The sequence below is a fragment of the Gymnoscopelus microlampas genome, assembly GCF_963454915.1.
Source record: "Gymnoscopelus microlampas genome assembly, chromosome: 2".
Taxonomy (NCBI): domain Eukaryota; kingdom Metazoa; phylum Chordata; class Actinopteri; order Myctophiformes; family Myctophidae; genus Gymnoscopelus; species Gymnoscopelus microlampas.
The window spans coordinates 10,989,293-11,133,471 of NC_139939.1; the positions used below are offsets into that span (position 1 = coordinate 10,989,293).

At 42.2% G+C, this 144,179-nt stretch overlaps 3 protein-coding genes across 4 annotated transcripts; 1 reads left to right on the forward strand and 2 right to left on the reverse strand.

Annotated features, from left to right (window-relative positions):
* Positions 1 to 20,932: 20,932 nt before the first annotated feature.
* fam193a (family with sequence similarity 193 member A) lies at positions 20,933 to 76,085 on the forward strand. Of its 2 annotated transcripts, none has more exons than XM_084084931.1 (24): positions 20,933 to 21,366; positions 28,412 to 28,486; positions 29,614 to 29,859; positions 36,763 to 36,950; positions 37,661 to 37,828; positions 39,417 to 39,669; positions 40,210 to 40,334; positions 42,220 to 42,367; positions 43,062 to 43,136; positions 45,050 to 45,124; positions 45,950 to 46,062; positions 47,922 to 48,164; positions 48,321 to 48,477; positions 49,771 to 49,920; positions 52,382 to 52,768; positions 56,213 to 56,456; positions 57,147 to 57,443; positions 58,996 to 59,287; positions 60,204 to 60,390; positions 63,834 to 64,136; positions 64,754 to 65,375; positions 67,381 to 67,911; positions 71,825 to 71,906; positions 74,443 to 76,085. In XM_084084931.1, exons 1-24 carry the CDS (start codon positions 21,109 to 21,111, stop codon positions 74,534 to 74,536), a joined length of 5,313 nt encoding a protein of 1,770 aa, XP_083941057.1. In that variant the 5' UTR covers positions 20,933 to 21,108; the 3' UTR covers positions 74,537 to 76,085. The 2 variants fall into 2 exon arrangements, with proteins under 2 accessions (XP_083941057.1, XP_083941058.1); XM_084084932.1 differs by having other exon boundaries at positions 56,213 to 56,438.
* Positions 76,086 to 91,833: 15,748 nt separating this feature from the next.
* Positions 91,834 to 100,223, reverse strand: tnip2 (TNFAIP3 interacting protein 2). The gene is made up of 6 exons (XM_084077128.1): positions 99,513 to 100,223; positions 97,371 to 97,700; positions 96,150 to 96,236; positions 95,394 to 95,687; positions 94,173 to 94,289; positions 91,834 to 93,596 (listed from the first exon to the last, which is right to left on the reverse strand). The coding sequence occupies exons 1-6, from the start codon at positions 99,918 to 99,920 to the stop codon at positions 93,282 to 93,284; spliced, it is 1,551 nt and encodes a 516-aa protein (XP_083933254.1). The 5' UTR covers positions 99,921 to 100,223; the 3' UTR covers positions 91,834 to 93,281.
* A 5,217-nt stretch (positions 100,224 to 105,440) lies between these two features.
* On the reverse strand, positions 105,441 to 114,216 carry sfrp2 (secreted frizzled-related protein 2). Its single transcript, XM_084075038.1, has 4 exons — positions 113,881 to 114,216; positions 112,004 to 112,295; positions 109,323 to 109,403; positions 105,441 to 108,282 (listed from the first exon to the last, which is right to left on the reverse strand). Exons 1-4 carry the CDS (start codon positions 114,100 to 114,102, stop codon positions 107,978 to 107,980), a joined length of 900 nt encoding a protein of 299 aa, XP_083931164.1. The 5' UTR covers positions 114,103 to 114,216; the 3' UTR covers positions 105,441 to 107,977.
* Positions 114,217 to 144,179: the final 29,963 nt, after the last annotated feature.

The window sequence follows — 144,179 nt, forward strand, 5'->3', positions numbered from 1 at the left end:
GTGGTTCTGTTTCATGACATCATGCATTTATCATTGTGAGCTGTGATACATACAGAGACTACCATTTTACCCTTTTACCTTTTCATCTTATTGTATTGTTTGTCTTTTTATTATTCCTAGGAATGTTCAGGAAAATCACTGCCTATAATGCTGCTGCCAGCTGTATTGTATGTGTGTGTACGTGACAATAAATAATATGTATTCTACATTTCCATACACACATGTGTTTCTGTGTCTTTCTCATCAAGCCTCGTGTAAACGCCTGTTGTTCTGGTGCCAAAAAAAGATGGTGCATTACGTTTTTGTATTGACTTTAGGTACCTTAACTCTGTATCTGCCTTTGATCCCTATCCAATGCCGCGGATTGATGACATGTTGGAGCGGGTCGGCAGAGCGAGGTACATCACCACTTTGGACCTGAGCAAAGGTTACTGGCAGCTGGCCTTGGCACCAGACAGTAAAGAACTGACAGCATTCAAGACACCATTTGGTATGTACCAGTTTCGTGTTATGCCATTTGGGCTCCATGGAGCACCTGCCACATTTCAAAGACTAATGGACCATGTACTGAGGGATGTGTCTGAGCTCTCTGCAGCATACCTGGATGATGTAGTGATCTTCAGCCAGTCCTGGGAGGAGCATGTGGGCCACGTGCAACAGGTCCTGCAACACATCCGGACAGCTGGGCTAACCATCAACCCCTCGAAAGTGTGCTGTTGCCCAGAGAGAAGTGCAGTACCTGGGGTTTGTCATTGGGTATGGCAAGATCAGGCCACAGGTTGGCAAAGTTGAAGCCATCCGTTCCTTCCCTGTTCCAACCACCAAGAAGACGGTGAGAGGTTTTGTTGGCCTCGTAGGGTGGTACAGAAAATTCATTCCCCATCATGCAGAGAGATCAGCAGTGCTTACAGACCTCACGAGAGACTCATTCCCCACTAAAGTGCGCTGGAATGATGAGTGTGAAAGAGCATTCAAAGACCTCAAGGAAGCAATCTGCACCCATCCAGTCCTTCACAGTCCAGACTTCGAAAAGCCATTCACCTTGCAGACAGATGCTTCTGGAGTGGGCCTGGGAGCGGTGCTGCTGCAGGAGGTGGATGGGGAGATGAAGCCAGTGGCATTCCTGAGTCGTAAGCTGGAGGATACCCAGGCGTTTCGGGCCATATTTTGATGGAATCGTGCACTTTACGATAAAAGCATGAAATTTGGCACACAGTTAGAGCATGCCATAAGGAACATTTTTGGCTATAGGGCCATCGCAGATTTTTCCTGTGGTAACCATGGCAGCCATTTTCCAAAATGGCCACCACCTGCTGTTATTTTACCAATAACTCAGGTTCTAGACCACCTAGGATCTTGATTCTGGTGACTAATCCTACATTTTCAAGGATGGGGAATACAGTGGTACTATTTAGATTTGTCCTGTGGTAACCATGGCAGCGATTTTCCAAAATGGCCGCCACCTGCTGTCATTTTACCAATAACTCACGTGCTAGACCACCTAGGATCTTCATTATGGTGACTAATCCTACATTTTCAAGGATGAGGAATACAGTGGTACTATTTACAACATGCTACTACCTAACTACATATATCTGGCATTCAGTTAATTAAATAATAGTAAACCCATCAAAATATGTAATGGTGTAGTACAGTACATGTTTTCAAACTGACACATGAGAGTCAAGAATGTTTCTTTTATTAGTAGTAGTATTGCATAATTATTTTCAATGGACTATAAGACACAACAAAGACAGAGTACTCATGAGTCATAGCCTAATGGCATATAGACCAATTATTTGTTTACCAACATTGAGACTGGACGCACAGGTGATTGTTTCACGCAATCAATTCTCAACCTGTTATTTTGGGGTGCGCTGGTTTCAGCACACCCCAACCCCCTCTGGTGTGTTGGCTAGTGAGGCGCGTCCTAGCGAGACCTGATAGAATGGGTTTCATTGCGCGCATACTGGTTCCGCGCAGACTGGTTCTTATCAGTGTGACGTCATCTGTTAAGGGGTCTATTCAATAAAGCCAGATAATCTACACAATGTTAGTTGCACAGTCCACCACAGTAGCAAAGGGCAGTACACTGAAGTGCTGCCTTAACACATCTGCATTGTCCACTGCATCCCTTTTTGCAACCACAGCGGAGGAGTTCCCGACAGGCCAGGCTCGCTTCTGTGTGGTCCAGTGCACTTCCCATCCTCCTGTCAAAATTAGAATCAGCTTTATTGTCAGATCACGGGTTTACAAGTGTAAAGAAGTGGATTAAATTATTTGTATTCACCTGTCTCCTTCCTCTTCCACCCCCATTCACCTGGGGATGGGAGTTCAGGGGCTGCAACCATCACCTGTCCCCAGCAGTGGCCAGCTTGGTAGGCTGCCCTCTTTGTATGTTGAATCAGTGCAGCTCATGTTGGGGGGAGTCCATCAATTGTTCTACCCTTCTGGGTGAATAGCTGCTTCCGTGCCTGATTCACTGATGCCTGGCCGCTTGTGCGGTCATAGAGCAATACCACAAATCGCTCCAGAGGCTCCATCCAGTCATCTATTTTGTCTGGGGTAGCAGCTAAGGAACTTTTCCCAGTTCCAAAAGCAACCCACAGCTCAGTCAAGTGGAGGTGTTGGGCTGACGTTACTGCCAGGACCAGCACATCCGTGTCTACTGTGCGTATTGTCACCTTGCTATACCCTTCCTTCATAGCATCTTCTAGGTGTAATATGACACGAGTATCAGCCTTCTCATGTACTGTAGTTAGTTAGGTAGTTACTAGCATGTTGTGAATAGTACCACTGTATTCCTCATCCTTGAAAATGTAGGATTAGTCACCAGAATCAAGATCCTAGGTGGTCTAGCACCTGAGTTATTGGTAAAATGACAGCAGGTGGTGGCCATGTTGAAAAATGGCTGTCATAGTTACCACAGGACAATTCTAAATAGTACCAGTGTATTCCTCATACTTGAAAATGTAGGATCAGTCACCAGAATCAAGATCCTAGGTGGTCTAGCACCTGAGTTATTGGTAAAATAACAGCAGATGGAGGCCATTTTGGAAAATGGCTGCCATGGTTACCACAGGACAAATCTGCGATGGCCCTATAGCCAAAAATGTTCCTTATGGCATGCTCTAACTGTGTGCCAAATTTCATGCTTTTATCGTAAAGTGCACGATTCCATCAAAATATGGCCCGAAACGCCTGGACTAATAGAGAGACCAGGTATTCGACAGTGGAGAAGGAGTGTTTGGCGATGAAGTGGGCCATTGACACCCTCAGATACTATCTACTGGGATGACACTTCTTCCTAGAGACTGACCATCGTGCGCTGCAGTGGCTGAATCGCATGAAGGATGCAAACATGCGCATCGCGGGTTGGTACCTCTCCCTACAGCCATATGACTTTACTGTCCGCTACCGGTCAGGGAAGTCCAATGTCGTGGCTGACTGTCTCTCCCGCATCCATGAAGATTGAGGAGCTTGGAGAGGCGGAGGGAAATGTAACGAAGAGGTCCTCCGTTACTGATAATTGACACTAATTTGCACTTTACTATTTTTGCACAGTATATTTGCACATGGATATTGGATCATAAGAAGAATGTGCAATATGTTTTAGTGCAATATAATGTGGCAATATATATGGGATGTTGGATTGTGATTTTAATACTGCTTATGTCTGTCTGTTCCAGGGTGTTCGGGCAAAAGAGTCCCCAGGGTGCCCGAGCACCATATATGGGTGTACTGGACCACAGTAGAAGAGAGAGGGGGGTTTTGTGTTGTATATTGGAAGCTGCTAATAATGTGATAATGTTTGTTTTGCCATAGGGTACTTAAGTTATATGTTTTGCCAGGGTTATTGATTCAGATGTTTTAATGGAAGGTGTGGTTTAGATTTGTTGCATGTTTGGAGTAACCTGCAACATGGTTGAACCCACACTGATTGACTCACACTGATTGGCTCAGCTGAGTATAAAAGGCTGCCAGAAACAAACATACTTAGTTTTTAGTGGTAGGACAAGGACATGGTGGAGCTGCTGACCACCATGCCATCTTCTGCTGCTGATGCCCTTAACCTGTACACTTTGGATGAATAAAAGCACTTTGGTTGCAATTTACACCTGACTCTGTGCTGTTTCCAGCCGCTTATTGGGCCAGTCCTTTACACCTCGTATTAACAGTTTCAGGTGTCATGTGGTTTCTGTATCAGCTGGTGGTTATAAGTGTCTGAACAACTTTGTTTTTCTGATGCTGTAGTCACGTACAGCATGAGAAACAGGAACCCTTGTGGTAGCAGGTCACTCAGTTTCAATGACAGAAAAGTGAACGTTCCCAGGCCAGTCTCATCAAAACCAGATGAAAAGATGAAACATATCTTCATTTTATTTTCTATCATGATTATGAAAAATGCAATTTACAATAACATAATATAATTCATAATATGAATAGAAATTGACATGTTCAAAATATTATTTAACTGCATGTTTGTGATTCTGCCCTTATAGACACATGTATAAGGTCACTGTCAGGTGGAAACCTTATGTGCAAAACTGTTGCTTTTTTATTATAATTTTAATACCATTTTAAAATTGTAAAAACAGCAGATCTACAAGCTCACAACGTGTCGCAACTAGTTGTGAGCTTGTAGATCTGCTGTTTTCACTCTTGTATGGCGAGGGTATTAATTAACATACATACAAATGTATGTAAATTACATAGATGTAAATTTAAACATGGAGATACAAGGTTTCTGCCCGACAGCAACGATATGCAGCACATCTCCAAAATCGCTTTTACTTCTGATCATAGGGGGCTCCAAAAATGCAAAAGGTTGAACCTATGTTGTAGAAATACTATTTCAACCCGCTCGATCTGAAATTGCACATCATTAGTCATTGACCATTGGCATAATGCAGGGACTGACAAAGCAGATTTTTCACTTTCCTCAAATTCCCATTACTGGGTATGGACTAGTTAATTGATGGTTAATACGGTTGTCAATCAATGTGAGTAGACAATAACATGCACACCTCAGGCATAAAAGATGCACTGGTGTACAATCGTCAACACACTTTATTGTGTGTGTCTGCATGTTCATGCATGCATGCAACTGTAGGCTGTAGTTATAGCGTGGGATTTCTGTGGCCAAGATCATGATTTCCCCCTATGTCTGTGTAAGTATGTTGAGCATGGAAATGTGGTTGGTGGTCTGGCTACTTTGAGGTATAAGAAGCCCCTGACACTGACTGATCTCATCACTGATCACTGATCAGTGACACTTCAACAACATCTCTCATTACAACCTGGTGAGTTGATCTGCTTAACAATTCGCATAATATCGTTGCTGTCGGGCAGAAACCTCTTATCTCCATAATAACTTTTGTGTGTCTTTTCGTAAATTAATTTGATCATACTACTACTACTTGATCATACTACAGCGTCACACAAAAGTATGAAAAATAGCAGATCCACAAGCTCGAAACGCGGTGCAAAGCGACGCGTTTTGAGCTTGTAGATCTGCTATTTCTGCAAAAAAAAAAAAAAAAAAGAATCCTGAAAAGAAACAGTTTTGGACATATGAGGTTTCCACCCGAAAGAGACAATATCATACATTTATTGTTTTCATTTAATTTTGCATCAATTTGATGTGTTTTTGTGTAATAAAAGCATGTAATGCGTGTGTTCCTTGCTGCATGTGGAGATGAAGAAGATGATGCTGACCATTGTGTTGCTGAGTTTCTTCTCTTTCTGGATGCTGCCTGCAGACTCTAAGATGGTGAGTAGCACATTGTGTTGTTAATGTCAACCTCACCTCATGGTGAAATGTGGAAACTGCAAAAAAAAAAATCATCTAAGTTTCACAACTCCCCTATCAGTGGCGTTGTGAGAAATCCTTGAATAATCTGTAGAACAAAACATAAATTCTAGAGTTGCTCGGCATAGGGGTAAAGACTTAACGTTCGTTCGTACATACGCACTTTACTACAGTGTCTGTTCACCACCGCAGAGTCAAGGGAGTGCCAGTGGTTCTCAAGCTTTTCAGGCCGTGAACCCCCCCCCCCAAAACAAAATTATATTTGAAATGGGGACCCCCCAACCTGATAAGTACTTGGAATTATAGGGGTTGAGTTATTACATTTAGTTTGACTCACAGAGAAATAATGTGAAAAAAGCCGATCTACAAGCTCACAACACCTTGCAACACGAGGCGTTGTGAGCTTGTAGATCGTCTATTTTCACAATTTCTGCCTCTTCTCATATTATTTGACAATTTGGCCAATGTTTGACCAGTTTTTATAGTATCGTTCGATTGCTTTTAATAACTTAACTTATAATAACTTATAATCGTAGTATAATGCATTGTAATAATTATGACAGTGATATAAACAGTGATAATAAACCATTATCAATTGATTATGATGGATTATAACTATGATAATTAATTTGGGATGCATAGCAAGTTTGGCAGCAATTATGAAGTATTATAACACTTGATACTTATATGTCATTATAAAATGCCTTATAATGGTTATGGTTATAAAGCATTATGAGTATTTATGAGCTCTTATAAATCTGATTTATACAGGCTTATGAGCAGATTATAATGCCTTATAAGTATGTTTATGATGCGTTATACACATAGGATGCATAGCAAGTGCTACCGTGTCGGTTAAAATGGAGTTTGAAGTTGGTCTAACATTATTGTCACTATTGTTTCCTGTGAGAAACTCTTTCCTGATCCTGATTGAGTGAAGACATGGAGCCATATGTCAATAAATTGAAATATGAAAAGAATAGAAAGATGTGCACATACCCACACCCTGATTAGGGTCCCAGAGATAAAAATCATATCAAACTGGGGGTCCATGAAATTAAAAAGGTTGAAAATGACTGTACTAGGCCACATGACGAACCTAATGATAATCATCAATCTAAAAAATATATAATTATAATATTGTAATAATGACGTTATACATGAGAGTGGCAAGCTGACATCGGACAATTTCATCAGATCTGGTTTTCTTAATACAGTAAATGTTCATGTCTTTTCTTCCACTCCATCCAGATCCCCCCGAGGTCCAGGCCCGGCGGGAAAGTCCTTGATCTATCTATGATGCACAACTCTGTGGATGACATGTACGAGGGCTGTGCCACAGCAATGCATAAGCGTGTCTACAGCACATACATGGATGAAGAGAAGACTGAAAATAACCAACCAACAGACTTCGGAGAAGCCTGGAGTAATAAGGAAACAGACAAGTGTGTGAAAGGCTTGGCAGATAGAAAGCGGTATGATTCAAAGACAGCCCTCACAAAGGATCACATTCGAGCAATCTGTACTTACACAAGCAAGTTGTATAAGCAGTTTAATGCAGCAGTCCGTACTGATGGAGACAAATATCCCACCAAAGATTTCAAGTTTCACACCTTGCACTTCCTGTTGACCAGGGCAGTACAGATCCTTAACAAACGATCTTGTCTTGACACCATTCGAAGAAGCGATGATGACTATCACGGTAGAATAAACGATAGAATCAGATTTGGTCAGTTTGCTTCCAGCTCTAAAAAAAGGAATATCTACACATTTGGCACGAAGACCTGCTTTAAAATTAAAACGTGTTACGGCGCTAAACTGGGAAAATATTCCATATTTAAGGGTGAGCAAGAGGTGCTCATTCCTCCATATGAGGTGTTCAAGATCGTGTCAATCCAAAACGAGAGTAAAAATGGCAAGAGTAAATCTGGCTTGAACAAATGTGATAAGATCATCACATTGAAAAGTGAAAAAAGGAAACTGAGCGAACTGAACTGCAAAGTCAAGCAGGTTATAACCTGAGACTTAAATGGAGTACACTTGTCTCACAATGAGAGAAGAATCGTCCCGTTGACAATTAGAACCTGTATAAAACATGCCTCAACATTCATAGTGCCCATTTAGTATGTCCTTGGAGCCCCCCCCCTCCCTCTTCTTATATCTGACTTAAGCTGAGAACCACGCATGCACACACTTGTGTTTTTCAGACAAGTTAACCACTTGAGTCTATAGTGACCGTACAGCAAATATCAGCTCACGTTGTGAGCTTATAGATCTACTATTTTTGAAAACGTTTGGGAAAAATGGTTTTCTGTTTGACAAGTTGGACTGATATCACATTGAGAACATACAGGCAGAGACAGTGGAATGGATGGATGAATGCAGGTTATGATTTTGCGCAACAGAGTGACAAGGCCTCACACCCCTATTGTCTTTGGCGGCCCCCGTGGGGGGCCCACATCCCAGGTTGGAAACCACTGGTATAGACCATAGTTAATGTAGTGTTTAGGATGTATGATGGTTAAATATAAAATGTGCTCTCAAGCTAGTTACCGCATATAATCTGCTTCTGTTGTTTTGTTTCTGTTCATCTTGTCTGAGCTGTTATAGCATTGATGATCAATTAGCCTATACAGAATTTAATAGCACCCTATGCTTTTGGCAAAATTCTTAGTGTCATAGTCCTTTTGCACATGAATATAGTTTTGGTGAAGCTGTGCAACTAACATTTGTGTTTAAATGTGTATTTTAATTCAATAAACTGATCATATGGCATAGTAGTTCATGTTGGTGTGACATCATTCTCCACAGACTGTGCTTACAATATATAATATTAAACAAACAAGCTAAAATAACAGAGTATAATATGAGTTACGTAAAAGTAAACAGGTAAAAAAAGATACAAAATATTACGATAATGATAGGATGAGATAATGTACAATATGATGGAAGAACAACGGAATATACAGTATCCAATATATACATAGTGCAAGGTACCAATACGTTTATGGGGTTTGCCCCCCCCCCCCCTCTCTTATGTGTTATAGTCCTTGTGTACATGAAGTGAAGCTGTGCAACTACAATTTGTGTTTAAATATGTCTACTGTATATGTATTTGATCAATAAACTGATCAGATGGCCGATTGTGAAGTCAGTGGGTCCCATACTGTATATGCGCATGACTTTAATGGGCATAGCGGTCGGATTGGTGGTTCTGGACAATTTTTTAAAATACATTAGAGAATATACAGAAAATGATGGCATAATAACGTAGCAACCAGGATGTAGAGCAAATATAGTATACAGCTGTGTAGAATTTTTATTATTACAGGTTGAAGAATGTATACAGAATATGATGGCGAGGACAATTTAGCAACTGGGGCTATATGGGATGTATAAAGTATATAATATCTACATAGTACAAGTTACAATATGTACAAAGTAGTTTAGATGTGATACAAACTTCTGACTCAAAGGGGGGGCAAGCAATGCTGTCCTCTAGTGGCAAAGATTATGCACAGCCAGGAATATCATATGCAACTGAGTACAGCAAGCTCCACTTCCTCCTTGTGTCCAACTGATTCATGTCAGCGGAATACATGACGGATAACTTGGAATCTATTGGATACTGCAGTTCCTCGGGCTCTGGGAGAAACTCATACTCTCCGGGAGATGAGATCCAAAAGTTCTATTCATTCTTACACCCATTGTGTTAAACGGGTGACAAGTTGGGAAAGATTGAGATTTGCCCATGTGGCATCCGACCCGTTTGAGTATGGAAGGCCAAAGTGATAAAAACGTCTTTAGACGCAGACATTTTTTATCACTTTGGCTTTCCATAAACAAGACTAGTGTAGAATCTCATCATCACTTCAGAATAAAACAAGATAAACAGGTAACATGGTGGTCTGTGTACAGTATCACAGTTCACACTGCTACGTGCATAATGTCACCAAGCAGAACAGCAGGAACAGTCTTGCTCAAGGACACAAACACAAATACAGGGGGAGCCAGAGATCAAACCGGGAACCTTCCTATTCCCTAGCAGCTGCTCTACCTACTGAGCCACTGCAGCCCCTTGAAAACATGCAAAATCTGGCATTATTATCAAGAGGATTGCATGTTGCAAACGTGTGTGCAAATATAATCAAAGGTGTGTAAAACACACATGTGCGCGCACACACACACACACACACACACACACACACACACACACACACACACACACACACAGAGACAAGACAAACAGAGAGTATAACGTGGTCAACTTCTGTCATGCTGTCTTGTCTGACAGCATGATTATTTCCTGTATAATTGTGCAAATGTGTTGCACATGGAAATGTGGTTGGTGGTCTGGCTACTTTGAGTCCCTAACACGTTCTCATGTCATCACGGATCAGTAACACCTCTAGGACCCTAAGCATTTACGGTAATTCCGTGGACGGGGGAGCGTTCATTTTGCGTATGTGAAACGTAAGTAAGTCCACCATGGCTTGCCAACTTGGCCAGCATGCCTGTTGCCACACAAAGCCATCAGCTGCTCGACATGGGCAGAACGCCTCGCGAGATTCAAAGCCTCACTGTTGGCATGCCTGCCTCGTTTACCTTTTTAACAGTTTATTTAAATTTAAAAACACAAAACAAACTCAAGGGCCAGGGCTTTTCTTGAGTTTTCACATTTAAAAGTATTAACCTGAGGTTATATATGAGAAAAATATAAGATTCAGTGAAATTGTGAATTCCAATCAATTCCATGCAAGCCTCAAACACAGCATGAATCTAAATGTATAGACCCCTTAACAGACGACGTCATACTGGCTGCGTGCAGCCAGTATGCGCGCAACAAAACCCATTATATCAGGTCTCGTTAGGACGCGTCTCACTAGCCAACACACACAAGAGGGGGTTGGGGTGTGCTGAAACCAGTGCACCCCGAAACAGGTTGGGAATTGATTGCGTGAAACAATCACCTGCGCGTCCAGGCTCAATGTTAGTAAACAAATAATTGGTCTATTCTACATCATCATCTGTTGCACAGCTGTTGCCAGACAATCAACTACCAACTCCAGTGCAGTCCCTCCATGCTATGGGACATAAACAACAGTGTCATTGCACATATTTTCAACCTCTCCCTCTCCATGAACATACCGTGACACATAATCAGTGATTCTGAATGATTTTGATTCTGATTTGAAGCTGTCTGGATACACCTACTGTAAGAGGAGCTGGATAATGAACACAGTGTTGTGAAATATTGATCTTTGTTTAAGGCCTGACGTGGTTCTGTTTCATGACATCATGCATTTATCATTGTGAGCTGTGATACATACAGAGACTACCATTTTACCCTTTTACCTTTTCATCTTATTTTATTGTTTGTCTTTTTTATTATTACTAGGAATGTTGAGGAATATCACTGCCTGTAATTCTGCTGTCAGCTGTATGTGTGTATGTGACAATAAACAATAAATAATATGTATTTCACATTTCCATACACACATTTCCTTCATCTGTCTCTGTGTCTTTCTCATCAACATGTTAACAGTTTCAGGTGTCATGGTCTCTGTATCTAAGCAACATTGTTTTTCTGATGCTGTAGTCACATACCGTATGAGAAACAGGAACCCTATAGTGGTAGCAGTTCACTCAGTTACAATGCCAGAAAAGTAAACGTTCCCAGGCCATTCTCACCAAAACCAGATGAAACATATCTTAATTTTATTTCCTATCATCATTATGAACAATGTAATATACAATAACATAATATAATTCATAATATGAATGCAAATTGAGATGTTCAACATATTTAACTGCATGTTTCTAATTCTGCCCTTATAGACACAAATGTTATGCTGTATAAGGTCACCGTCAGACTCACAATGCGTCGCAACACATTGTGAGCTTGTAGATCTGCTGTTTTCACATATTTTTATGACACTCTTGTATGGTGAGGGCATTCATTTTGTGTGCAGTGAGAGCCAGTGAAACGATTTAAGAACTGGAGTGATATGCTCCACTTTCTTGGTATTAGGACTCGAGCAGCAGCGTTTTGTCAGATTGATTTTTTAGGGAGACCTGTAAAGACACCGTTACAGTCAAGTCTAATGAAGATGCTGAATGCATGGACATTGGACAAGTTTTTCTAGATCCTGCTGAGACACAAGTCCTTTAACCAGTTATCAGTGGGACTGTGGGTGCAGATCTCTGCACAGTGTCAGTTTAGTGTATTGTTGGTGAGTTTACTGTTCAGACACCTGGAGCAATCACACAGTCAATTCAATAACATTTACTAGGTCACAGCTTCTCAACATGGGCTCTGGGGACCCCCAGTGGTCATTGCTGATAAATAGTTTTTATAGATGTCCTAATGTTCTGTCCTGATGTTCTGTCCTGATGTTCTGTGCTGATGTTCTGTCCTGATGTTCTGTGCTGATGTTCTGTCCTGACGTTCTGTCCTAATGTTCTGTCCTGATGTTCTGTCCTGACGTTCTATCCTAATGTTCTGTCCTGATGTTTCTGCTTTGTGCGCAGCCTGTGCTGTGCCAGCCTGTGTGTGTGCATGTCTTTAAGTTGTGCATGTTGCACTGAGTCTCCTACATACATACATACATATGGACAGACACAAAACACACACTGTCAAATGTAGGAGCAGCTGGCACCGCTCAAAATAGGTTAGGAATAAGTTAAGACACACTTCCTAAGCTTTGACTGCACTTTATTATTGTCTCCGCCAGGCCGAAGGCATGGTGGAGAGTATGTTTTCGTTTGATTTTCGTTGGTTCCACCAAGCTAACATTGGTCAAGCTTCACGTGACACGTGACAATATGTTGAAAGGGTGTGCTTTGATTGGCTAGCGAGACGCATGACGAAATACATACCTATAAATAGGTGAATCACTTCGAAACATTGCAGCGCATGTTTCGAAGTGACATCAGTGCCATCTGCCAAGCTAACATTTACACATTTTACAGGAGATATTAGCAGAAAAAGTTCCAATCTTGGAATAAATTCCTTACCAAAAATCCTGCTGCTGGTGGAGTCTTGTGCTCAGGAACAGTCAGGAACGGCATGCACTTTCCAGTACAAACTGAGATTACAGCTGAGATCACAGCTGAAATCACACAATGCAACTAACTCATTACGCAAACTGAAGAAGCAGGAAATTATCGTCTGAAACCTCATGAAGAAGCAAAGGCGCAATGCCGACAGCAGAAAGCCAAAGCTAAGAAACAGAGACAAAGACCACTTGAATCCCTAAATGACAAAAAACTAAGACGAGCCACAAATGCTGACAACATGACACAGCAAAGATTGCTACATTCTCTGGAAGAAAAAGTCTGTAAAGAACATCGAAAGAAAAAGAAGGCACTGGTCACAGCATTCAATTGATGAAAGACAACATCAACGAGCAGATTACACCAATAAGAAGAGATGCTACAGATCACCTAAAGAACAAGAAGACGTTCAAGCTGATGAAGCTGGTGCCGCATGCATCTTGGAATAAGTTCCAATATTTGCTGGCGCCGGAGACTTGTGCTCCGAGGAGCACTTTTTGTAGTTTATAATGTATTCACTATTATTATATTGTATTGTTGCGTTTACACAGTCTTGTTGAACATGCTACACCAGCATTTCACTGCTTATAGCTGTATGAGTAATTGACCAATCATTTCCTGTTGTATCTTTAGTCTCTTGAATCTTGAGGGTATTTCAGGGGTCCCTAAGACTGGCAGCCAAATCCAGCCTAAATCAGATTCATGCCATATCCAGATTGGAATCCGATTAGTTTTATGAAGTCTGAACAGAGACAGGTCACATGGAATCCGATTATTACAAATCCGACTTCAGCTACATTCAGAGGTGGTTTCAGATCTCATTCAAATCGGATTTCCAAAGATGCGTCTCAGTCTGAACGCAGTAACCTGCTCTAGCCACCCAAGTCGCATATCAAACTGCGACCCATGCGCCACTGACGTAATTAGAGCGCGAGAATAGATTTTGATTTACGAGAGCGCAAGGGGTGTAATGAAAGCAAAACAATAGTACAGCATTAATCTTAGAGAAGAAATGGCGAGCAGCATTCAGTGGACAGACGGAGAAATTCAATGTGTCCTAGCACTTTGGGGGGGATGCCTCGCAGTCAGTACAAGCGAAACTTGTAGGAATGTACAGGAACGAGGCAATATATGAAGACACATCCCGCTGCATTGCAGAAAATGGGTTCAAAAGGTCCTATCCGCAGTGTCAGAGGAAAATAAAAGAAGATGTATTGCTCCTGGGATTGATGATTGATTTGTTTTGTATTTTGTCTTTACATAGGACCACAATGGAAACAAGTCCTCAGGGCTTTCTGTGTTATCCCTTTAGCATTGCTCGCGCTATTGTACTTGCTGTACTGTTTGCTATTTGTTAATAAAAAGTATTCAATCAATCAATTGATAGCTCCTGCAGTAGCTTAGTGATAGCTGTGGTGGTCCGTTGTCCTTGCCTGGTCTTGAACATCTCTTTTATCCCGACGAGCCATGCATTGGCACTGACGTTGTTGTCTTTCCAGCACACTGACTTTCATGAGTAGTGTGCAGTTTTCAGCTTTTAGCTGGTCTATCTCGTTCTCCATATCCATCTTTTCGTGGGTCTCCCGTTTCGCCATGGAGTCTATTTTGTCAGTCAACGCCGTCAAGATCGCTGCCAAGCGCTCGCTCTCGCTGCTGCTGGCTGTGGCAGCCAACAGTCTGGATACGTCTGTAGGGCGCTCAGTGGGGGTTTGCACAGAGCCAGAGGCTCCGGAGGCATGGTCAAAGGTCTGGTTCCTGTCGTAAGGTGTGTCTCTCCGTTTCTGTCTGGTTAAAGAGCTGGTTACAGAGCTGGTTATGGAGCTAGTTATTTGCCGACAGGCTGTTGAGGGGGTCGGTCCATTTTTCAGCCTTTGGCAGTGGGGAGCTTCGTGGGTCCAGTCATGGATCTTTCCAGTCTTCAGCATATCATTGTAGACACGGTCGTGGCTTCTCTTCAAGTGTTTAAGCAAGTAGACCTCAGAATTGAAAGCGTATGAACAGTATGAACAGTTAAAGCCCCGAGTCAGAGACAATTGGGGCGCCATTCCTTCAATAACCAGCGTCTCTGTATCTCTTTCTGTCTGTTTATCTCTCTATTTCCTTACTGGTATCGTCTCTATGTCACTGGCAAAAAAAACGATACGTCAGAAAACTATAAGTCTGATCCCTGTATCTTGATACCAAATTAAATAAAGAATTTGAAGAACACATATAAAGAGATAAAAGTCATGACGCCTACGTCGTTACCACGGTAATATATGTCGTAATATGTCGTAATATGTCACCGCAGGGCGGCTTTGGGTTGACGTTTAAATCAGTCTGAACACGCAGACCTGTGACAGATCCGATCTGGTGACTTTAATGCAGTGTGAATAGATCACATTTTAGAAATAAATCGGATTTTACCTAATTTGACAGCAGTCTAAATGGGCCTAATAAGATGCAATGATTTATATTCTATGACAGCTCTGAAACGGATCCATTTTGGTTGACTTGAAATAGAAAAAGATTTGGTATCTCTTTACTAGGCCATTACCCAAATGACAACCATCAATCATCAATGTAAAATATATTTAAAATATCTATGTATTTTCTTCCTCTCCATCCTGATCCTCATGAGGTTCAATCCATCACACCCCAAACACATTGCCTTAACAATTGCTGATAATGCTGTGGATGACATGTACGATGGCTGTGCCAAACCTCACATTGCCTTAACAATTGCTGATGATGCTGTGGATGACATGTACGATGGCTGCGCCAAACCTATGAATGACACTGTCTACAAGACATACATGGATGAGGAGAAGACAGAGTTCAGAAATGCCTGGAATGATCAAAAAGTACGTGATTGTGTATCAAAAGGATGGGATTATCTTAATAGGCAGGACATACAGGGAAGACGGGCAGGCATTGACGTGAGCCACATTCAAGCAATCTGTGTTTATACGGCTGACACGAATTTGAATATGGGCAAGTTTTATGCTGAGTTCAACACAGCTGTCCGGGATAACAGAAAAAGGTATACCACCAAGTTCAAGTTCCACTCCTTGCATTTCCTGTTGACCAGGGCAATACAGATCCTTAAAAAGAGTGAAGTACAGTGCCACAACACTTATCGAAGAACCAGAGATGTCTTTACCGGTAAACAAAACCAAATAATCAGATTTGGTCAGTTTGCTTCCAGCTCTAAAAGTCCAGAAATAAGTCGAATGTTTGGGACAAAGACCTGCTTTAAAATTAAAACCTGTTACGGTGCTGACCTGACGACATACAGTCGTACTGTCAGTGAGAGAGAGGTGCTCATTCCTCCCTATGAGGTGTTCAAGATAAGCTCAATCAAAAAGAAAGGTATCATGGAAGATTGTTTGGAAGAAATCACACTAGATAGCGTTGGGTATTTCAGCAATCTGAATTGCAAAGGTGTATAGGCCTTATAGGCATAACGTGAGTCTCAAATGGAGTAAATGGTATCACAATGAGAGCCAGGCAAATAACACACGCATCCTCTTGACTAGAACCCACCTAAAACGTGTCTCAACACCCATAATACCCTTTTAGTATTATAGACCATAGTTATTGTAGTATTTAGTATGTATAATTGTTGCTTTCAGGCAAAGATCCTGCATTGCATCGGCTTCTCGTTGTGCTGTTTCTGTTTATCTGGTCTGAATTGTTGTAGCATTGAATAAAATAACATAAAATGAGAATACAATTGCAGCATAAACAGATTGAAAATAACTTTATACTTGATGTTTAACCACTTGAACCCCAGCATCCCTATTCTGAGAGATTTAGTGTAGATTGAAAAAAGAACGCACCAAGTACAGTGCAATTCAGGTCTGTAGCTATACCTATAGAGGTGGTTAAACTGCAAGTGATATAGATAAATTCCAAATATTATCAAAGTATTCTGCGGCACCCCTGGACTTGCATCACGGCACCCTAGGGTGCCACGCCACCCACTTTGAGAAACCCTGCTCTAAATGTCGCAATAGAAGAGCAGGGAGACTAAATACAACCACCCCAGTATAAGTTATATTGTATTAACATACTTTCTAGCATACAGATTGGACAAAATGAAAATGTATTAATTTAAAAAAGCTAAATAGTTATTTTAGAAAAAAGTTAAACAGGTTAAATTGAAATAAAATAAAAACCAGCAGCATATGTAAAGAGAATGTACAGTACAGAATATGATGGGATAATCATTTAGGAACTGATATATTGGATATAGAGTTGGCCTACAACACTTAGTTCAAGGTTAAATATGTACAAAGAAAACATGTCAGTTAGCTCCTTGTGGCTCTGATAGCCTGAGGGAAGCAACTTGTTCTGTGTCTCTGCATGTTTATCCACAATAGCAGCAAAAAGACTGTAACTTATTATTAGCTACTAAAATGTTCCATTTATCATATCATTTTACATAGAAATATTTAAGCAGCAACATGCATGTTACCTAAATATTTACATGTTCATTTACATTTCATGATCACCATGATCACCAAAGTAAACAAACATCTGACTCAAAGTGTGGAAAGCAATGTTGACCTCTAGTGGCAAGCATTACGCACAGCAAGGAATATTGATTGAGTTCAGTAGAAGCTCAAACTCCTTCTGTCCAAGGATTTCTGACTGGACAGTGAAGTGTACTGTAGGTACTATTAATGTGATAAAATGTAATGTGAGAGAATACACAGTAGCAGCATGCTCATGGAAAGGATTTATAGAGAAAAAATATAGAATGTGCATAACATAATCAATATTGTTCTTTCCTCTGTATGGTTAGACTAGTGCACTGGTTCCCAAACATTGGGTCAGGACCCATATTTGGGTCACGGACCAATTTTGACTGACTTGTGAGTAAACATCCTTTTACTTTTTTAACGTTTCCTACAACAACAAAAAAAGAAATAATGAAACACCAGCAAGCTCACAAGAGCTTGTAGGCTATTTTAACATTTTTTGAAATAGGGCTTAAGTGGTTAATTCATAATGTATTCTTATAGGTTTGGGTCCCGGGGAGACATCATATTTATCTTTTGGGTGTACCAAACTTTTCTCAGTTGATCCTAATGTGATTTTTCCTGTAGAATCAATTTCTGCAATGTACATTTTTGTATCCTGCATATTTAATTGGATAATTTGCATATTTGCATAAATCAGCATAAATAACGATTAGAGGTCGTACAACTTGCATTTTGGTGGTTTTGTGGTAAGTGAATGAATATTTTATCTCACTCAGGTGTGAGGACATTTGCTGTGTATCCATTTGGCATGTTTATTATGGTTAATTAGCAAACATTATGAATATGTAATGACTCAAAGCAAACACATGGTTCTTTTCTGTTCAATATTATGTTATTATATTATAATATTATATTAAGTTATTTTACAAATAATTGTATTCCTGTACAACTGATCACTATAGAGAGCAAATATCACAATCAAATATTATTTGTCCATGTAATAAGCTAATAGAGCCATATAAATGATTTCTGTATATAATTTATTATGACTTAGAGACAATATTTTTGTTAACCAATGGTCACTACCAAACCTTTGATCCTGAGGTAATAAATACATGTATTGATAATTTGGCTTTAGGTTATAACATGTGTATATGATATGACAATTTTAAATTAGATATTGATATTTATATAGATACTTTATGCAAATTAACTTTAAAGTAATTGTCAATGAATGACTTCTTCTGATCAGAGCAAATATTTTTTACTAATTTACACTAAAGTAAGGTCCCAGGGTGTGCATTGGACAGGAATGCGAATGCTTGGCGATGAAAGGGGACAGAACATAATGCTGTACTTTCCATAAAAACACCATTGATTACATTGGTACAATGACAGGTCGCTGCCGTAAAAGACTGGTCAGCCCCCAGAACATCAGACAGCTGCACAGATCCCTGGGCCTGGCATCTATCTCTGCATAACTATAGTTCCAGGTTTCCAGAAGATGGCATACCCGTTTTTCGGTTTCCTGTTCTGGTTCATTTGGTTGGCTCTGAATCGGAAACATCTTCATACTGTATGAAGGTGTCAAATTGGTTTCCAGTTCAATCATGCTGCCAAACTCAAAAAAGCTATGGGAAACTGAAGTGAAACAGGAAACAAATATGCCACCTTCTGGAACCCAGGACCGGTTATGCTGTTTGTGGGGGACTTCATAGTGAACACCAGCTCCTTAAATGAGCTGACACATGAGGAAATGCATTCCTTTGGCTTGAGGTATGGCACACAACCCTTCATCAGGTACGGGAGGAGCTAAAGGAGCTCGAACCTTGGTCCTGTCCTATCCTACCCTGAATATGCCGTTCATCATGGCAACAGAGGCCAGTGTCGGGGGCCTGGGCACAGTGCTGTCTCAGGACATGAGTGGAGAAAGAGCCGCATACTTCAGCTGTTCCCTGAACCATCCCAAGAGCAAGTTGAGGAACTAACTGCATGATCCGACGAGAGCTGTTGGCGGTGGTGTGGGCTGTTAAGTAATTCCACCTGTCCACATATAAACACAACTTCCTGTTCAATCACACATATCTGACCTGCTTCAGGACAGCTGACCCAGTGGCTTGAAATGCTGCAGGTCTATGATTCATGGCAACACAGTTAGAGTATAACTGATGGGAGATGTGACAACCCTGGTGAACCCCTTGACCCACACAACCAGGACAGCGATGTGGTCCTCAACCAGTGTCAGGGCTGCCAGGGCTCTGGCACTAATTGGAGCAGAGGGCACAAGCAGCAGGACGCTCGGTGTTACTGGATGGGGGGGGGGCACTGCGTCACTGGGCAGTAGGGACCTCAGAAACATTGGGCAGAAGTGGGAACTCGCATCACAGGACAGAGGAGGGCCAGGTGGGGAAAAAGGTGAGGACCCCCGGGAAGGAAACCGGTACTGGGCAGCGACAAGTCCACAACGTCAGAAAACGCAGCTCAACCGGGTACGACTCTCCAACTGGACCCCAACTCCAACGATGAACCAAAAAGCCATTAGCCCAGGGAACAGATAACCCAGTTGACTGGCGACGTCTCAGTGTCGCTGGACCCAGGAAGAACTAAGACACAACTCGTAGGGGCTTGCGACGCTGGACAGCAGTGGCACCGTGACATCAGTTGGGCAGCAGGGCACTCGAGAAACGGTCCACCTTGCAGGATCCTTGGTGTCGACACTGGCAAGGGTGAGGGACCTGCGAACCGTCACCAATCATTGAAGCGACCAGCCGATCACAGTGACGTTTGGTGTTGCTGGCCACGAGAAATCTACACACACAGGAGCAGGAGCGGAGGCTCGTTGTCACAGGACCGCGGTGGCACCGTGACATCACTACCTTGCAGGAACCAGTCGACACTGGCGAGGGTTCTTCGAACCGTCACCAATGGTCGAGGCGGCAATCCGCACTCTAGATATATTATAACTCTATGGGGAAAACACACACTGGGCAAAGGCAGAGTCACAATAGGGGTTAAACAGGGGCACATGACAAGGCAGGACACACAGGGCAGGGGCAGAGACCCAGATCGTACAAATATTGTACTTTTTACTCCACTACAATTATTTGAAAACTTTAGCTACTAGTTACTTTGTAGATTTAGATTATTATTACAAAAATAGACGATCTACAAGCTCACAATGCGTCGCGACGATGTGACGCATTGTGAGCTTGTAGAGCGGCTATTTTCAAAATATTTTTTATACATTTTAGACATTTGAAAACTTGTGAAATGGGACATTCTGCATAATGAGTACTTTCTACTTTTGGTACTTTAAGTAAATTTTGATACCAATACTTTTATACTTTTACTCAAGTAAATTTCTTGTATTTCTACATTGCAGTATTGATACTTTTACCTAAATAAAAAATGGGAGTACTTTTTCCACCACTGTTATTTTGTACTTTTGATTGAATACTAATATTTTCAAAAGCGTTTCTAGCGCCACAAACTTCATTTCCCATAAGCCCCGGGAGGGGAGGGGAGGGGCCGCACTTGCGCTGCAACGCAAGCGCTCGAGCTCCCGAAGAGTCCAGTCAGAGAGGCCATATTGGAATCTATCAAGTCGGGCTTGCACTTTATTCGCCGAGTGTCTGTCGTTGTTTAGAGTCTAATATAAAAACCGCTATCCTCCGACTAACGTGCGAGGAGGAGGATTCCGGGGCCAGACATTCCAGCCGAGACCCTGCCGGAGTTGTCTCCGTTGTTTTCGTCGGAGAACGCAACGAAAAGATGAGTCCGACCGACGCTAAGCGAGGAGCTAAGCGCAGGAAGAACAAGCGGGGCGGTGGCACCAGCGGCAGCAGCAGCGGCAGTGTGTCCGCTGTGTGCAGCACCGGCGCCGGCAAGGCCGGTGTCGGCGCCTCGGCCCTGCTGGCGGGGGGATCCGCCGCAACGCCCTCCTCCGCCGGCGTCAGCTTCCTGACGGCGGCGGTCTCCGCCGGGGCTACCGCCGGGAGTGTGGGATCCCTCATGGGCCTTAACGGAGAGGTAAGAGCCCGGCGTGCTGCGGTGCTGCGGGGCCGGTGGTTGCGGTGCCCACCACTACTACTGTGTTGTGTGTTGTGTGTGTGTGTGTGTGTGTGTGTGTGTGTGTGTGTGTGTGTGTGTGTGTGTGTGCGGGGCTTCAACACTACCCCGCACACAACGACATGATAACATAACATAACACACCACACACGCACACGCACATGCACACGCACACACACATACACACAACCCTGATCTGATGCAGCCAAGGCAAAGCGGGCCTTGGGCTGAGGAGTATACGTCACGGAAACATTGCCAAGGATGGGGCGGTGACGTCAAACTACACCCGGTAGTGTGTGTAATGATAGGCCTGATATTATAACTCTAGCCTTGGATCAAGACTATCGTAGATGTATTTAATCGATTTTGACATTTTTGTATTGATATGAAAAATGTCAAAATGGATTAAATTAATCTACAATAGTCTTGATCCAAGGCTATTGTAACTCTGAATGAGTCTTATTATTTTTCACTGGGTCTCTTTTTTTTCTTCCCTATTTTGGCCGAATAAATAAGATATATAATTCGTTTTTTTTTAAAAGGAAAAAAATGGCAGTAGATCTGCTATTTTTACGGTTTGGGTGGATTTATAAATGATGACGTTATTGTTGCTGGAAAATTGTAGACTTAATTTAATTTGAAGATGTCAAGTGACTGGGTTATTACATGAATTTACAATATATATTATTGCTATGAACTATTATTGTATAATTATATACTATTATCATTATTAATTAGTAACAGTACGGGTCAATATATTATTGTTATTATTATTATTAAGTAGTAACAGTACGGGTCAATATTTGTATTATTATTTCAGTAGTAGTAGTAACAGTGCGGGTCTTCCGCTACATGACGCTTAGTTGTGACATCACTGATACATCCTTGGTATGCCAACAGCTGTGGTGGGATAGAGCAGGGAGACAGCTACAGCTAACCCCACTATACGCTACTAGTTTATTTAGCTGTAGTAGTTAGTTAATTCTACTTAAATGACTAGTATGTTAACCTGCTAGTTATATTATGCTGTTAAACCAGGCTGGTGTTGTCTTAAGCCGGTGGCTGTCGAGTTTATTCCTGGCCTATAACGTTATGGCTAGCTGAAACCAACACAACTTTAGATTGTTCAGACGTTTACTCATGTTTTTAATTAAACGAGCCAACGCCTTCGAGACAATCTGTGTCCCTTAATGACCATTTAACCTTGTTATGATGTTCTGAATTAACGTCTGGTTCTCAAAACTGGCCTACTGCTTGCACAGTGGGAAAAACACACACAAGCTAGCTTGTTGGCTACTAGTTAGTTGACGTTTAGTTCAGGCCTTTGCTTGTTTGGAGCGTTTTCACCAGTCTGACAGTGTCTGAACGGCCCTTCCAGTGTTTTTTATCATAAACCTTATGTCTGAATTAATCAAAGATGTGTTATCTATAGGCCCCTAAAGGCCCAATCCGTGATTGTTATTAACATATGCAGTAGGCCTATATTGGGGTTATAACAATTCACATACAAGTATATGTTTGTGAGTTTAATTTGTGGATGGAAAATATCCAATTTGCCAACCCTCTTACCCTCATTGCAAATCAAAATCCAGGTCTGTCTTACTCCAATGTTTACAAACATTACCACTGACTGCAGTGCTGAGGTATTATAGAACAAGCTGATAATCAAACCCAGAAAGCATTCCTGACCTATGTCTGACTTCATGAGCAAGGCGTCTCTTATCCCAAACAATGACACACAGTCACTTTATTAAAAGCTCCCAAAAAAGGCTTGGTAATTGCACATCTGTAGCATAAGGAACAAGATGCATGATTTAAATAGTCTGGTGTTGGCTAATTAGTAATTACATTCATATTAGGTTAGTTAGGGGTATCATGATACACTATATTGGGCTCACGATAAGATGAAATATTATCAACATTGCCCATCATCTTTCATTTGTTTTGGAATGGAATCTGAGTTAATAATACATTTAATACACATTTTAAAGCACTTTTCCAAGTTACAAAGTGCACATACAAAAATAAATCCATTTATACAAGCTTGAGGCACAAGTGAAGCAGTTCTCACTGTAAATTGTAACTCGCATCTTTTTTTCAGAGGACGGATAGACACTGGAATAATACATTGTTGCTGTCGGGCAGAAACCTCATCTCCATATAACTTTTTATGTTCTTTCATAAATCAATGCCCTACTTCATCATACTACAGTACCACACAAAAGTAGGAAAAATAGCAGACCTACAAGCTCAAAATGTGTCGCCATGCAATGAGTTTTGAGCTTGTAGGTCTACTATTTCTGCTATTTTGGAATTTGACTTTTGAAGTTTTGGTTTCCACCCGACAGCGACAAAATGATGATATCCATACTGCATTTAAGTCTAAATCCCACTAGCTGGCTCTGAACAGTCGTGTTGTCATCTCAACTTTACCAACCACGTTTAACCTTGCTTTGTTTCCAACACAGCAGCTGGAACAAAAAAAAATCCATGATACCGGAGAAGGTCGCTTCTAAAATCCTTGGCATTGATGATATCTTACATTAGATGTAGGCCTATTTGATCATGCAAAATGCAACATTATTGCCTTGATGCTACATAACGTTATTAATTAGCGTCAATAAGCATCAGCTGTGGACATTTTTATCACATAGAGGAGCAGGCGAACTGACTCCAACTGTTTATGCTTTTGTCTTACTGTGTCTTACAGTATGTATATAAGGCTATGTATTAAATGTAATGTTTACTGAAGATAATCAAGTAGCCTACTCACGCTGCAGTTGATGTACACACTACCCCTCCCCTCGTGCTACACTGAAAGGGACTGATGCCGCTTTAGTCTTTCCCTAAAGCCCTTGAAGACATAATGAATGATTACTGTGTTTTAAAGCTTACACATCTCACCATGAACTCCTGTAACTTTCACCGGCTGAATGTTTTATAAAAATAAATACCAAAACAACCAAAGAATTTAGTGGCCTCACTGGCCTGATATTTCAATTCAATTCAAAGGAGCTTTATTGGCATGAGAAAACATACGTTTACATTGCCAAAGCAAGTGTCAAAATATAATAGAAATAGTTCAAGAAAATGAGGAAAGTATACAGTTGGGAGGGGGTACAGCATTGTGTTAAACAGAGCTATGTCCCCTTATGTCGTTATATACATGCTATATATACAGGGTATGAAGCTTTTTGAAACAAATAGCAGCAATCTTTGCAGTCACTTTGGGACTATTAGCAGCATTTTTTTCTCAAAACTATTTAAATAGTATACAAAAAGCCTCAGATTTAAAATGCATTTAAAGGTAGCAGCGCTGATGTGCAGCAGGTCTAGAGGTCTACTCGGTTCAGATAGTGCAGGACACTCAATGGTTAGTCCTTAGGGTGGTTGTAGTCCATTGGCTACACTTCTTTTATCGCAGTTGACAAATCTTGCTGCTGTGTTCGCACATTGTTGTATTTCTCCCAGTAGGTATGGGAGTTTTTTGTCATTGGTGTTGATGTTTTCAAACTCACTTTGGGTGTATGTAATCTGTGGTAACTGGGAAGTGTCTCTGATGTCATGGTATTGTGGGCAGGTGGTTAGAAAGTGTTTCCACCACATTTTGTGTGCAGTGGGCGCATAGTCTATCTTCCCTTGGGAGCGGGGTCTTTCAGTGGCGGCCTCTTTCGGTGGCGGTCTTTCTCTATTGGAAGGCTGTGTTCACCGAGTCTGTACCTAGTCAAGGCTTTCCTTAGTTTGGGGTCGTTCACCGTGCTCAGGTATTCTGCCATATTTCATGACATCCCTTATAGTGGTGGCATCACAAACTCATTTAGATTCATCTACTCCGGGTTATTAGCTAATGGTTTCTTCCTCTTCAGGAGGGACAGGAATATACTGTGTGTGTGTGTGTGTGTGTGTGTGTGTGTGTGTGTGTGTGTGTGTGTGTGTGTGTGTGTGTGTGTGTGTGTGTGTGTGTGTGTGTGTGTGTGTGTGTGTGTGTGTGTGTGTGTGTGTGTGTGTGGTTTCAAAGCGTTGTGGTTTAAGGTACATCTACTCCACTGGTGGGCTGCCCTGGTTGGTGCTGATGCTGATCTCACTCAGTTACTGTATATGTTTAGTGAGTCTCTGTCTGATATGAACAGTGTCATATATTTGCTTGGAGATATGGATGTATACTGGTGAGTAAGGGAAATAACTAATTGAGCATGCCACACTTCCTCTACATGTAGGACTATTGATCATATAGCTCTAGGTATGCTAATGTGCATATGTACTGATGCTCAAATACAATTTCTTTACCAGTAGGTTTTAGTGACCACAGTATGGTTGCTGCAAAGTCTAAAATAAAGTTGTATATAGATTTCTCCTACAACATATGTGCTATTGATAACTGGTGGAGGATGTTAGACATGTTGACTGGAATGGTGTGTGCTGTTGATGAGCTAGTGGTTTCTTGAATTGCTTTCATGAATATATTTATGGAAGACAAAAAGAACACTGTACTGCAGCTCTCTTAAGTGTAATTTAGTGGCACATCCAACAGCAAGGTCTTCATCCTCAGACCCAGGAGGCCCTTTGCAACGGTAGCCTGTTATCAGCGATTCTCAACCTGTTTAATTTCAAGGACCCCCACTTTGATATGCATTAGTCAGACCCTCAAATTGTTTTGTCTGGGACCCCAATCTAACACTGTAGTAGCCTCAGCCTTAATGTACCACTGATAGTGGTACCAAATGGACCGTTGTGTGGTCCAATGGATCAATTTGTAGCAAACACTTGTGTTTACAGACCCTTAAGGGTCACTCCTGTTTTAATGCCATGTGCTGTGAAAAATGCAGGTGTAGCACGTTCACTGACAAGGTTTTTAGTTTGACTTCATTCAGTTTATTTGGGGACAAAATACAAATTTCAACCGTTTTGATGCATTGTACCAGACAGAGCTCAGAGCTAAACTGCAGTTCCTGGGCAGGTGTACAATAATAAAACGGACAGAACGATCACACTGTATTATATGAAAAACATAAAATACATAATAGTAATGATGATTGGTACTTTGATAGGTAGGTAGGTCGGTAGTCCTACTTACCGTCACTCAGGTCAATGTTTTGACCATTCAGTGAGGACTAAACACAGCCCTGTCATGTTTTGCTTCACATGTTACGCTATGCTATTCTATCTGTGCTGAATGTTGATGTGTATGCATGACAGACTTGTCTGCTGGGAGGTACCTATCTCTTCTCTTACAATGTCTTTGCCGAAAATAGCCCATCTACAAGCTTGCAACGCGTCATCTTGTTAGATCTGCTATTTTCCAGCGAATGTACACCTCAGAAGAGGGATGCTATGGTTCAAATGGTGCCATCAGTCAGAGAGGAATCCCAGCAGTTGTCATACAGAACATGATCATATGAGTAGGGGTCTTGGAAAAAATCGATTCATCTAAGAATTGTGATTCTTATTATCAACGATTCAAAATCGATTCACAGTTTCCAAAAGTATTATAATTGTTTGCTGGTTTAAGTTACAGGAGTTTTTACTCTATGGTGTTTGTGATATGAAAAGTTTCCATAATCACAGTAAACATCATGTCTTCAGTCATATTAAAGGCATTTTTTTTAACTAACTCCAGTCACTTTCAGTTTGAATCGAGAATAGATTTTTAATCGAATCGTGACCCCAAGAATCGGAATCAATTTGTGAGATAGCAGAAGATTCACAGCCCTACATATAAGGAGAGCAAAATCTGAGGAATACATCTGACAAATATTTAAAATGAAAGATAATGGTACTCTTCTGCATCGTGGCTATACGCTGTGTGACCTCATTCTTTCCCTTTTTAAAGTGTTTATATTCACCCCGGTTGGCACCTCTTCAATATTGATGTGTGCCCCATCTCGTTTGTCCTATGTAAGGATAGCAAACATGTAGTTACTCAGCAAATCGTCTGGTCACCCAATTTTACTTTCAAGAAATGTACAGCATGGACAATATGTGCTCCAGAATAACTCATAACTAACTAGACGGTGTTAAACAACGTACAGTTTTCCTCAGTGACATCATTAACCTCCGTCAAGGTGACATAACATGTATAACGGCACTGCTTCAGAATCTAAAGTTGCTGTTCAAAAGAAAATAAATATTATTTTGAATTGAGCTTCTTTTTATGTTTTCTTATATTGATGAAGACACTGCATCATAGATTAGTGTTTGTCAAAGTGGTATTCAAAGTAGGAAGCCCAGGGCAGCGTAGCTGTATTATTCGCTATAATTATTCATTATCCATTTATTTCTGCAAGAACAGGAATTGTTGTTAACTATTAGAACTAGACAGAGTTAATGTTCTGGACACTTTATTTTACAGTATATTGTCTACCCGGAAATACCTTTTGTTTACAAACATTCTGGTCTATGGTCAATGGGAATGACAATTCTGAACATATGTTTCCTAACTCCCCACCTACAGCCTAGACTATAGACAATTATGGAATTCTGTAATTATATCTCAGAAAGGGGGTGTCGTGGGGTTTCAGACAAAATCAGAATCAAACAGGGGTCCGTGGCCTATTGTGTATTAACGTGTGGGTCTGTGAAATGAAAAGGTTTCAGAACCACTGTCATAACATTGATAAAGCCACATTGTTTGGCAACCAAAGTTGTCAATCAATCACTCTACCAATTTCTAAATTCTGACCATATAGCTTTGGCTGCCCTGCATTGCATTGCTATGACACTGCTGAAGTTGAACTCAGACCATTAACAAGCGATTATGTGGAATTTGACCTGCAGCTCAGCATAGGATAAGTAGCCCAAAAATGAATGAAATGCAAGTTCATACGAACCCTGTGCTTCACACTGTGGGGGATAATGTGTGTCTTCCTAAGCCAGACGTGCACTACCGTTACTACAAAGGCTGACATTCCTGAGTCAGATAATTGATCTGTTCCTTTGGTGCTAATGAGTAGTAGTAGTGTTGTTGAGGCTGTTGTCTTACGTGGAGTTGTGTGTGTTTCTCCCCCAGGTCCAGATGAACAGTAACGTCACGCCACAGTTTACGGAAGGGCCCGTCAATGCTGACTTCTCCGGAGTTCTGCAGGTAATCTATTTTCCTTAACCACAATAACCACACATTAATCCCCATTTCGGCGCTTTTTTTTCTCCTCCTCTTCAAAAAATGGCTGATCAACTCCCAAACGCGTCGCACATAGTGGGCTTGTGGATCGGCTATTTTCCGGTATTTGGTGTACAATGAAGTATATAGGGGCTTAAGTGATTATGGTGGCATTGACTTATACAATAACTGAACAATGGCTCTAAGTATTTCCAATGAAATTACAAGCAGCTCTAAAACATGACTGCTGGTTGTAGGAGAAATTGCTTATTTCCCCCGTCCTTTGTTCACGTGCATGATGTTTTATGGGCGTTGTTTTACTGCAAATGCAGTAATGCAAATGTCAAACGTTCAACGTCCAACTGTTATACAGAGACAGATTGGCAAGATGCAGCGATTGTAGAGCATTGTGTTCTGTATAATGCATGAATGTTTTTATTTGAAATATCTTATGTTGTAGACTCTTTTAAACGGACTTGTTGGCTCGCACAATATTGGTATGCTTCCGCCATACAGCCTGTGCAGCTTTCAGGATTACAGACCTACGTAGCATTCGAATGTTTTTCGTCAATTAAAGGAGTAGTTCACCCAAAAAATTACTTATTTTCTATCAATTACTCACTCCGTGAAGCTTTGAATTCATGGAGATTTCTTTTTTTTTGTCGAATTCCCGAGCCACAATCTGATGAACAGCGGAGTCTCTGGTAGGAGACTCAATTGAGTCTCAATTGAGTCTCCTACTGACCAGCCACCCGTCATCGAATTATTGGCTCAGGAATGCAACAAAAAAATCTCCATGAATTGAGTGTGTAATTGATAGAAAACAAGTCATGTTTTGGGTGAACTACTCCTTTTAATGCACCTACTTAATCATACTACAGCGTCACACAAAAGTAACAGATCTATGTCGATCTGCTATTTTTGAATATGAGTCCTGAAAAGTAACGGTTTTGGACATTTATATGAGATTTCCACCGGACAGAGACTATATCATCCGTGCACGGGGCACCAGCAGATTGATGGCTGCATTCAGTTTCTCCTACCTAGATAAAGCTAAAGTGACTGCTCACTCCCCCGTCTCTCTCTCTCTCTCTCTCTCTCCATTCCCCTAGACCCCATTCACTTTTGGCCTGAACCAGCGGGCTCCATACACGGCCGGAGACCGCTGCCTGCTGTGTCGGTGCGAACGCAAAGACAGCCTCCTGCAGGCAGACGCCGGAGGGCTGCCCGGCCAGAACGGCTCGTCGCAGCCCGCCAAGACGCCCAGCGCCCTCCAGCTGCCCCTGTGGGTGTGCCCCGACTGCCGCCGCACCGTGGAGAAGGAGGACCGCCACGCCACACTGGAGCAGTCGCTGGGGGTGAGTGACTGGCCTGGGAAGGGGGGGGGGGTCTTTACTAGGGCTGCGTCTGTCGAGAAATTATTCATTTGATTACTTTTTTTTTCGAGTGTTTTTTAAATATTTGTTTAAAAAAAAGGAAAGGGTGTTTTGACTCGTGCCTGTAGATCTGATATTTTAGATTTTTTTGGGGGTAAAAGCTAGATTAAAACATACAAGTATAAATATAGGCATTTCTGCCTTTTATTTTGATAGAACAGTGTAGATTGACAGGAAACAGGGGAGAGAGTGGCCGGGTGACAAGCAGCAAAGGTCCATCGGGTTTGGGAATCGAACCCGGTACTCGCAGTCAGTCTGCATCAGAGCCCATGGTATGTGCCTTAACAACTCAGCCATCGGCGCTCCCAAAATGGATTTATTATTTTATTAAAATCAATGATCGATAATTCTTTATAATCATTTAAAGCAATTAGTTTGATTAACTGTTGCACCCCGACTCTTAACACACGGGGCGAGTGAAGAATATATGATACACAAATCGCCGGTGAGGTTTTCCTCATCAAAATTATTCATATACTGTATGTATATAAATTTGTTGATGTCTCATTCGTACAGGTTAATAATGCCTTTTATTTGCAGTAAACAATCGACCTTTTTACCTTGTTTTCACCACTGTGCAATATGTGCATTCTTTGCTCATGTAATCATGACAAACAGTTCGAAGGAAATGTATTTTTGGGCAAATTAATTGCACCCCGGTGACCCCGCTGTGTAGGACCCTAAGGGTCAGGCCTCCAGGGGCCTTGAAGGTTCTCGAAAGTTTGTGAATGTTGATAACGGTGATGTTTGAGGAGCATTATTGAAAAGGAAACTGGTTAATTACCAAGAAAGTTCAGTTTGTGGATATATTTTCGGGAGGATCAGATAAGCGCTTCACCTTCCTTTTTGGTCCATCCCACACCATTGAGAATTGATTCGTTCCCATGTCTCTATGTCACAGAGCCTATAGAATCAATCTAGAGTCTAACGTTATGTCTTGCAATCACACAGCTGTGTCCAGTCAGACAATGGATGAGACTGTGCCCACCTTTTTTTTTTAAAGCAGCACTAGACAGATGCATGTAGGACATTCTGGTCATGTTGTTGCTATGAGACCATTGGAAAGGCCACACTGTTGTTAGAAGTTGAAATATTGTTACTGTTTTTGATAGTCTTGAGCCCTAAAAACACGCTAAGCTCTCACTGCTGGCTGACACCAGGAACAGTGTGACCTTTCCATTGTAAACAAGAGACAGAGAGGGGAGACTCCTTTTATGTATGTATGGCTTGGACTTTTATTTGTTGACTTGATGAGAGCAGGTGGCAAATGAAATGAATGTTAACTCGCCCGGCCGGCTCTATCGTTTGGAATTGTATCATTAAAAAGGTTGCTAAAATAATGTTTACTGTAAGGTTGACTGTAGTTGAGTGGTTCACCGATGTTGCTATGTTTTCAATGTAATTCATCCCCGGACTAGTAGGTCCCGTGGATGAGTCCCAGGGATCTTCTATAAATCCCGAATAAACGTTTTTGCAGTGTTTAACTCATGTTTGATCTTATATGGTTATAATTAATTGTATCTGAAATAATTTAACAAACTAAATCCCGAATGTGACAACGTTATACATGGAACATAGTAAAGTAAAGAGCAACAAAATACATTATAAAATAAAGAGTAAGTAGGAAAATGGTGTCCTCCTGTGTTGAGGCTCACACAAGAAAATAAATGCATTCCTTGAAACTAAGTCCAGAACCAACCACTTAATTTAAAGGTTTGGGATTTTACAGGACATGGTGGTTAGTTGAGGAGTATTGCAAATATTTCATCTTTCTCACACACATCAAGCCTGTTTGTGCATCACACACACACACACACACACACACACACACACACACACACACACACACACACACACACACACACACACACACACACACACAGAGAGAGATACAGAGCCATTAAGTCCTGCCTCCTACCTAACTATTAGTGCCTGCCTTCTCCTCTCTTGCCGTTCTCTTTTATAACAGATTGCACAGTAGCTACCACAAAGTAGGCCGTTTCATGTTGATGTCCCCTGGCCTTGCAATCAATGCTATTCTTAATGCTTATGTCGCGCTTATGTGGTATGACAGCGTAAAGCGACTCCACTCTTAATGTTCATCCGCTCAGCTGAGCAGACACACACACACACACACACACACACACACACACACACACACACACACACACACACACACAGACATATGTTTTGAATTTGAGAAGACAGTAGTTGTAAATCTACACGGACAAGACAAGTACAACTTGTTAATCAGATATTTCACACTGAGCAGACCTCGCAGATGGCGGGGAGGGTTAAAAAAAAAAAGGTGATTCTCAGGTAGACCAAAATCACATCAGAAGGTCATCACATCATCATACTAGCCTAGGCTAGTATACATGTCTACAGGCCCCTGAACATCAGCCATATGCTGGGTGAAGCTGCAACTGAATTTCTACAAGCTCGCTCTGCGATGCCGTGTGAGCATGTAGAGTGACTATTTTCACTATTTTTGCTACTGAATACAAAAATAATAAACGTACATTTTATTAGAATTGATTATTCTTTATAATCAAATCGAATTGATTAACTCTTCCACCCCTAATTACGATTTACAATTTTACTTAAAATCAAACTAAAATCTAATTTGTGTTTCAAAGCACTGCTTCTCAAACGTTTAAACTAAAACTAAATTGTTATGTAATTGGTCACGGACCCAGATCTGAAAAGATTTTATGCCCCATAAGAGAAGATTTGTCAACATTTTTAAACTGTTTCTAATTTTGTTGGGGACCCCCTGGAACCCCCTTCAAGGACCCCTGGGTGTCCCCGGACTACACTTTGAGAACCCCTCTTTTAAAGAGCCTTGTTTTATATACTAGTAAGCCAAGTTTTCTATTTTCAGCATGTCTTCATAAGACCATTGCTAATTTAAGTGCGGAAAAATCTTGTGATTCAACAGAAGGCAGTTTCTCTCTCTCTTTGTCTTCTCCAGAACACAGACTTTCTTTTCTTTCTAGTGGTGTGCATGGAATGGTGTGATTTTTGGCTGTGATTTGTTACACGCCCTGTGTGAGTAGAACGTGCGTCTTATCTACCTGCCCTTTTTATAGAAAAGAAGAAGTGGAAAAGTTAGACTATTTTTAGCATGGGTGCTCAGATGGTCATGACTGATAGGGGTGCAACACTTAATCAAACTAATTGGTTATAAATACATACACACACAGGTACAGGTACACGTACACGTACACGTACACGTACACGTACACGTACACGTACACGTACACGTGCACGTGCACACGCACAGTTGACAGAGTATAAAATAGGGCTTTAATTGATTCTTGATTATATAATAAAATAAAGAAAATCATCTATAGTTGCCGCCAAGGGGTGAACCGGTAGCCTTCTGATTAATGGACGGCTGCTCTACCCTCCTCCCCCGCCTTCCCAGACCCATTGGGTCTTTATGTAAGGCTTTTCAAAAATAATATCTGCTTTGTAGGGCAGTAATGGAAAGCTCTGACAAAGAAGAAGCAAAGGTGGTGACATTTAAACATAACGCTAATAAACCTAAACATCAAATATTATGCCTCAGTCCACACACATACTGTACATTCCGTTCATCGTCTCATATTTTCCAGAATTGTCTTCCTAAAATGAACAGAACCTGATTTGTTTTCATCATGGACTGGAGGGCAGGCTTCCTTTTTTTTAACCCATTAAGACCTGAAGAAGCATCTGTGTCACTTTTTCATATTAGCTAAAAAGCATTATTTTACACTCTGGCTATTAAAAAATAGCAGATCTACAAGCTCGTAGCGCGGCACCGAGTGCCGCGCTACGAGCTTGTAGATCTGCTATTTTTGAAAAAACGAGAAAATGTGTGCAAATTAATATATTTATATTCTTTTAAAGCGAACATTTTTAACTCAAATCTTTGCTTCTGGGGCGTCCCTGGAACAACATGTTTTGAGATGGGGTTCCGCGGTCTAATACATATCATTTTGGGGGTCCTTGACATGAAAAAGTTTGAGAACCACTGATATAGAAACATAGGTTTTTCAGAAAATTGTTGGGATTTAGAAGACATTTTGTAGAAATCGGCTTCAGGTCTTAATGGGTTAAATCCGATCAACGAGGCTGATATCACTGGAGAGTTGAGGTCCAGGATGACTGTAAATGTCATCACAGACCTTACTGTAAACACCAGTCACTGTTCCTGCTGTAGGTAGCAGTGCGTCCTGCGCCTGACTCGTAGACATACGCATTACTGTGTACTCTGTATACTATACCCTGATAACTATAGATTATTTTCTTAGCGATTATTTGATCTATAACTTATTCCATGAATCAAATAATGACATTTTTAAATATAAACAAATCGATTAACCACTTAAAGCCGTATATATGTGTGTTTTCTTTACCATGTACAATGGTGTGATGAGCTTGTAGATCTGCTATTTTCACCTGCCGTCGAGTCGTTCGGATATGCGGTTGTCCAGAACCGCAGATCCGACCGATACGCATGCCAATATATGGGCATATCCATATATGGGAGTAAAAGGGACGAGGACTGGCCCGGACTGCTGGCGTAGCAGTCCGGGTCACCTACAGTAGGTTCTAAAGTAGCCGTCGCGGGTTCGACTCCTTCCCGACGACCTTTGCTGCGCGTCTCTCCCGTCTCTCCCTGTCCCTCTCTCCCTCTTTCCTGTCCATCTTCACTTAAAATCTATCAATAAAAGGCACAAAAGCCAAAAAAAAGGGACAAGGACTGACATACAGAGATCTCTATATGGGCATACAAGCGACACAGGTAGACGGACAGATAAGAGATCTCCATATATGGGCACAAAGGACAGACGGGTATGGCTACTCTGCCAAAGCTAACACTATAACTCAGACATATCGGTCGGATCGGCGGTGCACCGTACGTAGATGTGACGCGCCCCGAACCTCTAGTTTATTGAATTATGGATGATTTTTTTGCTTATAATTGATTACATTGATTAGTTCAATTACCTGTACTGTACCGTGGGAGGATGCGTGGCAGACAGACCGTCCATCTCCCGTCTCCTCTCTCTGAGCTTGTAGATGGACTGTTTTCAGCACATGACACAGTCATGCAGTGGAAGTATAAAATCAGGCTTACGTAAATCTAAATCACCTGAATGATCGCCCCTCTCAGAAACTAAACAAAAACCAGACCCTGAAAGTAGAAAACGCCTTTTCCATCTTCTCGAGCTCTCTCTGTTCCGTCCCTATTTGTCTTCGCCCTTCCACATTGCGTTAACCTGCTGGGTTCTTCTAAGTGTAAATTCTCTTTTTCAGATTAGTTATGATGAGGAACATTTTTGTGTATTGTCTTTACAAGGAGTAGTGGCATAGACATGCATAGACCTCATACCTATTGAATGAACATATTCTCATGTACATAAAATCTACATTAGAACAAATTCTACTAATCTTTGAAATTAATATTAATAAACTGCCCCATAATGTACAGATTCTGTCTTCTCTCATCCCTTCTTTGTCTGTCTGTTTGTCTCTCACACGCCACGTGCGTGTGCGTGTGTGTGCGCGCGCGCACACACACACACACACACACACACACACACACACACACACACACACACACACACACACACACACACACACACACACACACACACACACACACACATTGCTGTGCTAAAAAGTCCTGTGATTTCTTTAGTAGCGAATGAGTCCCCAGACAGACAGTAAGCAACTCATTACTTATGTAAGTTGTATTTTTATTTGTAACAAAGTTAGGTGTATAGACAGTGGAGGAAGTGGAGCAGACAGAATACAAGAACAGAGCATGGACACAAAGACTAGAAGGAGCTACCGGTGCCTTTCTTCATGAGCGCTTGTCAGTGGTGAAAAGTAACTAAGTACATTTACTCAAGTACTGTACAAAGTACAAGTTACAATTTAGGCATTTAACAGGCGCTCTTATCCAGAGCGACTTACAATAAGCAAGGTAATCCCATACATAAAATGCAGAGAGACATTCTAGTGCCTCAAACGAGGATCACAGGTAAACCAAGAAGCATCAGTAAAACAATATACTATCTTTTGCTTTAAAAAAAACAAATCTATAGGAAAGTCTTTTTAACTCCATAATGGCAATAATTTGGTGCAACGGTGATGATGGCGATTGCACAATTTGTTGTTACTGTCTTGTAAAATCCTCAATTTGTTGTACGATTGCTTCTTGTTTTTAATTTTGTAAAGCACTTTGTAACTTTGGTAAGAAAGTTGCTATATAAAGTTGTATTATTATTATCATCGTAGTTTTACCTTATTAACTCATTGAGTGCCAATGACGTGTTTTTGAAAAAATAATTGAAAAAAATGTTCAGAACTCAAGATATCATCATTTGAAGATTTGCTGCTCCATTCACTTCTTGTTTAACTGTACTGTAAAAGGCTGTATTTCGGCTAATGAGCACTTTTTTTTTACTATGTATTTTTGGCTGGCAAAATGTTTAAAAATAGCAGATCTACAAGCTTGCGTTGCATCGTGAGATCCCTGTATTATACTTCGTTCTACAAGTTCACAATGTGCCACTCGGTGACGTGCTGTTTTCACCATTTTAATAAAAATCGAGGCATACATTAAAAATAATGGTGATAGTGATTTGAAGTCCTATCGCTCTGCCCTACGTATGAGGTTGCATAGTGTCATTTGATGATGTATTCCTTTGCAACAGCCTACCCATTAGGAGGTTATGAGACACACTGGTTTGCTGCGTTAAAATCAAAATACAATCTTTTATGTGAAAAACAATGTTCAATCAAATAACGTTTGCGTTTGTCCAACAGAGCCAGGACTTCCTCTTGCACATGCCAGTGGCTAATGGAAGCCTGGGACAGGAGGCCGCTGCAGGAGACAGACTGACCACCGCTCCGCCTACATTACCCATGCTCCCCGGCAGCCCTGACCTCACCACCCAATTGACCACCACGACCACCGAGACGGTGTGCAGCTGTGAGGCCTGCAACGAGAGAAGGTCAGTCCCAGACCCCAGTACCATCCTGGTACCCATCACCATTATTAATCATATTAATACGTTATGATTTGGGGAGGGACAGAATTACTACAGAATTACTAGCAGCGCAGTAATTATGTTCACCTAAATTAAGTGGTTCAGAGTTTATATTAATATGGTGTTACTCCTTGATTGTTCATTTTAAAACATTAAACACTGATATGTTGCTATTTTGCTGAAGATGCTCATATCCAAAATGATTTACAGTACGTGAGGAGGTAAACGGTAAAATGAGTTAATTTAACCATTTGTATGAGAGCACAAATGGAACCACATGAACCCGTTCCCATTTGGTTCCATTTCTACACTCCGAGTGTAATCAATGAAGTCCTTTCAATTACAGAAATGTATTTAAAGAGGAACAACGTTTCGGCTTAATGAATAAAATAGAAAATTACAGTCTTTTCATTCTACTCTCGATTCTGATGATGCCTAAATTCTGTTGACAATACACATTGTTTTCCATGTTGTGTTTCTTTTCAACTGGCCTGTTCATGGATGGTGTTGAAAATGAATACAGTTCAGACTTTTCAAACGTTTATTGTGGAATCAACAATTACCTGAAAAATGTTTTCTTTGCCATCATTTCGCTGCTTGTACCTGTGTGCATGAGTGACACATAAACCCTCTCGATTCGTGATCCCATCTGGTCCTCGCATGTGCTCCTACAGGGAGATCTCGGCAGAGTCCGAGCGGGAGTCTCAGCAGCTGCAGAACCACTGGTCGGAGGTTCGATACCTGGTGCGCTGCATCTACCGGCAGACGGGGACTCCCCTGGCAGACGACCACGACCAACCGCTGGAGAGGGACAGGGAGGGCATGAAGGAACTGGTGGACAGGTGAGGAACCGTTTTAATCATTTTAAAGCTACTACATGGATAAATGGATAGATGCATATCTGTATTGATCCCGAGGGGGAAATTCAGATGCCAGAAACAGCACAGCAGTAAAAGTTACAGATACAGGAAGTGCAATAGGTACAGAAGAATGACATCACAATCAAGACCCTGAAGAAGGCAGTTATCTGCCGGAACATTGGCTTCTATTCCTCTGCGTCCATAATAAAATATTTGCACACACTACCAGTGTGTGCGGTCTCCTTTATGTCTCTTCAAGACTAGTGATTTGGATCACAATAAAGACACCCTCAAACGAATATGAATAAAGTATGCAGACATATACACCCTATACAATCCTCCTGCCTGATGCAGAACGTGAAAAAGAGTAGCAAGGTAATCCTAAATCTAGACATCAGCACCGACCACAGGTAACGTTACAGGTGACAACAGACTGGATGTTACAATAGTCACACAACGGCTTAAGTCAGTAACCGTTGCCCTACGCGTGCCTCGTTATACATTCTCATAGCAAATACGAGGCTACTTGGCTGTGGCTGTTCACCTCACACAATGCATTATGGGTACGAAACTGCCGGTTCACTATTCAGTTGATCAGTGGTTTATTGCCATTATCAGCTAAGGTAGTGAGAGATTTGCCTCTGTGTACAGAGGATCTACATATATAAACACAGGAGAGCCTATTAGAGCTACATTCTATATATACACACCATTGTGCAAATAGACTGTAATAAAATACACATCATCTTACTATACTGTATTCCTCTGTGCTGCCGCGGCCTCCACTCTGAAAACCTGTGCACTGAACCGCTGTTTCGCAACGTCTGGTTCAGGGTACCACCAGGACGTCCAAATGGACATTTACGGGTCTGTAACTCTTGCCAGTGTACAAATGGAACCAAATGGACCCTTATGGGTCTACTAAGTATAGTGTTTTTAAGTGGTTAAGATATTCAAATGGATGAATAAATTGAACCTTACAATCGAAAGCATATGCTTTAGCCAGGGTACACTTAGATCTGGGTTCGTTTTCAACTGATTGTGAACCAGGGACCACCACCCTGTGTTCAGGTTCAACCTGGGGACCACTGCTGTGGTTGGGTGGGGATATGGGCTAAGATTACGTTTTTTCTTGAGTCTATTCTAGGTTGACAGGGACAGATTCTCACGTCATTTTCTGTCTCCAACCCAGCCCTGTACTTTTTATTCGGGTGTGCCTGGGTGTAGAAAACACACAGAGATAACGTATTTGCAAAAAAATGAAATAATAATCTGCCCGACAACTCAACCCAGAACTTCACAAGGGACTGTGTATATTATATTCATACATGTGCCTCTTGACAGAGTGTGTGGACATTTCAATGAGTCCTTAATTGACCACTGATAATGATGATAATGTATTTAATTCTACTGTCCTCATATAACACAAATACAGTTTCTCCCTCAAAAATGTTCATGACCCATTAAAATAGATCTGCGACCCAAAAATGGGATCCAACCCATTGTTTGGGAACCACGTAGATAAACCGTCCGTGTGTGTGTGTGTGTGTGTGTGTGTGTGTGTCTCCAGGCTTTGTGAGAAAGACCCCTACCAGCTGTACCAGCGGTTGGAGCAGCAGGCTCGCGAGTACGTTCTGGAGATGAAGGTGCGACTGCTGAAGCATCTGTCGTCGGGCTCCAAGGCCGGGGGCCCGGCGGGGGCCGTGGTGGTGGTGGGGGGCCAGGGGCCCCCCCAGGCCCACCAGTTCATCTCTCTGCTGCTGGAGGAGTATAGCGCCCTCTGTCAGGCTGCACGCACCATCAGCAGCTTCCTGCTCACGCTGGTCAGTCCACATGCAAAACAACACCACACTTTTCTAGATCATAGAGCATAGGCTCTATGCACAGCAGCCATATTGGACATAAATTGGGCCCCTTCCTTGCTTCCTTCACAGGTGTTACCAATGCCACTAATGAAGGCTCTGTTCCATTTAGTGTAGCACGGTGGTTCTCAAACTTTTTAATTTCAAGGACCCCCATAACTCTGAGAGTGTACAAATGGAACCAAATGGACCCTCCCGGGTCCATTTGGTTCCATTTGTACACTCTCAGAGTTACACCCTCTCAAGGAACCATGAGGGTCCCTGGACCACACTTTGAGACCCACTAGTATTTCTAGTGAGCCAACATGCACAATATCAGCACCCTGACTCTGTTTGACCAGAATGGAACAGAGTCTTCATTAGTATCATTGGTAACACCTGTGAAGGAAGTCAGAAGAGACCCAATTTTTCTCCAAAATGGCTGCTGTGCATAGAGCCTATTCTTTGAAATGTAAGGTTGAGAATCACTGTCTGTAACCCCTCTAACCCTCTGGTCTCCAGGAGAACGAGCACCTCCAGAAGTTCCAGGTGACGTGGGAGCTGCACAACAAGCACCTTTTTGAGAACCTGGTGTTCTCTGAACCCATCTTGCACAGCAGTTTACCTGCACTGGTTTCACAACTCAAGTAAGACGCCGTTCTTTTGTTTGTTTTTACAGCAAACACTTGATTGTTGATTCTTGACACTGTCCCAAAGTATAATAAATGCATAGACTAGCAGACGGGAACGTTTTATGTAGATAATATAAAACACTAGTTCATATACCCGTCATTTCCACCCACCTTCCATCCGGACTATGGAACTGCAACCACGACTACAGATCCCGAAATCTGCAAGGACCGTTCACAAAAACGCTAATAAACTGCCTAAATTTGGGAAAAGTGATAAATTGGCTTAGTCACTCTCTTCATATGCCGATGGTCAATGCCCGTGTGCAAGATCAGATCAATTGGTCATGAGAAAACACGGTTCAAGACAGGTTTCTTCATTTTATGGTAGGATATAGGGGCGGCCATAACTGAATGGTTAGTGAGCCCGCCTAGGGAGCCAGAGGCCCTGGTTGCCCCAGGTTCGATTCCAGGCCATGTCAGCATATGTGTCGATGAAATGAAATTTGTCCCTGAGCAAGACTCTTAACCCCTAATTGCTCACAGGTTCTCATTGGAAACAAGACCGCAAGGACTTTCATGAACGACCTGTTAAAAGGAATTATCCTTATATAGTAGGATATGCACGTTGATTCTTATTAGAATGTTAACCCATTAAATCGGGGAACGCATCCGTGTCATTTTAGATTTTAGCTATAGCCATTATTTTATACTTCGGCTATTCAAAAATAGCAGATCTACAAGCTCATAGCGCAGCACTACGAGCTTGTAGATCAGCTATTTTTGAAATCTTTCAATACATTTTTTTAAAGTGAACATTTGTAACTCAAATCTTTGCTTCCGGGGGGTCCCTGGAACAAAATATTTTGAGATCGGGGTCCGCGACCAAATACATTTAATTTTGGGGGTCCTTGACATGAAAAACGTTTATTATAGCAGCATACGGTTTTCAGAAAACGGTTAGGATTTAGAAGACATTCGTAGATCGTGAATGGGTTACAGCTGCAATCTAAACATAAAACAAAAAGTTCTGAAATGTGTGTTTAGTAGGCTATTTCTCTGTCGCAACAGTGCTTCTTGGCAATAACTTGTATTAGACAGGTCAGTATATGGGGGAGGAAAAAGATGGCTTGTAGATGGGCATTCGTCATGCGATGAAGTACGGTACATAGGACTCAAGTGGTTAACAAAGGAGTGTCTTTGTAGCGTGGCCCAGAGCCAGGAGTATGAAGGCTTGGCAAGAGTCTTCATCCGCTGTTGTCATCCTGTGTGCTCGGGCACGGCACCATGTCCCATGACTCATACAGCCAGGACATGATGTACAGGACGTTATTAGACAGCTAATAATCACCAAAAAAAAACGTGTAAAGATAGCAGATCGACCAGCTGTGAGCTTGTAGATTGGCTAATTCCAACACAAAAAAAACTACTATTATTACTACTTTTAAGTATAAAATTAGGGCCTATTTTTGCCATAGTACCGTATTTATTTTTGATTGTTGGTACCATTAATCAAGTTCAAATGAAGTCATTGTCAAGTCATTTCTGTGTATATTTAAGTTATTTGTTATATCTGCCCTGTGGAATTTCTGTTTACCCAAGCCTAAAATGCATATAGAAAATATGAGAAACCTCATATGTCCAAAACTGTTACTTTTCAGGATTCAAATTCAAAAGTAGCAGATCTACAAGCTCGAAACTCACCGCAAACTTCCAGATCTGCTACTTTTGATACTTTTGTGTGAAACTGTAGGATGATAAAATAGGGCGTTAATTTACGAAAAAAACACCAGAAGTTAGGATATGGATTAAATCATTATTTGCAATTATTTGTGCAACAATTAACCGTCCAAGTACAATGTCATGATGGTGACGAACCCCATCTGTCTCTCTGTGTCCTCAGGCACGGCACGACGTCCCATGACTCGTACAGCGAGGACATGTACAGGACGTTACTGGACAGCTACCTGCAGCTGCAGCAGGAGATGGCTGCCGTGGCAGCAGAGTGGCAGGAGTGTGAGAAGAGGATCGACAACTACGTAGATGAACAGGTAAGACCCCCCCACCCCACCCCACCCTCCTGATCCCCCACAGCCCCCCGGAATAAGGTCCCAAGTGTCCTTGAGCAAGACCCTGAAACCCCCGAAAGCTGAATTTTCTATGCTGCTTTTTTTCCCCATTAAACACATTCAATCTGGGAACGCATCTGTGTCATTTTGTGTGTGTGTGTAAATACGCAAGCTGGTCCGGCGTGCGCTCCGCTGCTCCTGCTGACTCGAGGCAGGAGCGGGAAGGAGAACTTATTAGATCTGATACTATGCTAAAAAAGACTGGAGTTTTAACTCATTGAGTGCCATTAACGCGTTTCACGTGTTTTTACCGCTATGGCTCAACGTGCCAATGACGTGTTTGACGTGTTTTTGAAAAAATAGTAAAAAAAATATATATATAGATATCATCATCTGAAGATTTGCAGCTCCATCCACTCCTTGTTTAACTTAGAACTGAAAAAGGCTGTATCTCGCTTCCTAAGCACTTTTTGTTTTCTGTGAAAAAAACGCTGGCACTGGGACATCATCATTCTGAAATAATTCTGGCAATTCTGGCACTCAATGAGTTAAAGATGCTGAAAGTGAAGTTGACTACCTTGAAATTTGTTTTTACATTATTATGACATTTGGTGGATATATATGACGGTATGGGATGTTATGTGAATTTCTCGTTGTTTTTGTTTTGTTTTTCCAGCTGCTTTTTAAGGTGGAGGGTCAGAATCTCTCCAATCAACGAACAGAGCCACACAAGTCTCTGATTAGTAAAAATGTAAGTCGTTTACACATACTGTATGTACACGTGTTTCAAGCACAGCATCACGTTCGTGCACTACAGGCAGCACACTCAAGTTGTACCCAGGTGACGCTCTATTATGTTCAATAAAGGACTGTTCCTCGCCCGTGTGTGAAGCTGAAGTCCCGAGTGCCGCACTATGAGCTTGTAGATCTGCTATTTTTGAAAAATCTTTGTGCAAATCTTTGAATATATATATATATATATATATATATATATATATTTTATAACATATTATATAACATTTTTAACTCAAGTCTTTGCTTCTGGGGGGTCCCTGAAACAAAACATTTTGAGATGGGGGTCTGTGGCCAAATATGTTTTTCTAAATCTTAACAGTATGTATGTTTATAACAGTATGTATATCAGTGGTGCTCCAACTTTTCCATTTCAAGGACCCCCAAAATGATATGTTTTTGGCCGCAGACCCCATCTCAAAATATTTTTGATAGATTTGAGTTAAAAAAGATTCGCAGATTTGCGTGGCACGTGCCGCACTATGAGTTTGTATATCTGCTATTTTTGAATAGCCAAAGTATAAAATAATGGTTTAAAGCAGGGGTTTTCAACCGGGTCCGCGGAGGTATTGCAGGTGGTCCCTGGCCACCTGCAATACCTAGTATTTCTAGTGGCCTTTTTTTAACCTTTTTTTTTTTTTTTACTTTTAATAACTTACAGGAGTTCTTACTCTATGGTGTGTGTGTGTGTGTGATATGAAATGTGAGCTTACCTTAATCACAGTAAACCTTAATCATATTCAAACAAAATCACTGTATTTTATTAGATATTATATTGATATTATAGCTATTTTCTCCAGCTCCCTGTGGTGCATGAACCCCCCCACCACTATTGTGTGGGGTGGGTCTATGATGCACCCGCCACGCACAATAGTGGTGGTCCCCAGGTTGCTCTTTGTCAGGATGGTGGTCCCTGGGTCAAAATCAGTTGAAAACCCCTGGTTTAAAGTGGTTGCTTTCCCGGTCTTAATGGGTTAAGCGCTCTCAGCGTCCAGCTTTTGTTGGCAGAGCGTGCCGAGCGCTTCAAGCAGAAACCAGTTTTAACTTTAGGAGAAGAGCGCCGGTCATTTGATCCTCCCGGCTGTGTCTTGAAAACCCGGTCATCCACGACCTGCCGTTGAATCGTTAACTTAACCACAATCATGAGAAAAGTCCCTGTTTTACGTTGTTTCGGGCCAAGCTATGTGTCTAAACCACTTAAACTCCACCATCCGTATTGTGGGGAAAGCTTTCGCAGGAAAATAGCAGATCGACAAGCTCACGACATGTTGAGCATGAGCTTGTCCGATCGGCTATTTTCAGCGAAAGCTTTCCCCACGATAATAGAAAACAGAAAATATGCTAGTATAGAGCCCTGAGGAACTCGAGTAAACCATATAAGGTTCGACCTCAACAATGGTTGATCGGTTATAAGGGTTAGAATTAGGCATTTAACGATTCACTCAATTCATGATACGATTCAAATCACGATACTAGGTTCACGATACCATTTTTACATTATTTTTCCAGACAAATGACGATTTATTTTTTTATTATTTCTTACACAAATCCAGTATCTTCTTTTTTTTTTTTTTTTTTTACAATACTGTGTTTTTTTTTTTTTTTACAATACTGTGTTGTCTCTTATCCTCTTTTCAATACAGTTGCAAATGACTGAAAACGTTTTATCAATTCTCTTACAAAGATCCTGTATTTTATTTTTTTACGCGCCCTCTTTTTATTAAATCGATTTAAATTGTCACCAGTCTGAATCGATTTTAATCGATTTACGATAAATCGTTACATGCCTAGTTAGAATGAATACATACGCTGCGTGTACACACTCTGGATGTTCATAAAAAGCTTATAGTCAATTTTTCCCCCCATTTCTAGACTTTGAAAACCAAACAGCGAATGCTGAAAGAGGATTGGGAGTTCTTTAAGCAGAGGAGGTTTATAGAAGAGCAGGTAGTGTATTCTGAAATACTCTCCATGTTTGTCCTCGGATGCTGCCATGCTTGTAGAACAGTGGTTCCTCAAAGTGGGATTTGGAGACCCCCAAGATGTCCTTGTAGGGGCTTCCAGGGGGGTCCCCAAGCAAAAAGAGAAATAGTTTAATGTTATTATTTCACCGGCTGGAAGTATGAGAATGAAAGTGCAAATTATGGGTTTCACTCATCTCCCCACCACCCACAGGGGTCCCTGGCGCAAAATCTTTTCAAATGGGTGTCCTTGATAGGCCTATTACATAATCGCTTAATGGCAATTATTCGAGATAATCGCAATTATTTTTGCATAATCGCGATGCGACGTGTTGTGATCCTGTAGATAGGCTATATCCACTATTTACTAAAATATATTTACTAAAACTTTTAACGTATAAAATGATTAAATATGTCAGTCAATTATTTGCATATTTAAGTTATTTGTCCCTGTGCAACTTTTGCTTACAAAGCCTAAAAGGCAAACAAATTCGTGTTTACATTTTTCAATGTTCAAAGCCAAAAACAGGCAATTATTTGTGTGATGAGCCCTAGTCTTTGACATGAAATTGTTTGAGAAACACTGCTGTTGTGCAGTGGATCTCAAACTCTTTTGGCTTCTGAATCTGTTTCCCTGTTTTCTAAACGTAACAGTAAAATGATTATTCTTTTCCATTCTCTACTTTCTCTCGCGTAGACCCTTTAGTAACCCCCCCGCGTTTGAGGAACTCTGCTGTAGTAGATCTGATCTCTGTGTTCATCTCAGGCTGACATGATGTGTATATACCTTTTCTCCTCCTTGTGTTTGTAGTTAAGCAGCACTAAGAAGTCCATCCCCGGAGATAACAACTTCACAGAGACCATGAGGATGCTCTCCTCTCGACTCAGCGTTCCAGACTGTCCAAACTGCAACTACCGAAGGAGGTCAGTTTAGTGTGTGTGTGTGTGTGTGTGTGTGTGTGTGTGTGTGTGTGTGTGTGTGTGTGTGTGTGTGTGTGTGTGTGTGTGTGTGTGTGTGTGTGTGTGTGTGTGTGTGTGTGTGTGTGTGTGTGTGTGTGTGTGTGTGTGTGTGTGTGTGTGTGTGTTTTCTCTCTTACAAGGGCAGGGGTCTTCAACGTTTTCAGGCCAAGAACCCCCTAGCTGAGAGAGATGAAGCAGGGACCCCATCTTTATTGTATACAATTCAGATAAACTTTTGCTGCTCTTTTTTCCCTCTAAACACCTATAACTCTTTGAGCTTGTAGATCGGCTATTTTGGGCTAAAGTTCTCCTCAGAAAAGGGATGCCAGGGTTAAGTGCTTAATGTAAAAGAAATAAATCATATCACACAAAGATTTGGCGGACCCCCTGTCGTAACTCTGAGGACCCCCTAGGGGTCCCGGACCCCCTGTTGAAGACCCCTGTACTAGGGCATAAAGGCCAAATGCCAGGGCAGCAAGACCATGAAATGACACTGATTTCAAGTCCACATTGGGGGAGATTTCATTTTTTATACGTAGTATGAAATAAATCAATTAAAAAGCTGTTTATTTCATAACATAGTCTAAACTGTGGGGGGGGGGGGGGGGCAGTGGCCATGACATGTTTTGTGATCTTTTTCCACAGAGCCATATTAGTGCTTGTTATAAAAATGTTTTTTGATCTCAGCCAGTTTAGTTCAACATTCCCTTCCTTTTCTGGTATTTTGTAATCATCCATTACTAACGAGGCTTGGCTATTGTGTATTTGAGACTTGTTTTTATGAGCCCATGTTCTGACTTCGGGAACAATGCAGTAAACGTGTGAACAACACACAGAAATAATGAATTATTGATATTGGCCTTCATAGACTCGGCCTTCATAGACTCCATGCAATTCCTGCCCTCGATATGAGGAGTGCTAGGGGGGGTGAGGGAGAGTACGATAAGGTGAGTTTTCAGACCGTGTCGGAAAATGGGGGAGTGTGTCTGCAAGGCAAGGGAGGGACGGACGGCGTCTGATAGCTGAGTACAGGAACTGGTGTAAGGGTTGATCATGTCCTGAAGGGAAGCGGGGGGGGTGCTGTGCCCTGGATGTAGGCAGCGAAGGAAAGAAGAGGGGGGGCATACAGTCTGTGGACATTTAGGGAGGGTGAAGACCAGGCGTGTTCCGGATCAGTCGAAGGGGTTTTAAGTGAGGGAGACCAGTAAGGAGGGAGATAACAGTAGTCAAGCTTTGACTGAGACCTGGATAAGGAGCTGGGAGAGACTCCTTGGTGAGGGAGGGTCTGGTATTTCTTTACAAAAATTGGTCCAAAGAAAGAACAGTAGAGAGAACAGTAGAGTCAATTTTGTCCAGTCATGCGCATGCTGGCTGACTGGCAAATGGGATGCTACCTCAGGTGATGGATGGGTGTAAAGCAGTGGTTTTCAACCTTTTTCATGTCAAGGTCCATTATTTATTCGGCATTTGCGCCACGGCCCAGTAGACTCTCAGACCTTAATACTTAGAATATTTTGTTATCGTTGGATACGATTTTGTCCACAATTCCATGCTGTATTGATGTAGTTACCATAGGAGATAACAGGCAAAACGTTGATAAAAATAATTCTTCTACATTCTCTAATCGTGTAGAATGCTTGTAATGTAAGTAAAGCAGATGTATAACAATAATTTAACTCTTGAGAGCGTAAAATTCTACGCTCTCAAGAGTTATAGATCTCATTTAGCCGGGGACCACCTGGAACCCCCTCAAAGGACCACTGGTGGTCCCCGGACCACTGGTGTATAACTATAAATCTACCCCCCCCCCCCCCCCCCACCAGGTGCACCTGTGACGACTGCAGTCTCTCGCACATCCTGACGTGCGGCATCATGGACTCGCCCATCGCCGAGGACCTGCACATCAAGCTGCCCATGCAGGGGGACCCCCCCAGGGACTACCTGACGGAGGTGCATCCCCCCAGCCTGTCCTCCGGAAGCTCAGCCTCCGGGTCCAACTCCAGCTCCCCCATCACCATCCAGCAGCACCCCCGACTCATTCTCCCTGACGGAGACGCTAACAACTTGTGAGTACGAATTAGGGGCTGCATTAGGTTGGGATACCGATTTTATCCAATCGGGAGAGGGAACTCGTACAGGATTCAGGATAAAAGGAGGGCCCCACTTTGAGAACCACTGTACTATACTCAACTTACTTCTCTCTCTCTCTCTCTCTCTCTCAGTATAAGTGATGATGATGAAGTGCCTCCGCTGTCATCTAAGTTTGGGGACATGTATCCCATGGGCGGCTACGAGGACCCTGGTGTCGTCACGGCTACGGTCAACGGTCTGCACGGCGACCTGAACGGGGGAGGGGAAAACATGGCACTAAAGGACGGGGTGAGTTCTCCGCTAGAAACCCACCAATGCCAGAGTTTTGGGTCCGATGCCAGTTTTGGAGAGTCCTAGCCCGCCGATTACCAATGAAAATGTTCTAATAAGTTTTGAAAAAAAAAAAAAAAAAAAACGTATTAAACCTGCATGCCTATTTGTCCATTTCAAATTAAATATGATTCTTCACTCCTTTTTCTCTGTACAATCTAAAGCCAGAGTTATACTTATTTGCCTGCTGGTGTGGTGGTGAAACGAAAATAGCCGATCCACAATGTGTCGCTTTATTTTGTATTACATTTTTTTGATGCCGACTCAGGTAGAGTGAGTGACGTCATTTAATTAACCCATTAAGACCGGGAACGCATCTGTGTCGCTTAGATTTCTTTAGGCTATTCAAAAATAGCAGATATACAAGCTCATAGCGCGGCACCGAGTGCCGCGCTACGAGCTTGTAGATCTGCTATTTTTGAAAAATCTTGAAAAATCTTTTTTTTTATTTATTTTTTTTAAACTAGAAAACATTTTTAAGAATCGCCTCAGGTGTTAATGGGTTAATAAAATGTTATGCCCCGCGAGTGCGGCTGGGCAACGAATTGCATGGGTGAATACCATCACTGGGCGTTATCAGGTGAATGAACTGAATAGAAACATAGTCTGTGGGCGGGAGTGGCGATGCTCCGCTAATCGCCACAAAGCACACAGCATGTCGATTGTCTATTTCCACCATTTCTTTTCCCATTTTTGAATATTTTTTTTAAAGATTTTTGTATAATATGCCCAAAATAGGGATTGATAATGAATTGATTATTTTATTAAATTATTGATTTCTTTTTAAAATAAATGATTAACCCATTAAGACCTGAGGCAGCGTCTAAAAAAATTCTAAATCCTAACAATTAAAAAAAAAAAAAAAAAAAATCACGATTTTTCAAAAATAGCAGATCTACAAGCTGATAACGTGGCACTCGCTTGTATATCTGCTATTTTTGAATAGCCCAAAGACATCTAAAGTGACCAGGTCTTAATGGGTTAAATTGCAGCCCTACACATATCCGTGTTTTACGGAAGAGATGGCAGTCTACAGTTCATAAGGGTGTTTTGTGGTTTGATTGATTGAATACTTCATTTGACAAAAATGTCAACGGCACGAGGTACAGTCAGACATTTAGGCCAAAAGGATAACACAAAAAAAGTCCTGGAGACTTGATTCCATTGTGGTCCTATGTATTCAATTCATCAACATAGCATAAAAATAGCACAAAAATGCATGATCATCATCAAAGGTGTGTTGTGGTGCAGTCTCTACAGGGCATCAGCAGCAGTAGCAGTTCATCAGACGGGGATGAGGAGGAGGCTGACGCAGAGAGTGGTGGAGAGCCTCCGGCGCAGCAGGGGGAGCTACATTCACGGAACAACAACAGTCCTCCACCATCCTACAACCACCAACAGGTAGGCTCACAGGCTGCACACGTGGAGGAAGTCTTATCCTCATCCCGCTCCCTCACTCTCCCCACTCCCACATCATCCATCATCATAAGTACATTTACTCAAGTATTTTTTGCTTTTACTTTACCGGAGTATTTCCAATAGGCCCTATGCACAGCAGCCATATTGTAAGACATTCACAGGTGTTATCAATGATACTAATGAAGGCTCTGTTCCATTCTGGTCATACAGAGTCAGGGTGCTGATATTTAATGTGCATGTTGGCTCACTGGAAACACTCCCAAATGGCCCTTTACAGGTGTGTAACTCTGAGAGTTACACACCCGTAACTGAGAGTTACGACCCCCATAACTCTGAGAGAGTACAAATGGAACGGGTCCATTTGGTTCCATTTGTACTCTCTCAGAGTTATGGGGGTCGTGGAAATCTGAAATTCAAAAATCTGAGAACTACTGTGCTACACTTAATGGAACAGAGCCTTCATTAGTATCATTGGTAACACCTGTGAAGGAAGTGATAATATGGCTGCTGTGCATAGAGCCTATTGTCTATACTTTTACTTCTACTCCTCTACATCTCAGAGGTGTGAATTGGGAATATGTTTTATACTAATGTTTTACTCCCAAGTAAGATTCAGCAGCATTTCCCATTATTAGGACAGAGCAGGTCAGATTTAGTCCATTTGATATCCACAAGGACATAGTTATCATTGCAGTTGCCAAGTACCATAGATGTAGACGATCTTGTCCTCATGATTGGCACGAGAGCTTACAGTATAGCCCCATACTTAGGTCCAGAGGACGCAGTACAGCGACTATCATGTTCAGTGTAGCATAGGGTAATGCAATATTCATGTACTTTCTATATATACATACATATACCGTCTATAAATATGTACATCCAACATTCAGTCACTGCTTGCAGTCAGGCGGAGACTTCAACACTGTAGATAACAGCAATGTACATTTGCTTAACCTCCAGCAAATATGACTTCCTATATTTAAAAAAAACGGCCCAGGGTTGTGGTTTGCGATCATACGTTTATGCCTCACGCATTGGTGCTATGGCAACCAGGCGTCCTAGCAGGTCTCTTGGCAACCAGGCGTACTAGCAGGTCGCTATGGCAACCGGGGCGGATTAGTAGGTCGATTCTCACAGTCCAGTGTTTCTCAACATCCGGTTCGGGGACCACAAGGGGTCCAAATGGTCCATTGGGTATAGTGGGTCCATTGGGTATATTGTGGGCCCAAAGTTAAAAGCTAAATGTATCAAATGGAGGTCTGTCTGTGGCCTAGTGCATATTAAACTGGGGATCCATGAAATTAAAAGGCTTGAGGATCACTGTCACAGTATGTTCGAAGTGGGTGTTGCCACCGGGTATAATGGTATGTCACTTTTAACCAAATGCCAAATACTTGGCACTCAGAATTCACTTATTTGTCAAAAAAGGTCTGTGTTGCCAGTAGTCAGTGTGTAGCACTACAGGTTGACATGGGAAAACATTAAACAACGACAACAACACTAGAAATACTGGGCTTTAAGGAGCTGTATTATTGGAAGAGTTGAGTGTTTGCGCAAACAACTGTTGTCCTGAGCGGGTAGAGAGGCCGTCTGGAGAATCGGAAGGTCCCCCGGTTCGAGCCCGAGCCTGGTCTTTGCGTTGGAAGTGTCCCTGAGCAAGACGCCTAACCCCAAACTGCTCCCCGGGCTCTGTATTAATAGCACCCACTGCTCCTAGTAGTTAGGACGGGTAAATGCAGAGACCATGTTTTAACGTATGTGCAAATGTATAGTAAGAAACATATCCTAAAGAAGTGGGGACCAAGTCATAAAAATGTCCCCTTGCTTAGCCTGAAGTAAGCTTTAAATCGTCTCTGTCGGATGGAAACCTCAAGTCCAAAACTGTTACTTTTCAGCATTCAAATTCAAAAGTAGCAGATCTACAAGCTCAAAAAAAGCTGCTACTTTTGATACTTTTGTGACCCTGTAGTATGATCAAGTAGGGCATTTTTTTTTTCAACAATATGTTTATTTATTTTTCTTTTTTTTCCACAAAGTATTTCAACATTCAATACAAATACAATAAAAAAGACAAAAGACATTTACAATAAACCATACAAAACAATCAATGACAAAAAACAAGAAACAAAAGAAAAACATACAATACAATGACATCAGCACTACTCCTCTCCAGATTCTTCCATTAAATGTGGCAGATTATTGTTTTCCATATATCGTATAAAACAACCCCACACCTCCTGAAACATTTCTTGTTTGTCCTTAAGTATATACGTGATTTTTTTCTAGAGGTAGGCATAAAGACAGTTCTCTGAACCATTGTGCAATGCTTGGTCTATCCGGCTTCTTCCAGTCAAGTAGGGCATTTATTCCATAATAATAATAAGTTATTACTGTCTGTCACTGTGTGTGTGTGTGTGTGTGTGTGTGTGTGTGTCGTCTCCAGGTGGAACAGGTGCAGCACGCGTGCGAATGTCACGTGTGCAACCAGGAGCCCATCGGCTCCGCCTCGCTGACCCCCGTCGGCTGCCTGCCCCCTCCTCCTCCGGGTCGCCTCCACGGCGCCATCACCGCCGCCGGCCCCCCTCCCCCTCCCCCTCCCCCTCCCCCTCCTCCCCCGCCCTCAGCCATGGGACACCACCAGATGTTCGCGCCCCCCTCCCCGGACGGCGGCGGCGGCTGCGGCGGCAAGACGCCCCCCTCCCACCCGGCCCTGCACCTCTACCCGCACATCCACGGCCACCTGCCCCTGCACAACCTCTCTCACCTCCCCAGACCCCTGCTGCACCCCACGCTCTACCCCCCCAGCCCCCCGCTCAGCGCGCACAACAAGGTGAGACAGCCCCCCACACACACACACTCGTGCATTCACAGGGGGGCACAGGGGGGTTTCCAAACGTTTCCATGCCAAGGACCGACCCCCAAATAGCCATAGCCTCTGGGCTGTGCCCCCCCTCCCAAAATGGCAAACAAGCTTGTGACACGCTGCACGTTTGTAGATGGGCTATTGTACCTATTTTTAAATTGTGATGTTTACAAGGTTAAATAGGGATGTCAGGTTGTAAGTGGTTAAATTGGCACAATAATAATGATTGTGTGAATTGTATTATATGTCGTTGTTGTCGGGCAGAAACCTCCTATCTCTATTCTAACCTTTTGTGTGTTTTTGTTGATTAACGGCCTACTTGATCATACTACAGCGTCACACAGAAGCATCAAAAGTAGCAGATCTACAAGCTCAAAACGCGTTTTGAGCTTGCAGATCTGCTACTTTTGCTATTTTTGAATTTGAATCCTGAAAAGTACCAGTTTAGGACATACAGTATGAGGTTTCTACTCGACATAGACGATATACATGTGTGTATATAAATGTATTAAAGGCCAAGTGCTTTCAAAGCCCCCCAAGGGCCAATTGGAATATTGTCACAATATTACAGCACTCTTGCCAGGCCATGGGTGGTACTTTTCTCTATTTTCCCCCACAAGTACTGGAACAGAACGTGAGGTAGTTTTGGGTAGTTTCTACCTGGGAAAGATGACACTTTCATTTCCTTGTCTTTGGGGAGATTTGCATTTTGTTCCAGGAAGCATGATTCAGCTTTGGTTTGATTAGGTTTCACTGTGTGTAACTGTGCTTCCCTGACACTAGGGGTCGCCCTGCACCCAGTATAGAGAGGCCCCATAAATGCAGTCAATCAGTTAATTTCATATCGACAAATTCAAGGCTTTAATTTTCACCAATGAATACTGATGGAATCTTTGCATATTGGCATTATTGAAAGCTTGCGTTTAACTTGGCTTAATGAATGTGAAAAATACAAAATATTAATGTTACCCTAGATCTTCAACACTAATGAGTTTTTACGATTACTATTCTGAATCGAAAAATGATGACGGTTAGATTTTGCACTTTGAAAGGTTTCCCAGTATATTTCCAAGTATTTAAATTTTTTTCTCCCCACCCTCCCTTCTCTTAGATTAGATGATGGGAAAAACTAAATGAAAACAAAGCTGATAAATGCAGTAACAGCTTTTCGGTGGGGGAGAACACGGTGGGGGTTTCCCCCTGACAATTAAGTCTTTGCACACCACCGAGACGGAATTGGTCAGTGCTGAGACTAAACGTCAAAAATAGTACACCACAATGACATAATGTAGACGTGTTTCCCATCATGTATGTGGCACCAACCCGTCACGCGCCTCTATACCCTCACAGGAGGACGTGCAGCCGTGCACTAGGGCTGAACAGTCATTATCATGTAGTTAATCTACACATCAACATGCAAGATATTAACGTCGCAAAAGGGAAGACACTCCCCCCGCTTGACATGCATGTACAGCTAAAGCCAGCCAATCACAAATCAATTTGAACATGCGCCTCGCCAGCGCCGTAGGAAGCCATTCCCAGTTGGGGGGGATATATTTGTACCGGCCCACATGCACGAGCGCCACACATGCACGTGCATGTGTGACCAGTGCGCGCACGCTTTCGCGTTTTTTCGTGGTTATTCACGGTCATTCCCCTTTTATTTCGTGTTTTTTCGCGGTTATTCCCCTTTTATTTCCGTTTTTTATTACTTTAATTCGGTACCAAAAAATGTAGAGGGGGGGTGGGGCCGCTCTTCCACCTTCAAGCAGCTCACACAGCAGCCAGCAGCCCTCCCTTCCAGGCAGCGGCCGCGGGGTCCTAGTGCCGGCCTCATTTGAGGCTTTTTTTTCCTCCTCTTTTTCCCCGTGGCCTCGCGGCCCAAATACCGGTTCGCGGTATATAATCCCCCCCCGTCCCCCCCCCATTCCTACGGCCCTGCGCCTCGCATAGAATAAAAATGTTCAAGGCTATTCAACTCTGGTGCGGGAGTGTGTCAGACATGACCGGGACCGTTTCACAGGACCTGCTCGCTCACCTCTCAATAAAAATGTATTATTAGTCGACGTGTGGAAATGTTTAATGCAGCAAGCAGCTTATAATGTAGTAAAAGCTTCACTGTTTACGTCGAATTAAAAACGGCAGACCTGAAGCCGATTCTAAAAATGTCTTCTAAAACAGTTTTCTGAAAAACCTATGTTTCTATGTCAGTGATTCTCAGTCGTTTTCATGTCAAGGACCTCCAAAATAATGTGTATTTGGCCGCGGACGCCCATCTCAAAATGTTGTTCCAGGGACCCCCAGAAGCAATGATTTGAGTTACAAATGTTTGCTTTAAAAATATATATATATTCAAAGATTTGCACACATTTTCACGATTTTACAAAAATAGCAGATCTACAAGCCCATAGCTCACTCGGTGCCGTGCTATGAGCTTGTATATCTGCTATTTTTTTTTAAAAGTATAGAATAATGGTTATAGTGGTTACACAGATGCGTTCCCGGTTTGAATGGGTTAAGCAAAGGCTAAAATACAGATGAATGCAGAGCATCTATACGCTGATGGTCTCTTTGTGAGTAAAGTTATGGGAACAAAATGCGTGCTGCTGCTTCTTTTTTTCTGCAGAAAAATTGTCCTAGGCAGTGCTTTTTCTTCATAACTCTAGGACGGTGTGAATACTCCCTTAACCTTAACCAGTATTCTATAACCACAGTGTGAAATGACAGTTCACAGCTCAAAGAGCAGACCTCTAGATAATGTCTAATTTTCTTAGAAAATGCTGACTATACAGTTGATGTCAATGCTACCATGCGTAGCGTGGTAAATGTTCTTAAAACGAATTTATCTAATTTGATGAAGCTCGTAACTCTTACCTAATGTGCGTAGTATTTATGTTATAATTAAGTTAATTATTGAGAAATGATTGACAACTGCTCAGTGCCGTAAAATAACAAAATACATGAAATAAAATGTACCTTAAAAGGTCACGGTTGAATAAAATCGTGACATTAAAATCAGAGCGTCAAATCGACGCACGGATTTGAAGAATTGTGACAACCCAAATGGTTGGCACAATCGCCGTACCTAGCAAATTTCAGGATAACCATTAATTAGAAAATCCCTGTTTTATAGTCACGCGGTGAGAATGGTCGATCTACAAGCTCACAATGTGTCATGACGCGTTGTGAGCTTGTAGATGGACTATTTTAGATGTTTTGCTGATATTGTGCATGTTGGCTCACTGGAAACACTCTGCTACACTTCATTAGAATTATTGGTAACACCTGTGAAGGAAGTAAGAAAGAGGCCCAATTTCTTTCCAATATGAAAAGTCAAATAATGGCCCACATGTTGGCCAAACCGATACATCGGTGGGACTCTTTAACGCCTTTGGCTCCTGTCCTCCTCAGCCTCTCCCTCCAACCCCGACGTCCAACCACTCTGCGGCCAAGCAGCCGGCCTTCAGCCCCTCTCTACCGGACCACGTCTACCAGAACTGTTTTGGCGGGCCGACGGGCGGCTCCGGGGACTGGAACAACTCACTGCAGTGCCTCTCGCTCAAGTTTGAGAACCTGTGTGACGCTGCTATGATGAAGAGCTGGAACCCCTCCGTGCTGCTGCCCGAGTCACTGCCTGGTGAGGGCTTTTTACATGGTTTGTTTTATTTGTTATTCTATTGGTTTGTGCAACAGAAAACAATATTCATTATGCATGATATATACATCTTTCACAAGAGAGAGAGAGGAAGAAAAACAGTGTTGTGCTGGTGAGGTAAGAAACCTGAGTAGGGCTTATTATAGAACTTTGCCATTACATATAACACAAGAGAAAAATAGTGTGTGTGTGTGTGTGTCCCAAAATATATTATTTCATTGAAATGGATCATTTGTTATAATCGATTAACTCATTAAATCCGGCAACGCTTCTGTTATTTTAGATTTCTATGGTTATTCAAACTAGTAGATATACAAGCTTGTGGAGTTTTGTAGATCTGCTATTTTTTTTAAATCATGAAAGTGTGTGCAAATATTTGATTATATATTTTTTAAGCGGACATTTGTAACTCAAATCTTTGCTTGTGGGGGCGTCCCTGGAACTAAATATTTTACAAATGTTCCCTTTAAAAAAATATATATATATTCCAACATTTTCACAATAAAAAAAAAAAAAGCAGAACTACAAGCTCATAGCGCGGCACTCGGTGCCGCGCTATGAGCTTGTAGATCTGCTATTTTTGAATAGCCAAAGCAATCTAAAAATGGCACACATATGCGTTCCCGGTCTTAATGGGTTAAACCGATTAGTTTGATGAACTGTCGCACCCCCTAAATTCCTTCCCACCAGGTGACATGCTGGGCCCGCCCCTCCCCGACGTGCCCCTCCCTCCCACCGCCTCCATCGGCCCCCACGGAGGCGGGGAGCACCCCTGCTCCCTCCCCACCCCGCTCACCCCGCCCTCCTCCTGTTCCTCCTCCGCCTCCTCCTCCTCGCCGGAGGCCAAGGAGCAGAAGAAGAGCGGCGCCAAGAAGAAGTGTCTGTACAACTTCCAGGATGCCTTCATGGAGAGCAGCCGCGTGGTGATGGCCTCCACGTCCGCCTCCACCTCCTCGGTGTCCTGCACTGCTACCACTGTCCAGTCTAGTAAGAGCCCTCCACCTATAGCACCCAAAACACACTGTCCAGTCTAGTAAGAGCCCTCCACCTAGCACAGGGGTGGGCAACTTTGATGATGGAGAGGGCCACTATATTTCCACACTCACTCCAGAGGGCCACATTGCATATACGGTATACTGTTGGGCAGACACCGTATTTTACGTACATTTATCGTAAATGAATGCCGTACTTCTATGTCACACAAAAGTAGCAAAAATAGCAGATCTACAAGCTCAAAACGCGTCGCTCCGCGACGCGTTTTGAGCTTGTAGATCTGCTATTTTTGCTACTTTTGAATTGGAAACCTGATTTTTTTTTTTGCTATTTTTGAATTGGAATCCTGAAAAGTAACATTTTTATTTCATTTCAAATGCATTTAGTTATACTTATGTTAACTTTATGAACTTAAATACACATACATTGGACATAAAAAATACAATAGAATTTTAATACTAGTTTAAGATACTAATCTAGATAGTAATTAAAGCGGGTCATGTTTGGAATTGTAACAGCTGAAATCAATAATATATCAGTATTCCAATGTTAACCTGCGGGCCGCATTAAGTGAAGGTGGGGGCCGCATGTGGCCCCCTGGGCCGCCAGTTGCCCATGTATGACCTAGCACCTAAAACACCCTGTCAAGTCTAGTAAGAGTCCCCCACCCTCCACCTAAAACACCCTGTCCAGCCTAGTAATAGCCCTCCACCCACCCCCCACCTACAGCAGCACCTAAAACACCCTGTCCAGTCAAGTAAGAACCCCACACCCACCCTCCACCTAACACTTAAAACACCATGTCCAGTCTAGTAAGAACCCCCCACCCACCATCCACCTAAAACACCCTGCACTGCTGCCACTGTCCAGTCTAGTAAGTGATGTTATGGTGAAATTGGTGACCTGCCTAAATATCTTGTGGACTTCACATGCAATACATGGCCTAAACCAGTGGTTCTCCATACAAGATTTATGTTGACGTGAACAAGAGATGGTTACATATTTTGGCAGGTCTCCAATTTCACAGTGACAGATGGATTGCATTGGAAGGTTATACATTTTAAGTTGATAAATTGGTAGTCTGTCCTGATTGGCTCAAATTGGCAAACCATCTGAAAATGCATATTGTGTTTATTAAAGAGCTGGAGAGACCCCTGTTACTGAACAAACACTCTAAATAGCAACGATGACTATCGAAATGTAGAGGTTTAACTTATTCACAAAAAAGTTTATCCAAAGATTATTAACAAACTTTACCTTTTAACCCATTGATACCTGGAACGCTTCTGTGTCACTTTAGATGTCTTTGGCTATTCAAAAATAGCAGATATACAAGCTCATAGCGCGGCACCGAGTGCCGCGCTATGAGCTTGTAGATCTGCTATTTTTGAAAAATCGTGAAAATATTTTTTTCATATTTTTTTCCGAAAAACTGTTAGGATTTAGATTTTTTTTTAAAGAATCGCCTCAGGTCTTAATGGGTTAAAATAATGATCTGTCGTCAGAGTTCTTCATCCACCATTAACCTGTTTCTCTGTCCTTCCAGACGACGTATTTCACAGCCTAGGTAAAGAGGACCATCATCGGCAGTCCACGGTCCCAGGCGTCCCCAGGAACAGCCCCACGGGGCTGGCCTCCCTTCCCCCTCTCTCAGGCCCCGCGTTACCCCCGGCACCCGCCTCACACCTCCCCACCATGGGATCCCCGCAGCCCTTCCCAAAGATGGCCACCCCGGCCCCGGGTTTCATGGACGCCCACCAGGGTCTGTGCCTGCCCCCCGCCGAGCCCCCGGCCCCCTCGGCCGAAGGTCCCGTCAGCGCCCCGCCCAGTGTCTGCAGGTTGGTCTACTTAACAGTTCCCCAAAAAACTGGGTTGGGAGTGGGACCCATTTTGGGGGTCGCAGACACATTTTTATTGGTTGTGAGCAGTAACGAGGTAAAAGTAACGCATTACTCTAATATTACGTTTTTTACCAATAACGAGTAATATAGCAAATTACTATAACATTTTGAGTAATTACCAACCTTCTTTCCACAGTGCATGTATTCATATATGACAATACAGTGTCTTGAATCTAATAATATTAGTTAAAAGTAACTTGTTGCTATTTTCATGTGAATTACCAGCTCATTGGCAATTTTTGCGAGCCTTGGCGGAATAGGCTCTATGCAGAGCAGCCATATTGGAAAGAAATTTGGCCTCTTCCTTATTTCCTTCACAGGTGTTACCAATGATTCTAATGAAGGCTCTGTTCCATTCTGGTCAAACAGAATCAGGATGCTGATATTGTGCGTATCGGCTCACTGGAAACACTCTGGCTACACCAGTGGGTCTCAAAGTGTGGTCCAGAGACCCCCATGGTTCCTTGAAGGGGTTCCAAATGGCCCCTTGCGGATGTGTAACTCTGAGAGTGTGCAAATGGAGCCAAATGTTACACTCTCAGAGTTATGGGAGGGTCCTTGATAACCACTGTGCTATACTAAATGAAATGGAACAGAGCCTTCATTAGAATTATTGGTAATACTTGTGAAGGAAATAGGAGGCCCAATTTCTTTACAATATGGCTGCTGTGCATAGAGCCCATTGCCGGTCGGGACATATAGTGCTTGTAGGGTAATTTGACTGTCATGATTTAGATTTTGTGGAGAGTATTGCCGCGTTGCAGCGACAGGCTGTAAGCCTTCAGGCAACAGCACAGTGGACTCCAGTCTAACCAGTCTGTGTGTGTGTGTGTGTGTGTGTGTGTCCGCGCAGTGACCCAGACTGCGAGGGCCACCGGTGCGAGGGCAGCGGGACGTACGAGCACCAGGCGTACGACGGCGAGGAGAGCCAGGACGAGGACAGCTGCTCGGAGCACAGCTCCTCCACGTCCACCTCCACCAACCAGAAGGAAGGGAAGTACTGTGACTGCTGCTACTGCGAGTTCTTCGGACACGGCGGGGTGAGGAGACACATGGTCTTGTTGGTCACTTCGTTCTCATGTTTTTTTTTTGTTTCTTAGATTTGTCCTTTTCAACCTTTTTCATATTAAGGTCCATTATTTATTGTCCAATATTTTGTTATCGTTGGATAAGATTTTGTCAAAATAACAATTCTTCTACATTCTTTGATTGTGTAGACTTCTTGTAAATCAAGTAATGCAGATGTTTAACCATAATTTAACTCTTGAGAGCGTAAAATGAAACCATTCATTTTACGCTCTGAAAAACGCACCGGCGGCGGCGGTAAGTGTTGGAAAACGTCTGTTGCCGAAAATCTGCTGTCGAATGGCCGATGGGTACACTGTCTCGTCGGGTCACAAGTTGTAGGGAAGTGTCAAAAGCCGACTGAGCAAGCTCGTCGGCTTTCGGCCGTCGGACAGCAGCGGGTTGAAAAAGACATCAAGCCTTAGGCTATTTTTAGCACCATTAGTAGCAGTCTGTCAGTGTAAGCTCTCAGGTGCATTCAGCAACTATTTTTAACACCTTTCAACTGACTGATCTCCCGACTTCATTCGACTGCCAGTCTTTAGTAGCCTGGTTCCATACCATAGACCCCGCCCACTCTCTGAGTGGACTGCCTCTTGGTCTGGACTTGTAAATGTGAACCTAGGACTTCTCCGGTACAAAATGCATTGTCCAATGAGAGGCGGAGGTGGGCGTGGGGATCCCTTAGGATTGGTTTAGGGAATTTCTAATCCCCTCCCCCTTGTAATCCCCGACACTGGAGACAATTTCAGACTGAAGCTCCACGCAGCTTCAGTCTGATAATCAAGTCTTTAGTAGTCTGTTTGGTGGAGAGCGACCTTTTAGAAAAGATATCTAAATAGACAACGGCTGTTGTTGAGCATGTGAATAAACCACATTATTTCATAATATCTCTTATTTCCTGTTGGTGGGTGTGAGAAAGTGTCACATCTGGTAATGCAGTCACACCATGCACAGCGCCCACGTTCATTAGTAAATGCCACTCGTTAGCTTAGTGGGTAGAAGGGCCCGTCTGTTAATCAGAAGGTCACCGGTTCACCTCCCGCCCATATGTCACGGTGTCCTTGAGCAAAACAAACTGAGCAGCCATCAGCCGGGTGAAGTCGTAAACGTAATTTCCCCTGGTGGGATTAATAATGTAATTAACCCATTAAGGCCTGAGGCGATTCTTTAAAAAAATCTAAATCCTAACAGTTTTTTGAAAAAAAAATCAAAAAAATATTTTTTCATGATTTTTCAAAAATAGCAGATCTACAAGCTCCTAGCGCGGCACTCGGTGCCGCGCTATGAGCTTGTATATCTGCTATTTTTGAATAGCCAAAGAAATCTAAAGTGACACAGATGCGTTCCAGGTATTAATGGGTTAAATGAATACAAATAAGTAGAAAGGACAATCTTTCACCCCCTCGTATCACATGTGTTTTTAATCCTGATGAAGGTCACTGAAAGGTCGACCGGAACGTTGATTAATGAACTCATATCACCTGTGTTTTTTTTATCCTGATAAAGTTCACTGAAAGGTCGACCGGAAGGTTGATTAATGAAGCAGAGAAAAGTGTGTGCGTAGTATGGTATAGGCTGTCTTTTCTTTTTTTTGGGCGGGTGAAAGTACGACATGCACACCTGTCATGTGATATTGCTTACATATGAATAGATTATCCCCCGGGCATTCCCGATGAATGCTGAGCCGATATCATTTCTTTATAGTATATATCCATGGCCTTATGTGTTCAGTAATTAATAAATAGATACAATTGCTGTCAACAAAGTGGTGCCCTGGCAAATGAAATGAAAGTCCTGCTTTTACCCACGGTTTGGGTGATCTTCTAAATCACTGGTTCCCAAACGTTTTCCAAGGAGAAGAGATCGTCCTTCTTACATCGGACAAAAGCTGAGACCCCCCCCACACACAACTTGTTGTGTTTTGTTTTCGTAAATGAATGCCCTACTTTATCACATTACAGCGTCACACAAAAGTAGCACATTATCAAGCTCAAAACACAGTGCGAAGCGACGCGTTTCGAGTTTGTAGATCTGCTACTTTTGCCGTTTTTGAATTATGCATCCTGAAAAGTAACAGTTTTGGACATGAGGTTTCCACCTGACAGAGAGATATACTTCTCATATGTTGAATAATGATAATAGCCTATCTACAAGCTCAGATTTTTTACAATTCATTACCGTTTAACAACATGCCTAAATGAAAGGATGCCAGGTTGAAAGTGGGTGGAAGCCAGTTATGATTATGTGTTTTTAACACTACCTCCATACAGACGAGGCCTCACGCCCTCCCTTTGATCTTTAGCGCCGCCCCATGGGGGGGATTGATTACTTTATCAGTCAGAAATGTAAACAGCACATGGTACAGTAATACACTAACTCTTTGACTGCCAGAAATAAAACATAATTTGCTACGCCACTGCCAGCGATTTTCGAGTGTTTTCACTAACCTTTTAAAAATCATAGAATATATATTATAAAAAGAGTCTTGTAGAATCGGGGGGGGGGGGGGAGCGTGCCGCCGAGATCATCCGCTCCATAGTTGTGGGCAGTTGAATGTAGGCTGTTTTCACCAAAAAGCAACAGAAACAGAGAAAAGGCCATTCTTCTTAATCGAATAACAAGGAAATGAACGGGCTGTTTTTTTTGCTTTCACGTGACCCGCTGCTCCTCTGCTTCACTGGGAGCCCAACGGTGACCCATAGGTGAGCGAGCAGCGCCATCTAGTGGAAAACCACTGAAAACACCAAATCTCGTCATCCTCGTCATTGACAGGCTGCACCTCAGCAAAATATGACAAGAAATCTCGTCATTGGCAGTCAAAGAGTTGAGGCTAAAAGGATAATACACAAAAAAAAAACTGTGGTCTTGTTTCCATTGTGGTCCTATGTATTCAATAGGCTCTATGCACAGCAGCCATATTGGACAGAAATTGGGGCCCTTCCTTGCTTCCTTCACAGGTGTTACCAATGACACTAATGAAGGCTCCGTTCCATTTAGTGTAGCACAGTGGTTCTCAAACTTTTTAATTTCAAAGACCCCCATAACTCTGAGAGTGTACAAATGGAACCAAATGGACCCTCCCGGGTCCATTTGGTTCCATTTGTACACTCTCAGAGTTACACCCTCTCAATGAACCATGGGGGTCCCTGGACCACACTTTGAGACCCACTAGTATTTCTAGTGAGCCAACATGCACAATATCAGCACCCTGACTCTGTTTGACCAGAATGGAACAGAGCCTTCATTAGTATCATTGGTAACACCTGTGAAGGGAGTCAGAAGAGGCCTAATTTCTCTCCAAAATGGCTGCTGTGCATAGAGCCTATTCATCAACATACTGTAGCATAAAAGGCACTGCGAAACACTGGCCTTTTTAACAGTACATTGACACTCCACATCCATCCATGTCTCTCAGCCCCCAGCGGCTCCTACCAGCCGTAACTACGCCGAGATGAGGGAGAAGCTGCGCCTGCGGCTGACCAAGCGGAAGGAGGAGCAGCAGCCCAAGCGGGAGGAGCAGCCCGCGCTGCTGGGCTGCAGAGACGCGGCCGGGGGAGGAGGAGGAGGGGGAGGAGGAGGAGGAGGAGGAGGAGGAGTAGGAGGAGGGGTGGAGGACCACCGGCGGGTGGAGGACCTGCTGCAGTTCATCAACAGCGCCGAGACCAAGCCCGCCTCCAGCTCCAAGGCTGCCAAACGGGCCAGACACAAACAGAAGAAGGTGACTTGTCCCTCTCTCTCTCTCTCTGTCCCTCTCTCTCTCTCTCTCTGTCCCTCTCTGTCCACCTGAAGGTCTTTTTTTCACACTGGTCTTTTTTTCTAGGCCAGGGGTCTTCAACGTTTTTCAGGCCAAGGACCCCTTAACTGAGAGAGAGACTGTCTGTGAAAAGCCCTTATGGTGGGGCTTTTCACAGATGAGGCTTTAATCAATTCAGTGGTGAAGAGACGTCAGCACTAGGGGTGAAACAGTTGGCCAAACTAATGAGTTTATTTTTATAAAAAAATGCTTTTAATAAGATCATCGATTTTCGGGGGGACGTTCTTTTTTTTTCCCACAATTTATTTTTACTATAGCTAAAAAGAAATGGTGAAAATAGTAGATCAAGTAAGCTCACACATCTTGATGCGTTGTGAGCTTGTTGAGACCTTGTTCTTGCATGACACCATATTAAAAAAATGATAAAGATCAAGTATAAAATGCAGCTTAAAGACCGTTGCACACAAAGTTTTTACCTCAACGCTTCAGTTGAAATATCTGCCCCAAAAATGACCCAAAAAAAAGATAATCAAGTCATTGTTGTTGTTCTTGTCCCTCATCATACCATATTGTGTTTCCAGATGGAGGAGAAGGCTCGTCTGGAGGCGGAGGCGCGCGAACGCGAGGAGCAGCAGCAGCAGGAGGAGGAGGAGCGCAGTCGGAGGCGGGCGGAGGAGGAGGCCGCGCTCCAACGGGAGCTCCTCCGTCTGCAGGAGCTGCAGCACCTCCGCCAGGCCGCCAAGAAGAAGAAGAAGGAGCGCTCCAAGGAGAACGCCGCTCCTCCTCCCGCTCCCCCTCCTCCTCCTCCTCCCCCCGCCACCGCCGCCGCGCCTCCCCCTCAGAGCAACAACAACAACAACCCGCAGCCCCTCCGGCAGACGGCCCAGAACGTCCTGGAGAAGAACCTCCACCACGGCGGCAAGACCTCCTCCTCCTCCACGCAGCTCCTCCACTCCCTCATCCGCATCAACCCCGAGCGCCGCCAGGAGCTGCCTCCTCCTCCCCGGACCAACGGAGACGCCACGGCGGCGTCTCCGCGCAACACGCTGCCTCAGCACAGCCCCAAACCCACCAGGGAGAAACACACCCACGCTACTACGCCCACCCTCACTACGCCCGCCACGCCCACACCAAACCACCTCCTCCAACCCCCGGTCGGCCTCTTCAACGGCACGTCGACGACGCCTCAGCCCGAGGTCAAAGGTACGTGGATTCAAATTCTCCGTTTGTTGCCGTGACTGATTCAAGTCGTTTGGATTTTCGACGGAGGCCGCGGTGTGTTCATCCTGGCTTTGTAGCTTTAACCCATTAACACATTCCATGCCAGAGGTTAATCTCATAATGTACTCGCCAGTGCCAGCGTTTTATTGTTGTTTTTTTGTTTTCTTCACGTCGCCACAGACACAGTTAAATCCGTTAAAATTGCGCGTTCATTTGGTTCTAAACACACAGGGGATCTGTGTGAGACGAGCAGTGAAGACCGCTTCGCTTTGCGATCCGCCATCTTGAAGCTACAGCGGTGAACGCTAAACGGTGATCAGCGAGGAGAAAAACAACAACCGAGATAAATCGACTTTTAGGTTTCGTTCTAGACAGGAAGCGGATGCGATCGAAAAAAACGGAACCCGGATAATTCCATTTCCGGTGGTGCTACAATGAAATGTTTCGTGGCGAACGAGGCCTACAATACAATGTGAACCTGTGAGTGAAAACCAAAAAAAAAGACCACTTCGCGTAGGTCTACGCGACTGGCACGTGGCGGCTTTAAATAGATTCACGTAGCTCTACACGATTGGCACTCAATGTGTTAAGACCTGAGGCGATTCTTAAAAATGTTTTCTAAATCCTGACATTTTTTTTGAAAAAAAAATGAAAAATATTTTTTCAAGATTTTTCAAAAATAGCAGATCTACAAGCTCATAGCGCGGCACTCGGTGCCGCGCTATGAGCTTGTATATCTGCTATTTTTGAATAGACAAAGAAATCTAAAGTGACACAGATGCGTTCCAGGTCTTATGGGTTAACACTGCAGCTCCTTGTGGCTGGTAAAGTCAAGTCCTACAATAATACATGTTAAAATTAGGGCTGGGACTTTAACTTATTCATTTGGATTAATTAATTACAGAAAAGATAATGCGATTTAAAAAAAAATGTACGTAATTTAATTGCGCTTAGTTTTTGCACCACAGTACCTTTCTCACTGGACGAGTTTCAGGCGTACCAATCATACCGGTTCTACAACCAACAAACAACATACCCCAGTGCACGCGATGGGAGAAGATTTGTTTACATACCTTTTATTTGTATTTCTCCTAATGGTCGCGGTTTCCAATGTTCTGGAATGTACTTGAAAGTATTGTGTTTTACATGTGCTTGAGTTTACAGAAGGTCCTTGATATATGATTAAATATGCGGTTCATGTTCATTAATTAATCACAAAGCCTCTAATTAATTAGATTTTTTTCTTCAACCGAATCCCAGCCCTAGTTCAAATTTAAGAGTATTTGAATTGGTTACACAAGCAACAGAATATACATGTTCAAAATCATCTTCCGTAAAACCCTAATGACCTCAGACATGTCATAAAAAAAGCAAAGATTAAAAAGCCTAAATCTGGATGTATGTAGAGGAGCAGGGACCTATATTTGACAATCCTGAAACTCGCATAATTGTTCATATTATCCTAACGGTTTAGAAAACAGAGTGCTAGTGAGGCAGGCTTTCTTTTACACTGGTTTGCACAAATTACAGATTGGCTCTGCACAGCAGCCATATTATCACTTCCTTCCCAGGTGTTACTAATGATACTAATGAAGGCTCTGTTTCATTTAGTCTAGCACAAAAGCACAGTGGTTTCCACGACCCCCATAACTCTGAGAGTGTACAAATGGAACCAAATGGACCCGTTCCATTTGTACACTCTCAGAGTTACACACCTGTAAGGGGCCATTTGGAAGCCCATGAGGGTCCCTGGACCCCAACTGTAGACCCACTGGTGTAGCAGTGTTTCCAGTGAGCCAACATGCATAATATCAGCACCCTGACTCTGTTTGACCAGAATGGAACAGAGCCTTCATTAGTATCATTGGTAACACCTATGAATGTCTTCATAATATGGCTGCTGTGAATAGAGCCTATTGGGACTTGGGCCTCGCAAAACATTTCAGTCATCATTTATTAGTGTATTTATCATCTTTCATCCCTGAAGGTAAGGCCAAGCAGTCGGCCAGGATGGCCGCCGGCACCGACACTGTGGTCAAGAGAGCGCCAGAGGTTCTCCGAGGCTCGGACCTGCCGGGTAAGATGGTCAACGGCACCTCCATTACCACCTCCTCATGCACCTCCTCCACCACCACGCAGGACACCAAAGCAACCGGAGGCCGCCCCGCCGCCGAGGGCCCCCTGGCCCCGCTCCTCCCCGTCCCCGAGCCCTCCCCCAGGAGAGAGGAGAGGAACGGAACCCACCACCACCACCACCACCCCCACCAACACCACGCCGCCTCCTCTGTCGGGAAGAGGCAGCACCCGAGCCATGGAGTGAAAGAGGAGAGGAGGAGTCCTCCCGCGGTGACCTCCTCCTCTTCTCCGTCCCCGCCTCCTCCTCCTCCCCCACCTCCCCCACCCTCCTACGCCTCCTCCCAGGAGCAGCAGCAGAACGGGAAGGCCGAGTCCCCGCAGCCCAAGAGCAAGACCAAGAAGAACAAGAAGAAGAAAGGAGACAAGATGAACACCTCCATAGGTCAGAGTCTTTTTTCATTTCGAATAGATTCGGAGGCGTATGTTTTTATGTATTTATTTCATACACTGAACCACTTAATCCATTCAATCCGGGGAACGCATCTATAAATGTCTCCTAAATCCTAACTGTTTCTATAGCAGAGGTTCTGAAACGTTTTCATGTCAAGAACCACCAGAATGATGAATGTATTCGGCCGCCGACCCCATATCAAAATATTTAGTTAGCATAGATTTGAGTTACAAGTGTTTGCTTTAAAAAAATGTATTCAAAGATTTGCTCAAATTTTCACGATTTTTCAAACAATTGCAGATCTACAAGCTTGTATATCTGCTATTTTTTAATAGCCAAAGAAATATAGCATGACACATGAGTTCACGGTCTTAACACATTGACTGCCAATCGCGTAGATCTACGCGAACCTATTTAAAGCCGCAGCGTGCCAGTCGCGTAGATCTACGCAAACTGTTTACATATTGAAATCCCATGTTAATTCGAAAAAAGTGCACTTTCCGGATTTTTTTTTTTACCCCTTCCGGTTCCGGGGGCCGACCGGAAACAAAATAAAACTGGTTCCGTTTTTTTCGCTCGCATCCGTTTCCTGTCTAGGAATCAACTTTGAAGTCGATTATCTCCAATGTGTTTTTTCTCACCGCATCCACCGGTCTAACGTTATAGGCTGTAACTTCAAAATGGAGGAACGGATCGGCTCGCTTTTTTCACTGTTTGCTTCACACGGATCCCGTGTTTGTGTCGAACCAAATGAACGCGATTTTTTTTACGGATTTAGCGGGGTATATGGCGACATGAAGAAAACAAAAAAACAACAATAAAAGCTTGGCACTGACTGGTGAGTACATTATGAGATTAACCTCTGGCGTTCAATGTGTTAATGGGTTAAAGGAGCACTTCACCCACCCATTATCTTCGTATAATTGATACTCACTAACGCTCATCACAATGTCTTGTCTACTCACTCTGTGTTTTATTGGATGGGCTGTGGACGGCTAAGAAACCTGCCTAACCAATGACGTGAAACTGCAGCATTTCGTTTCCTGTAAAGTAATACGCTGAAATAGAAGCCATTGCTCTTGTATTTAAATTAGAAAAGGACGTTGAAAATTTTGAATTTAGAATTGACCAAACCTGCCCACTGAGGTTTCTGAACTGTCCACAGCCCTCCTTGTAGACACAGAGCAACTTGTAGATGGGAATGGTGCCATCTTATAATGAGCATTAGTGAGGACTAATTATGAGATTTTTTTTTTGTACATTTGTGAACACTTTCTAAAATGTCTGAACCCTTTTTGAAAAGATTTGCCTATAATGTCCAACAGGTTGAAAGTGTTAAATTCAAGTCATACTGTGTCTACCTTTTTTTTGGGAGTGTTTTTGGCGACGCCTCTGATATCTAAGTGGTCATTCCAGCATCTGTTCACTGCTTGTTTTTTTGCTGCTGGCCTTTCTAGTCTAACATCCTACATTACAATTGGCATGTTTCGCACATTCGCGGCCCCGTGTGGTCTGTTGTCTCAGTGAGTCAACTGACTCAACTCTATGGAGTGAGTGTTGTTATCCGACAGTTGCCAGGTTTAGCGAGAGAAACCAGCAACCAGGTCTATGAAAATTGGCTCCGGTGTTGCTAGCCCAAAGTCGCTTATAATAAGCCGAGATGGCAACACTGCCAGGTTTAACGAGAGAAATATTTGGGAGGCTCCAGGTCTGATGGACACACACAAAGACTGCACACATATAGTATGGACTATGATAATAACAATAATGCTGATATATTGGCTCTATTTGTGGTTCAGACCAAACATTAGACATGATGTCACAGAGCGAAGAATTCGCTGGGGGTCCATTCGCGGGGGTCCATAACCCAAAGTCTGTTAATACTTTGACTATATACTCGGGGATCTCCATACATGGGAATAAAAGGGACTTCCAAATACATAGATCCCCATATATGGCCATAAAAGGGACAAGGACTGACAGACACACAGATCTCCATATTGGTCATATCTGTCACATCCGTAGAATTTCTAGTAAAATACATACAAAAAAAACAACAATGCATTTCTGGTTCCAAAGCCCTTCCTGTCAGTGGTTGGAGTTTTCGGGGGCAGACACTTGAGACTAAAATAGTGTTTAGAGAAGTGGTCACACTTCATTTATGTACGTATGTGGAATGGTTGTTTTGACAGAGACGCCAGTGAAAGATTGTATCACAAATGACATTTATTTTAAAAAAATAAACACACACTTCACACAGTGTGACTTTAACCACCTAACCCCCTATATAATTAGTTGAACAGACTTCCCCCAGGGGTCTATACTAAGTTGGCACCCTCCTCTATTCCCTCTACATTAACCCTTTATAAGACCGGGAACGCATCTGTGTCATTTTCAGCTTTATTTGGCTATTCAAACAATAGCAGATATACAAGCTCATAGCGTAAAATGACATTTGTAAAATATTTCGTTCCAGGGTGAAGCAAATATTTGAGTTACAAAAATATCTATATATATTCAAAGATTTGCACACATTTTCACGATTTTTCAAAAATAGCAGATCTACAAGCTCATAGTGCGGCACCGCGTGCCGCGCTATGAGCTCGTAGATCTGCTATTTTTGAATAGCCAAAGAAATCGTAAAATGACACACGGATGCATTCCCGGTCTCAAAGGTTTAAATGTCTTTTGGTGAAAACGAAAATAGCCGATCCAAAGGCTTGCGACACGTTGTGAGCTGGTAGATCGGTTGTTTCCCCCGAACGTTCGCACCCAGAATAGTTCATTCATGTGGGTTAACCGAAATTGTAAAAATCTGGTAATGATTTCAGAGTTAAACTAATACTCTGCCTGTATGTCTAGTTAAGTTATAGAGCTGTAATACATGGTTTGAAAGCCAGCATGGATTAGTGCAGTGGTTCTCAAAAGGTTTTCATGTCAAGGACATCCTAACCGATGTGTGTTTGGCAGTGCACTACGCATTAGAGAGGATTTATCAGCATCTTGAAAACGGCTCACAACGCGTTGCATCATGTGAACTTGGAGATGGGCTATTTTCGAATAACCGGGAAAGAAAACTAAGTGTTTGCCTCATTTAGCTGGGAACTCCCTGGACCCCGCTCAAGGACACCTGGGGGTCAAGAACTAGTGGATTTGTTTTATGTAAACACAACCATGATATTGTGGATATGGTATCTTTTATTAGAAGGAGATGCATCATCTCGTTTTCTAGGGGGTCCTTAGCACAAATGAACCACACGCAGACAGACAAGAGCTCTCCCAAAGCTAGCCACTCCCACCCCACCAGTTCACCCCCCAAAATAACACACTTCATATAAGGATACCTTTAAGACCTGAGGCCGATTCTACAAATGTCTGCTAAATCCTAAAAGTTTTCAGAAAAAATGTTTGTTGCTATATCAGTGGTGCTCAAACCTTTTCATGTCAAGGACCCCCAAAATGATGTATTTGGTCGCTGACCCCCATCTCAAAATATTTTGTTCCAGGGACCCCCAGAAGCAAAGATTTGAGTTAAAATGTTTGCTTAAAAAAATCTATATTCAAATATTTTCACACATTCTCATGATTTTTCCAAAATAGAAGATCTGCTGTTTTTGAATAGCCAAAGAAATCTAAAATGACACAGATGCTTTCCCGGTTTTAATGTGTTAAAGTCTGAATACAAAAAATACAAAATAATGATAGAAATACAAACCAATGCATACATGCACATGCAGTAGCATGCCCACATGCAGGGTTTAAACAAACATAGAAACACATAATGGTACATGCACGTTAGGAAATGAAATATCAGTGCATTAGGTACCAGTTCAAAGGAACAATTGTTAAGGACTATGCTAAAAGATGCCATCTGTATTCACATATGTACCACGTTTGCTTGCAGATGACGTGTTCCTTCCCAAAGACATCGATCTGGACAGCACTGAAATGGACGAGACTGAGAGAGAAGTGGAATATTTCAAAAGGTATGTATGTATGTATGTGCGTGCGTTAACCTAAGGCGGTAACCTTCACTAGTTATGGATACAGCATAGATGTCATACTAGGGATGCGCGATATATCGGCCAACCGATATATATCGGCCGATATAGTCGTTTTTCAATTAATCGGTATCGGTCCGATATCAAAATTGCGCCGATGTGAACAGCCGATGATTGCCTCTGTGTCTCGCTGTAGCAGCTGCAGGACTCAAGAGTGTGTGACTGTGTGTGGGGGGGGGGGGATAGGTGTCGGGTTTCACATGGTGTACCGTGCGCGCTGCCTCTCATTCACTCAGACAGAGAGGCTGAGTGTGTGTCGTTGTGAGCGGTGCTCGCGTTTTGCTCCACTCGTTAATTCATTTGCTTCAGGTGTGTAAGCCCAGCGAAGCTTATTAAAGTGGTCATTGGGCAAAAGCAGAGCCTCCGCGACCGTGTTGGTGAACAAACCTAGCAGTAGTTGGGCGCAATACTTGTTGCTACAGAGCTGCATGCTAATGAGTGCTACGTGCTAACAAGTAACAACAAACAAATGTATGCTATCGTGCGCGCGCACACAAACACACACAGTGTAGGACAGTGGTTCTAAAAGTGTGGTCCGGGAATCCCCAGCTAAATGATTGGTAGATAGGAACCAAATGGACCCTTATGGGTCTGTAACTCAGAGTGTACAAATCGAACCAAATGGACCCTTATATGGGTCTGTAACTTGGAGTGTACAGTACAAACCAAATGGACCCTTATGGGTCTGTAATTCAGTGTCCAAATGGAACCAATTGGTCACAATTTTCAAAGATAGGCCTACTGGAGAAACTTTTCAATAGCAGACTAGATTATTTTTTGGACAGATTTAATGTTTCCTACTCTCAGAGAGTCAATATGGTTTTAGAACTAACAGATCAACATCTCAGGCATTGATGGAATCCATTGAAAGAATCACAGATGCAATTGGAATATTAATTTACCCCAAAAAAGCTTTTGACACTATCTATCACAACATATCAATAAACAACCTGGAGAAAATTGGTATTAGAGGCATTGCAGTAGACTGGATTAAAACAAAGTTATTTGGACAGACGTCAACAGTTTGTGAAGCTGGGAAAATACAGCTCAAATCATTTGGACATTGTTTAAGTTGTGGCGTCTCCCAGGGGTCAGTATCAACTTTTATTCTTTACATCATATATTATATTATTCTTTATATCATATATATATACATATATTTGCCAAGTGTCTAAGCTGCTGTCACTGGTACTTTTTGCAGTTGACACAAATGTTTTTTGCTCTGGGGATTATCCAGATGATAATATAAAATAATTTGGAATAAACAGGGATTGCTTTTTCAAATTCAGTGTTTACACATGTTTTTCAGAATGGATACAACTTTTTTTTTTTTTTTTTTAACGATCATATCGACATCGGTTATATCGGTTATCGGCCATAACTCCGATATATTATATCGGATATCGATATCGGCCAAAATGTCACATCGGTGCATCCCTATGTCATACATATTGTTGCTGTCAATATCGTTGTCTCCGTATTTCTCTTCACTGCCACACAAAAGTAACAAATATAGGCCCACAGCTTGTATATTGCGAAACTGAAAGTGGTTGAGTCCATCTGTGGGCTTTATATAAATAGTTAATCAATGAAAAGTATTAAGAAGAGCTCGTGAAAATAATAACTGCATTGGATCCATTAGAACAGAGGTTATTTTTTTGTTTCCTGAAAAGATGATCTTTTGTCAGTTTATGCTTTATTTAGATAGTGGAGGGTAGAGAGACAGGAAATGGAGGGCAGAGAAATAGCGGATGTGAACTCGGGTCCTGGTGACTCACACAGCATGTGGTTAGTGGACCAACTGTTACCACTAAGAGTTACTGCTATGGTTACTACTGAAGTTATTGCAAGATTTTCCTCTGAAGTTACTTAGTTACTGGTAAACTCACAGTATTGCTATTTTTGAATCCTGAAAAGTAACAGTTTTGGACATAATGCGGTTTCCACCCGACAGACGAAATAATGACCGAGATGAGTGGTGTAAAGTAACTAAGTACATGTACTCTCAAGTACTGTACTTAAGTACAATTTTGAGGTATTTTTTACTTTACTGGAGTATTTCCAATTTTCAGTACTTTTACTTCTACTCCACTACATCACAGTGGCAAATATTGTAGTTTTACTCCACTACAATTATTTGAAAACTCTAGTTACTTTGTAGATTATTATTACAAAACCACTAAAGCCCTATATACATTTCGGCTATTTGAAAATAGCCGATCTACAAGGTGCCGCGCTATGAGCTTGTAGATCTGCTATTTTTGAAAAATCGTGAAAAAATATTTTATATCTTTTTTTCAAAAAACCTTTTAGGATTTAGAAAACATTTTAAGAATCGGACTCGGGCCTTAATGGGTTAAGTAAAACCACTGGATGAGACCGACACATGGGTCGGGCTCTAATAAAACACATCGACGTGATTCTGAGTGAGCTTTTTGTCTACCCGTCTCTCTCTCCTCAGGTTCTGTTTGGACTCGGCCCGGCAGACCCGCCAGCGACTCTCCATCAACTGGTCCAACTTCAGCCTGAAGAAAGCCACCTTCGCCGCACATTGAAGAGTGGGCGGGGTCTAACGGCGTGACTGACTGACTGACTGACTGAGCGCGGCAGGAAGCAAATCAGCCCCCCCCCTCCGAATCTGACGCATCCATCAACCCCCCCAAAAACAACCTCGTCCTCCTCTTCCCAGTGTTCTCCTGCTCTCTGCCCACCACCACCTCAAACCAATGGATCTAAAACACTTTTTATTTTATTTCAAAGACCCCCAGTTTTGACTGCATTAGTCTACGGACCCCCGTAACTCTTGAGAATGTACAAATGGAACCAAATGTACCCGTTAAACACGGTCCGTTTGTTTGCTCTACAGTTACAGACCTGCAAGGTGTGTCCACTTGGTTCCAATTTGTGTATACACTCGGGAGTTACAGACCTGTAAAGGGGTCCAATTGGTTCCTAACTATCAATCATATATTTAAGCCGGGGGGACCCCCTGGAACCACCCCTCAAGGAGGGGGTCCCCGAACCAAGGACCTACAGCCAACCTAACTGTTGTCCTCCCCATGCGTCCCCCACTCTGCTGTGTCCACAATCGGTCCCATGATGCCTTGCTTTTGTTCTCGTCGCTGTATGGTTCCAAACCTCAGAACCCCCCCCCACCCCGTACCGAATGAACCCTTCTTGCAGAATCTTATGAGAAAATAAATGAATAAATAAATGAATAAATAAATATCACACAGACACGTTACGCGTGGAAAAATCACAAAAATGCTACTTCTCTCTCTTGATTTAATGGTCCTTTGTGTGCTTCATGAGTCTGAGTCGGTGCGTCGTTTTCTCTCTCTCTTGACTGAAGAGGAATCAATCCTCGTCGCTGAAGTGATTTCTCCACCGTTTTGGCTTTTCTCCCCCTCCCCCCCGTTAAGTCAAAGAGACACTTTGGAACGTTTGGATGGAGTAAACATCCAGACGAGAGAAAGAAGACGGAACGAAAGAAACACGATGGAAATGACGACGATCTGGATAAAACAGAAGAAAGAAAGAAAAATATAAAAAAGACAAATGTTATGATTTTTTTTTTTTTTTTGTTTAAGAATGAAAAGAAAATACAGCTGTACAATTGAGTTATTGTGGCTTTACAATCCTGTCGTTTTCCAACTGAGCACGGCCTCTCATCGATGAAAAATGACACGGGAATGGGCTTGGTCAGCTGGTCACCCAAACTCCCAAACACCCCCCCACCCCCCCTATCCCTCTACGACTTAAACTGACTTCACCGCAAGGAAGAAGCATAATACTTGACAATGTTCTCTTTTTTTTTTTTTTTGTTCTTTTTAACAAAATGTTGAGTAAAAGTGTACCAGTTACAGTTTATTATTATTATATTATTATTATTATTTTTGTTTTCTTTTTGACTTGTAGCCGGCTTGTATCAGAATACTTTCAGAATGAAATTGAGAAAACAAGAACAGTACTCACACCATGGATCTGTTATAGAGTGTATATTGTATTAACACTGAAGCCAAACTGGCTACTTTTTAACATATTGTTAAGTAATATTAAAATCTTGTCTTTCTTTTTTGAAAGATGGAATACAGTAGTATGGCAGGAGGCGTGTCTTGTGTCTAAACTTATTTTTCCTTACAGGCAGTAAACAAAAAGACCAAAATAAGAGCCATGTCAGGTTTATAACCCTAGCATCCCTAATTTGGCCATGTCATTATAGGTGACATTTAAAAAAAAAAGGCAGATCTACAAGCTCACAGCGTGCCATATCGCGACACGTTGTGAGCTTGTAGATCGTCTATTTTCAAATGGCTGGAGTTTTTAGATAAGACTTATGCTGCGTTAATACTGCCAGCTACAGAAGATACAAAGTGACGCAGCGTATCTGTCACCGAGTCACTGTTGAAGTGTTGATCAACACGCTCGTTGACGTCAAGCATGCGTCCGACAGGCGAGAAAAATATAAAGTAAGTAATGTAACCCTAAGGTAAGCAGGAAACATAACATACAGCAGCCATATTGGAAAGAAATGCATGTCTGAAACTTTGTATTCGTTTATTTTTACCGTGTAATTTGTACTTTAGTATTTTTTAAAGCCTGTGCTGTTGAGTACTTTGGCATTTTAAAAAGCAAGCACTCCAGTACTTAAACTCAAGTACAAATTTGACTGCAACTGCCACTTGGTAGCCAAGTAATATTTGACCAGGACTATCTATGCTTTGGCTCAAGAAGGGTTGAGTGCGTTTTCCACCACTGTACTGTATATACAGTATCTAAATACAGAACAAAGCAGTGGTGTAAAGTAACTAAGTACATGTACTCAAGTACTGTACTTAGAACAATTTTGAGGCACTTTTACTTTACTGGAGTATTTCCAATTGTCTATACTTTTACTTCTACTTCACTACATCTCAGGGGCAAATATTGTACTTTCACTCCACTACAATTATTTGAAAACTCAAGTTACCTTGTAGATCTAAATGATTACATTATAAAACATACATTAACCACTTCAGCCCTATTTTATACCTAGGCCATTTGAAAGTAGCCGATCTGCAAGCGATGAGACGCGTTGTGAGCCTGTAGATCTATTTTCAAACATTTTAGTACTTTTTCTTTTGGTACCGATACTTTTGTTCTTTTACGCAAGTACATTTTGAATCCCGGACTTTTACTTGTAGCGGAGTATTTCTACATTGCAGTATCGATACTTTTACTCAAGTAAAGCAATCGAGTACTTTTTTTCCACCGCTGGTCACATGAGAACTTCATCACCCCTTCCAGGTTTGCTCATTTGGAACAGGAGAGTAGGGGGCGGGGGGGGGGTTGTGGCCCTAAGGCAGCGGTGAATAACATTTACTGGTGGTGGTGATGAAGACGGTGTACGATAACATTGACATCACTGCCGTGTCTCTCTCTCTTTCTGTGTGTGCCTTGCTCACAGGTACCCCGGCCGCACGAGACTATAGAGTGAGTCACATCCATCCAGGCAATGTATGAGTGAGTGCCTTCTGGGAAAGCAAACCCTCCACAGTCGCAACCTTTAGTCCAAGGTTGCTGTAACTGAGTCGGGTGGAGCCCAAGGTTAGAGCTTATGTTTCTTTGATGGGAATACGCTGTATGGTAGTCTAAGTCTGGGTTTCCCAAATGTCTTCAGCTCGAGACACGCGAGAAATTTGGTGTTTCCCCAGGACCTAAACTTAGAGATATACATTATTTGATTCATCACTTAAGCCCTATTTCGAAAATCTCCTATCTACAAGCTGATATACAAGCTGATATATCGCATCGTGACATCATGAATTAATCACTTAAGCCCTATTTTTAAAAACAATATTTTAACTAAAATATTGTATAAAAAAAAAATCGGAAAATCGTTTAACATTTCGGATATTTTTTGCCAAAAAAATACATATTTACTCATAAACCCATAAAAGCATGCAATCCAGCGTTTGGTAAGCGTTGTACTGTGCCATCATTAGCCCACTAGGGGCTCTTGCAGGGTGTGTGTGTGTGTGTGTACTGTGCACTGTGCATGTAGATGTGTGAAACCGTAGAGCAAAGTGCTGTGAGGCTGTTATGAAATCAAGTGCTTTCCCCTCTGCTCCTCCAGTGGTGTGATGTGAGTGACATGAGCTCATAGTGTGACCTCAGCACATAGAGATGGATTACACCATATAAAATGTTCATTCAAACGTCGCCACAAATACACCGATAAGCTCTTTGTGGACAGTGTGGTCCAATCTAGCTCAAACGAAATGTCATATTGACGAAATAAAATGTTTTATCTCTCTTCCTCATAATGTGCAATTTAGATTCGAAGCTGGTGTACGCGCTATTTTGTGGTTAAAAGTTTTTTCTTAAAGTTACGTGTGTTTATTCAGTAACAAGGGTCTCTGGCTCTTTTTAATAAACACAAAATACATGTATATGTATAGCACTTTCATCCAATCAGGAGAGAGAACTCATACAGGATAAACAAGTGAAATTGGAAGTGATACATAAATGGTATATAGGCTATATATTGTTTTTAAATTGGAACGCTATAAAAATGGAAGCCGATAGCCGATAATTAGGTTCTCTCGCTCTTGATTGGATGACATTTTAACCTGCCAGAAAATTGAGTTTTTTTGTTTATTAAAGAGCTGGTGATGACAGGGAGACCCCTGTTACTGAACAAACACTACAGCAACGAGAAATACAGAATACAGAGCTTTTTAACAAACAAATTCCGCACCACCTTTAAGGGAAAACTCTACTTAGCATTACCCATTTAAAAAATAAGTACATTTATACTTTATTTTTATTCTTTTTGTTTTTAGAACAAGCAGGTCATCTTGGGCTTCACATTACAATAAAATGAGTACATTTCAGGTGTTTTTTAACACTCATTACGTTACGGGCTATTCAGTCCAGAAGATAGGGATCCTATGTTAAAGCGTCTTCAGCCTTGCCCATTTCAAAATGAAAGTTATAAAAGTTCTTTAACAGCACCATAAAAGGAAGTGCACTCAGAACGAAACCGGTACAAATGTAGTGAAAACAAGACACACGATAGGCAGGCAATTAGAATATAAGAATTAAAATATGACACTGACGCTTCTCAGAATCATTGGGGGTTTGCTGTCAAAACCCCATGGCCTACATAATAACCCCCATCATCACCTGACATGCTCCCCTGTGTCGTAAAGAAAAAACACCTGACTGTCATCTCTGAACCCTTCCTTTTTTTTTTATATGCCATACTTTCAACTCCACGGGCAAAGTCTGACTTTATCACAGCGGTGGGAGAAGTACTCCTTTTACTTGAGTAAGTGAAAGTAGCAATACCACATTGTAGAAAATACTCTGTTAACAACTAGTCCTGTATTCAAACTTTTAATTGAGCAAAAGTTCAAAAGTAATAGCATCATTTCACAATTGTTCTTCAAAAGTATTCAAAATGTCAAAATAGCAGATCTACAAGCATTGGCACGTGAGCTTAACGTGACGAAGTGTAAAATAGGGTACTGTTTTGTAATATAAATCTGCAAAGTAACTTGTAACGTACTCGAGTAAAAGTACCTCAAAATTGAACTTGAGTACAGAACTTTACTAAATGTACTTAGTTACTTTCCACCACTGCTTTTACCATCAGCTTGCAGTGGTTTCCGCATAACATTTTCCATGCTCTTAGAGCATGTGAATGAGGTTAGATGATAGCTGCTGATAGTAGAGCAGCTACACTTCCTGTATGTAGCGTTTCACATCTATGTATGTATGTACGCTTTCACTCTGACTGTTCACCAACGTGGCAGACGCACACACACACACACACACACACACACACACACACACACACACACACACACACACACACACACACACACACACACACACACACACACACACACACACACACTGCACCTGAAGATATCATTGTCTGCACAGTGCACACTGTTTATTCTTAACCTTGTTTAATTTTGAGGACCCCCAGTTTCATATGCATCAGAGCAGGCCACACGGATCCCCATTTGACACCATTGTTTTATCTCTGGGACTCCAATTTACACTGGAAAATCTTAGTTAATCTAACTCTGAGAGTGTACAAATGGAACCAAATGGACCCTTACGGGTCCATTTGGTTCCATTTGTACACTCTCAGAGTTACAGACCGTGCGAACCAGTGCTCCACACAATCTCAATTTCCCACATTAGTGTTATGAAATATGTGATATATTGAATTTCCTCATTAGTGTTGTTATTTCAAAACAAGTCAAATTAGCCAAACTAGACAACAAGCTCACAACGCGCCACACCTCAACACTTAGTGAGCTTGTAAAACTACTCAAAAGAAGTTTGGAAACGTAACTTCGGTCGATTATTTCCCCCCTTCAATAATACCAATTGGTATTGTATTTTATATTGTTGTTATCGTTGATTAGTCACCTTTACAACGAGGAATAACTTGTAAGGATCGCGCAATCGTGGATTGAGCAACACCGCTAAACCACACACCTGTGACCTGCCAGCAGGTGTGTGCTGGCAGGTTGCTCAAAACAAGAGCGATTACCAACTGAAGCATATTGGGGGATTTTGGCAAATATTTTTGGGGGCGCTGCCCACACGTTTAGCTGTGTTGCTCATTCCACGATTGCACGATCCTTACAAGCTGTACCTCGTTGTAAAGGTGACTAATCATCGTTAACATCGATATTAAATACAATACCAATTGGTATCATTGAAGGGGACAAATAATCGACCAAAGTTACGTTTCCAAAATTTGAGGGTGTTTAGATCTGCTATTTTGGCTATTTGTCGTTTTGGCTATTTCCCTGTCGTACGAGTAGATCGGGATCAACTGGTTTTGCAGTATTCTGATCCGGTCTAGAGATGATCAGATATACGGATCAATAGTCTGTGCTCCCAAAAAGAATTCCCTTTGAAACCAGGGATGTCATGTTTGTAGGGCCTACCCATAAACCTGCAAAATCGTATGAATCCAGCAAATTTCTACCAAGTATTTCTTGGAATACTTTGTTTTATTCCAACTCGTGGTCGACGGGCGAGACTGGGCTACACGAGTCGGCGTTCATGTGGGGGAACGATCGCGTCATACAACCGGATACAGATATTAGTAACCGGTCAGTTCAGAATGAAAACCAGGCTTTCTTTTCCGTCCATGTGGAAAGACTGGTGACGCGAGGTCACGTATAGCATGACAAAGTACAGTACATAAATTGTTAATGATTGCTTTGTCCTTTTTATTTCAGCTACAAGTAGGTCATCATCAGAACAGGTTAAGTCCAAGAGGAAGTGAGATAAAAAAGCAACAATGTCCAGAAAGATTAGACTCCTTCCTCTTCTTATTTATTTCACAACTGGGGGAGGTAAAAAGAAGAAATACCATTCTTACAAACATGGAGAATGAGTGTGCTGAGGGAAATGTACACTGTATATGTCTGAAGGAGACAAAAGTCCTGCCGAGGGCAGAGCATGATGACTCATGGTTTATTTCAGGTATGAGTGATTGTCTGGTGGGTTTGCTGGCGGTCTCGTTAAGGTCGGAGCTTCCCTGTCTGGCGCAGGGCCTTGCTGTGTGCCACTGGATGTACATATGCATACTGTACGACAGGGGTCTTCAACGTTTTTCAGGCCAAGGACCCCCTAGCGGAGAGAGAGATTATGAAGCAGGGACCCCCACTACATCAAAGATCAAACTTTTGTATAGATTTCATAGATGGCTGGATTCATGCTGTGTATAAAAAAATAGTATTTTCTGATAGTTAACCTCTATACCCTCAATATTTAGTCAACTTGACCATTGGCTCTGTACTCGTTTCTCTCTACACCGTCTCTCCGAAAATATCCGACCTAAGTTCACAACGTGCGAGGTGTTGTGAGCTTCTAGATTTACGGCTAATGTTCCCCATCACACAAAGATTTGGCAGACCCCCTGTAGGGACTCTGAGGACCCCCTGTTGAAGACCCCTGCTGTACAACATGGTAAAAAAAATAAAGACGTAAGCACTTGAAACTTTGTCCCTATTCTGGGGGACATTGACGACATTGACAAAAATAGTCGTTCTACATGTGAGCTTGTAGAGATGTGGTGATGATAAAAAAAATGAAAAAAGGATGGGGCCTAGTAGACCCCTGGGAGATTATGGTCAATGACGGGTTTTGATATCGTCTCTGTCGGGGGGAAACCTCATACTGTCCAAAACTGTTACTTTTCAGCATTCAAATAAAAAAATAGCAAAAGTAGCAGATCTACAAGCTCGAAACGTGCTGCGTTTCGACCTTGTAGATCTGCTACTTTTGATGCTTTTGTGTGACGCTGTAGTATATGATCAAGTAGGGCGTTACAGTTTACGAAAAAAACACAAAAAGTTAGAATATGGAGATAAGAGGTTACTGCCTGACAGCAACAGGTTTTAAGTGGTTAAGTTAAGCCCTATAGTCTTCGCCATGCAACCATGAATGAAAATAGCTGATCTACAAGCTCACTGCACTTTGCAAGCTTTTTTTTTTTTATTATCAATTGACAACCTTTTCCTAAGTTATCGTGATTAACCACTTCCGTACCAGCATCCGTATATTGTGGGGGAATGCTTTCGCAGGTAAATAGCCGATCGACAAGCTCACGCTGTGAGCTTGTTTACCTGCGAAAGTTTTCCCCCACAATAACAGAAAACAGAAAAGACAGCAGCATTGAGTCCTGAGGGACTCCATTCAACCATACGGGGTTTAACCCTTTAAGGCCGGGAAGGAAACGCATGTGTGTCATTTTAAGGTTTCTTTGGCTATTTTTAGAAAAATCGTGTCCCTGGAACAAAATATTTTAGATGGGAGGGGGTCCGCGGACAAATACATATTATTTTGGGGGTCCTTGACACAAAAAGTTTGAAAACCATTGATAATAATAATGAGCAACATAAGTAAAAAAATATATAAAAAAAAGCTTTAGGACATTTTTTTGGGGGGATTTACAAGACATTTGTAAAATTGAAGGTTTTTTTTTTGTGAATTTGTAAAAAGATTTGAGTTAAAAACTTTCGCTTTAAAAAAGTATATATACATTCAACCTAAAGATTGGCACACATTTTCACAATTAAAAAAATAAAAAAATGCAGATCTACAAGCTCGTAGCTTGTATATCTGCTATTTTTATATAGCCAAAGAAATCTTAAAATGACACAGATGCGTTCCCGGTCTTAAAGGGTTAAGAACGTCTCCAAATGCCATTGGACAATAGTTGGGTTCAGAAAAAAAAAAAAAAAGAAAGAAAGAAAAAGATCCACGGGGGCTTTCGAGGCCTCGAGACGAAGAAGAAAGAACAAACCCGTTGTGCCAGGTTTTTGGATGGTTTCGTGGTGAGGCCAGCCAATGCCTTGTGGGCCCCGCAAGCAGACTATAGGGACAAACCCCAGCGCTTGTGCTGATGTGCGTCGGTCGGTGCCATCCTGTCCCGCTATGCTGCTTGCACGGGGGGGCAGGTCCCTCAATGACAGGGGACGGCGGCGGCTGAGCACCAATAGAGCCCCATTAGAAGGGATCAGAGCCGCCCTCTGGCTTGTAATCAGTAAGGGGAATCTTTTCATTGTCAACCTTGCCTGCAGCGCTTCAGGATCACATGCACACACTGCTCACACACACACACACACACACACACGGTAGGGAAACCCCCCCCCCCCCCCTCAAACACACACACATCCCCCACACACCCCTACAACACCCCCGTCCTCCCCCCCATCCTCAAACATGGAGGTACTGTGGTGTTTCGTGACTGCCAGTGGGCCAAGTAAGGACTTTTATACAGGGGTGGGAAAGTAACTAAGTAGGTACATTTACACAACGTTGCTGTCGTCGGGCAGAAACTCTCCATCTCCATATTCTAACTTTTTGTGTTTTTTCGTAAATCAAGGCCCTACTTGATCCTACTACAGCGTCACACAGAAAGCATCAAAAGTAGCAGCTCCACAAGCTCAAAAATGTGACGCAAAGCAATGCGTTTTGAGCGTGTAGATCTGAAACTTTTGCTGTTTTTGAAATTGAATCCTGAAAAGTAACAGTTTTGGACAGGTTTCCGCCTGACAGAGGCGACAAGTACTGTGCATTTGAGGTGCTTTTACTTTGCTTGCGTGTATGTCCATTTTGCCAATACTTTACGCTTCCACTGCACTACATCTCGGAGGCAAATATTGCACTTTTTTACACCACTATGGTTACTTGAAAACGTTAGTTACAGGTTACTTTGTAGATTATTAGATTGTTAGATTATTATTACAAAATATGCATTAACCGAATAAGCCCCTATTTTATACTCTGTCTATTCGAAAACACCCGATCTACAAGCTCACAGTGCTTTGCCATGCAACACGCTGTGAGCTTGTAGCTCTTGTTCGTGAAAGATTTTAACAACATTTTGAAAACCTGGGGGTGAAAACTGTGTGTGCGTGTGTGTGTGTATACACTAACAGAAGTTGTCAGCTTATAATAGAACCCACCCCCTCATCCGCAAGCCCCCCCACCCCCGTGCATATGTACAAGTTAAAATAATCACCTCACTTCACTCCAGTCTGTGTGTGTGTACTGTACTGCACTTTCAAGTCGACCAGAGAGCGTCTGTCTGCGTTGTTTTGTTGGGAATTCCCTTGTGATGACGGGGAAATTCCCATTCTTTTCAGATACGCACACAGATTAAAGGCCCCTGATCTATCCATCCATTCTGTGTGTGTCTGTCTGGATGGCTTGTCACCGAGGCTGTGTGCTTTTCCCAATGTGTGTGAGAAGGTTTCTGAGACACATTTTTAAGAAGGGCCTTATCTAACAGCGTTGGTTCTCAAAGTGGGGTCCGGGGACTCCCAGGGGTCCTTTGGGGGAGGTTTGATGGGGGTCCCTGCAGCTAAAGGAGTTAACATAGCATCGCAATCATTTTAACAACTTTATCCATTTATACGTTGGCTCTTCAAAAATAGAGGATTTACAAGCTCGCAGCGTGTCACTTCGTGCCGAACTGCGAGCTTGTGCATCTGCTATTTTTGAAACTTTTTGTAAAACTTTTGAATCATTTGGAATTGTTTTTTTAAAATACATCTTCTCTCCTGGGGGTCCCTGGCACAAAACATTTTCAGATGTGGGGTCCGCGGCCAAATACATATCAATTTGGGGGTCCTCGACACGAAAAAGTTTGAGAACCACTGATCTCCTGAAACAAGCCATTGCGGCTTTCCTGGGCAATCCATTTTAGTTGACCTTGTATTGTAAACTGTGCTTCCATGTGCTTTTTCTCATTTGGAGTTTCAGACCGGAGCTGTCCCAGTCTGTTTGAGAAGGTGCATTCAGTGAAGGAAAGTAAGTAAGTACCTTTACTCAAGTACTGAACTTCAGTACAAATTTGAGGTACATTTCGTTGCTGTCGGGTAGAAACCTCTTATCTCCATATTTTAACTTTAAGTGTTATTTCATAAATGAATGCCCTACTTGATCATACTACAGCGTCACACAAAAGTATCAAAAGTAGCAGATCTACAAGCTCGAAACGTGTCGCGAAACGTGTCGCGAAACGTGACGCGAAACATGACGCGAAGCGATGCGCTTTGAGCTTGTAGATCTGCTACTTTTGATATTTTCTATCCTGAAAAGAATCCTGAAAAGTAACAGGTTTCCACCCAACAGAGTAGTGATGAGCGGGTCGGGTTTTTTCATGACCCGCCCCGCCCCGCCCCGTGACGGAACCCAACCCGCCTCAACCCGCCCCGCGAACCCATATATAAATCTATGGCTCAACCCGCCCCGCGACCCGCGATTATTTTTTTTATTCTGTAAAATCATGGTTAGAAAATAATCCCCAAGTATATTCAAACTGTTTTATTGTTATTATTCTTATTCTTATTAGGAATAAAGACAAAACAAGAGCATGTGATTATTTTTATTTTTTTTGAGTGTGAGAGCGGCTGACCCGCTCACCCACAGCCTGAATAATTGCCTCTGAAATTCTGACTCGACCCACCCGCGCCGCGGGTTGACCCGCGGGTCCCGCGGGTTACGGGTCGACCCGCTCATCACTACAACAGAGACAATTTACTTTACTTGAGTATTTCCATTTTTGTTTATACTTGATACTTCTACTCACTACAAGGCAAGGCTAATATTGTATTTTTTTCCTCCACTACAATTATTTGTTGGCAGATTTAGTCACTAGTCACTTTGCAGATTTATATTAGTATTACAAAACATGGTTAATGTATGTTTAAAATATCTTAAGTGGCCACTTAAGATATTCTTTTATACTTCAACTATTCGAAAATAACTGGTCACAACGCGTCAGATCGTTGTAGACCGATCACACGATTCTCGTGGTTTATATTGGTAAAGTAAGTGTATTTTGATGTCAATACTCAAGTCAAATTCAGAACACAGGCCTCTTGCTTGTAACGGGGTATTTTCATACAGTGTCATTGCTACTTTTACATAACGTAAAAATACCTCTTCCACTCCCGAGTACATTAAAGTCCCCTCCCCATTCAGAAAGGGACCGGCCGCTAAATCATCACCACCATCACCTGACTTCATTTACACCCTCCTCTCATTAAGACGTGTGTCTTTTGTTACAGACAAAAGCTTCCTTTTTGACCGTAGCGAGGGAATGTTGTGAGCCACGTAACTCTTTCCACTCTGAGTCTATTTTAGTGAGCCTGTGTGTGTGTGTGTGTGTGCGCGCGGATGTAAACTGTGCTATTGTAAATGTGTAGGTGTGTGTTGGCGTGGGGAGAATCCCTTGCCAGCCCACTAATAGCTTTTTGTAAGGCCATCATGTGAGTAGTCAAAACGCTGTACTCAAGTAAAAGTATCGTTGCTTTAAAATAATGACTCAAGTGGAGGTAAAAGTAGTGGAATCCAAATAATGACTTCAGTAAGGGTAAGAAAGTATCTAGTTGAAAGATTACTCAAGCACTTTATGCATGCGCGCGCGTGAGTGCGTGTGTGCGCGTGTGTGTAAACGCTAACAGAAGTTGTCAGCTTATAATAGAGCCCACCCCCTCATCCGCAAACCCCTGTGCGTGTGCGTGTGTGTGTGTGTGTGTGTGTGTGTGTGTGTGTTGCCATTCATCCATGTGTCACCTCAAATGTTGCCTTCTGACAATGGTGGAACTAAGTACTCAGATTATTATTTGTTTCAAAAGTTTTCAAAATGCATCAAAATATTTTGATAGTGGCTGATGGCTGAAGTTCAGTTTATAGACCGGCATGAATAAACAAAGTAAATACTTGAATTCTTCGCCACTACATCTCAGAGGCAAATATCCTTTCAGGATTCATATTCAAAAATGGCAAAATATCAGATCTACAAGCTCAAAGGGCGTCACTTCGCGTCGCGTTTCGAGCTTGTGGATCTGCAATTTTGATACACACATGTGTGTGACGCTGTAGTATGATCAAGTAGGGCATTAATGTACGAAAAAACACAAAAAGTACATGAAGGTCTGAGTGAGCCTGGTGATTCAAGCTGCTCTGTATGTAAATGAGAGAGAGGGCTGGGAATGAATTTGGCCGCAAATATCTTCCCCCCCGATGAGTAAAACTGATCATGTGCTTCACTGTGTCATACCAAAAGGTTCTCAATTGGCTGATGGGGCAACTTCTGAAACCACTGAACCACTTAAACCCCTATTATACTTAGTTGACCGGGGTCCCCCAGGGCTCCAAACTAGGCCCCCCTCTTTTTTTCCCTCCCCCCTCAACACCGAATCTCTTTCAGAAACAGAATCAGCTTTATTTTCACACGTTTACAGGTGGCAATAAGTGGGCGATGATTATTATTATTGTTTCCGTCATTTGTAGATTTCGGGAAGGGAGGAAGAATCTACATTATCGTTGCTGTCGGGCAGAAACCTCTTATCTCCATACTCTAACTTTGTATGTTTTTTTTTTTCGTAAATGAACGCCCTACTTGATACCACAGCGTCACACACGCATCAAAAGTAGCAGATCTACAAGCTCGTTCGCGGCACGTTTTGAGTTTGTCGATCTGCTACTTTTGCTACTTTTGAATTTGATTCCTAAAGACTAACAGTTTTGGACATATGAGGGTTTCCACCCGCCAGAGACAATATAACGAGGAGCAAGGAAGAAGGATTGAAGCAGTGGTGGAAAGTAACTAAATACATTTACTCAAGTACTGTACTTCAGTACACTTTTGAGGAATTTTGACTTTACTGGAGTATTTCCCATTTTCAATACTTTTACTTCTACTCCACTACATCTCAGAGGCAAATATTGTACTTTTACTCCACTACAATTACTTGAAAACTTTAGTCACTAGTTACTTTGCAGATATAACATATTATATTATAAAATATACAGTAACCACTTTAGCCCTATTTTGTACATAGGCTATTTGAAAATAGCCGATCTACAAGCTCACAACGCGGCGCATCGCGACGCGTTGTGAGCTTGTAGATCTGCTATTTTCAAACATTTTAGCACTTTTACTTTTGGTACTTTAAGTACATTTTGATACCAGTATTTTGTACTTTCACTCAAGTGCATTTTTAATTCCGGACTTTTACTCGTAACGGAGTACTTCTACATTGCACTATTGATACTTTTACTTAAGTAAAACATTTGAGTACTTTTTCCACCACTGGATAGAAGTCAAATAATCAAATGTTCCTGATAGGAGATGCAGTGAAAAATGTATTCATATACATACATACAGTAGCTTTAGCATATAGGTAACAAGTTAATAATAGCAGCAGATGTGTAGATAAGGTGCAGTATAATAGAACAGATGTAGAACATACTGTATGGCCTCTTTGCCAAAAATAGCTACTCTCGTAGAATGTTCACCCCGGAACAGAGACAATAAGTTTCATGTGGTTAAACCGTTCTGTCTCTCTTCACCGCCGAGTCTCGTGGGAGTTCAGAACTCTTTGCTAACAGTAAATGGTGCATTTATAGTACAGAAGAGTACAGAAGTCCTGACGTCACTCGTTCATCCCCTGGGTCGCGAAAGTAATTTCTCTGTGGAGAATAACATTGGGTCATCTTAGAATCGTCTCATGTAAGAATTGTGGTCCAAAAATAAACAAACTGTCTCTGCGATATTGTCAGGGAGGTGGCTCTGTATCATTCATGATAGTCAGTCACTCATATTTGAGTCTGTTTCTGGCGAAAATTGTACTAATTTGTCGGAAGTAACATTAGTGTTTTCTCACTGTCAGTTGATGCTTCATTAGCCTGGTAAACCCTCCCTCCAGAAATCTATTTCTGGAGGGAGGGTTTACCAGGCTAATGCTTCATATCCATAAGAGTCAAACCACCGGGATATTTGTTTATTTTTGGAACACAGTTCTATTTGACGCGATATTAAACACGTCTATGGGAATTCAGAAGAAAAAAAAACGCGACCCAGGTAGGATGCGTAAATTACGTCAGACTTCGGTGCTCCATATCATCACACCTTCATCCAAAGCCAGTTACAATGATGTGCATTACGTCCCATTCACACACACATAGCGGAGGAACCCATGCAAGGCACCAACCTGCTCATCACGAGCAGTTAGGGGTTCAGTGGTCTCGTGTAGCCAGACAACTGTAATTCCACAATATCCGAAGGCTATATACTGTAGCAGTGGTTCTCAAACTTTTTCATGTCAGGGACCCCCAAAATTCCATGCATTTGGCCGCGGACCCTCCATCTAAAATATTTTTTTTTCAGGGACGCCCAGAAGCAAAGATTTGAGTTACAAATGTTTGCTTAAAAAATGTATATATTCAAAGGTTTGCACACATTTTCAAGATCTTTCTAAAATAGCAGATCTACAAGCTCATAGCACGACACCCAGTGCCACACTATAAGCTTTGTATATCTGCTATTTTTGAATAGCCAAAGTATAAAAGGTTAAAATGGTTGTGATGCTATATTAACACATTTTGCTGGCTGCGAGGCTATAGGGGTTCAGTGCCTTGCTCAAGGATACGTTTGACACTAGCACAGAGGGAGCCGGGGAATCAAGCTGGCTGGGGAATCGAACCCGGCTGGGGAATCGAACCCGGGAACCCTCCGATCCCCCCAAGAGGCCGTTCTCTTAGCTCCTGAACCACTACCGGCCCTCAAAAGATGCAAAGTGAATCCTCCACTCTTATGTGTGGTCCTGGAGACCCCCATTCCAGGGTAGATAACGTCTCCGTCGGGTGGAAACCTCATTATGTCCAAAGCTGTTACTTTTCAGGATTCAAATTTACAAAAAAACGGCAGATCCACGACAGCAATGATCTGCTATTTACAGAGGAGACTGTGTCTTCCGTTGGAGGGTCATGGGTTAGGGTTTTGTTTAATGTGTGCCTGTAACCTTCAGACTGTAACAATGCCTTCTGGAAGAAGTATTGAAAATAGACGATCTAAGTAACGAGGAACTAAAGCTTTCAAATAATTGTAGCGCATTAAAATAGAAGTGCAAGATTTACCTCTGAGATGGAGAGGAGTAGAAGTATAATGAATATGTAATACAATATAAAAAAATGTGTTTACTGTAAGTACAGTACTTGCACAGTACTTTTAACTAAGTAAACGCACTTAGTTACTTTGAACCACTGTGGTTAAGAGCTGACATTTGAATTGAGTCGGTCTGTTAATGAACTTATTGTGGCATTTACATAACAGAAAAACAATCACATGATAAAGTGTAATTTCCTTGTATGAAGGTGAACCAACAATGGTGGCATGACGGTCATGCGCACACGTAGCCGACAACAAAAGACCTGTTTGATCTGCACGCCCTCTGAAACGCCCTACTTCCTGTTCAGGAGGGGATGTCCACACACACACACACACACACACACACACACACACACACACACACACACACACACACACACACACACACACACCTCTGTTCCACACTAAACCCACAACAATTTCACACACACAGCTCTCTAGGGCTGCAACCATTGACTATTTACTTTTTCCATTAATCGGATAACACATTTTTACGAAACTAGCCAATCTACGAGCTCGCAACTTGACACGGTGTGAGCTTGTAGATCGACTCTTTTCACTATTTTGAAATTTGAAAATGAAATTTCCCCCGAAATAGATTATTTTGTTTTAAAAAATCATGATTTATTTTTTACCGTTCAATTAACCTCATATGTCCAAAATTGTTACTTTTCAGCATTAGATCTACAAGCTCGAAACATTTCGAGCTTGTAGATCTTCTACTTTTGATATTTTGTGTGACGCTGTAGTATGATCAAGTATAGGGCGTTCATTTACGGGGGGGGGAAAAACACAAAAAGTTAAAATATGGAGATAAGAGGTTTCTGCCCGACAACAACGATATCTGGGGAGCTAGTGGATCTTTAAAGCCCGGTTGTAGTAGTTAGTTATAGGTTAGTCTAACTGTAACTAGAGCTTCAGTCCTCTCTCTCTCTCTCTCTCTCTCTCTATCGTACGCGTTCACTTCAGACACACAACAGCTGGGAATCTGGCAGTCACACACTAACAGCGTGCCCATTCAGGCTGAGTTCAGAAGGGGTTTTCCACTGTGTACACACATGTTCACACACACACACACACACACACACACACACACAGACACTCACTCACATACACACACACGTACACACGTGACACACGGACACAGTCGCATACACACTCTGGCTATGGTCAACATTTTCGTGGTTTGTCTAGGCGGGTTTTGCGTTCAGAATTTCAGGTCCATGTTGACGACAATTTTGACAAACTAATTACAAATCTCAGTTACATTTCTTCGTTTTGTTTTACAGTTCGTAAATCACCACCATATGATGCAGAATGTAGTAAACAACAATATTTTATTATAGAAAAATATTTTTTTGCCAGCTCAAGACAGTAATGGGGGAGAAATGTCAGATCGAGGCCAAAGTCTCAGTTCAGATGCAGTTCTCTCTTTTTTCCACAAATCTAAACTCACTTCCCTTTTTGTCCCCAGACACTTGCCTTACCAGATAGAAAAGGAACAGCCTATTTTCGGGTGACAGAAAAAGGCAATACATTGCACTAATAAAACGTATGTTTATGAAGAGAATAAATATTAAGATAATAATACTGTGATATATATTTAATTATGTTTCTCAGAATATATAATATTATTTAGACCTCCAAAAAACAGAGATCAATCACAAGTAAACAATAGCACCATATCATCAAACTAGACATTTTAGAACCAGAAGCTTATGCGTTACAAATCTCTAAATCCTAACCCCTGCATTAAAGGGGGTGAAAGTGATGTTTTTGGTTAAAACAAGCACACAAAAAAGTTTAAAAGTTAAAGCCCTATATTCTGGTAATAATCATTACCATAGACTTGTTCGTTCAGTTACACGGGTCTCACAGTCTCTCCAACTCTTTAGTAAACATTGAACACATTTTCAGGTGGGTCACCAATTTCATCCAATCAGAAGAGAGAACCCAATTTATCCGATTACAAATGTTAGTGTTCCAGCTCCAATTTTGTCTCCTCATTCGGCTTAGAGTTGTTTATCCTGTATTGTATTGAGTCCTCTCTCCTGATTGGATAAGATTAGGTATCCCAACCTGAAAATGTATTTTCTGTCTTTACTAAACAGCTGGAGAGATGGGAAAGACCCCTGCTATGGAACAAACACAATATAATGATGATGATGTAATGATTACTATCATAATATAGAGGTATCTAACACTTATTTTAACAACAAAAATATCACTTACTCCAACACGTCAAGAAAGTGCAACAAGGTTTACGTAGAATTTGATAAATTGAGGTATATGGCAATGATATATTGCATTGACATCCACTGTCCAACCATGAAGGCAACACCCGGCCATTTGACAGACACTAGAGCCCTGACCCGACGGCAGATCTTAGTGTCCGACGGCGATCCCGATTTTGGAGAGTCCTAGACCACCAGTTGGCTGATGTTTTGAACCCATATCTTATCAACAAAAAGTGCATCAATCAATTCTAATCCATTTGAAATAACACGACGTCTCTGTCGGGGTGGAAACCTCACATGTCCAAAACTGTCTCATAAATAATCGGCCTAGCTCTACCAAGTACTCCCGCCGTGACACCCAAAAACTCTCGGACGCGCCGACTGCAGTTTCACCGTCTCTCCGTCTCCAACTGTCATCAAGGACAACATAATCCGTCTGGATGTGACATGTAGTGCTGTTCTTCAGTGCTCAGGAATTGTCAGAGGCGGCTGATGCTCGTGGGAGGTTACCCGTCAAAAGGTGCCTTTTCGAGTGCTCATAGCTTGTTTCGAGTGCTCATAGCTTGTTTTGAGTGATCATAGCTTGGCACACTCCTCGCAGTGGTTCAGGTACTCCGCGGCGTCGTTCTCGTCGAACGTGGTGAGGCACCGCGGGCACTGTAGGTCCGACAGGCCCCGGCATTCAGTCCAGTTGGGGCTGGGGGGCACTGCCGTGACGGCCGTTAGCGCCGGACGCGCGGCGGCGCTGACGCCCTGTCGCCTGGGCGGGTCGGCCGCGCTCCTCTGGAACTGTTCCGTAGAGTCCTTATTGTGCCGCCGCGACGAGATCCTGTGTCCGATGTGGACGCGACACACCGGAGCCGTGTCTCTGCTGTCTCTTCCTCCCGCTCCCTGAAACCATGACATCCAACGTTATTATCAGTTCAAGGTTAGTCGGGTTTCTTTCGCGTTGTTCCGACTAGTCACTTTGAATCTGGCGCCCCTATTTTGGGCTATGTCATTATATTTTTTCAAGTAAATGCATTTTCAAAGTCTTCAAATATAGCGAAGATAGACGATCTACACTGAGCTGTTACATTGGCTATTCTCAATATTCATCGCATGACCAAGTATATCGTCTCTGTCGGGTGGAAACCGACATCGTTTTATAGCTAGAAAAAAGACGATCTACAAGCTCACAGCGCTTGTAGATCGACACATAGCTAGGGAGTATAAATGAGGCACTACGGCGCCGTCACGGCCCGCCAAAAACATTTTTTTGTCGACAATTGTAGATTTAGTCGACTAAAATCTTATGATATTTAGTCTACTAAAACTAGACTAACATTTTAACCTTTCAGATTACTAAAATGTGACTAAGACTAAATGGAATTCGATTCAAAAGACTATGACTGAAAGGACATCAAAATGTGTCTGTCAAAATGATATGAACAACATGTTGGGTGTTGTTGTGCAGACCTGTCTGACCTGTTTGTGTAGCTGTTGCTGCAGTCTGGAGAGCTCCTCCTTCAGGTCGTTGACCCGGCCCTGCGCTCGCTCTCTGTCCGCACGCTCCGACTTGAAGTCCTCTGTGTAGATGAGTACCTGAGGAGAACACACACACCACACGCTGTTTATCCATGGGCTGTTATATAAATAGTAAATACGCAAAATCTAGTGTGTGGCGTGTGTGTGTGTGTGTGTGCGTGTGTGTGAACGTACGTGCGAGGCGTGCGCCCATGTTTACTTGTGAGGGCAAGTATAGTGAGAGTTGAGAAATAGAGAGGACAATAATGTCCTGGTCCTCACAAGAAGAAATGGTTGTTTTAAGGTTTTAGGGAGTTAGGCTTACAAATTCAATTAGGACAATATTCAGGTTGGGGTTAGGGTTAGGTATTTAGAGGTTAGGTTTAGGGGTTATGGTTGGAGCTTTACTTGATTTATACTTAGTCGTGTGCCGGTGTTGCGCACCGAAAATAACCTATCTACAAGTGCACGTGTTGTGAGCTCGGTGTGTTGCTTGGTATTGGTACTTTTGTTTGAAAATGGGTGACGTCGTCCTTTAAGTAAAGGGAAGTACTGAAAACCACTTGTAATAAGCAGCATCCACGCACTTAGCACATTATCTACGATTCTACGCACATAGCACATATCTACGCACATATCTACGCACATAGCACCCCTACCTCAATATTTACACCCTTTGCATATAAAGACTGCAAACACAAACATACAGTATGCATACATTAATGTGCATTCCTAAATACACATTCACACTAGGCCTGTCACAATTATTACATAATCGCCTAAACGCAATTATTTTAGATAATCAAAATTTTTTTCGGCATAATCGTCATGATCATTTCCACGTTGAAAAACGTTCATGTATTTTCAAACATGTTCAAAAACAGTGGAAATAACCGCTCTACAAGCTCAAAACGCGTTTTGAACTTGTAGATCGGCTATTTCCGCTGTTCATATAAAGCATAAGGTTATTACATCATGTGAGTTATTTGACATATCTGCCCTGTGCACCTTTTGTTTACGAAGCCTAACAGCCAAACGGAAAGGTCATTTTTATTCGTAATGTTCCAATGTTCAACGGCAGAAACACAACGAAATCGTTAATCGCAATAACTTGAGCGACAATTGATCGTCAAGTAAAAATGTCATAATCGGGACACACACACACACACACACACTGCCTACCTGCTGTTCCAGCGTCTGGATGCGCTCCTGGTCTCGCCTCCTCACATCCTCCACGTCTCGGCCCATCAGCGTGGCCTCTCTCATCTTCTCCTCCAGCAGACCGTTGAGCCTGGCGATCTCCTGGTGCAGCAGAGCGGGGGCCCCCAGCACGGACCTGATGGGCCCCTGCAGGGGGCCCGACGAGGAGAGACCCCCCTGGAGGCCCCCGGACTCCTTCAGCCTCTGGCACAGACCCCTGACGTACTCCTCCCGGCTGGAGTCGTACCTCTGCCATTTAGAGTTCAGGCCTTCCACCTGAAGAGCGGGAAAAGATCGCTTTAGTAACGATGATCTTATATTAACCTATTAAGGCCTGAAGCCGATTCTACATGTCTCCTTAATCCCAACAGTATTCTGAAAAAACGTATGTTTCTATATCAGTGGTGCTCAAACTTTTTCATGTCAAGGACCCCCAAAATGATATGTATTTGGCCACCGACCTCCATCTGAAAATATTTAGTTCCAGGGACCCCCCAGAAGGAAAGATTTGAGTTAAAAAGGTTCGCTTTAAAATAATATGTATTCAAAGATTTGCACACATTTTCACGATTTTTCAAAAATAGCAGATATACAAGCTCATACGAATTTTTGAATAGCCCAAAGTGTAAAATAATACTTTTTAGCTCAAATCTAAAAATGACACAGTTCCAGGTCTTAATGGGTTAATAAAGTGAAATTGTAAGTGAAAAAAAGAAAGAAGTTAATCGGTCCCCTTACATATGTCACTCTTTGCTTGAGCTGATGATTGTCTTGCTCCAGTTGTCGTATCTGGGCGTTAGCGACCACGTCAGGAGACTCTGTCATCTGGAACACAATGGACGATGGAGGATGAAACAAACAGGCACCTCGAAAACCTTTCCAAAACCAAAATGACAATATAACTCTTGTTTTTAATCACGAGACGGAGCGGGACATTCCAGAAGCGGAGAGTTCCCCTCCACACACACACACACACACACACACACACACACACACACACACACACACCGCACACATCATCCAAAGCAGAAGCATTAAGTGGAAAACCACAAATCGTCCCCGCTATTACCAAAGCAAATATCAAACGCAGTAAACATAGCAATTATCGTCAAGTCACTGCACATACAGTCATTACAACACCAACCAGTGGTGGAAGAAGTACTCCATTTAATTGTTTACTTAAGTAAAAGTAGCAGTACCATGATAAATACTCTGTTACAGGTAAAAGTCCTGTATTTTACTTTGACTAAAAGTATGAAAGTAATCAAAGCATACTTAAAGTACCACAGTACTCCATTTTGCAGAATGTTTCGTGGGTTTTTCCAAAGGTTCTCAAAATGTGTGAAAATCATTTGGAGATAGATAGAGATTTTTGAATAGACGAAGGATAAAATTAGGCTTAATTGGTTAATGTATGTTTTGTAATAATAATCTTGATATACAAAGTAAATTGTGAGCATCTCTGAGTGTCAAAAAATTGACATAATCAAGTAAACGCCCCTAAAAACTTGAGAAAATGTGCTTAGATACTTTCCACCACTGCAATGCAACACACACACACACACGCACGCGTTTGTATTACTATACCTGTGAGGACATCAACCTTTTAGGAGAGCAGTTTTATCGTCATTTTTTACAAATCTTTGCCATGTTTATCCGTAACCTGAAGCCGAAGAATAGCAGCTCTACAAGCTTACAACGTGTCGCGCTGTATGCGTGTAGATCGGCTATTTTTCGGGGGCCTGACAACCAGCACGCAACTTTATTTTCCTTTTCATTCTTGACCTTACCAGAAATTGTGAAATGATTTAAAACTACTTTAGCTGTCTTTTTTTTCATTTTCCTTAAGGACCACACTTTACCTGTGGGGACAGTTGGTGTTCACAAGTATAGCAATACAAACACACACACACACACACACACACACACACACACACACACACACACACGCACACACACCTCCTTAGACTCCTGCTGTCGAGGCATCTCCTCCTCCGTCGTCGTCGTCATCATCGCCGCTCGGCCTTTGCTCCCGCTGTCGCCCTTCTCCAGTCTCCCCAGCAGCTCTTGGCACACCCTGACGGTGGCGTCCAGCTGCCGCCGCAGCGTGTCGGCCTCCTCGGCCAGGGAGCTGCAGAGGACGGCCCGCGTGGCCTGGACGCGGTCCCTCTCCTCCAGGGCCGTCCGCAGGCGCTGGATCTCCTGGTCCTTCTGGTGGTCCGGGTGGGACCGCACGCCCTCCAGCTCTCGCTCCATGTCGCCCAGCTGCGCGCGTAACCTCTGGATCTCCTGTGGAGGTTTATTAGAAGAACGGCGTGAGTTGTATTACAAGGACCACCCAAATTGACCCTCAGAAGAGAAGATTTATGTTTTTTTTTTAATTAAACATTATATATATTCAGCATTTTCGATATTTTTTTCAAAGATTCTCAAAAATAGCAGATGTACAAGCTCTCAGCGCGGCACGTTGTGCCGCGCTGAGAGCTTGTAGATCTGCTATTTTTGAATAGCCAACGCATACACGGATACAGTGGTTAAAGTGACTGTGAGGCTCCGTTAACTACTTTTGCTGGGGACCCCCTGGAACCCCCCCTATTGGACCCCCTGGGAGTCCCCGGACCCCACTTTGAGAACCAATGGGTTAGAAAAGATGGAAGATGCATGTTAGGGCTGCATGGGCGATATGGCTTCAAATCGATATCACGATTGTTTCAAACTTTTGCCTCGATTACGATTAATGAGCGACGTTTTCTTTAGTAGTGAAAATAGGCTCTGTGCATCACTGTAGATCCCTTTTTCCAGAAGGCGACATAAACATTTCCTGTTCCGGGTCAGTTTCTCATAGCTTCTTTTGATTGGCTCAGCAGCAGATTTGAACCCGAAAAACACGTAACATGAAGGTGTCATGTGTGTTTTCGGTTCAAATCTGCTGCTGCACCAATATCATATAATATGGGTAACAACTAAAGGGAAAGTTCGCCCCCAAAATGACTTTTTTTCTATCGATAAGTCACCCCATGGAGACTTGAATTCATGGATATGTTTTACGTTTTTGTCGTATTCCTAAGCCAATAATTTGATGACCGGCAGCGGTTCCGGTAGGAGAAACAAAGGGTCTCCTGCCTACCGGTCCGCTGGTCATCAAATTATTGGCTTAGGAATGCGACAAAAACAAAAGAATATCCATAAATTCAAGTCTGCATGGGGTGACTAATCGATTAAAAAAAGTATGTTTTGGGGTGAACTATCCCTTTAATGTGTGTTGTAATGAAGCATTAATTAATAGTTAATAATGCCCTTATGAGTCCTTATAAGATGCTTATTAACATTATTATGTGTTAATAAGAGTATATACAGTAAGTGGTAATAATAGCATTGTAAACATGTTTATTGTTGGATCATAAAACTTTTTTAACAGTTATTAAGAACAACAAAGCCTCACAAGTTTCTAAATATTATGAAACCTGACCTAGGTTGTTTGCATGTTAACAGGAGTGTGAATGCATCGATTGAATCTGGAGGACTACCAATAGAAATGGTTTACTAGCCAAAGGTAGTTGGCAAGTAGCCAAGATTGTTGGTGCATGCACCTAAACCAATACAGTGCACAGGTCTACCAGCAAATTAATGCTGGGCGATATGGATATTATATTAATATTGTGATATGAGATAGATATTGTATGTGATTTGGGATATCTTGATATCACGATATGGCATAGATGTTGTGTTTTCTTGGTTTAAATCACTTTTGCCCTATTTTATACTGCAAATATATTTATTTATATTGTTTAACCTTTGACAAAACATGTTACATGTGACATTCTGCCTAATGAGTAGAGCTACTTTCACTTTTGGCAGGCCTACTTTAGGCATATATTTATGCTAATACTTTTGACTTTTTGACTCAAGTAAAATGTTGTATACTAACTGTATTTCTACATTGTTACTTTCACTTAACTAATTGAAACAATCTGAGTGGGCTAACTCCCACCACAGAGCAGTTTACAGTGTAAATATATGAATGAACTCACTGGAGTGTACAAATATAACCAAAGGGACCCATTTGATCAAATGTGCAGGGAGGAGTGTGGGAGAACTCACTTGCTGGCTCGCCTCTGCCTGTCGGCTGGCCCTGACCTCCACCTCGTTCCTCTTCTGCTTGAGCTTGCAGATCTCCTTGCACAGGCTCTCCAGCAGGGACCGGGACGGTCCCACCAGCACGGATCCAGGAGAAGAAGAAGAAGAAGAATCTCCTCCTTGGTTTTCCTTGTCTTCCTCCTGATCCTGCTGCAGGAGATCCACGTTGATGTAGATCCTCTCGTAGCGGGCCAGGCGCGCCCTCAGGTCCGCGATCGCCGCGTCCCTTTTGCGGATCTCGCGGTTCAGAGCCTCGATCTCCTGCCGGGTCTCGTGGTAGAGAGTGTTCAGAGTGCTGAAGCTCCGCAGCTTGTTGTCTCTGGTCGCGTCCTGGTCGCTCACGCCGACGCTGTGATGATGATGGTGATCCATCGCGGTATGCTGTTGGCTTCGATCGATCGATCGATGGACACGGTATCGATTCCCCCGATAATAAGTAGGCTGGGGGGGGGGGGGCGAGGGGTCCGGCGGAAAAAAATAGGGGGGCGAGCGTGTTTTAGAACTTCTCCGGTTACCGGCTGTTAGACACAATCGTGTAGGGGTTTGTTTAAGGCGGAGAAAACAGGAGGTAATTCCAGCATTGAGAGGTTTGTATAAATAGAATAAAAGGGTGTAATGTATGCTCTCTCACTCTCTCTCTATCTCTCTACGGCTTGCTGCTGAGTGGAAGTGTTTATCAGGAGTGGAGGGAGGGTCGCACTCGCATATTAGTGTTTCAGACACAGTAGGGGGTTTCCTCAATCCCCAGTGCGGGGGGACTTCCCCACAAAGTACGCGGAATTTTTTACTGGTACACACACACACTTACAACCCGACCGGCGTTGCCAGATTGTGTGAGAAAAATAAGCGACCAGGACTATGAAAACAAGCCCATCAGAAGGCACATCATGAGCACTTTAAACCTACATTGGCTATTTGGAAATAGCCAATCTACAAGCTCACGACGCGTCGCGATGCGATCAGCTTATAGATCTACTATTTTCAAAGGAAACCCCCCCCCAAAATTTGGAATATTTTCACAAAATATTTTCAGAAGGTCGGGTCTACAAATATATATTAATTTGGGGGTCCTTGACATGAAAATGTTTGGGAAACAAGCCAAATAAGTAACTATGCTTTAGAAACAAGCCCAAAGAACTACCAATATTTACAAGCGACTTTACAGAGAAACAAGCCCAAAGTCGCTTATGATAAGCGGACATGGCAACACTAAAACCATCCCACTAGCTGTCATTGGTTGAGGGCCCTGGGGGGTTGTCACGACGAGTACAGGACTCATGACATGAGAATGCATGAACTAGAATAAATAATTATTTTGTATCTAAAAACATAGTGTCCACTTATTAACCACTTTATTATTATTATAATGATATTTATTATTATTTGTTTTTGTTATCATTAGGCTACTTATTCTTTTGATTTTTCCACCACTTATTATTATTATTATTATTATTATCATTATTATTATTATTAGGCTACTTATTATTTTATTGATTTTCCCCAACAAATAGATAAAAGGAAACTGCATTATTGTACTTGCATATCAGCACAGATAAAGGGAGGATGTAAAGATTAAAATAATATAAAATAGTAAATTAAATTAAATCAACACTCTAATGCGTTATTAATGCGTTATTATGCTTTCATGTGTTATTGAGTAAATGAGTAAATGGATGATTCGACATTGCCCCTGGTCAGTGGTGTAAAGTAACTAAGTACATTTACTCAAGTACTGTACTTAAGTACACTTTTGAGATTTTTTTTTTTACTTTACTGGAGTGTTTCCAATGTTCAATAATTTTACTTCTACTCCACTGCATATTAGTGGCAAATATTGTACTTTTACTCCACTACAATTATTTGAAAACTTTAGTTAGTTACTTTGCAGATATAAATTATTACATTCTTGCATGCATAACCACATTAGCCCTATTTTATACTATAGGCTAATTGAAAATAGCCAATCTACAAGCTCACAATGCATCTTAATATGAGCTTGTAGATCTTCTATGTTCAAACATTTTAGTAGGCTACTTTTACTTTTGGTATTTTAAGTATTTTGATGCCAATACTTTTGTACTACTCAAGTAACATTTTGAACACATACCTTTTACTTGTAAAAGAGTATTTTTATATTGTGGTATTGCTACTTTTACTTAAGTAAAAAGATCTGAGTACTTCTTCCACCACTGCTTGTCTGAAGCCTAGATTATGCTTCATAAACAGAATAATATAGTCTTCTGACATAATGCTGGGATTTTAGTTCTTGTCCTTCCAAGAAATTGTGAAATGGTCTTAAAACTACTTTAGCTGTTTGTTTTCTTATGTTGTAATTCCTTAATGATAACTGTTTTCCTGTACATAAGTAGCATTATGATCCTTCCGGCCTATTAGCGTAAATTGCGCAATCTCTGTTGCATTGTCCAAGGTGGGAAATAACGTAGTAGCCTGCTGCTGTGTCATCTGTGAGATACGCCTATTATATGAGCCATGGGACAAGTATGAGGGATATTCTACTATTATATGAGCCATAGGACAAGTATGAGGGATATTCTACTATCATATGAGGTATGAGCCATAGGACAAGTATGAGGGATATTCTACTATTATGAACCATTAGCCATGGTTCACATGACGCTCGTCTGTCACAAGCGTCATGGCGCAACTTGTTCCTGGTTTTGGAAATGTCTTCATTTACAACTAGTAAATCTATATAAACGTTCAGATTTCAAATATAAAGTGCTTGCCCCACGGCCACGGATGTAAACAGTTGAAACGCTTGGGTCTAAGTACCTGTACCTTCCATATTGTTCAATAAAAAGCATTTTAATCCGATCGCTGGCCATTTTCTCAAAATGTCCTTCATATGCTTTCAGTTACGCGACCCTATCGGTTGAGAGGTGTATTGCACTCTGATACATTATAACTGTATGAGAAAATGGCCGTAAAAGTATAATATTTGCCTCTGAGATATAGTGGAATAGAAGTAAAAGTACTGAAAATTGGAAATACTCCATGTAGTAAGTAAGAATACCTCAACATTATACTTAAGTACAGTACTTGAGTAAATGTACTTAGTTACATTCCACCACTGTTTATGACCCACAGCTGGAGGACAATATGAGGGGTATTCTATAGTGATTCTCAATCTTTTTCTTTTTTTTAATTCAAGGACCCGCAGTTTCATATGCATTAGTCGACGGACCCCCATTTGAGAGCCCAATATATAATGTAGGCTAAACTTAATTAAACTCTGAGAGTGTACACATGTTGTGTAGCTCCATTTGGACACTCTCAGTTCAGACCCATAAGGGTCGATTTGGACCTCCGGTGGTCCCCGGACCATATGTTGAGAACCAATGTGCTACTATATGAGCCATAGGACAGGTATGAGGGTATGAGATCTTTATCATCTCTGGATCAGCAGCATGCATCAAAGGAAGGGATGATAGCTCTACCTGGTGGACAACTTTAACACCAGTGGTGTAAAGCAGTGGTTCTCAAACTTTTTCACGTCAAGGACCCTCACATTGACACTTATTAGCCCGCGGGCCCCCATTTGAAAAGATAAGCCAGGGACCCCCATCAGAGGAGATTTTTACGCCTCTAGCAGTGATTCTCAACCATTTTAATTTCAAGGACCCCCAGTTTGACATGCATTAGGCTGCAGACCTCATTATAGGCATCTCTATCTCTGGGACCCCAATTCATATTGTAAAATCAATGTTAATTTAACTCTGAGAGTGTATAAATGGAACCAAATGGACCCGGTCCATTTGGTTCCATTTGTACACTCAGAGTTATAGACCCATAAGGGTCCATTTGGATCCTATCCATCATTTAGCTGGGGACCCCCTGGAACCCCCTCAAGTACCGCTGGGGGTCCCCGGACCCCACTTTGAGAACCAATGGTGTAAAGTATATACTCAAGTAGACTACTGTAGCCTACTTAAGTACAATTTTGAGGTGTTTTTTTTTTTTTTTACTTTACTGGAGTATTTCCAATTTTCAGTACTTCTACTACTGTACTACTTACTACTTACTTACTACTTACTTAGTACTACTTACTTCTACGGCCACTACATCTCAGAGGCAAATAATTGCACTTTTACTCCACTACAATTATTTGAAAACTTAGTTACTTTGTAGTTTTTGATTATTATTACAAAACATACAGTAACCACTTCACCCCTGTATTTCAACCATTTGAAAATAGCCTATCTACAAGCTCACAAGCGTTGCAATGCCACATTGTGAGCTTGTAGATCTGCTATTTTATACATTTGAAAACTTGTGAAATGGGACATTCTGCATAATGAGTACTTTCTACTTTTGGTACTTTAAGTACATTTTGATACCAATACTTTGGTACTTTTACTCAAGTACATTTTGAATTCCGGACTTTTACCAGAGTATGTCTATATCGCAGTATTGATATTTTTTACTTAAGTAAAACATGTGAGTAGAGTACCCTTTCCACCACTTCAATTATGATAAACCAATTAAAGGTAGGGTAAGTGATATTTTTTGGTTAAAACAAAAAGTATTTTGTTAAAAGGTTAAAGCACTATATTCTGATAGTAATCATTGCTATAGAGTGTTTGTTCAGTAACAGGAGTCTGCCCGTCTCTCCAGCTCTTTAATAAACAGAAAATACATTTTCCGGTAGGTGTCAAAATCTCAGCCAATCAGGAGAAAGTACCCATTTTTAAGCTTCATTTGTATAGTGTTCCAGTTCCAATTTTGTCTGCTCATTAGTGTCATCACTTTCAATTTCACTTGTTTAATCTGTATCCTAATTGAGTTCTCTGTCCTGGTTGGATAAAATTGGAAATGAAACTGAAACGAAAATGCATTTTCTGTTTAATAAAGAGGTGGATAGACAAGGAGACTCCTTTTACTGAACAAACACTCTATAGCAATGAGTACTATCAGAATATAGAGCTATTTAACACTTATTTTAACCAAAGCAAATCACTTACCCTACCTTTAATCTACAAAGATGCCAGTTGAATTTTGAATCGTGAACGCAGATTGTGTAACATTATTATGGATTCTATTTTTAAATGTATTTTTAAGACAGTTGCATCATTTGGAGTTTCATTTTAAGATGCATTTAACCCCCATTCCACACGTATGGAGTTATTATTTATGACACATTTATTAGGCTATATTGTGGTCAGTGGCATCAGGTAAGGTTAGGTCTAGCCTACTACTTGAATGTATTTTCCATTAGTGAAGTGAAGTCTTTATAATCCATGTTATTATTGTAGAATGATGCCATGCACTGGGATGTTTTTGAAAGCCCCCACAGCTATTAAGCCTACTTCTGTGATAGGCCTATATATTCTTCATGTAGTCTGATTTTGAGAGAAACCCGGGCATATCCACCAGTGGAATCAGTGTATTGGAAAACAAGCGGAAATCATCTTCAGACTTCCCTCATACAAAACTCCAATGTGGTCATATTATGACCAGACAGTGATATGGAAAGTCCACTAGATGGCGCTGTTTGATCATTAATCGTTTTCTGGCTCAAACCATCAACTTAATAAATGACTTGGGCCAGCTGAATTTGGTAATTAACAAACTAATTGATTATGGAAAATAATCATCTATAATCTAATAAATTAATCGATTAATAAGCTAATCTATCAATATGTTGGCCATGTCCTTTGAAGAGTAAAAAAGAAAATCTAACATAGGCCTAGTGAAAATAGCCAACCTACAAGCTCACAACTCCTAAACCACCAGGCGTTGTGTGAACTTGTAGATCTGCTGTTTTCGATTATTTGATTAATCGCAAAAGTAATAAAAAAGTAAATAATGGATTAGTTACAGCCCAATTGGTAAAGTAGGTTCAAGCTCACAGACATTGTTGTAAATGTGTACGTCATTTATTTCACATTGCATAGCGAATAAACATAAATCTGTCCCAATACGGCTTCATGAGTTTATTGCCTGCAAGTTTCTGGTTGTTTATAGCAGTGGTTCTCAAACTTTTTAATGTCAAGGACCCCCAAAATGATATGTCTTTTGGTCGTGGACCCCCATCTCAAATATTTTGTGTCAGGACATTTTTGAGATTTTTGAAAAATGTTCAAAAAATAGCAGATGTATAAGCACGGCACAAAGTGATGCACTGTGAGCTTGTATATCTACTATTTTTGAATAGCCAACGTATAAAATATGGATAATTGGGGCTGAAACGATTGTGCTGTATTAACACATTTGGCTGGGGACCCCTTGGAACCCCTTCAGGGACCCCTGGGGGTCCCTGGACCCCACTTTGAGAACCACTGGCTTACAGAGCAAAATGTAATGTGTCTACAAACCGTGACATTTATCTCTGAAGACTATGTACAAAGCATAATAACACCCATATTTGATATTTACAGAGTAATATTGCAAATTAATACTTTACAATACACGCATACACACCAGTGGGAATATCTGCATTTTCCAAGTCGTTGCACTTTGACAAAAAAAAAAAACATTATCAGCCCTAATATACAATTCTGATGCTCTTAGTTAAAACTTAGTTTTAGCAGGAGGAGGTGAAATATGTAACTTGAAAAAAAGTAATCAGGAAACATAACGTTGTCGGGCAGGAACCTTGTATGTCCAAAATGATTACTTTTCAGGAATTGGGAAAAAAAAGAAGCTGTGTTCCAATGGATCCAATGTAGTCACAAGCTCTAATACTTTGCATAATATTTATAAAACCCAAGGACACACCTGACCACTTTCACTTCAAAATACATTGTAAAAAATAGTGAAAATAGCAGATCTACAAACTTACAACGCATCGTGATGCGAGCTTGTAGATCAGCTATGTTCACCACTCTTGCATAACCCTCTTGTATGACTGCGTAGGGCATTAATTTAGGGGGACAAAAATATAAGAAGTTGAAATATGGAGAAACAAGGTTTCTGCCCGACAGCTACGATATCAACATGGTAAAAGTTGCAGACCCAAAATAATATAATCAATGTTAAAAAGGAAATATTAAAAGTCTGAACTAGAAAAATATTCCATTTATTACACTGTGGGGTAGAAAAGTAACATTATACAGTGCAGTATTGAGGCTCAAGTATATAAAAAATAGTGACCAACAATATCTCAGACATAATGTTGAACAGGCAGAGAATATAGCCAGCTATCTCTCGTTTTTGCTAGAGAAAAGGGGGGAAGGCAAAAATAAACACACACACGCACACACCCACACGCACACTCACACACAAATCACTTAGTTTTGTCTCTGGATGTCACCAGGCACACACGTCTCACAAATTCACTCATTGATATACACCTAAATATCTGTCCACGTATATCTGTATGTATAGCTATAGTAGAACTGGCTATGTATTGGATACAAATATTGCCTCATGTACTGACCAGGTACTGTACACAAAAGCTTTGGGGTTATTTTATGTCTGACGTGGTGGACAGACCGGAAACATTTTCTGTTCATGGACTGTTTGTGCCAAGAGTTGACTCCCTGCCGGAATTTCCTTCGACCACTCGTAGGCGGGTAGAATGCCTTATCGTTTTTTCCCACTCTGACAGAATCCTACTCCCCCTTCGCCAACTCATATACTGGAGGGTCTCCAGGCCCCACCCATGGTGGTGGAGGAGTGTAGCGGGGCAAGGGTGCACGGTAGGCGGGTGGAGGCGGCTGTGTGGAGCTAGTGGAGGACTTTTAGCAGTAATACAGAGCGCCATAGGCAGCTAAAGACCACCATTATGGAGCTACAGAGTACCATAGGGGGCTACAGAGAACCATAGCAGACTACAGAGTACCATAGGGGGCTACAGACTACCAGGTGGGTAGTGAAGGGGGGGGGGGGGGGTCGGATTCCGTCACGGAGTCAAATTTCGGCAAACACCAGGCCTGGCCCGTATAGCTGCTAGTGTGATTAGTTCCCAACTCCAGAAATGAAGTTAGAAGGAGAATAGCTTGAGTCAACAGGAGGCACATTGATCACAGAGTGGGAAGCTCTGGTGAGTTAGACTGTCACTGTTTTGTCTTTGTGAACGTTGTTTTTAAAATGTCATATTCATAATTAGCCCCTGATGTTGCTGTTTTCTAACCAACACAGTCAAAAACCCCTGAGAGATGATCTAACGGACCTGTGGTCGATTTTTAACCCTCTCGCTGTTCAAACACTCAGGATTATTGCTGTGTACCACCACCACAATGAGATATGAGTTATGTTTAAGTATGCACCCAATATAGATAACACCTGTTCAATGACCATGAAAGCGACGAACGGGAGCATTGGACGGAAGGGGGGGTGTCTGACGTTCGAACAGAAAAAATCTCTCTCTCTCTCTCTCTCTCTCTCTCTCTCTCTCTCTCTCTCTCTCTCTCTCTCTCTCTCTCTCTGTCTTTCTCTCTCTCCCTCTCTCACTCTCTCCGTTTTTTTTAGCACTGCAGCTTACGGATGCTCCGGGAGATCCTCTTGAACTCGCGCTGCCCTCGCTGCCAGCGCTTCAGCGAGGTGATGACCAGGTGGCCGTCCATCTTCTGGCCCATGACCAGGTAGGCGGCGTTGATGTCGTTCATCTCCTCGCAGACGCACTGCAGGCCGTCCTTCAGCCACAGCACGGTCTTCCGCAGGTCGCGCTCCGTCACGCCGTTCAGCTTGTAGATGGTCTTGCTCTTGGTCTCCGGGACGATCTTGGTGTCGCCGTTGATGTAGGAGATCTCCTTGACCTTGATCTTCAGAGCTGCACAGGTTGGACGGTGACGGGAGGTGACGTGAATAAACAAAGACGTATTGTCTCATTGAAAACATCCATCCTTTGTGTTTACATGGATACATTGTGGACAGTAGAGCCCGAACTGATATCAGAATTTTGCGTTCAATGCTGATATCGATTTTGGCCCATATTTAGTTTTTACTACATTTTTTATCCCACGATTTTGTAACCCTTTTTTCACCCGGTGTCAATTTGCTAAGTGATCCTGGGCGCTACACTCCCCCCACCAGCCTAGGGAGCCCAGGGCCGAGCTCATGCCTCCTTCAATGCATGAGAGCCAACTGACCTTCTTGTCACCTGACAGGGGGGGGTTTCCCCGGTAGGACGTAGCGTGTGGAAGGAACACGTTATTCCAACCACTTCCCTTCGCCTCCATCAGGCGCCCCGGCTGTCATGGGGGAGGCGGTATAGCGACCAGGATTACTACATGTTTTTGTGAGGGTATTAACTACCCTAGGAGATACGGGAAGAACATGCAAACTCCACACAGAGTAGGCCCTTTCGCCAACCCCACCTAGGGTATGGGCGCTGATGGCGCGGAGGAGAAGACACGCCCCCAGCGACCACAGCGTCCGTCCCCGGCGGGAATCGAACCCAGGACCTTCTAGCTGCGAGGCAACAGTGCTACCGACTGCATTTGGCCCATATTTTATCCAAAATAACAAAATCAATCAATTCTAATCAATTTGAGAAAAAAAAGGATTTGTTTAAAGTTCAAAAGCGTATAGATCATCTGCTTGTAGATCTGCTGTTTTTAATCTTGTACGCCTTGTAGATCTTAAAGTTGTGCAAGATTTTGGGTTAAGGTTTTTGGAAAGCTTAAGTCAAATAATGGTGGATGTACATAGGTCTGGCTCTAGTGGACAGTGGTGCTGTGTCTGGTCTCAAAATGATGTGATTTTTGTAGCAAAAACATTGATCTGATTGAGTCGTTTCAATTGATGCCCATTTCTATCCAGTGGTATACAGATGTTTGCATGGTGGTGTGTAATAAATGAAAGACTTACCAAAGTCGTTCTTGCAGAGGTTGTCCACAATTTCATTGTCATTTTCATCTGTCTCCTTACAGGCGTCACACACCCTGGGCACTAAAACACAACATCCACTTAGGTGTTAACCAACAATCTTAGACATAGCCATACATGATGTCCTGCGACGAAAATAGCAGCTCTACAAGCTCACAACACGTCACTTTCGGGATCTTTCTGAGCTCGTGGATCTGCTGTTTTCGAACTGAATTCATTTATTTGACATTTCTTTTCCTATAATGAACATGCCCAAAACAGGGATGCCAGGTTTGAAAGTGATTAACTGCTAATGCCAAGTGAAAGGATGCAAGAACATATTTAGCGAAATATAAAGAATATTGATATTCTGTAGGCTATATATTGTCTCTGTCGGGTGGAAACCAAAAGTCCAAAACTGTTACTTTTCAGGATTCAAATTCAAAAGTAGCAAAAGTAGCAGATCTACAAGCTCAAACTTCCAGATCTGCTATTTTTGTAAAAACACGAAACGTTAGAATATGGAGATAAGAGGTTTCTGTCCGACAGCAACGATATCCTTCAGAATGATAGTATTGTTCTAATTGCACTTTGAATGTTTGACTGTATTCAATACGTATATCATTGACAAGTCAAGCTCAATGCATTCTAAGCAAAAGTTGTAGACGTGCTTTGACTCATCCCAGTCAGTGGGGTAAAGTAACATTTACTCAAGTACTATACTTAAGTACAATTTTTAGGTATTTTTACTTTATTTGAGCGTTTTCATATTTTGATACTTTAGACTTCTACTCCACCACATCTCACAGGCAAATGTTGTACTTTTCACTCCACTGCATTTATGTAAAACCTTTAGTTAAAAGTTAAATTGCTAATGTATATTATTAGGTGCTATTACAAAACATACATCAACCACTTAAGCCCTATTTTATACATAGGCTATTTGAAAATAGCCGATCTAGAAGCTCACAACGCATATATTGCAATGCGTACATGCACGTATCATTTTGAATACAGCTCTGACTTTTACTTGTAACAGAATATTTCCACACTGTGGTATTGCTACTTTTATTTAAGTACACAAACCAGAGTGCTTCTTCTACCACTCCAGTATCTTAGAAGTTGGCCTAAATCATTAATTTACATGGTTCTCAAAGTGGGGTCCAGGGACATTCAGGGTACCACTGGTTGCGTTGATATAAATATCTGAATTGATTTTGCATAATGAAGTGCAGATGACTTGACAGGCTTGGTCATGTTGCATGTTGATTCATGCAAGTCTAAGTTTGTACGTTTTTTATAAACCAGTCTGGTTTTGGATGGAAAGCAGTGCTGGGAAAAGTACATCTACTCAAGTACTGTACTTGAGTAAAATGTTGAGGTAGTTCTACTTTACCCAAGTATTTCCATTTTTCAATTATTCATAGGCTACTATACTCCACTATACATCTCAGAGGCAAAATAGCCTATTGTAGGCTACTTTTTCCCCCTCCTCTACAGTTATTTGGGAAAAAAAGCTTATAGATCTGCTTATTTTTGAGTAGATTTTCTTTGAAAGATGTTTAAAGGATAATTCCTTTTAACAGGTCGTTCATGAAAGTCCTTGCGGTCTTGTTTCCAATGAGAACCTGTGAGCAATTAGGGGTTAAGAGTCTTGCTCAGGGACAAATTTCATTTCATCGACACATACGCTGACCTGGCCTGGAATCGAACCTGGGGCAACCAGGGCCTCTGGCTCCCTAGGCGGGGTTTCCCCCTTTGAAAACATTTGAAAAGACTTGTGCGTTGGGACACCCATGCATAATGACGTGCTTATAGGCTACTACTTTTACTCAAGTACAATTGTGAAAACAGGACCTTTTGCAGTTGGAACTTGGAGCAGAGTATTTCTTCATTGTTGTATTCTACTAGCCTACTCAGCCTAAGTGATAAATAGTGGTGGAAAGTAACTAAGTACATTTACTTACTTTACTTTACTTTACTTTACTTACTACTAACTTAAGTACAATCTTTTTGTATTTTTACTTTACTGGAGTATATCCAATTTTCAGTAGCCTACTTTTACTTCTACATACTTCTGCAAATATTGTACTTTTACTCCACTACAATTACTTTAAACCTACCTTACTAGCTACTTTTTAGATTTTGATTATTATTACAAAACATACAGTAACCACTTCAGCGCTATAAACATTTCGGCCATTTGAAAATAGCCGATCTACAAGCTCAGCCGCGAGCTTGTAGATCTGCTGTTTTCACTTGTGAAATGGGACATTCTGCACAACGAGCACTTTTACTTTTGGTACTTTAACCCATTGATACCTGGAACGCATCTGTGTCACTTTAGATGTCTTTGGCTATTCAAAAATAGCAGATATACAAGCTCATAGCGCGGCACCGAGTGCCGCGCTATGAGCTTGTAGATCTGCTATTTTTGAAAAATCGTGAAAAAATATTTTTTATATTTTTTTCAAAAACTTTCAAAAAGATTTTTTTAAAGAATCGCCTCAGGTCTTAATGGGTTAAGAATGATGCCAATACTTTTGTCCTTTAAAATTTTGCATAACAGGACTTTTTCTTGTAACACAGTATTTCTACATACTTTTACTTAAAGTAAAAAAAAGAAAAGTGAGTACTTCTTCCACCACTGCATGCCTAACAGTACCACCACCCTTAACCCTTACCCTCCTGCGTGACCGGCGCCTCCAGGTGGCCGACCCCCGCCGGCGGGATGCACAGGTCGTTGTCCATGGGGAAGCGGCTGCAGTCCAGCATGTCCGGCCAGGGGAAGCCGAAGGCGTTCATGACGGGCGCGCAGCCCTCCATCACGGCCTCGCACAGCGACCGGCACGGCTGGATGGGCTCGTCCAGGTCGTCCAGGCACACCGGGGCGAACAGCGAGCACAGGAACTTGCGCGTGTCCGGGTGGCACTGCTTCTGCACCAGAGGGATCCAGGACGAGGCCTGCTGCAGCACCTAGTGGATGAATTGAATGTAATAATTACACAGGACTTAAAGGGATAGTTCACCCCAAAAAAAAGTACTTCGATGGAATTACGCAAGACCTTAATGCAAGTGGTTCTCAACCAGTGGTCCCTTGGGGGGGGGGGGGGGGGGGGTACCAGGGGGTCCCAGCGAAATTAGATAACGTAGCGTCAATGTGTGCATATCTTTGAATATAAATATATTTTAACCCATTAAGACCTGAGGCAGCGTCTAAAAAAAATCTAAATCCTAACAATTTTTCGGAAAAAAATATAAAAAATATTTTTTAACGATTTTTCAAAAATAGCAGATCTACAAGTTCATAGCGCGGCACTCGGTGCCGCGCTATGAGCTTGTATGTCTGCTATTTTTGAATAGCCCAAAGAAATCTAAAGTGACCAGGTCTTAATGGGTTAAAGCGAACATTTTTTACTTAAATCTTTGCTTCTGGGGGTCCCTGGCACAAAGCGTTTTCAGATGGGGGTCCGCGGCCAAAATATATATCAATTTAGGGGTCCTTGGCATGAAAAAGGTTGAAAACCACTGCCTTAAAGAGATAGTTCACCCCAAAAATGTACTTATTTACTCAAACACCCCATGAAGCCTTGAATTCATGGAGATTTGTAGTTTTAAAATATCTCCATGAATTCATTCATGAGGTGAGTAATCGATAGACAAAAAGTCATTTTGAAACAAGCCCTGATCAGGGCTTATCTGGGTCCTTTTAGCATTCTGTATAAATCTGTGCCACTGTGCCTTGTTTTTAGCAAACTGTCAATAAAGTATTAAATCAATCAGTGGTGTAAAGTAACAAAGTACATTTACTCAAGTACTGTACTTAAGTACAATTTAGAGGTATTTGTTTTACTTTACTGGAGTCTTCCAATTTTTCTATACTTACTGCTCCACTACTTCTCAGAGGCAAATGTGTACTTTTTACTCCACTAATTGACAACTTTAGCTAGATACTTTGTAGATTTTGATTATTATTACAGATCACACATTAACCACTTCAGCCCTATTTAAACGTTGGCTATTTGAAAATAGCAGATCTACAAGCTCACAATGTGTTGCAATGCGACACCCTTGTGAGCTTGTAGATCTGCTATTTTCAAAAGATGTAAATACATCGTACACATATGATATTGTGAAATGGGACATTCTGCATACTGAGTACTTTTACTTTTGGTATATATTTTAATACCAGTACTTTTGTACTTTTACTAAATTTAGTAAATGTTGATTACCGGACTTTGTAACTTGTAACAGAGTATTTCTACATTGCAGTATTGATACTTTTACTTACATTTTTTTTAATCATTATTTTTTTCCACCACTGCTGAATTGAATACACAGGACCTTAATGGAAACGAGCCCTAATCTGGGCTTATCTGGGTCATCCTTTTAGCATTCTTTTGTATAAATCTGTGCCACACTGCCTTGTGTTTTGCAAACTGTTAATAAAGTATTCAATCTTTGAAAACGTTCCCTAACAAAAAACATCATAAAAATAACAAAGTATTTAATAAATCAATCAATCAATTAATCAATCAACCCGAACCAACCAATGAATCACCTCGTTCATGGTCTCGTGTCCCAGCAGGTTGGGCAGCCTCATCTCGGTGTACTCGATGTCGTGGCAGAGCAGCAGGTTGGCCGGGATGGGCTTGCAGTTGTTCTTCTTGTAGAAGAGCTGATCGGGCTGCTGGCCGAAGTTGTACAATCCGTGGATGGCTTCCATAGACGGTAATAACGTTGTTATCATCACCCAGACCGCTGTTAGGACGAGGCCCCGCATTTTGAAGATGAGATCAGAGACTGTAGGCTGCTGTGTTATATGTTTGGGGGACCGTTATGTTCTGTTGAGGTGGTCCTGTGTGAGCTCACCGGTGGTCAGTGCCTGTAGAGAGGCTGCTTGTCAGTGACTGTGTCTCTACTCTGTAGTACCACTGCTTTTTCTTCCAGGCATGCTATAGGGAGGAGTCTGGAGGAAGACCCGCATGGTTGCTATACACCCAGGGGTTCCCACGCGTAGGGTCGCGGACCCCTTGTGCGTCGCGGATCCGTTTTTTAAGGGTCGTGAGTAAATTACCCATTTATGCACTTTTTTTCTTATCTTAAAGAATATATAAAATAAAAAATAAAAAGCAATAATTCAGAAAAAAAATACATTTTATCAAAAGATTTCAGAAATTAAAAACGGATTCTGATCCACGCCCCTATTTTCTTTTTGCTATTTTCACTATTTTCTTATACAATTAAAGGACCACTTCACCCATTTTCAAGTTATCTTTATATAATTGGTCCTCACTAATACTCATTATTATTATTATTAAAATATGGTAGAGAGAGAGAAAGGCTGTAGTTTCTATTAGCTTGAAATCTCCATCGATGATGTCACTGGTAGGCAGGTTTCTGAACTGTCCACTGCCCACCAATGAGACACAGACTGAGAAGACAAAAAGTGCTCCTCGGAGCACAGGTCTCCACCAGGTCAGGTGGGTTTTTGTGGGCCAGCAATGTTTGGATTTCACCAATCAGGATGGAATATGAAAAATTGGACAGATTCGTCTTGATCACTTGACTATAAAGATAACCCAGTGAGCCATAGTCGTCTATTAGACCTCCGTCTAAAACTGGGTTATAATTGGTCTAAAAGTGAAGAAAAAAAAATCAACGTCTATTCTTAGCCTAGACGTTGATTAGCTGTTTTTTAAGTGTCTTAGACCGTTTATATTATAGACGTCATTTCAACGGCTATGATATAGACGGTCTATATATAGCCGCTTAGAGAACAGCTAATCAAACTTTCACTTTTAGACCAATTATAACCCGGTTTTAGCCTAGCCCTTAGACGTATTTTAGACGTCTAATAGCCCCAAAAATGCTCAGTGGGAATGTGTACCGATTTGCGTGATGACAAAAGAGTAATATTTGTTTTGAAAAAATTGTCCTCCTGGTGGCGCTATGATAGGGCAATGTTAAAACGGTGGTATTTGTTCCTTAACATTAATGTGAATGTGCATGTAAAGTTTCAAATCAATCGTACGCTGCGTTCATGATTTGTGGCATTTTTTTCAAAATGCGCCACTCCTGCAAACATTAGATGTCAATCTTAGCCAATCAGGATGGAATATGAAAAATCAAACAGATCCGTCTTGATCACATGACTATAGAGATTATGTGTACCGATTTGCGTGATGTTTGGATAAAATCTGAAGGAGTAATATAAAAAAATGTCTTTTCTATAAGTCGGCCTCCTTGGTGGCGCTACAAAAGGCAGACGTGAAAAATGCAGGGCAAAGGTTTTTCCTTGGCCTCTTGGGAGTGTGCATACAACGTTTTGCACAGATCGGTGCAGTTATAGGTAAAAACACGAATCAGCCTGTTATGGCGCCACCATGAGGCTGAATTGAACATTTTTAAGTGGCATTTCTTTCTCTGCCTAGTGAGAAAGTGCGTGCAAAATTTCACGGGAATTGCACGCTGTGTTCATGATTTGAGGCATTTTGTTAAAAACGGAGCACTACTGCAAACTTTGGAAGCTAATCTTAGCCAATCAGGATGGAATATGAACAATCTGAAAGACTGGTTTGGTTTAATGACTATAGAGATATTGTGTACCGATTTGCGTGAAGTTTGGACAGAATCTGTAGGAGTAGGCTACTGTCAAAAATGTGTTTTGCAAAAATCGGCCTCTTTGTGGCGCTATAACAGGCCCATGTGAAAAAAAAGGTTCTGCTCTGGCATGCAGGGAGTGTGTATACGGAAGCACGGACGGATGGACGGGCGGACGGACGGGCGGGCGGACGGGCGGGCGGGCCGGCCGGCGGACGGACGGACGGACGGACGGACGGACGAGGTGCAAAACCTAGTCTCAGCCATGCCTTCGGTCTGGCGGAGACAATGAGCATTAGTGAGGACCAATTATATCCTTTAAGTGATGAATTCATAACATATTTTTGATCCCAGGGAGATATGTCTTTAGAATCCGGACTTTAGAATCCGAAAACAAATGTCCACTGATAGGCCACTGTTATTCTTCTGAACTACCCACCAGCTCCCCCATAAAAAAAAATCAGTTATATCTTTATAACACAAAAACTGAGGGAAACAATGCTCCATTTTTCTTGGGCCTACCACTCATCGCGCACTGTTGCTCTCCTGTGTTTATGGAAATCATAACAAAACGGCTTAGCATTTTTCTTCGGCCTCCCTCCGTCCCGATATAATTGATCTCCTGGGCTCGTTTGACTGCCGCGTGCCCAAAACAACAGACATATATCAATGAAAATGAGCCCCCTACAAGTTATTCTTTGTAGCCTCGGCCCGGTAAGTAGTTTTGAAAGCGCTCTGAAAAGAGGCATTCACTCAATTCATTCGTGCATCAATTTATCATCATTAGGGGAAGTGAAAAGCAGCGAGTTGCTCTCGCAGGTTCATGTAGCACATGGTGAAATATGGTTTGTCCCTGGAGGGGGAAGCAGGCCTCCATTCACAGGACCCATGGGGTGAAACTAAATCTAGCATCGCAAGCCCTGGATCCTATCTCCGCCGCACGCACGCACGCACGCACGCACGCACGCACGCACGCACGCACGCACGCACGCACACACACACACACACACACACACACACACACACACACACACGTTTAGCCCTGTTGTCGGGCAGAAACCTCCTATATCCATAACTGTTTTTTGGTAATTAACGCCCTACTTGATCATACTACAGCAACACACAAAAGCAGCAAAAGTAGCAGATCTACAAGCTCAGAACGTGGTGCAAAACGACGATTTTTGAGATCTGTTACTGTTAATCATTTCTTTATTTGAATCCTGAAAAGTAACAGTTTTGGACATAATGAGGTTTCCACCCGACAGAGACGTTATATTGCTACACTTGCTAAATGGCAATTTTATAAATGGCATTTTTACAGTTTTGAACCCAAACCATAAAGCCTGAGTTAGTTGCGTGCCGGTGTTATACACCGAAAGTTGCAGATCTACAAGCGTGATCCCTGCTGCAACGCGCTGTGAGCTTGTAGATCTGCATTTTTCGGTGCTTGACACTGGTGCGTAACAATGTATAAATCAGGCATAAACCCTACCCATAAACTTGACCTCTAAAAGTCTAATCCTAGCCGTCATTTCTCAAATTCTATAATAGGTTTGTGGACGTTTGGCCCTCACAAGTATAGTAACACAAGTGTGCGTGCGCGCGCACACACACACACACACACACACACATACGGACACGTCTGGTCGACAGACAGCCAAATGCTTTCTCTCAGCGCTGAGGTTATGCCCTTCCCACAGAGAGAAAATATGAGTGGATATTTCAATCTCACGTTGATGTGGTTAATGTTTGTGTAATTAATTTTCCTCAGCGTGTAATGTTAGCCCGTGGGCTGTTCAAGAATGTATTTAAGGAAGGTTGGAAGTCGACCGAGAATCAGAACCCCCTCCATAGGGGAGGAAAGGAAAATCAGGCCAAATCAATTCTAAACTCATGCGTATACTTTGCTGTTTGTTCAGACAGAGAGTGGCTGTAAGCAAGTGCCTGGATTCAAACCCAGGTTACCACTCATCCAAAAGGGAATCCCCCCGTTAGCCAGGGGAGATATTAGGGCTTCTGGTCTCTGCAAGACTCCTCGGCTACACATGACTGGTAGAGCAGCAGTTCAGTTCAGTTCCCACACAGACTGGTGCATTTAAACTGTGATTACGCAAACAGAGTGCCATCTGTTAAAAGCAATGGTGGAAGAAGTACACTGATTTGTTTTCTTCTTTTTTTTTTACTTAAGTAAAAGTAACAATACCACAATCTAGAAATGCTCTGTTACAAGTAAAAGTCTTGTATATAAGTATCAAAAGTAAAAGTATTCATTATGCATTCCAGCAGGGAGTCACATTTTGACCTCTCGTCACAACACCAGCTTGGCAAGCAGCAGTGCCTTGCTAATGGACACCGTTCTCATTCACTTTCCAGCATCTTGTTTTTGGTTACCACAGTAAACAATAACTGGCCGTATCCACCAAGATGTTTTTTTTGTTTTATTTCCTGCGCGCAGCGTACTGTATGTTTTGAATTGGTTACAATGGGATCATGCCACGTTTTTGGAAACCTCCGCAGCTTGACAAGGTGCTGAGCGTTTATTTTGCCCTTGAGTGTTGCTTGCTGAAAGCTATAATATCTTCAACTTTAATAATATCTTTAACGATTGGAAGCGTTTTTAGCCGAGCACCTTGACGTTTTCAGCCGGGGGAAAATACCTCCGTGGACACGGCCCATTAGACCCCGACCGTTATATGGGATCGTTTCTAGTGCAGTGATTCTCAACATTTTAATGTCACCAGTTTATGCATTAGGCCACGGACCCCCCATTTTAACTGTGGGATCCCAAAGTGTAAAATTCTTGCTAATTAACTATGAGTGTACACATTTGTACATTCTCAGTATGAGTGTATAAATGACAGACTTACAGTCCCGCAAAGGTCCATTTGATTACTAATATCAAACATTTAGCCGGGGACACCCCGGAAGCCGCTCAAGGACCCCTGGGGGTCCCCCGACCACACATTGAGAGCCATATTGCTCTAGTAAACACGTGAAGATCCCTGCCACCGCTCATGCTGCATTTCATTGTGCCAGTCGGCTGCTGCACAGATCAGCTTCGACATTCTCAAAGGCTGACGTTTAATGGAGGATGAAATCACGTTATCTGGGACCGTTTTTCCAAACTCATTCTCTGTGCCGATCCTTTGCCCCCGCGTCCTCGTGTGACATCGCTTCCATGAAATCATTCGATTTGGTTTGTCATGAAACTGGAGCTGGAGCTCAGCAATAATAATGTTGACTTGCTTTTTGCACAGAGCAGAATTGTAAGCATAACCAGTGGTGGGAGAAGTACGCATAGTTCTTTACTCAAGTAAAAGTATCAACACAATATTACATGCTAAGTAAAAGGAAAATGGTAGCTCTAACAAGATCACACTAGATTGCCAATTTTCGAATAGACATAGTATAAAATAGGGCTTAATGGAACGGTCACGCCAAAGTTTAATTCTACCTATGAGGTTGAATTCTGCCAATGCTTTTCAATGGGAACAGAGCGGTTTCTTGCCATTTGCGGATTTCTGCAAAAAAAAACTGATCTGTTCCCATTGAAAAGCATTGGCAGAATCTGCTTTCATAGGTAATATTAAACTTCGCTGTGACACACACCTCATGAAGCCTTGAATTCATGGAGAATTCTTTGTTTTTGTCGCATTCCTGACAAATAATTTGATGACCAGTGAAGTCTCTGGTAGGAGACTCAAATAGTCTCAGTCTCCTACTGAGTGTCTTACTGACCGATGACCTGGTCATCAAATTATTGGCTTAGGAATGCGACAACAAAAAAAAAGTTATGTAATTGATAGAAAATAAGTCCTTTTTTGGGCGAGCTACTCCTTTGGTTAATGTATGTATGTTTTGCAATAGGTCAATCATCTAAATCTGCAAAGCAGTTTGTAACAAGTTTTCAACCAGTAGAAATTTACAGTGGATTTACAAATGGATTTACAAAAGTAAAATTACCTCAAAACTGTACTCAAGTACAGTACTTGAGTAAATCGTCTCTGTTGGGTGGAAACCTCATTATGTCCAAAACTGTTACTTTTCAGGATTCAAATACAAAAGCATCAAAAGTAGCTGATCTACAAGCTCAAAGCGTGACGCTTCGCGCCGCGTTTAGAGCTTGCAGATCTGGTACTTTTGATGCTTTTGTGTGACGCTGTAGTATGATCAAGTAGGGCATTAATTCACGGGGAAAAAAACAACAACTTTGAATACAGAGATAAGAGGTTTCTGCCCGACAGCAACGATATGTACTTAGTTACTTATTTCCGCCCCTGCTTTTCATGGAGCAGGACATAAGCACAACAAAGCCAAGCTGGCCTGCATTACCCCCATGTTCCAGATTGACCAACTTCATACCATTCCACTTTGTCCGCAGGATGAAGAAATTCTGAATCGTGAATTTGGCAGCAGCCGTTCGTTGACTTGAATTGTGAATCGATGAACAATATGGGGCTATGGAACATTTGCGGAAAAAGTGGAAAAGACACGCACACATCCCATAGCTATTAGGTCCATTGCTGGATCAAATACAAGAGTACGTCAAATAAAGAGAATAAATCCGCACACCAGACGTTAACTCCCGTATGCAGAATTTATTTGTTTGTGTGTAAATTTCAAGACATTCCCAGAAGGCTGAGGAAGAGCCAGGTGGCTCGAAACGTTACTCACAAATACATTTATTCTGCAAATGGGAATTAACGTTTGGTGTGCAGAGTTATTCTCTTTATTTGGCACGGATCATTTCGCTGTCAGGCAGAAACCTCTTATCTCCATATTAAAACTTTATGGGGAACAGGGCCTTCTGCTCGGCTGCACTGCAGGCTGTGCAACAGCCTTCCTGATATTCCACATTTTTCACATTTATTTCATTGCGACATGTTGTGAGCTTGTAGATCGCCTATTGTCAAATAGCCGATGGGTTGAAGTGGTTAAACACATTTTGATGCCGTTTTAAACACAACATGCGGACCCCCTGGAACCCCCCTCGAGGTCCCCGGACCCCACTTTGAGAACCACAGCTTTTATTGATGACTAATAATTCAACGGCAAAAGCTCTCACCGGGTGCAGGAAAATGCCTGCACCCGATGAGATGAGAATGATTTTCTTTGCAGGCGATTTTTCTTTCCCCCGCGACCTTCTCACTGCCTCGCGTCGAAGCCACCTCACGTCTGAGAAGTTGATACAAGTCAAAATAGTTTAGTTTAGTGCTGAAACTATTTCAATTGAAAACACCGTTGTACTTTATTGTGTCTCAATTAAACCTGTCATTAAAGTTTATGGCCTCAAAGTGTTCGCAGTGAAGGATAAAGAGGATAAAGTTGGCAAGCGGGCCTCCCCGATTCATTCGTGTTTCTTTCCCCAGTGGTGGAAGAACTGCTCCAACTTTGTAAAAGTAGCAATACCATGATTTGAAAATACCCTTTTACAAGTAAAAGGCCTGTATTCACAAATGTATTTGAGTAAAAGTATTGGCATCAAAATATACATACAGGACCAAACTAAAAGTACTCAACATTTCAAAAATGTGTCAAACGTCTCAATGCGACGCGGTGTGAGCTTGTAGATCAGCAATCTTTTTGAACATCTGAAGTATGAAATAGGGCTTAATCTATGTTTTGTATTAACAATCCAAATGTGCAAATAACCGCAGTGGAGTAAAAAGTATATACAGTACTCACATGAAGTAAAAGCACCTGTACATTATACTTAAGCAAAGTACTGGAGTAAATGTAACTTAGTTACTTTCCACCACTGGTTTCTTTCCACAGTAAAAACAAGACAGGACTTATATAAACGGCGAGGAGGACTTGGCATGAATAAACAGTGTTTCATAGGTAATTTACTGCCCCCGTAAATTAGGTGCTAGATTGTTTCACTAGCGAGGGGGAGAATGCCCCGTTTATCCTGGAAAAAAAAAATCTCTTCATGACGGATTGGGCATTCCTCTCGCTGACTCATGCATTTAATCACGGTGGAATTATAGACCTCGTATTGACAACTACGTGTGACGCTACGGTTTAATGTTTAAAACCGTCTCGACAATTTATCTAGGCACGTTTCAGAAGGCAATAATACCTCACTGGGCGATGCTGCGCACAGTGCGCAGTCACACAGTAACATTGTTTTAATCGTTAATTTTTACTCTGAGATTGTAAAATACGTGCTGTGTAGGGAAGGTGCACGTCCCAGTTGACTATAGCGCTTAGCTAGTCAACTGGAAAGTTCGGCTAAGGTTCGGCTAAGGTTAGTCCTGAAAGTTGTAAATATTCGGGACTAAAACGGGAGTGTGGTAAGTGACTTATATCGTCGCGGTCGGGGCAGAAACCTCATCGAAATTAGCAGATCCACAAGCGACGTGTTTTGAGCTAGTAGATCTGCTACTTTTGCCACTTTTGAATTTGAATCCTGAAAAGTAACAGCTTTGGACTTGGATGGAAAACTGGATGAGGTTTCCACCCGACAGAGACGATATCATTTCTACACCACAAAATGTCCCTCTGACATGTAACAGGGGTCAGGGGCGCGGGGGGGGGGGGGGAGGGAGTCAAAAAAGAATGACGCTTCACCGACGCGTTTCAATGTTGTAGCGCTTCGGCGTTCTTCGCCGTTTTATTTATTTTTCTCACGCCGTTTGGTGCCCCCCCAAGGTTGGTGCCCTGTGCTTCAGCACCTAAAGCCCGTTGGATAAGCCACCACTGGCAGGGGTCCTTGAGGCGGCTCCAGGGGGTCCCCAGCAAAATGGGGAAAATAGCCAATCTACAAGCTCACACTATGTTGCAATGCAACACATTGTGAGCTTGTAGATTCCCTCCATCTTCGTCCAGAGTCGGTCGTGGAGGTATAACAGTTCCAGCAGAGGATCCCACACTTCCCTTTCCACATTAGCCACCTCTAACTGGGGGATCCCGAGGCGTTCCAAGGCAGGTGTGGAGATATTATCCTCCCCCCAATCTGGTCCTTGGTCTGTCCCGTGGCTTCCCCCCGGTTGGGACGTGCCCAGAGGACGCTCAGGAAGAATCCATACTAGACGCCCGAACCAAACGTAACTGGCTCCTTTCCAAGTGAAGGAGCGGCGGCTCTACTCTGAGTCTCTCACAAGTGACTGAACTTCACCAGCCACCCCGTCTGAGAAAACTATAATTTCGGCCACTTATTGTATCCACAATCTTATACTCTTTCGGTCATGACGCAGACTTCATGTCCATAGGAGAGAGTGGGAACAAAGATTGACCGGTAGATGTTGAGCTTTGTCTTCTGGCTAAGCTCTTTTTTTCATCACCACTTGTAGATTGTGATGATTGTAATTTTGACAAATCAAATCTTCTGCTACGGGGCTCTCTGGCACGATATTTTTTCAGATGGGGGTCTGCGGCCAAAACACATATCGTCTCTGTTAGGTGGAAACCTCATATGTCCAAAACTGTTACTTTTAAGGATTCAAGTTCAAATAGCAAAAGGGCCTACTCTGTGTGGAGTTTGCATGTTCTCCCCGTGTCTCCTAGGGTAGGTAATACCCTCACAAAAACATGTAGTAATCCTGGTCGCTATACCGTCTCCCCATGACAGCCGGGGCGCCTGATGGAGGGGAAGGGAACTGGTTGGAATAACGTGTTCCTTCCACGTGCTACGTCCTACCGGGGAAACCCCCCCCTATCAGGTGATAAGAAGGTCAGTTGGCTCGCATTGAAGGAGGCATGAGCTCGGCTCTGGGCTCCTTAGGCTGGCGGGGGGAGTGTAGCGCCCAGGATCACTTAGATAATTGGCACCGGGTGTAAAAGTGTTACAAAATCGCGGGATAAAAACAATTATTTAAAAAAAAAAAGAATAGCAAAAGTAGCAGATCTACAAGCTCGAACCGCGTCGCTTCGTGCCACGCTTCGAGCTTGTGGATCTGCTACTTTTTTTGTGTGACGCTGTAGTATGAGTAGGGCATGAATAAGTTAACGAAACACAAAACACAAAAAGTTCGAATATGGAGATAAGAGGTTTCTGCCCGACAGCAACAATATCAATTTGGGTCCTTGACATAAAAAGTCCAGACATGGTTTAATTTGAACTTCTGTGCTCTGGTCTTCTTCACAGGGTAGCTCTTCCTCTCCTCTGTGCCCTTTTCCCTTTCCCTAAGTGTGTTAATTCCATTCAGGCCTGTGCAGGATCGACCCCTACGGTCATTTTAAGTGTTAAAGCCCCCTATTAACCTGCAACTGGACTCCCCCTGGCCCCGGCACTCTATAACAGACCCAGTATAGGTCAGCTGGCCTGTGGTGTGCTGGGTCACATGCTAACCTCTGTAGCATGAAGCGCAATATACCTCCTCCCCAGTGGTGTAAAGTAACTAAATACATTTACTCAAGTACTGGTACCTTATAAGTACAATTTTGAGGTACTTTTACTTTACTGGAGTATTTCCAATTGTCTATACTTTTACTTCTACTCCACTATACATCTCATTACGTTATAAAAAAATCATTAACCACTTTAGCCATATTTTATACCTAGGCTATTTGTATAATAATAGCCTATCTACAAGCTCACAACGCGTCGCATCGCGACGCGTTGTGAGCTTGTAGATGTGCTATTTTCAACCATTTTAGTACTTTTACTTTTGTTACTTCAGGTACATTTTGATACCAATACTCTAGTACTTTTACTCAAGTCAATTTTGAATTCCTGAATTTACTTGTAATAGAGTACTTCTACATTGCAATATTGATACTTTTACTTAAGTAAAACATTTGAGTACTTTTTCCACCACTGCTAAGGCTGTTGAGAACACTCTGTCTGTTGCCCTGCGGCCAGCTCTGCTCCTTCTGCGCACTGGTGGACACTGGACGGTAACAACAAAGTACATTTACTTGAGTACTGTACTTTGATTGATTGATTGAATACTTTCTTATGTAAACAGCACGACGTGGTAAAAAGTCCAGGGGACTTGTTTCCATTGTGGTCCTATGTATTCAAGTCATCAACAAATGCAAACACTAAAGGAGAAAAAGTAAAAACGGCTGCAATGAATGACGCCTCCTTTTGATGGGAATTTAGATTTGCCTCCCCTTGTGGTCTCCTGATAGATGTTTTTGTACTTTGATTGATTGATTGAATACTTTCACTAGTTTCTTTTTTTTTCCCCCCAAGCTTATGACTTTCCCAGTCCGCTTCATTTAAAAGACAAATATTACGCTTTTGACTCGACTACATTTCTAGGAAGGGACCCCCAGCACCCAAACTTGCATAAATACAATTAACCACTTAAGTCCTATTTAAAATATAGAGAAAATAGATTCAATCTCACATCATCTTGCAGTGAGTTTGTAGATCGGCTATTTTCACTGTCATTTTATTATTATTATTTTATTTCAATACAGCGATGCATTGACATTATTATTATTATTATTATTTAACTTTTGAAATACATTTTTTTCAAGCACATATTTCAAAGTATCTATGCTTTGACTCAAGTTCTGGGGTTGAGTACTTTGTCCACCACACTGCTTCTGTACTGCATGGAAACCCAGGACGTACCGTATATATATATATATATACATACATACTGTATGGTTACATAATGTAAAACCTACAGTATATATGGTTGCATTATGTAAAACGTGGTTAAGAAGTCAAAGCAGTGCGTCACCGAGGCTTCACACTGCTATACAGCTGGCACTGTAGAAAGCAAGCTGCAACGTATCAAAGCTCATGAAAGAGGGGTTAAAGAATCCACAAATGGGACTGGCTCACTGTGGCGTCTGGCGAGCTGCGACCGAACGCAGCGGGGCAAAGAGTGCGGATTTATAATAACCTCCCAGACACACGTAACTAACTACATTTACTCAAGTAGTGTACAGTACTTGATTAAAATGTTGAGGCACTTTTACTTAACTTGTGTGTTTCCGATTGTTGATGTACTTATACTACACTTCTACTCCAATACGTCTCAGAGTCAATTGTACTTTTTTACTCCACTTCAATTATTATCTCCGCCAGGCCGGAACGGCCAAAGACGAGAGATTATGTTTTCACTCCTGTGAGTCTGTCTGTTTGTCCGTCTGTGAACAGCTAATCTCGAGCACCGCTGGATCGATCGACATGAAACTTTTCATGCACACTCCCAGTAGGCCAAGGAAGAATGTTTTATCATTGTTTATCATTGGCCTGTTATAGTGCCACAATGAGGCAGATTTTATCTATGTAGATTAAGACGTATCTGTCAGATTTTTCAAATTCCAGTCCAATTGGCTACGATTGGCTTCCAAAGTTCTTGGGAGTGGCAAAATGCCACAAATCATGATTGAGCGCAGTGTCCAATTTGCGTGAAACGTTGCACCCACATTCCTAGTAAGCCAAGGAAAATCTGCCACCCCAAATGTTTCAAATCAGCGTCATGGTGGCGCTATGAAAGGTCACAACACAACCCTGGGTATAGGCAACCCGGTCTGGCGGGGATCTGCACTCCGAGGAGCGCACTTTTCTATTTTAAAACAGCTTTAGCTGCTAGTTACATTATTACTATAAAACATACAAGCCCTATTTTATACTTCAACTATTTGAAAAAAGGAGACTATACAACATATTTTGTACTTTTACCTTGTAATTGTAAGCATATTTTGATGCCAATACTTTGGTACTTTTACTCAAGTCAAATATTGAATAAACAGGACTTTTACTTGTAACTGAGTATTTTTTGCACTGTGGTATTGCTACTTTTACTTCAAAAATCCGAGCAGTTCTTCAAGCGCTGCATGTGGTCCTGTGGTCTGCTCCACAGACAGGGAAGGTTAAAGGCTGCTGGATGGAGGTAAGCTGATCCAAGGTCTGTTCTTAAAGACAGACCGGCGGCTTCTTACAACCCTGTCTGTGTCAAAATCAAACACAGCTTGTCGACCCTCACCGTCCATCTGCAGACCGCTAGGAACCCTTACCGTTCTTTCTTTCGTTTTTCTTTTTCATTTTCCTCCCTACCTGAACCAATGGAAATCTTTAGAGCAGTGGTTCTCAAACTTTTTAATTTCAAGGACCCCCATAATTGTGAGAATGTACAAAATGAACCATATGGTTCCATTTTGTACACCCTCAAGGAACCCTGAGGGTCCCTGGACCTTACTTTGAGAACACCCCTATTGTGAGGACACCAACGTTTTAGGATGGCATTTAAAGTAGCTGAAAACAGTCTGAAAATAGTCTAGTCTAAAAAATTGCAGCTCAGAGGGGGTTTGTGAGGTTGCAGATCGGCTATTTTTCAGTGTGTGACATCTGTGTATAATTGCCCATCTGCGAAACTAAGAATAAGTGTATTTCTCACATTCTACTATACTACGTGGAGACATTTGGCCCTCGCAAGTATGGTAATTCAAGTACACACACACACACACACACACACACACACACACACACGCACACGCACACGCACACAAAGCATGAGGGCAATCAGAACCTTTTCGATGTCAGAACCTTTCTCCCCTCATCTTAATGGTTCTCTATACAGACAGGATGGTTCACACTAGCAAAATCCTCAGTGTTTAAACTCACAAAGTTTGAGAATCAAAATGAACCACATGATGGACCCTAGCGTCCCTATTCCGGGGCACACATTCAGATATACAAGCTCACAATGTGAGCTCACTTGTGAGCTTGTAGATCGGCTATTTTCAGCCAAGATGTATATTTGGTGTAAAACAAAGAACAAGAGGGGGTCTAGTAGTGATGCGCGGGTTGACCCGTAACCCGCGGCGCGGGTGGGTCAAGTCAGAATTTCGGAGGCAATTATGCGGGCTGCGGGTGAGCGGGTCAGCCGCAAAAAAATCACATGCTCTTGTTTTGTCTTTATTCCTAATAAGAATAAGAATAATAACAATAAAACAGTTTGAATACACTTGGGGATTATTTTCTAACCATGATTTTACAGAATAAAAAAAAAATCGCGGGTCGCGGGGCGGGTTGAGCCATAGATTTATATATGGGTTCGCGACTTCGCGGGGCGGGTTGAGGCGGGTTGGGTTCCGTCGCGGGGCGGGGCGGGGCGGGTCATGAAAAAACCCGACCCGCGCATCACTAGGGTCTAGTATAGAGCCGTGGGGGAGCTAAGTACAGTATAATGATTTAATTGGTTAACACGGCAGACTTTTTACTTTACAGTGCAGGATGACGAAGGACCTCGCTAGGGACACTTCTGTTGAGTTGGTGTTCGTAGAATTTGATCTGATAAAGCATTATGACAACTCATTTATCTGGATTCGTTTGAAGATAAAGTCCTTTCAAAGATTTAAATGTTTTTCCTTTTTTTATCCATTGCAACAGTGGGGTCATAGCGTGTTTATTTTCCATTTTCCCAAATTCACAGACTTATCAAATGACTGTTAACCGCAAATTGACTTGGCATTGCTTAAATGTCAACAAACAAAAATGCATTAACTATACTTTAATAGGCTGTACTTCATATTTTATACGACTAGGTCTTTATACTAAGACCTTTTCTGAATGTACGAGGTGGTCTGCAAGCTTAGATGCAGGTATAAACATGGTGTTCGCTTGGCCAAATAAGCATGTCACTTTGCGCACACACTGGCAGTAGGCCAAGGAAGAACCGCAGCCCCAAACCTTTCAAATCGGCCTCTTGGTGGCGCTATAACAGCTCGCTTCACGTTTTGGCCTATATCTCTTCCACATGGATTCATTGGATCGTGATTTTCAGCCATTTCGTGTTTTCTTCGAAACTTCAAAAAAGGACTTCAGAAATTCTGTCAAACTCACACAAATCGGTACATATTATCTCTGCAGTCATGTGATGAAGATACATTATCAGTCAGATTTAGCAGGTTCCATTCCAATTATGACTGGCTTCCAAACTTTGCCGGCCCTGGTTAGGCAACCTGGCCTGGCGGGGATCTTTTCTTGTTTGCTATGCACTTACAGTACACGTAGTTCAAAAACAGCAAAAGTAGCAGATCGACCAGCTCAAAACGGGTGGCTTCGTGCTGCGTTTCGAGCTTGCGGATATGCTACTTTTGCTACTTTTGTGTGACGCTGTAGCATGACCAAGTAGGGCGTTAATTTACAACAAAAAAACTCAAAAAGTTTATACGGAGATAACAGGGTTTCTTTGCCCGACAGCGACGATAACTATTATTAGAAGTTGCGGCTGTGTATCTGTCCCGCTGGGGGCCCCCAGACGCCCAGCAGAGGCTCTGAATGGGCCCCTGATGTGCACATGGGGACCGGTGGTTGTGTAATGAGCTTGTTACCCTTAATCAACCGCTCCCTACGTTGACGTTTTCGGCAGAGAGAGGGAGGGGGGGAGGGCATGCATTCATCTCCGTCTGAAGAGGAATTAATCTCGTTAGAGTCTCGGCAGTCGTAGAGATTATGCCTGCTTGGCGTAATTCATGAAATGTTCCTATTGTAAAGCTCTAATTGACTCAGTATGGGGCGGACTGCAGAGCTGTCTGACACATACGCTATACTCTCCTCCCAGACTCTGGTTGCATTATAATCGCATATCGTTTGCTGTCGGGGCAGAAAACTCCTTTTGTGTTTTTTTTTTCTTTTCGTAAATTAACGGCCTGCTTGATCGTTATACAGTACTACAGCATCAAGCATCAAAAGTAGCAGATCCGCAAGCTCGAAACTATCACACAGCGGTTCGAGCTTGTCGATCTGCAGCTTTTGCTGTTTTAGAATTTGAATGCTGAAAAGTAACAGTTTTGGACATACAGTATGAGGTTTCCACCCGACAGAGACGGTATACAGACATGCTAGTCTGGAGAAGTATACACAGTAAATATTCATTTAACTCTGAAAGGGTACAGATGGAACCGAATTAAAGGTGCAGTTTTTTGTTGAAGCAAAAAAAAAGTTTATTGTTAAAAACGTAAAGCTAGAAATAGTTTCTACTGTATAGTACTGTATAGACACTGTATAGAGTGTTTGCTCAGGTACAGGGGTCTCCCCGTCTTTCCAGCGCTTTAGTAAACAGAAAATACATTTGCAGGTCGGGATACCAATTTTATCCAGACTCTTTATTTGTTTCATCGCTTCCAATTTCCCTTGTTTATCCTTGTTCTATAATAGGTATCATGACCTGAAAATGTATTTTCAGTTTTTGCTAAAGTGCCAGAGAGACAGGGAGACTATCCTGTTACTGAACAAACATTCTATAGATTATTACTATCAGAATATAGAGCTATGTTCTAAAAAACAAAAATCACTTTTAAGTTTAGTTGACCCATTAAAACCTGGAAAGCATCTGTGTCATTTTAGATTTTTGCGTTGGCTTTTCAAAAAATAGCAGATATACAAGCTCACAGCGTGCCAGACTGCGAGCTTGTATATCTGCTATTTTCTTAAACCTTTTAGAAAAATCTTGAAAGTTTGAGAAGTATACTGATTTAGAAAGGCATTTGGCATAGGATCGGCCTCGGGTCTTAAGAGAAACCAAAGCGAAAGGAAGAAAAGAAATCCAGTGTGGTGTTTCACAGCAGCGGCATGACAGCGCAAAGCACATACTACTACAGGCCTAGCAGGGTTTATGTAAACAAGATGTCCACGGGAGCCAGGCGACAAGCGGATGCTTCCGTACGTGTGGAGGCTTCTAACTCCTCACCTCCTGACCGACACTCTATAGCTGGAAGTCTCACACTGTGAGGGGGGCTCAGTCGCAGCGCGAGGGATTCTTTTTTTACGACCTAGAAGACCAAAGTACAGGCCAGCTCTCTGCTTGTTCCAGCAGTGTCTCTAAAAGGTGACCCAGACCTGATCTCAACCCCATACGGAGAAGGGCATCTCAATCCCCAAAACCCCCCTGACCGAGACACATTCCATGCCAGAAGGAAGGTAGCCGTTCAAAACCAGTCAGTCAGTCCTTCAGCAAGAGAGAGGAGTGTTCAAATGCATTTCAGCACTTTGCCTTTTGAGAAAAAGGACTGGGGTTGGGAAACATTGTTGCTGTCGGGCAGAAACCTTTTATCTCCATATTCTGACTTATTGCGTTGTTCCGTAAATTAACGCCATACTATTACAGTGTCACACAAAAGCATCAAATGTAGCAGATCTACAAGCGTGAAGCTTGTTGATTACTTACGGATACGGATGGATCTCGTACAGTAGCTTCACGTGACCTTTATACCCATCCATGTTGTTGCTACATCATTGGTTGTTTTGCTATATAATTTTGTCTTTCTAACCCATACATTTCGTTGCTATATCGTTTTTTCCCGTGTCATATAGAGGGGTGTCTAGTGCCGTCCTCTGGATTGTCGCTGATCAGAGGCGCTAATATATAGCACGCACACACATACACATACACACACATGCGCACGCACACATGCAAGCACCCACACACACGCGCACACACTCACGCACACACACACATACACACATACACGCGCACGCACACACACACACACACACACACACACACGCATGCACAAACGCACGCACACACACACACACACACACACACACACACACACACATACACACACACACACACACACACACACACACACACACACACACACACACACACACACACACACACACACACACACACACACACACACACACACACACCAAAACATTATTATTGTCTAATTTTGAGCTCTTAAACACACACTGGCATCAGAAAAAAACAAAAACAAAGCGATGATAAATGTTGGCAGCTGAAAGTGTGAAATAACACAGCGTTTAATTGCAGCTGCGTGTTATTCCAGTCTCGGGATAATCATTAATTTAAACAGGAGTCGTTTTTGAGACGTGAACAAACGACCTCTCTCCGACTTCAAGTCAAGGATCATTTGACGTTTGGCGGTTTTGTGTTGTGAAATACAATCTCACATAGCTTCATCGCCGGAATCTGGGGGTTAGGAGGAGGGTAAAAAAAAAACAAAAAAAAACCACCCCGTTTAATTTTAGCCACAGTGGCTGTAGGGTCACTGGTTCTCAACATCAGGTCCGGGGACCACCGGGGGTCCAAACGGACCCGTTACGGGACTGTAACTCTGAGAGTGTACAAATAGAACCAGAGATTAAAAAACAAACCAAAAAAATCATATCAAATGGGGGTCCGCGTGGCCTAATGCATATCAAACTGGGGGGTCCTTGAAATTAAAAAGATTGAGAATCACTATACTGGAACCCCCAATCTACACTATAACACTCCTCAGTGTTAATTTAACTCTGAGAGTGTACAAATCCATCAGAGTTACAGACCCCATAAGGGTCCATTTGTGGACCTGCGTGGTGGTCCCCGGACCTGATATTGAGAACCAGTTGGGTGTAGGTTAGCAAGTCACCCAGTGTGACCTCAACAATACCCGACGGAGGGCCTGGGGTTGTAAATAAAGCTTTGGCCTTCATTCACTGTTGTGGCAGCATTATCGTTGCCGTCGGGCAGAAACCTCTTATCTCCATATTTTAACTTTTTGTGTTTTTATTCCTAAATGAATGCCCTACTACAGTGTCACACAAAAGGATCTAAAGTAGCAGATCTGCTACTTTAGCTATTTTTGAATTTGAATCCTGAAAAGCAACAGTTTTGGACACCCGACAGAGACGATTTGGAGTGGGTAGAGTAGCTAAAACTGTACTCAAGTAAAAGTAATATTAAAAAATAATATTGACTCACAGAGAAGAGATACTGTAATTACTTTCAACTTAGGTTAATGGCAAAATCTCGCCAACTGTCGGCTGTTTGCAATTAACAAATTAACACATTTTGTAATAGCTCAACGCAACTAATAAATACAAGTGGTTTCTCGAAACCACTTGTACACAAAAATAACACTTTCAATGACTGCATACGGTCTCAAAATGATTCGGCCCCTTCATGGCAAGCGTCTTTAGTAGAAGCACCCTTTTGCTGTTATGACCTGCCGCAAACATGATGCATGGCTAGACACCAGCATCTGGCAGTGTTCCAGAGGAATCTTAGTCCATGCGCAATGGCCTCCAGACTCCAGACTATAAATGACGTCAATTCCGCGTGTACTCTTCTTCAGTGGTGCTTGGATCATTCACAGGTTCGCTCTAAATGTCGTCAAGTCGTCTTTGTGTGGGCGTTTGGACAAAAAAGTCGTCATAGTCGTCCTTGGCAGTGAATTCATTAATAATAATAATACTAGGCTACTAATAATACTAATAATAATGCAACCAATTTATTTAGCGCTTTTCTCTGGACTCAAAGTCGCTTTACAAAACAGAACAAACTAAAACTAAAACAACTTATTAACACTAGTTAAAAGGCTAAAATCTAAGCAAACAAAATCATTAAAATTAAAAGTCAAAAAGGGGGATTAGAATTAGGTAGGGGAATGCAAGTCTGAAGAGGTGGGTTTTGAACTGGGCAAGGGGATGGGGGCACTTATTGTAAGTCGCTTTGGATAAAAGCGTCTGCAAAATGGCTGTAATGTAATGTAATGTTTAGTTTTCGTCAGTGAAAGAAGGTAGTCGCCGAAAGTTTTTCGTCATAGTTTTAATCGACGAAATCAACACTGGAAGGAGGTCAGCTAGGGGGAGCTTGGATGTTGTCGAGGGCCTTGAATGCAGTGAGTAGTATTTTGAAATCTATTTGACTGGGAGCCAGTGGAGGTCGTGGAGGACTGTGTGATGTGGTTTCTGGATGGGGTTGTGGTGAGCAGGCGGGCTTGTATAGTACATTTGTATATTTAGATTGCAGTATGTAGATAGATAGGTTTGATAGGTTTGGTTCCCAACCTCTCAACAACCTCTCATCAACAAACCAACCATTCAACCTCTCAACTTTGAACACAAATATAAATTGCCGTGCCATTAATCACACACTACTGCAGTCAGTCTGTCTCCCAGTTTCCAAGAATAGGACAAAGTTATTAACCAACTTATATACTTAGTTGACTGGGGTCACTCAGGGTTCTATACCTTGGGCCCCTTCGTTTCCCCCCTCCACATGGAATCTCTTCACCGAAATTAGCCAATCAACAAAATATTGCCAGTCTACAAAACAATCGCAGATATAGAAGCTCACAGTGCATCGCAGAGCTTGTAGATCTACTATTTTCACCGAATGTTCACATATTATGAAATACAGTAATAAGAATGCTGGATTCATGTGGTTTAAATACAATACGTTTTTCATAATAACGTGTACAGCCCAAAAATCCAACTTTCCCAAGGCAATTATCGTTTTTAAATTAAATTTTCCAGATGTATGCGATATGGTGTTTTTGCTTTTAAAATGTCTGGAGTTTCTCTTATAGTGTGTTAATCAGTGCGATAACTGCGTTCAACTTAAGTAAATGCAATTTAGGGTAATTTGATCCAGATAACGCTGATTGTATATAAAGAAACGCGAGTAAACAGAGAATTCAAAGTCACGCAGAATGTAAGCAACCAATCAAGATAGAGATCTGAGGGAGGAGAGGCTGTTTTTATGAATACTGTAGCTTATCATCGATGTCACGTGGAAACCTTGTATGTCCAAAAAGAGCCTGTGTTCCAATGGATCCAATGTAATTATCATTTGACATTTAGTCACAAGCTCTTGTTAATACTTTCCATTGATTCAATATGTTGTTGCTGTTGGGCAGAAACCTCCTATCTACATATTTTAACTTTTTGTGTTTTTTTTTGGTCACACTACAACGTCACACAAAAGCATTAAAAGTAGCAGATCTACAAGCTCGAAAATAGCTTATTTTATATAGCTTGTAGATCTGAAACTTTTGCTGTTTTTTATTTTTATTTGAAACCCGAAAAGTGAGTTTTGGACGTAATGAGGTTTCCACCCGACAAAGACGATATAAACCCCACCGACACACTTAACCGCTTTCAACAGAGAAAATAACAGATCTACAAGCTCCTAACATGTCACAAGCTTGTAGATCCCTTACCCTAGCCCTGCCATTGGTTCAGTTTCTGAACTGTCCACACCTCCTCTGTGACACAGACATTATCAGTGAGGACCAATTACACAAAGACAATGTTGGAAATGAATCAAGTGCTTCTTTAAAACTATATTGCCTTTATTTAGTTAAACTGACATCATATAGAGCAGGGGTCTTCAACGTTTTTCAGGCCAAGGACCCCCTAGCTGAGGGAGATATGAAGCAGGGACCCCCTCTATATTGTATACAATTTTGTAACTTGATCTGCTCTTTTTACCAAAAATAGCCGATATACAAGCTCACAACGCCTCGCAGCACGAGGCATTGTGAGCTTGTAAATCTGCTATTTTTGGCTAAAGTTCTCCTCAGAAAAGAGATGCTAGTGTTCAAGTGGTTAATGTAAAAAGAAATCATATCACACAAGGATTTGGCGGACCCACTGTAGTGACTCTGAGGACCCCCTGTTGAAGACCCCTGTCATAGAGTAGCAGTCAGTGTGTCAACTTTGGCTAAATGTGTGATTAGAAGTGCGGTACGCGGTAATATGGAAGCGTCAGTCACCACCATAGGAATGCCATTTAGTTGAGAAGCTTTGTTATTCTGCCTGGTGACCTGGGCCATTTCTGACCCTCATTTGTCGACACATACAATCTGACAAAAATGGTATCCAGATGCCCGAGACTCTACTCTGGCTTACGACATCACTCACAAGTACAACGCCACATAATATACCTCATTCAATGACCATACGCACATTATGTTTTTGACAAGAAACCTAGCTAGTTCCTATTCTGGCGGGGCGAACGTTCGACGAAAATAACAGCTCTACAAGCTCACGACACGTTGCGTTGCGGCACGTTGTGGGCTTGTAGATCTGTTATTTTTCACGAAGAGATCTCTGTTGGGTGTCTCTGTTCGTCTCTGTTGGGTGGAAACCTCATATGTCCAAAACTGTTACTTTTCAGGATTCAAATAAAAATGTGCAAAAGTAGCAGATCTACAAGCTCAAAACGCATTGCTTAACGCCGCGTTTCGAGCTTTTGTGTGACACTCAGTGGTGGCTTATCCAACGGGCTTGAGGTGCTCAAGCACAGGGCACCAACCTTGGGGGGGGCACCAAACGGCGCGAAGATAAGAAAAAAACGCCGAAAAAATGGTCCCAGGACCATTTTGCCCACCGAACCGGGTCCAAGCACCGGGCACCACGAAGGGTTAATCCGCCCCTGGGCACACTGTACTGTAATATGATCACGTAAGGCATGAAAAAAAAAAAAAAAGAATTATGTTTTTCTTCTTGACCGCTATTTAGATTTTGTTTATACAGATGCTATAGGTCATTGTTTACCTGTTATCGTAGTTTCTATCTTCACTCTGCTTACTATATACTCTGATCTCACACTTGTAAGTCACTCTGGATAAGCGTCTGCTAAATGCTTAAATTGTAATGTACTCATGCTGTCAGGAGGGATTGTTTACTGGTCGGTACCAGTGGGTTGGTACCAGTACCGATACAGTGCAGAGAGGTTACCAGTGGGTTGGTACCAGTGCTGAGGGGTACCAGTGGGTTGGTACTAGTGCTGAGGGGTACCAGTGGGTTGGTACCAGTGCTGAGGGGTACCAGTGGGTTGGTACCAGTGCTGAGGGGTACCAGTGGGTTGGTACCAGTGAAGAGGGGTACCAGTGGGTTGGTACCAGTGAAGAGGGGTAACAGTGGGTTGGTACCAGTGCAGAGGGGTACCAGTGGGTTGGTACCAGTGAAGAGGGGTACCAGTGGGTTGGTACCAGTGCTGAGGGGTACCAGTGGGTTGGTACCAGTGCTGAGGGGTACCAGTGGGTTGGTACCAGTGAAGAGGGGTACCAGTGGGTTGGTACCAGTGAAGAGGGGTAACAGTGGGTTGGTACCAGTGCAGAGGGGATAACATGTACACGTAGTTGGAGCACTTCAGTCTATTTCAGTCAGCTCCCTGTGGAGAGCAGATTAAATTAATATACTGTAGTTTCCCTCTGACTTCACAGTGTGTGTGTGTGTGTGTGTGTGTGTGTGTGTGTGTGTGTGTGTGTGTGTGTGTGTGTGTGTGTGTGTGTGTGTGTGTGTGTGTGTGTGTGTGTGTGTGTGTGTGTGTGTGTGTGTGTGTGTGTGTGTGTGTGTGTGTGTGTGTGTAATAGCGTGGAGGCGAGTGGAACAAGCCCAAGGCGGTGCACATTAAACCTGAAGCGTCGTGCTGGGAGGAGGAAAAGTCCCAGGATTATCTTAACCTCATAGGGGAGACCCATCACACGCACACACACACACACACACACACACACACACACACACACACACACACACACACACACACACACACACACACACACACACACTTAAAAACCTGCCAGTACGTACCTTCACTAAACCGCGGCCTCCCCATTAACTCCAACCTCAAATACCTGCCAGACCACCTCTCTCCAAGACCCTCTCCTCTAATTGTTTTACGTTCTGGTGTTCCATGGAGAAGTGGATTTCAAAATGTTTTAATTTCATATTGTCGCTGTCGGGCAGAAACCTCTTATCTCCATATTGTAACTTTATTTTAGACCTCCTCCTATATATCTCCATATTTGTGGGCAGCTGCAGTGGCTGAAAGGTTCTCGGTTCAGATCCCTGGACCGGCAAAACAAAACGAATGACCAACACTCACCTCTCCTTCAAAACCATTGAATTACCCTTGAGCAAGGCAATTGGCCCCCAACCGCTGCTCCAGTGAGGTACTCAGTGGCGAACAGTATATCGCCGCTGTCACAGTATCTCCATATTTTAACTTTATTTTTGTAAATTAATGCCCTACTTGATCATTGTAGCTTGTAGATTTGCTATATTAACAAATTCCCTGGGGAGGGGACCCCTAACCCGTCAAGGCCCGCGGGGGAGGGGGGGGGTCCCCCACTTTGAGAACGACCTCCACAGAGGCTGGATCTTGTGTTAGAACGTCAGACACTATGAGACACACGAGGCATTTCCTCGCACAAGATGTCAGTAAGTGGAATGTAAACATGGCCCATGCTAATCGTAGTCAGCCGAGATTATCTTATAACTGCGGCGCTAAATTGAATATTCCTCCAATTCCGCACACGACAGTCCCGGTTAAATTTGCGGTGATGGCACAATAAACAAGCTCGCCTTCCAACCAAAACACGACCCCTGGCTTTATCCCTATCCGCCGCCGCCAGACAGCCTGACGTACACACAAATGACACAAGCAGTATACCGTTGATTTCGGGCAAGAAACCCCTTATCTCCATATTCTATAACCTTTTGTGTTTTTTTGTAAATTAAAGCCCAGTGGTGTAACGTAACTAAGTACATTTACTCAAGTACAGTACTTCAGTACAATTTTGAGGTATTTTTACTTTACTGGAGTATTTCCAATTTTCAATACTTTTACTTCTACTCCACTACATCTCAGAGGCAAATATTGTACTTTTACTCCACTATTTTTACTTAAGTAAAATATTTGAGTACTTTTTCCACCACTGCTGATCCGCAAGAGCTTGTCAATCTGCTTCTTTTTGCTACTTTTGAATTTGAATCCTGAAAAGTAACAGTTTCGGACATATGAGGTTTCCACGCCGACAGAGACGATACACAAAGCCTGACTACAGGTTTTCTCTCTAATCCAGTCCATGCACGACGCCATGCGTTTCAGGGCTGCTATCGCAACGCCAAATGGTAAACACACGAGTGACAAACTCAGTCACCGTCAAAGGTACGTGGGACTCCATTTTGTTTGCTGACGGAACGACGGTCCGCGAGACCCAAACAACATCTCCGTGGCGGAGGAGATGGAATATCCCAGGAAACTACACAAAACATTACAACAACACGTGTTGACCTTGTCAGGGGAATTGTGTCAAGGTTTATATTCCGTGTCTGTCGGCTTCCGATGGTCACACAAACACTGCAACAGGAAATGAACTCGGAGCCGTTTTAGAATGTTTACGTTGCCAAGTGTGAAAAGGTCTGTTGGCCCTGTTGTTAACTAGAAACTCAATAGCTGTTTTTTTTAGAACACTCAATCCAACTATTGGCTAATTCAGGGCTCTACAAGTTTTTTTCAGGCCAAGAACCCCTTAGCTGAGAGAGAGAGAGAGAGAGAGAGAGAGAGAGAGAGAGAGAGAGAGAGAGAGAGAGAGAGAGAGAGAGAGAGAGAGAGAGAGAGAGAGAGAGAGAGAGAGAGAGAGAGAGAGAGAGAGAGAGAGAGAGAGAGAGAGAGAGAGAGAGAGAGAGAGAGAGAGAGAGAGAGCAGGGACCCACCACAATATATTGTATAAAATTGCAACTTGACAAGAGGCTTTCAAAGCTAGATCACCATATTTAGCTGATTAGTCTCATCAATGTCTGTTGTTTGATTTGATTTGATCTTTATTTATCTTGAACAAAAAACAGAAAACTCCATACTCATCAACACGATAGCAGAGCACAAGCCTTTTTGTTCTAGGGGCAGAGAGAAGCAAAGGTGTATTTTGCCCGGCCCCCTTCTTCCCTTATCATATTGTAAAGGAGTATGTTATAATACAAAAATGAAGTTTATATAACACCTAAAAACGTTTACATAAATGTAAAACAATCATAATAAAAGTAATAAAAAAAAGACATCATGTAAAGAATCATAGTCAGTATAAGATCAACTGTACAACTGTGCATAATTTTGATTAAGAATGAGTGACTTAAGAGGCGTTGAGAGATTTAAGATTGGCTTGGAAGTATTCCATTGGTTTTTCTTTTAAGTGACTATGGGTTGTGTCTGAGTGATGCTGCAGCTTGGCAGTACTTCAGTATTTCAGTCAGGAACACTCAAGTCAAAGTAGATTTAACCATTTATTGCAACAAATGGAATACAGTTGAACTTGACGTTAATGGCTCCGCTCTTTAAGATTTTGCTAAGCACCATGCTAAAGCAAAATCAGGGAACGCTATGGAAAAAAAAAACACAGGTATACAAGAGCGGGCCATAGCAAGACATTTATCAGGCTAACTTGAGTCATGCAAACTTGAATGCATTTTAACATTAAAGCCATAGATCATTGAATTCAGTTTAGAGCCATGCTATGCACACGTGAATTTAAGTTCAACATTCAGTTTAAACGTCTGAGTAATACAAGACTCTGAACTATAAGTTGGAGGCTGGGGTGGTGGAGGCAAGCTTTGCCAGCAGCAGCAGCAGCTTGTGGCAGCAATGGAAAAGCAAAGATCCAGTGTAGGAGGAAGACCGCCTTGTTGAGGGAATGAGGTGTGATTGTTGTGTAGAAAGCATGGCTGATTGAAAGTAATCAGTAGACTGACAGCTGATTACAGCTGAGGTGTATGCGACTCCCCTTGCCCTGCATGAACTAAAGCGATGCTTCACTATTGGTGCTGTGTATGTTTTGTTTGTTTGTCTGTTTGTTTACAACTTATCTTTGGACTTACACTACGTGTTAACATAGTTTTTTTTTTTGTGTCCTAGAGTAAACATTTCCAGGCACAGCGGGTGAAGCTGAGGAGTCAAGCACAACCATTTAAAAGTAGCATCAGACAGGCAGATTGACAGACAGGTTGACAGACAGGTTTGACAGACAGGCTGTCATGTTCAAGGTTCAGCTTCCATGACACGAACGCAGAGGTTGGAAAAACTTGACCCCCTCCATCCCTCCACATGCCCCTATGGACTATAATGGATGCTGTCAGGAACCGTTGTGTGTGTGTGTGTGTGTGTGTGTGTGTGTGTGTGTGTGTGTGTGTGTGTGTGTGTGTGTGTGTGCGTGCGTGCGCGTGCGCGTGCGCGTGCGTGTGCTAATATTACTGCACATGTGAGAGCCTTTATGTCCCCACAATTACAATAGAATTTGAGAAATTATCCTGGTCGACATTCTTTTTTTCTCTTTTTTTTTTACCCACTGAGCTAGTAGAGCCTGTCTGCTTGCTCAGGGGAGAAATTGCATTTTGACCTTCAGGTATTACCACTTGTCAACCAGTCGTGTCAAACCCAGACACATCTAAATGTCTCGATAGAAAAGCAGGGAGACCAAAAACAAGTTATCGTCTCTCTCTCTCTCTCTCTCTCTCTCTCTCTCTCTCTCTCTCTCTCTCTCTCTCCTCTTTCAGGATTCAAATTCAGAAGTAGCAGATCTACAAGCTCAAGATCTGCTTCTTTTGATACTTTTGTGTGACACTGTTGTATGATGAAGTTGAGGTTGGACAGAATAACATTGTATCACACACAAAAAAAAGTGGGGTGTCATTGTCACCTTGTCTGCTGTGGTCATTTGAACCTGAGGTTGGGGGACATAAATCTCCAGGCCAGGGGGGCAGCCTTGACATTCTGTTCCCAGATGGTGCCTTCCCTGCTGGGTCAGCTACCCACCCACACCCATCCATCACAGCAGCCATTGGCTGCAAGAAGCAAACTACACTACAAGTTTTTTTTTACATAACGTTGTTGTCGGGCAGAAACCTCTCATCTCCATATTCTTGATTACACTACAGCGTCACACAAAGGCATCAAAAGTAGCAGATCTACAGAAATGCGGCGCAAAGGACGGCTGAAAAGTAACCGCTTTGGACATATGAGGTTTCCACCCGACAGAGACGATTATACTTAAGGCTACCAAAAGTAAAAGTACTAATTATGCAGAATGTCCCATTTCACAGTTTTTGTTTAAAAACAAATCTACTTGCTCACATTGTCGTGACGTGTTGTGAGCTTATAGATCTGCTGTTATTTGAATAGACAAATGTGTACTTTAAGTACAGTACTTGAGTAAATGTACTTTCCACCACTGACCTTATGCTGAGACTGGTCATCCAGGAAGGGAATACCTGAGCTGAGGACCTCATCTTGTTTTTCAAAAATAGCAGATTGTACAAGCTCGCAGTGTGGCACTTAGTGTAACTTTTTGAAGATTTTCCTCATACTTTTTGAAATATTTTCTTTATATTACAAGTTGGACTGTTTGAATGGAGGAAAGCACATTATGAAACAGACAAGGAATCACGCCCCCCCATCCCCCACCCCTAGATCTCCCCCCCCCCCCCCCCAAAGTGGAGGCCCAGACCCCAGGTTGACAACCAGGGGTCTAAAGGGTCAAAGGTCGTTGGAGTCGTGTCAGACGACTCTTCGCGCTTCTAAAGCCGGCATTCGCAATCCGAGTCGGCCGGGGTAATCAGTCAGCTCTGTGGGTGACAGGCGCTGCCCAGCAGTGGAGTAAAGTAACTAAGTACATGTACTCAAGTACTGTACCTAACCCATTAGACCTGAGGCCGATTCTACAAACTAGAGTTGAGGCCACTACGCGGCCCTCACACCTGCGTGGCAACGCTGATCTGACTGATATGCACATATATGGAGATATCTGTGTATATCAGTCCTTGTCCCTTTTATGCCCATATATGGAGATCTCTGCTGGGCTATAGGCTCTGCACGCATGCGCTGTGTAAACTGCAAACATGTGACGTATATCGCATCATAGGACTTCCGGCGCTGGGACACTAAATTATTGCGCAATCATGGAGTTTCGTGCAACTGCACATCGTGCAAGTACAGCGCGGGAAGCAGCTCTAACTATAGGCGGAGCTCTGAGCAATATGTGTGCAAAATGTGGAGTCAGTAGGAGCACCCGTGTGGTGTGAGACCCTCTCCAACGCTGATTATACAACAGGTAGTTCCGACCAAGCAATCTGATTGGTTGAAATAGCTTTCTAGCCGTGCTTCAAACCAGCATCATAGCACGGGCCTAATCACATTAATAAATCACTCCGCAGTGCAGTCCAGTCCGCACCTGATTAGACCATTATATGGCACAGCTGTGCTGTGAAGTCACTCTGTCCCACGGTAGGAAAACAAACAGACAGTAGCCTGACCCACCGCCGCCACCGGAGAACAAACAGCTATGCAAAATTGACTATGTTGTTAATTTGGTGGATTTACGGTTGATCAATGGTTAGAAGGTTATAAATATCCTCCTGTGTAAAGTAAAATGACTCCCATTTCGTTAACAGTCCAGTAGGCTATATGCTCCGTCGTACGACCGTGTCACGCGGCCAGAATAGCCGATCTACAAGTTCACAACGCGTCGCCATCGCGACGCGTTGTCAGCTTGTAGATCAGTTATTTTGGCCGCGTGACACGGTCGTACGACGGAGCATATAGCCTACTGGAATTCATTCCACTGCACAAGCATTGATAGCTCAGCTGTGTTGATGAGACGGTGCCTCAAACTCAAAGCACTGCTACAGGGACTATTTAATGTCTCTCAGTCAAAAACTCTTCTCTTTACAGGGAAACGGACAATAGCGAAACATTTTTATTATTAATTGCCCCACAATATGAATACATTTGGATGTGTTTTGTTGGTAACTGTTGTATAATCGCAATATTACACTCGAGGGTGTGCTTTACCTTACATTATTGGCACTTCAGTGATGCTGGCGGAACTCGCCTTCGGCTCGTTCCTGACCGCATCACTGGCGTGCCAATAATGACGGTAAAGCACACCCTCTCGTGTAATATTGCTTAACTCCAAACTCCATGGGTGTCGGCCTTGATTCTGGTAGCTGGATGTCTTCTAAATCCTAACAGTTTAAAAAAAAACTTCAGTTGCTATATCAGTGGTGCTCAAAACCGTTTGATGTCAAGGGTCCCCCAAAATTACATGTATTTGGCCGCGGATCTCAAAATATTTTGTTCCAGGGACCCCAAGAAGCAAAGATTTTAGTTAAAAATCTACAAGCTCATAGTGCGGCACGAAGAGACACGTTATGAGCTTATATATCTGGTATTTTTTAATATCCAAAGTGTAAAATAATGGTTAAGTGGTTCAAATCTAAAATGACACATGCTTTCCCGGTATTAATGGGTTAAAGTACAATTTGGAGGTACTTTTCTTCCCACTCTTCAAAACTTACGTAGCCTACTTACTCCACTACGATTATTTGAAAACTTTTAATACAAGTTTACTTTATTAGATTATTCTTACAAAACATACTGTACATCAACTAATTAAGCCCTATTTTATACGTTGTCTGCAAATATCTTTGAAAATAGCTGCTCTACAAGCATACGTTGTGCGCTTGTAACAGCTATTTTCAAAAGATTTCGACACATTTTGACTTGAGACATATTGTGTGAAACGGGAAGTTCTGCATAATGCGTACTTTTACTTTTGATACTTTTACCCAAGTAGAAGTTTGATTGGGCTACAGGACTTTTCCTAACAAGAGTATTTCAAAGTTCCAAATCAAATACTTACTTCCACAACTGGTGCCCAGTGCTTTGGGGACAGTTACGTTATGAATGCCAGTGCAAAAGGAACACACATAATGCACGACAAATGCTCTGGTCTTTTAGGAATGCACAAAATATTCCGCATCGGAGTAAAAAA

Bases quoted from the DNA above. Each gene is read 5' to 3' on its own strand.
- sfrp2 (XM_084075038.1), bottom strand. From the start codon at position 114,102: ATGCGGGGCCTCGTCCTAACAGCGGTCTGGGTGATGATAACAACGTTA. The intron at 112,296-113,880 runs GTGATTCATTGG...TTCATCCACTAG, and splicing joins GACACGAGACCATGAACGAG to GTGCTGCAGCAGGCCTCGTC. The intron at 108,283-109,322 runs GTAAGTCTTTCA...CAACCTGTGCAG, and splicing joins CCTCTGCAAGAACGACTTTG to CTCTGAAGATCAAGGTCAAG.
- tnip2 (XM_084077128.1), bottom strand. From the start codon at position 99,920: ATGGATCACCATCATCATCACAGCGTCGGCGTGAGCGACCAGGACGCG. The intron at 96,237-97,370 runs GTGTGTGTGCGT...ATTGTGTTCCAG, and splicing joins GACAGCAGGAGTCTAAGGAG to ATGACAGAGTCTCCTGACGT. The intron at 93,597-94,172 runs GTCAGACAGGTC...TCATGGTTTCAG, and splicing joins AGCAACAGCTACACAAACAG to GGAGCGGGAGGAAGAGACAG.
- fam193a (XM_084084931.1), top strand. From the start codon at position 21,109: ATGAGTCCGACCGACGCTAAGCGAGGAGCTAAGCGCAGGAAGAACAAG. The intron at 46,063-47,921 runs GTCAGTTTAGTG...CCCCCCCACCAG, and splicing joins AACTGCAACTACCGAAGGAG to GTGCACCTGTGACGACTGCA. The intron at 65,376-67,380 runs GTACGTGGATTC...TCATCCCTGAAG, and splicing joins GCCTCAGCCCGAGGTCAAAG to GTAAGGCCAAGCAGTCGGCC.